Here is a 143,111-nt window from a genome sequence, read left to right on the forward strand (position 1 = left end):
GTTGTACAGCGTGAATGCGATGAACTCGCATCAACACCAGTACACGCGGCCAAGGAGGTAATCGGCATCATGGCTGTTGGTGAGGTGCACCAGTAGAGCGGTTTTGACGCCGTGCTCGCGGAGCCTCTCCAGGCGGTACATTGGAGGGTCACCGGCCTCCAGGTGACTAAAGTCGGTGTTGAGGAAGTTCCTGGCCAGCGCCATCGAGCTCCGGGTGCGCAACATCGCCCACACCTGTGAGCGTCCGCTCCACACGCATGCCAGGTGGGAACAACGCCTCGTCAGTGAGGGGTGGCGGGTTGAAGGTGAGGCCTTCGAACGCCATTGCTTGTCGTCAGTGGCGGCGTTGGGTGGCGGGTTGAAGAAGTGGCGTGGAGAGCTGTGTAGAAGAAGGAGAAGAATGGAGAGCTGTGTAGAAGAAGCAGAGCCATGGGGCCGGGTTAAATAGCAATGGTGACAGGGGAAGGGGAGAGGTTTTCCGGCGATCGGTGGGCTTTGAATGCGGTCGCCGGCGCAGTTTGAAATGCATGGGAAACTGGCGTACGTGGGAAGTTGGAGGGAATTGGCGTCAATAGCAGGCGTGCGCGGCGGCGCGGCCCAGTGAGAGCGATCCCAGCACATTTCCCACTCACTCTCAATAACTGTGAGATCATCTCGTCGGTTTCCTCTCCCCACTAGTCTCTCGGTCCCGTCGACTTCCTCTCCCCACTACTACTTATGTGCGTGCCCAGTAAACCAATTCTCTCGTCTCCTTTGATCTCATCTACATTCTTCCTCTCGCTCTCTCTCGAGCTCTACCGCTTCTCTCCACCCTGGGCAAGGACAAGGAGCTAGTAGACAGTACCGAGAGCTCGGCCGGCAGCGGCCATGGACGTGACATGGCTGGGCCACCACTCCGCCGTCTGCCACCTGCTGACGTGCGCCGGCGGCATTGTCCCACGCATTTAGCATGGACGCTGTCGGAGCACGGAACTCCGGCACCGGGGATGCAGGGCACCCCCTTTTTGGTTCGGTGGAGGGCGAGGCGATTGCTCCGGCGATCGCCGACGTGACAAAAGACACAAAGTGTCGACGCATGAGTTTACCTAGGTTCGGGCCACACGAAGGTGTAACACCCTACGTCTTGCTTGGAGTTGTATTCATGAGAATGTGTTTGTTCTTACAGATTGCCCCGGGGAGTTCTCGGGGGAGTTACTTGTTCTCCTAAGAGATTTTGCTATGAACAGGAGCAATGCTCCCTGCTACTACTAACTGGGGTCGAAACCGAGCTGGAGCCCTTTGACCGGTGGCATTGGTCCTCTTTTTATAAACAAGGGGATACCACAGGTGCCGATGCATGCAGTGCGACACGTTTCCTATACGCGTGTCATCGTCACAGGAATTACTCTACTGTTGGTCCACGCGGGGCGCCATGCAGCGCCCAGGCCACTATACATGGTAGATAAAAATAGATTGTAGGGTAGACGCTCTAGTCTTGCTGAGCAAGGCTAGCCCTGCCGATGTGACTCCTGTCGGTGCATTAAATGCACTGCGTCCGCTGTTTCGTCCCGTCTTCACTGTTCTGCGGGCCCCACATGAAGGGGCGCGTAGAGATAAACAAAAAACTTTTCCTACGCGAACTCCCAAGATCTAGCCGAGGTAGAAGGCCACGAGGATTACCACTAGACGCGCAGTTGCGGATTATTGATGCGGCGCATTGATGCAGTGCAGTCCCTCGATCCGATCCAGCCGATCCAATCCCGCGATCGTCGAAGTGCTGAACGTACAGCACCTCTGCCGGTATCCACACGTGCGAGGAGGAGCTCCGGCGGCGGACTGCCAGATCCGGTGCGACGGTTGAACTGAATCGGGCTAGGGTTCTCAACGCATGAGAGTGGAAAAAACCGTGCCCTTTAGGCATCCCACGCCCCTGCTTATATATCGAGTGGAAGTGGGCTCCAAGCCTTGTGGCCCATCCACCCTGCGAGTCCAACTCGCATTGTCAGCCCAATTCCAGTTCGGGTCCAACCCGACCAAATACTTGCTCCCGCTCTTAAGTGTGTGACCCCACAGGCTCATGGCGACTTGGACACGATTGGAGTCCGACTCACAATCGATCAATCGGTAGCGGCTCCTAGCAGAACGTGCCGACTCCCAAGTACCATCGAGTCATGACGACGTACCTTCCAATGTGACATACGTCTTAGTCCCTTTTTGCCTCACGATATACCTTGTCGAACTATAGGCGATTAATCGTCATCCCTTTAATAGTTCAACTCTCTTATCGATCTGTGATATACGATTCATCCGACTAACTCTTAGTCGATCAACCCGGTTAACAATTAACCAAGTCGCGCATGGCCATGCTTCCCGAATCATATCACTCGAGAGGGCCCAGAGAATATCTCTCCAGTCGGAGGGGCAAAATCCCATCTTGGTTATCCACATCACACAGCTTGATTCTCAGTCAACCCGAACTCTGCCTTTATAACTGCCCTGTTACGGAACAACGTTTGACAGAACCTAAGTTGGTGATCCACAACTCGGATTGTGCGATAACCTCAGGTCTAAGGATTACATTGATTGAGACATGCAAATGACGACCTACTCGTTGCATCTCAATATGGGTCAGTCCGACTCGCTAAACTCTTTAGCCGAGTCCGTGTAAGCTGGAATGACATCACCATGCCCATGACAAGTGGAACCGAGTCATCAGCCAACTTTCACATTAGTCTAGGTTATGTGTCCAGCACAACCTCAATGACTAAGGACAATTTAGTATGAACAACATGAATACATAGTTCCACAATCAAATCACATATTCAATGATACATATCAGATGTTCAAACAAGGACAACTCAATAATATTTATGAATACATTGGGAATTACATCATACATGATTGCCTCTAGGGCATATTCCCAACACCACATGCATGCCCGAGCGCTAGGAGCCTCTTCCTGGCTAGTGCACCCGGCCAGTTGCCGGGGTAGAGTTCCTTCCACTTCCCGGGACCAGAGTTCCTGGGTACCCACCGAAGCGGGTGCTTCTCATGTTCCGGCCCTTGGCTTTGCCTTTGCCAATGACCGTCTCTTCAGGGCGGGCTTCCCGGGTCTACCCTTCCTGGGAGGCCAACCTGGCGGGGCTTCGTTACTTGCGACCCACACGTCCCGTGCCAGTGGGACCCCATGGGCCACTGGTACGACAGGAGCCCCCGGGCGTGGGATGGCAGCCTTGAGGCCCCGGTTAGTGCTATCCTTGGTTGGTTGCCGGGCTACGGCCTATTCGACGCGTGGGTCCCGGGGGAGTATCTCGGTACCTGGCCTCGTGGGCCGCATTTATAGTTCCCCTCTCCCGAGCGAAATGGTCGGGCGCACGATCTCTTACCTTATCCCCCATAATCACCAGAGAGTTAAGGCCACGTAGCGCACCCCCATCTTAATTCTCAATTCTTTAGGGCACTTTATTGCTGATCGTGGGGGTGTCCGTTGCAGCCCGCCAGCCCCGATAAATACCCGAGGCTGGCAACGGGCACCCCCCACTGTTTCCTGCTTCCGCCATTGCCTCCCAAGCTCTCCGCGCCCCAACTCCAGCCAAAGTCACTCCCCTACTCCCGCCGATGTCTTCAAAGGGCTAGAACCGACCCAAGGGGAGCACCAGCAAGGGAGAAAAACGCGAGAAGGCCAGCAAGAAGGAGCTGTCGGAGCGAGCATGGAAGTATGAAGAGATGCGGGCCAAGTTCGCCTTCTTCTCCCCCGGGTACAATGGCGAGGGGGTGGAGAAGCTGGTCTTGGCGCTCGCCACCAAGCACAATGAGCATGGGCCAACGCGAGTTCTCCCCGTCGGCGCAGAGCGCGACCTGCAGTACTTCCGGATTTTCGGGAGGTTCATCCTAGCCGGGTTCGTGCCGCCGCATTCTTTCTTCCTTTCTGCCATCATGGAGACCTACGGGCTCATCATGGCTCAAACTCACCCCACGTCATTCTTCACATTGGCTGTCTTCCAACACCTCTGTGAAGCATTTGTGGGGGCGATGTCGTCGGTGGCTCTGTTTCGCCAGTACTACTACCCGAGGGTGGAGGCGAAGGCTCCCTTGTCCTCGGGAGTAGTGTTCCGGTTCCGCGACAAGCTCAAGTCGGAGTTCATCCAGCTGCGGAACAGGAAGATTGAGAGCGAGTGGTGCCGCAACTGGTGCTGGGTGCGCACCGTCGAGCTCCAAGATTTCCACGAGGGGCCCCTTGGACCCCCAAAGGGCTCTGATGACTGGACACTCCGTGACCAGAAAGACGAGGAGCTGGCCCCGATCTGCGCCAAGATATAGGCACTCCGCGAGGCTTGGCTCACAGACATGGACGTGGCGCGCCACTTCATCGAGAGGCGCGTGGTTCCCCTGCAGCGCCGCTCACATCCGGCTGCAGCGCACAGAACTCTTGCCGGACGAGGTACAGTTCTGGGTGAAGGGCATCACCGACGAGGACGAAGCCTTCCGGCTGCCGCAGCTTGGAGCGCACCCGCTCCACACCGGGATCCCGAACCCGGGAGCCCGGGATCTCCAACTCTACGATGAGTGGGGGATCGTGGAAGACCCTCGTCGCAGCCCTCCCCCCCCCCCCTAACCCCGGCCCCGCAAATGCAAGGAGCCGGCTGCCGAGTCCGGGAAGGGTGGCCAGGACCGGGGATCCGCCAGGCCGGAGGACTTGGACTCCGACGATTCTTCGCTGGGCGTCGGAGGAGACTCCGACGACGACGACGACGATGGCGACGCTCCCCTAGAAGCTGGCGACGTCAACCCACCGGGGTAAGTTTGACGTTGCTCTAAACATTTTTCTTTTCATGGATTTTTCATATCTTGCTAGCTTACTTCTGCACTTCCCAGGTCTTTGAGGAAGAGGGGGCAGGCCAGTACTTCGCCGGCGGCCCCGACAAAGAAACCCCGCCCTGTGTCGGGCGACGGTGACAAGGACGCCGCTGATGCAGCTGTTACCGCGGCGGCAGCTGCCGCTGGGGACACAAGGGTCCCCAATCCGAGCTTGCAGGGCACCGGCCCGGCAGCGGGTACGTACGAGCTTAAGCACTCCTTTCACTCATCTACGCCATCTTCTAGACTAACGCAGGTGTTCTTCGTGCAGTAGCCGGGGATGTCCTAGTTGCGCTCGCGCCCACTGAGGTGTGGGTAATCGACCTCACCGGCGAGGCTGACGATGATGCTCCGGAGGAGGTTGCCTCCACCGGAGCCCTTCAACAACCTGCCCCGGAGCTTGTCGGGGACGCGACTGCTGCCACAAGGGACGCCACGCAGATGGCGCTGCTTGCGATGGGTGACATGGGGCAGCCTTTGCCAGCCGGGGCAAGCAACGGCGCCCTGGCAAAGCCCCCGAGCCCCCAGCCCGCCCCTTTGGACGGGCAAGGAGCGGTGGGACTCGGCCAAGCCGGAGGCGCGTCACCAAACCCTGACGCGGCCTCAGGGTCACAGACGGTTGCGGTGGGGTCCTCCTCCTCCGTCGGAGCCGCCTTCAGCCTGGGAGCAGGGGAGCTCGTCAGGCGGTCATGGGGTCGGATCACTTTCGACCCTAGCGTGTTCCAACAGGGACACCAGGTAATCGACAACATCCAACAGCAACAGCGGATGTTCATTGATTTCTTCAATGATGCGTAGCAGCACCATGCTCGCGTGGTGGCGGAACTGGGCGCCACGCGACGGGAGGCAGAGGAGTAGCGCACTGAGCTGCAGCGGCTTTGAAGGGAGCTCCAGCAGGCGCAGTAAACTAGGGCGGCGCCCGCCGTGCAAGGGGTGCCAGAAGTCGAAGTCCTCCGGCAACTGTGGGACCTGCAGCAGTTGCACCAGCGGGAGCTCGAGCCGGTGAAGGCCGCGCACACCAAGAATACACCAGGCGGCCCTGAACTCGTTCCAAGGGCGTCTCCGGGAGAAGACGGACTTGCTGTCCAACTACTCCCTGTAGATCCAGCGCCTCCGTCGCGAGGTCGGAGAGCTGGAGACCGCGGCGGCGACGGCAACCGAAGCCTCAGCGCGCCGAGAGAAGGAGCTGCAAGACCAGGCTCGATCCTGGGAGTGCGAGCTGGCGGGGCAGCTCAAGGCCGCTCAGGATGCCGGCTCGTCCTTTCAGGGCGAGCGTGACATGGCGCGGCAGGAGCTCCGGCTCGTCGACAAGGACAACACCAAGAAGGTGTCCGAGATCGGCAAGCTGAAGTCCGAATGCCGCGAGCACAAGCTGTAGGCCCAGAAAGCTCGTGGTGCATGCACGGAGCTGCAGGCCCGCAGGACGGGGGAGGTAGCCAGGCTGAAGAAGCTGGCAGACTCGGCGGTGGAGGCGCTGCAGGGGTTCGACATCCTAGTGACCTCCTTCAACGGGGCGAACATGGGCAGCTTCACCTCCTTTTTTGCAGATTTCGTTGGCCGGCTGCATGGCCTGCAGAACTGTGTCACGGCTTTCAGGGACCGGCAGGTCGGCCTTGCGGCCGAGCAAGTCATCAGGCAAATTCTTACCCGGGTCCACTCCGCCCACCCCGACTTCCCGTTCGAGTCGGTCTTCGATGCCTGGTCAGACGAGGAAGAGGCCAAGACCCACCGGGAAGCGGTGCAAGGCGTGGTGGACGAGATGGTGGTGTGAATGCAGAGCAAGGCTGATGAAGCTGAAGCTACCGACGAGGAAGCCGCCGAAGAAGCCCCCGGCATCGAGGAGGCACCTGACGCCGACGGAGCTGCCCTGGGAGCACCTCCTGCATAGTTATCTGCTCGTGCTTCTTTTGTATTTACTTTCCTCCAAGTGGCGCAAGGCGTCTTAGAACTTACTTTGTGTTAGCCTTTTTTGTCATTCTGAATGGTATCCGTGAACTCGTTCGTTCAAGTTTTATTTTATCCAATGCCATTTTACTTGATTTTCCGCTTATGACCAGCTTGCTGGGGAGAGGCTATGTTTCTCCTGTGCTTTAACCTTGTGTATCCGGGGGCTCACCAACTACGTGCTTAGCCAGATTAGGGACCCGAGACGGACCCGCGGTGCCAACCTAAGGCCAAATAGTAGCGGCTAGCCACTCCGCCTGCGGGCTAACTACCCCAGCGCGCACGCCTCCGGGACGGACCTGCGAGCCACGTGTGGGGGGCATCCTCCCCCCGCAAGCGTCGTTCCTACACTCCGGCTACACGGGGACTGAGCTTACCTCGGCAAAGCAGTGTCACTAAAGGAAGAACCAAGGACTCAAAACAAAGTACTTAGCTTTCCATTCTCTTTGCTCTTGGAGCACCTCGTGGAGAGTCGTGGCAAGGACGCGGTGGCACACGCGCACGGAGGCATGCACCCCCACCGCGTCTTCGCGACGCCTCTCACATTGCCATTTCTGGTGTCCTTCCATAAGAGATGTGGCAGGGCCGCGATGGAGGAAAAACCCTCAGCGACAAGCGCAGAGGGATGCACCACCATCGCCTCTCTACGACATCTCTTGCCTTCTTGCCCGTTGCTGGTGTTGCGCTTGCTCCGGTCTTTAAATAGACAGAGCGTTGCCCTTGCCGCCACACGCACGGGACCGCCGGTTGACGCTTGGAGGCACTGGCCCTGTCTCAGAGTCCTTCATCAAGCCTCGAAGTAATTGCCATATACGTACACCTTACCCGCAAGACGACGACACCCGTGATTGCTCCACGAGCGTCACAGTGCGCCACCATCCCCGCTTTTATTCTGCACATTAGATCATTGCAGTACCCAGAATTTTTTTCGAAATGCACGAAAAAGACAACACTGATTGGATAACCTCCTACCTCCCAGCCCTCGGGCACAGAAGAGTCGACCTCAGCCTTGGGTGTGAGCATCTTTTCTATTCCATGGTGCCATGCTGGCACGCAGAATGTTGTGAACGGGTTCACCAGCTGCTGGACCTCATTCCGGGGCGGCCTGGGAACGAGCTTGCTTTTTGGGGTTCCGGCTGCCCCCTATTCACAGGCAAGGATGAGGAGGCAATTCTGTGCACCTAGAGCAGGAGACAGAAGCACACATTAATAGTAAAGCACAATACTTACTGAAGCAAGACTTATCTTTATTCAACACTGTGCTAGTGGATTACAATCGGGCCTTGCCCGGCTACACTAGTTTAAAGAGGCACGCCGCAGCAGCGTCACCCATGGGTAAGGCACCATCGTTTCACGGGTAGAACTTGCACAAGTGTGCAATGTTCCAACTATTGGGCACCGGCAAGCCTTCTTCGGTTTCTAGCCGGATAGTCCCCGGTCTGGTTACCTGCACTACCCAAAAAGGGCCTTCCCAGATTGGAGTCAACTTGTTCCCGGCCTTCGTTCCTTGTATCCGGCGCAGGACGAGATCTCCAACCTCAAGCCCACGGGGACGGACTCTCTTGTCATGATAACGACGGAGCCCCTGCTGGTAGCCTGCAGCTCGCACCGCAGCCCCGCATCGGATCTCCTCGATGAAGGTAAGGTCATCAATCCTCTATGCGTGTTGGCTCTTGTCGCCATAAGCGCGTACCCGAGGTGACCCATGCTTGAGCTCGAGGAGCAGCATAGCTTTTGCCCCGTAGATGAGGGCAAACGGAGTTTGACCCATCGCCTGACTAGGTGTGGTCCGTATTGACCACAGCATGGGCTGGAGTTCCTCAACCCAGTGTTTCCCGTGGCCCTTGAGCTTGTCAAAGGTTCTCGTTTTGAGCGCCAGCAGCACTACTGCGTTGGCTCGCTCCACTTGCCCGTTGCTCCTCGGACGAGCGACGGAGACAAAGTGAATCTTAGTGCCCATGTCCTCGCAGTAAGCTTGGAACACCGCACTAGTGAATTGTGTGCCATTATCAGTGATGATGCCGTTAGGCACACCAAACCGGCACACAATGCCCTTGAAAAACTTGATGGTCGCCTGTGCCGTGACAGCTCGGACAGGCTCCACCTCGATCCACATCGAGAACTTGTCGATGGCCACGAGTAAGTACTCGTAGCCGCCAACTGCTCTCGGCAATTTCCCAACGATATCCAGCCCACGAACGGCCACGAGGACGGGATGATTTGCAGGGCTTGTGATGGCTGGTTTCTCTTCTTGGCGTGAAACTGGCACGTTTCACAGGTCTTGACTAGTTGCTCGGCATCGGCTAATGTTGTTGGCCAGTAGAAGCCGTGCCAGAATTCTTTCCCAGCTAGCGCCCTGGAGGCCACATGGTGTGAGCATGTGCCTCGATGGATATCCTCCAGCAGCGTGCGCCCTTCTTCCTGGGGCACGCAGAGGAGCATAACTCCGTTAGGACGCCTCTGGTAGAGTTCCCCGTCCACCAGAGCGTACATTTTTGCCTTCTAGGCCACTCGCTCCGCGGCAACGTCTTTCTCCGGGAGAGTCCCGTCCCTGAGGTAGCGAATAATATCCGCCCCCCATGGTGGCGGTTCCCGACTCGTGCATGCCACAAGCTTGGTGGCACGGTGCCCCGCAGCTGCGGGGTTTCCTTGGGTTGCCGGAGGGGCTTCCTCGGCAACCGTCTTGGGATCGACAGAGGGCTTTAACTGCGTCTGTACGAACACCCCAGGAGGTACCTTACTGCATTCCGTTGCCCACTTGGACAGTTCATCCGCAACAAAGTTGTCCTTGCGCTTCACGTGCTCAAACCGAAGTCCCTTGAACTTGGACTCCCGTTTTCGCACTTCTTCCACGTACGCTGCCATTTGGGGGCAGTCGTAGTCCTTGTTCACCTGGTTTATCACGAGTTGTGAGTCCTCGCGAACAACCAGGCACCTGATGTTGAGGGCGATTGCCGCGTGTAGCCCGGCCACCAGCCCCTCGTACTCTGTTGTGTTGCTGGTGGAGTTGGCGAAGTCGAGTTTTATCACGAATTTGACTTGATCTCCAGTGGGCGACTCGATCACCACTCTTGCCCCGGTGCCCTGCAGGCAGAAGGCGCCGTCGAAGTACATGATCCAGTACCCTTCGTCCAACTTGCCGGGAAAGCTTGCTTCCGGCTCGTCTTCCTCTATGCCCGTTGACGTCCACTCCGTGACAAAGTCGGCGAGAGTGACGCTCTTGATGCTTTTGGTATTCGCGAAACGCAGCCCGAACTCCGCTAGCTCCATTCTCCAGTCGGCCACCCTTCCGGTGGCTTCACGGTTGACGAGGGCTCGCTCCAGGCAGAACCCCGACACCACCGTGATGTTGTGCGCCTGAAAATAATCGCGCGGCTTCCGTGAAGCGAGCAGGATCCCAAGCAGAAGCTTCTGGACCTACGGGTACCGTACCCGGGCATCGCGCAACACCGTGCTGACGAAGTACACGGGATGTTGCACTACCGCTTGCGGGGGGCGGCCTGCGTGGGCAGCCCCTCGGCTCCCGGGGCAGAGGTGGTAGCCGAGGGTTCCTCCGGCTCACCGGAAGCCCCAGCCCCCCTGTCTCAGCCCCCGGGACACCAAGAAGCCCAGCAAGTGCCTCGAGTCCACGCCGAACGTGCACTTCTCGGGGTTAAACTTGAGCTTGATCCTGCGGAGATTGTCGAATGTTCCTGCAGGTCGCCGACGAGCGAGTCCCTGCGCCGCGACTTGACGACGATATCGTCCATGTAGGCCTCGATATTTCGGCCTAGTTGGGGTCCCAGACACTCGCGCAAAGCACGCTGAAATATCGAGCCCGCGTTCTTCAGCCCGAAAGGCATGCATGTATAGCAGTAGCAGCCAACCGGGATGGTAAACGTTGTTTGCTCCTCATCTTCGACCGCCATCTTAATCTGATGGTAGCCAGAGAAGGCATCCAGAAAGCATAAAGACACACAACCTGCCGTGGAATCTACTATTTGATCGATCCGGGGTACAGGGAAGGGGTCCTTAGGACATGCACGATTGAGATCAGTGAAATCTACACACATGCGCAATTTATTTCCAGCCTTAGGGACTACAATAGGATTTGCTAACCAAGTAGGGTACAACACTTCCATGATTGCCCCAGCGCTCTTGAGCTTCTCCACTTCTTGCTGGATGAAGTACTTGCGTTCCTATGCTTGCCGGTGGATCTTCTGCTTGACAGGCCGCGTGTTTGGCCGCTCTGCCAGCCGATGCACGATCACCTCCCTAGGGACTCCAAGAAGATCTCACGGCTCCCAAGCGAACACATCAGAATTCTACCGGAGGAAGGCAACGAGGGCGCTTTCCTATTTGTCGCCGAGGCTCGCACTGATGGAGACAGTATGTGCCTCGCTGCCGGCATGCAGGGGCACCTTCTTGACCTTGGTGCCCTCCTCCTTCAGCTTCATGCCCTTGCCAACGCGCAGGCTGGAGCTGGAGCTGCCCCCGGAGTCCTGTCCGGGAGCGGCTCGCGCCTTCTTCTGTGCGGGCTGCTCACCCGCAAGTGGATCCTCATTCCCGGCAATGTCATAGTCACCGAGATCCGCCACTGCGAAGGCCTTTACGACCTCACCCATGCACCAAGCGGCGTCCTTCAGGTCGCACTTCATGGAGGGTACACCGTACGTTGACTGCATCTTCATCATGCCGTAGGCGCCATGGGTTGCCGCCATGAACTTGATCAGCGCAGGCCGACCAATAATCCCGTTATACGGTAACGGGGTGTGAGCTACGTCGAAAACGACGTGCTCAGTCCGAAACGCCTCCCGAGACCCGAAGGTCACCAGGAGCGTGATTCGCCCCATGGGCCGCACCACTTCGTGGTTGATCCCCCGGAACGGGTCGGTGGGTTTCATCTGCTCCAAAGGCAGCGGAAGCTTCTCCACCAACTTGGCGGACAGGAGGTTAAGGCTCGCCCCGTTGTCCACCAGGACCTTGGTCACTGTCACATTGTTTATGATCGGTGACACCACGAGGGGCAGTACCCCTGATCCCAAGGGACGAATCGGGTGATCATCCGTGTTGAAGGTGATCGGCACATGCGACCACCTCAATGGCTGCTGTGTCTCCACGCTGGGGAGGAGGCGCAAACCTCACGCGTAAGCCGCTTCACGGCGGCGTGAGACGTGTGAGCGTATGCTCCCCCGTGGATGCAGACGACGTCGCGGGGCTCCTGGAAGCCGGGCTCATCGGCGTCGTCGCTGCAGTCATCCTCGCGCTGTTCGGCGCGAAGCTTGTCGCGTCCCCGGGGAGGCCGGTCTTTGCCACCGCGGGCTTGACCGCGACCTCCCGTGGGTTCTTCTTTGTCGCCACTGGCTCTGCCCCGGCCCGCTCCGTTGCAGGGGTTGTTCGGGCAATCTCGGGAGAGGTCCCGATATCCCCGCAGTTCAAGCAAGCCCCGGCAGCACAGCGCTCCTTGTGGCGCTGCTCGCGCTTCTCCCTGATGGTCTGGAGAGTGCGGCAGTCCTGCGCGTCGTGGGGGCGTTGGTGTGGATGGGGCAGCGCGCGGCCGCTGCCGGCTTGCTACCCAATGCTCCCGCCGACGCCGCCTTCTTGGTGGGCCTCTGGGGAGCCCCTGGTTTCGCGGCAAGCACTTGCTTCCCGCCGCGCTTCCGAGAGCCCTTCTTCCCGAAGCCCTCGGGTAGGTTTGTCGCCGCCTTGGTGGCACGCTAAGGCGCCAAGCGTGCTTCCTTAGCCATTGCGCACTTGTGCGCGAGAGCGTAAAGATCCCTTGTGGTCCGGATCCGGTGCGTGTTCAACTTCTCATGCATCTTCGGGTCACGGACGTTGATGGCGTAAGTGTTGATGTGGAAGCCACTTCCGCCTCTGGGATGGAGTAGGACAGGTTAGAGAACCTGTTGGTGAAGTCCCGCAACGTCTCCCCCGGATTCTGCATCACCGTGTGCAGCTCCGTCATGGTTCCTGGGCACTTGTAGCCACCCTGGAACGCGTTCACAAACTGCTCGCGCAGGTCAGCCCAGGTGGCGATGGACCCGACGGGCAGGTTGACCAACCAGGTTCTCGCTGATCCTTTTAGGACCATCGAGAACCAGTTGGCCCTGACCTTGTCGTCGGCACCGATAGCGTGCATGCCCAACGTGTTGGTCAGGAGGAAGTCCTTGGGATTCACGGTCCCGTCGTATGTCCCGAGCGCTGGCGCTCGGAACTTGCGGGGCCCTGACACCCAGCGCAGCTCGCGAGAGAACGCGGCGTAGCCGTCATCGGTGCCCATGGGAGCGTCTTCCTGCTCCCCTCGGCACTGGCGCTCCACCACGCGCCGGCGCCGACACTGCAAGCGCTGGCGGACATCCTCTTGCTGGCGAGCGTTCAGGACGCCCCGCGCGTCACCCGGCCTGACGGTTGGCGACGAGTCCGAGTAGCCCTCAGGATCCTCGTCACGTTGTCCTCCCGATGGCGGGGCGCATCTCCGCGTCTCGGGTTCTGTCCCCGGTGTTGGCTGGAGTTTTCATCCGGACGGGAAGTTTCCTTGTCACTGGAGAGCGTGTGGTCTCCGGTCTGGTCCAGAGATTCGGCTCTCTGGGCTTCATCGACAACAACGCGGGCTGCTTCAACGACGTGCCGCTACCCTGCGCCGGCCGCTTCATCAACTTCGGCATGCATGAGGTTTATGTCGCCACTGACAATCCTTGCAGGTACCCCGAGCAGGTGGTGGTGGCCGAAGATCCCATCGCCGTCTGCACGGTTTGCGGCCGGCATGTCGACTGCCCCGCTGACCGTGTGGAGGTCATGGTGACGGCTCACGGCGGTGATGCTGGCAAGGGCGTTGCAGAGAGGTGCGCTCCCAAGTAAATCCGGCAGAACGGCGAAATTCCCCATGGAGAAGCCGGAGAACATCGCTGCTCAAGCCGGCACGTCCGTTGTGCCGGCCAAACCGACTCAGCTCCAGGCCGCCATCGAACAGCTGACCGCGCCAGAGGCGTCAAACACTAACCCGGCTTAGCTGCAGGCTGAGTTGGAGTTGGAGCGCCAGAAATTGCTGCAAGAAGCTGTCGACATGGGTCGTGCTCGGCAAGAGCTTGATATTTCGCTCCGTGAGTATAACAAAGCTCATGGTCTCAATTCTACAGCATTGACTAACCCTAGCCGAGTTGGGAAGTGCGTAATCGTGGCAGGAACTTGAACGCTGAGATAGCAAGAGATGGCAGGGCGATACCCACAGTGTCGGCAAGTTTTGCCTCGGCACTAAAGCCTAAATACAACACCCCTGTTAAGAACCTCAGGGCCACCGAGGCTGCAGCAGAAGAGTTGTTGAATCTCACGGGAGAGGCGCTCTGACTGCAGCAATTGCGCGTGAAAGAGTTGCTCCGCATAGCTAACGAGCAGAATGAGGCATACATGAGGTTGCACGGCAAGCCCGGTGCATCTCAAGTCATTCATTCGGCCGCGGGCGTTGATGGCCGGGTTGACAAGCAAGCCTCTTCGCCTGGTGGCAAACGAGACAAGAGTGTCAACTCAGGCCGAGATAAGCGGCTAGAGCGTTATGATCCGGCCCTAGCCGAGAAGCAAATGGTCAGGAGGGTTGATGACAGCAAAAGTGGTCTGCGTCACGGCAACAATTGCCAAGACCAGCAAGAGCGTCACTCGGCTGGTCACGAACACCAACCTCGGGGTCCGGCACCAATTACTGCTACAGGCCAGCAGGGTGTCGGGCGCAACCCCCTGTATCGAGGTGAAGATCGCCAGCAAGACCGTTACGATGACGGATACTCGGCCATGGGTGATGAAGGCTATCTCAGGCGAGAACGTGATAATCATGGCCCGCTCGGAGCCTGAGTAGGGAATAGGCAAGTGTCGCCGCTGGATGCCTGACATCGGCTCGACAGAATCTATCTATCGGAGCTTTTGGAAGAACAAGGCCCTCCGGGACCGCACTGTTTCAAGCACCGGATCATGAGGGAGACACAGCCCAGGGTTTCTAGCTGCCCAGGGGTACGAGAACATATGACGGCAGCACTAAGCCGGAAGATTTGCTGGAAGACTATGTCACTGCAGTGCATGTGGCGGGTGGCAATTGCAGATAGGCTATACGTTATGTACCCCAAATGCTGGTAGGACCAGCCAGGAGCTGGCTAAACAACCTGTCGGAAGGTAGCATCAATTGCTGGATACACTTTGAAGAAGCTTTTGTCAACAATTTCACCAGCACCTACAAGAGGCCTAATCGCCCTCAGTAGCTATCCATGTGCAAGCAAAGGAACAACGAGACTGACCGGGATTACCTGACAAGATGGAACGACCTCCACAATTCCTGTGAAGGGATAGTGGAGTCGCAGGCCATAGCGTGGTTTGCCCAACGATGCCGGCATGGCAGCATGTTGTGGCAAAAGCTGCAAAGACAAATACCGGCCATTCTGTCCGATATGATCAAGATCGCCGACATGTATTGTTATCGCACGATGCCGTTTGGTTTGAGAAATGCAGGAGCTACTTATCAAAGATGCATGCAGAAATGCTTGCATGACCAACTCGGTAAGAATATGCAGGTCTATGTCGATGATGTCGTCATAAAAAACAGAGAAAGCGCCACGCTGCTGGATGATATCCGGGAAACATTTGCAAATCTGAGGTGATTCCGAATGAAGTTAAACCCGGCCAAATGCACATTCGGTGTGCCGGCAGGGAAGCTACTCGGGTTACTGGTATCGAGCCGAGGTATAGAAACGAACCATGTGAAAATCGCCGCCATAGAGAGAATGAAACTGCCGAAATGTCTTAAAGATGTGCAGAAATTCATCGGATGCTTAGCATCACTAAGTCGTTTCGTTAGTCAGCGGGGGGAAAAGGGAATGCCCTTATACCAGCTGCTGAAGAAAACCGACAAGTTTGTGTGGACACAACAGGCAGAAGTGGCCTTCCAAGAGCTGAAGAAGATGATTGCTACGGCGCCGATATTAGCCTCGCCAATGGCGCAAGAGCCGATGTTGTTATATATAGCGACAACAAACCGAGTCGTCGGCGCTGTCATAGTGGTGGAAAGAGATGAGGACGACAAGTCGGTGCAGATGGCATACGGCGTGTATATGGCGGCAAAGAAGCTGAAGCATTATTTTGACGCACATCAGATCCCAGTTATTTGTGAAGCGCCCATCTCAGAAATCATGAGCAATAAAGATGCAAGCGGCCAGATAGCAAAATGGGCTATTGAGTTAGCACCCTACACGCTGTAGTACGACAGACAGGATGCCATAAAGTCTCAGGCTCTGGCGGATTTCCTGGTGGATTGGGCCGAGATGGAATATGAACCACCGCCACCTGAAACTAGCTACTGGAAGATGCATTTTGACGGCTCCAAAATGAAAAGTGGGTTTGGTGCCAACATATTTCTAACTTCGCCTAAGCGCGACCAACTTAAATATGTGTTGCAAATTGATTTTGCAGCGTCCAACAATTTCGCCGAGTATGAGGCACTTTTTCACGGACTGAAGATGGCAAAAGAGATTGGAGTTCGTCGGATTCAATGCTTTGGCGATTCTGACTTAGTAGTCCATCAAGCCTCTGGCAATTGGGATGCATTGGATGCCAATATGAAGCTATACCGCTTTCATGTTCAGAAGATTAGTGGTCACTTCGAAGGATGCGAGTTTCATCGTATACCGCGGGCGGAGAACGAGGCAGCCGACACTCTGTCGAAGCTCGGATCAACGCGACAGGCCATCCCGGCTGGTGTGGCATTGGAACATTTACGCAAGCCATCCATCAAGCCGTCACCAGAATCGGAGTCGATCTTTATCCCGGCAAGCTCAGAAGCTGACGTCACTCCAATGGACATTGACAGCGGTAGTGGTTCTGGTAACCCAGGGACTGAGCGCCCTAACTCGGCTGAAGCAATGGCGCATGAGCCAATGGAGATAGACGAACCAGTTTTTGTCACTCGTCCCGTGCTGGCTTGGGCACAACCGATAATGTCCTACCTCAAGGATGGGAGTCTCCCGGAGGAGGAAGTATCGGCAAGGCAAATTTAGAGAAGGGCAAAGGCATACACTATTATCAATGGCGAGTTATATAAGAGAAGTGTCACTAACGTCTTGCAACGCTGCGTTGACCCGAAGAAGGACAGGAAATACTCCAGGACATTCACCAGGGAGAGTGTGGTCACCATGCATCTTCAAGAACATTGGTAGGCAAGGCATTCCGGCACGGTTTCTATTGGCCGAGTGCGCTACAGGAAGCAGAAGACATGGTCAGGAAATGCAACGGTTGCCAGAGATATGCCAACAAGATTCATATGCCGGCATCTGAGCTCAAGACTATCACAATTACTTGGCCGTTCGCTATTTGGTGTTTGGATATGGTGGGACCTTTCAAGCGAGCGCGAGGAGGCATGACACATATCTTGGTCATGGTAGACAAGTTCACCAAATGGATCAAAGTGCTATGGAGTCTCAGAACGACTCCAAATCGCTCCAAAGGCTATACGCCATTTTTCCTCGTATACGGGGCGGAAGCTGTCTTACCAGCCGACATTGAACATGACTCTCCGCGAGTGACCATGTATACAGAAGCCGAGGCAAAAGAGGCCCGAGAAAATGATGTCGACCTGCTCGAAGAAGCACGGGAATTGGCTTTATCTCGGTCGGCCATCTATCAACATAACCTAAGGCATTATCACAGCCGGAATGTAAACCCGCGGGTATTCCGGGAAGGAGATCTCGTGCTCCGACTTGTGCAGCGCACAGCCGGCATGCACAAACTGTCGCCCCCATGGGAAGGACTCTTCATTGTGAGCAAAGCGCTACACAATGATTCCTACTATCTTATAGATGCGCAGGATCCCAACGCGAACAGGATGGACCGGTCGGGCAAGGAAACCAAAAGGCCATGGAATGTAGCTTTGCTTCGTCCATTCTATACTTAAGAGATGAGTATTTGTATCGTTTTTTCCTTATGTTAAATGTTTTGAGACAATGAAATTATCCGCCGGGTTCTCAAAAGGAACTTGGGGACTTATGTGCTATTTAAGTGTTGTATTATATTTATCTATTTGTATGTCGGTGTGGCTTGATTGTGTAATTTTATGTCGGTTTAGTAGTGTGTCGGTACTGAAAACTCCCTCTGCGACTTAGCTGTTGTCTGCAACCCAGCTTCATGGCAAGCGAGAGTATGGGTACAAAATTACTAAACACATGAAAAACGATTGCAGAGACAAGCAAATGAGCGAGCCGAGATGCGCACTATTTTACCTAACCCGGCATTTCCTACCTGTCTCGGGCATTTCCAAGCGAGTTTTTTGAGTTTAAGCTGTTTTGAAAAATAAACTCGAGGACTTGGTTGGGACCTCGATAATTAAAAAGGCTCAAGCAAATTAAAAGTACTGTGCCTCACAACCAAAAGTATTTCGAACCGGTTACATCTGCACCCGGCATCCCGGGGATCTGATAACTTTATATGTTTGTTCTGACATAGTTAAGCTGACGCAGAAGGGTTGTTGGTGCCGGCACTCGGAGCATCCGTCGCGGTGGAAGTCGACTCGACCACGATCTCTTCGTCGACTTCCTATTCGTCTTCCTGGGCCGCCTCCTCGGCCGCGTCTGATGTCGGAGCCTCCACGAATTTATGCACGTCGGCATATTGAATGAAGGAGTAGGCCCGCTTTTGACGCTTCGCGATCAGCTCCGGGTCCGAGAGGAAGGGGGAGCCAACGCGCATGGACTGCAGCACGTCGAGGTTAATGCCGTCGTACCAGGAAAGTACGAACGACAGAGCCTCGTCAGTGCCGACACGAGCGGCCGACTCCCACCACTCGTTTAGCCGGTCCTCCACCCCCAGGAGACGATTCGCTAGTTCCGGGATGCCAGTTGGGGCTTCCTCTCCCGGCCACAGAGCTCGGAAGGCACGAATGCCGGCATTGAGCATATTGACCTCGAAATACTTTAGAGGCTTGACGAGGTAGTCCTCCAGATCATATTCTGAGGGTAATGCCCTGGCTGGATCACTTCTTCCACGAGCTCTAATCACGGCGACCTGAGCAGTCTCGGTAGAATGTGGAAAAAATTCTGGCAGAGACAAAAAGGAAGTAATGAATCTCGGCACCCTATTGTTGCTTTCGGCCAAATGATCAAAGGAAAAGATTTGGACAAGGGCAACTTACTGGTTAGCATCCCGTCTATCTTGACGAGATCCCGCTTGCACACGCTGAGCAGGCGGGCGCTCTCGGCCTTCTCCTCCTCGGCAGAAGTGGCGCGGGTCTCGGCCTTGGTGACAAGATCTTTGCATTTCTGCACTTCGCCTTCCAGGTGGACCTTCTTGTTGGCTTGGGTGGAGAGAGCCGAGGTAAGTTGAACTACCTTGGCCTTGTGCGCCTCCGCCCGCGCTTCGAGCTGCGCCTTTAGCCAGGCCACCTCATCCCAGTGATGTTCCTCTAGCCGAGTTTTCTCATCTGTTTGGAATACGTGAATTACAAGAGCTCAAGTCTAAAATGGATGAAACCCGAGATAAGGGTAAGATTATACCCTGCACTTCCGCGACGCGCTTCAAGAGCTCTAATAGCCTCGAGGGTGTCCCGATCTTTCGATGAGATACCTAATTATCGATTTGGTAGGAGGTGACATTGACGATCCGACTACAACCTAGGAGGCAGCGCCTTAGCGATCGATACACCAACTCCAGAAGGTTATTGATCCCGGCGGGGCACGATCAACCTGACCACGAAGGTCGATGTTCCTGCAAACAATCGAAGAACAAGCAAGAACAAGATGAAAAGCAATCTGAAATTGCGAATAGGAGATATGAAGGTTCACGAATCTGAATACTCAATATAGTTGGAGTCTTGATGATGGTAAAACAGGTGGTCTAACCGACACACGCGATTACACGAAAGTAGCAAAGGCTAAACTTTATCTAATCAAAACCCAAGGCTCCATGGGGGGGCTCATGGGGTATAAATAGGAGGCGAACTAGGTGGTTTTCGGACAGGCCCTTGAGGGACTCCGAAACGGCCTAAGAATCCTCCTAAAACACAACGAAAACATCTAAAAATTGGCTGGACCCTATTACATGGCCTTAGGCCCAATAAAGCAAGGTTATAACCCTCATCTTTGGCCCATAGATACCCATTGGAGGGGGAATCCTCTACTTGGCCAAAATCCCATTGATGAAGAGGATGCGGCCTTCTTCTCATCTCTCGTTATGGCGGTTTCAATGTTCTGAAATCATCACTTGAGCTAGCTCCCGCCACCTTGCGGCTACCTCCATGGTTTGCTGTCCAACGCTGATCCTTGAGGTGCAAGCTAGGTCCTTCATTCCTAAAACACATAAAAGAACCCATCTTAGGCAGCAGCATATTCTCATTAATATTAAATGAAGTACCGAGGAACGAAAGTACCTGATAATTTAGTTGTCGTGCACGAGCTCTAGTAATTGGTCCATGTATCTCCGGTACTTGAGGTGTAGGTGCTATAGGGCCTGTGGTTGTATCATTAGTTGGCATGTCCTTATCATCCTCCCCTTCTTGAATCGAAGTCGTCCTCGACGGTAGTTCATCTTCTTCTCCCAAATAAGGCTTCAAATCTGCAATATTAAACGTGAGACTAACCCCAAAATCTGCAGGTAGCTCAAGTTTATATGCATTATCATTAATTTTTGCTAACACCTTAAAGGGACCATCAGCTCGTGGCATTAACTTAGACTTGCGCAAATCAGGGAAACGATCTTTGCGCAAATGCAACCAAACAAGATGGTGGGCAGCGGGGTCTTCTTGCTCTTCCTCGGCAATGAGAGCATAGGTAGCTTCGTCAAAATCACTGGCTGAATCATATACTCCATCTTCACGTATGATCATAACGCGTTTGGTTGGACAGTCCTGCTGAAAATGCCCGTATCCTTTGCACCTACGACATTTGCCCCGGTGCCGAAAAAACGGGTGCAGAAACTTCGGAGCACGAAAAGTCCACCTTAGAGGCCGAATTTGAGGGTCAAGGAGCCGTTATATTTAGAGGATGCGCCTCGTCGAGAGCTTTCCGAAAAGTCCTGGAACGTCCAAATCTGACTTCGTATGCAAAAGATACGGCTGTTTTAGTGAACACGGGTCAAACCCACCTGAAACTCTAATTCTACTTGGACTCGTGTAACATCCCAATTTTCAAAACCCTTCATATGCATTGCATATCATAAGCATCATGTCACCCTTGCATTTGAACACCTTGAAAACCCAAGATTTTGCCCAGAAAACCCTTCTGCAGAAACGCCTTTATTTGATTTTGGTCATTGATGTTGCTTTTGAGTATTTGCATTTTAACCCATGAGGGTATTGTGATAAAAAGGGATTTAATGCAAATATAAAGCTATCCCATAATTGGCTTTTGAAAGTATTTTGAAAAATAATTTGATTCGATAGCCTAAGGGCCCTAAAAGCCATTTTATAGGCAAATGTATTTTTAAATATTTTATTTTGAGGAAATTCTTGTTCCAAAAGTTAGATCATATGAAAATATGATTTTACAAATTTTGTTGTATTTTATTTCGAGTGATTTGGAGCTTCGAATCAATTTTGAGGTTCAAAAAAAGAAAATAGTTAAAAGAAAAGGAAAAACCGGAGGAAACCGGTCAAACCGGACCGGCCCAGCCCGAACCGGCCAGCCCGCTCTCACTGACCGGTGGGACCCGCGCTCATCTTCTTCTCCAACCGTCTACCCGAGAAGCCCGCCCGAGAACTGCCCACGATTCCGTTCCGATTTCTTCGCGCACGAACCACCAAATCTGAAACCCCGCACGTCATATCGAAGTCCCCGAACTCTTCTACCAATTCCCCCAAACCGCTCGCCTAATTTCGCTTCGGTTTGAGATTAATTTCTCGCCGGAGTTACTCTCTGCCGTCGCCGTTCTTCGCGTTTTGCCGTCGTTCCGGTGAGCTTCCGCCCGCGCCGGCCATCTTCCTCAGCGCCGGCCGCCGCCCGCTCGTCGCGCCGCCTCCGGTCGCCGCCCGCGCGCTGCTCTGCGCCCCGTGCTCGCGCCGCCGCCCCGCGCTCCGCCCCGCGCTGCTCATGGAGTAGATTATGTACGAGAAGGATCTCCTGCAACTTCAGTATGATCAGCTCCAAGCCCAGGTCAACAACGCCAACCCTGCACCTGCACCAGCACAAGCTCCACCACCCCCTCAGGACGAGGAGATGGAGCCACTGGAGGAGGAACCTCAGGAGGCGCAGGAGATGGACACACCTGCCACCCGCACCCGTTCTAGGGCGAAGAACTCCGGGAACACCAACTTCCTCTCACTTCCTTAGTTTCAGCTTAGAGCCGCCGGACTATTTATTATACTATATTCGTTATCGTGTTAGTCATTGACCATGCCGTCGTTGTGGTATGGCAATGTAGATTCGTGTGCTTATTTGCAACTCTATACTTGTGTTTAGGCTGGTACGCCTGGTGAACTATTCGTTTTGGATGTTAAAATCCTAGTAAATGATTTTGCTTGTTTTATAGGTGACTTGTTTCATGATTGAATTGTCATGCTTGTGTTATGCTTGTTGTTTGAACTGTTGTATTGCCTGTGTTGTGGGGCTTAGTTTCCTCTTAGATCCTGTCTATCTATTTTTCTCATCTATGCTGTCCCAAAACTGATGCCACCGAGACGCCATACTCGCCGCCCTGCTGACAACAACAATGAGGAGGGTCAGGACAACAACAATGCCACCATGCAACAACTGCTGGCTGCACAGACTCAGATTTTGCAAGCTTTGACCCAGCAGATGAACAACAACAACAACAACCACAACAACCACAACAACCAGAACCCCAACCCACCACCTCAAGTGGACATGTTAACTAGGTTTCTGAGGCTGCGTCCACCAACATTCACCAGCTCCCCAGAACCGATTGTAGCTGATGATTGGCTCCGTTCTGTGAGCAAATGACTAGTGACAGTTGGCTGCACTGAAGCTGACAAGGTGAGGTTTGCCGCTCACCTGCTTGAAGGACCTGCCGCAGCTTGGTGGGAGACTTATCAGATTACCACACCCATGGAGGAGGTAACCTGGGAAATGTTCCAAGATGCCTTCCGCACCGCCCATCTCTGCGGGCGTGCTGAGCTTGAAGAAGAGGGAATTCCACAAACTGAGGCAAGGGAACAGGACTGTGTCAAAATATATCGAGACCTTCAACAAGTTGTCTCATTATGCCCCGGACGACGTCAACACTGATGCAAAACGCCGGGAAAGATTTTTGGATGGCTTGAACGACGAACTCGCCATTCAACTGGCAGTTATTTACATCCCTACATATCAGTCCCTCATGGACAAAGCCATCATTCTGGAGAACAAGCAGAATCAGATGGAGAATAGAAGGAAGAGGCCTCACCATGGCAACAACCACGCTGGTTCACACCAGAAGCCGCGCACCTCGTACGAGGGTAGTGGCAGCTCCTTGATGGTTAAGCATGGTGGAAATCATCAAAATCACCATGGAGGGAGTGGACATCATCACCGCCATGGAAATCAAGGACACCACCACCACCAGGGAGGAAATGGCAGCTGGAACCACCAGCACCAGCACCCAAGGATCAACAGCAACAAAGGCAGTGGCCATAACAATGGAGGAAACCCAGGACAGAACCGCACCACTGGCAGGGATATGAGCCAAGTGCAATGCTTTAAGTGTCACAAGATGGGGCACTACTCCAATGATTGTCCGCAGAAGTTTAATGAGGCTGGAGCAAAGCCTAACCCATTTCAGAAGGGCAATGTGAACCACGTCAACGTGGAAGAAATCACGGAGGAGCAAGGTATCATAATCGGCACCTTCTGTCTAAATTCTTTTGAAACACTCGTACTGTTTGATACCGGTGCATCGCATTCTTTTATCTCAAGGAGTTTTGTTCATGAGAATGGATTAAACACTAGTACCTTAGTGAACCCTATGAAGGTGAAGTCACCTGGGGGAGAGATGATAACGGCTTGTGAATGCCGAATGCTAACACTAGTAATTGGAAAACACAATTTCCCCAGAGACCTGATAGTGTTAGGATCAAAAGGCTTGGATATGATCCTAGGAATGGATTGGTTAGCCAAGTATGAAGGACTTATAGATTGTGTCAAGAGGACAATTACACTCACAACTCCAGAGAAGAAGCGAATCCGCTTCAAGTCAACCTATGAGCTTAAATTACCCAAGGTAAATTCTCTTAAGGGGGTTAGCCTAGAGGATGTACCGATAGTGAAAGAATATCCGGATGTATTTCCAGGAGAATTACCAGGCATGCCACCAGACCGAGATGTGGAATTTCTTATTGAATTATTGCTAGGAAGTGGACCTATAGCCAAGAGACCGTATAAGATGGCTGTAGATGAATTTAAGGAACTGAAGAAGCAACCTGCAGAACAGTTGGCCAAAGGATTTATTCGCCCTAGCTCATCACCATGGGGAGCACCTGTTCTATTTGTGGAAAAGAAAGACAAGAGCCAAAGGATGTGCATAGACTATCGCTCACTAAATGAGGTAACGATAAAAAAACAAGTACCCACTACCCATAATCAATGATCTATTCGATCAATTGAAAGGAGCCTGTGTTTTCTCAAAGATCGATCTTCGATCAGGTTATTTTCAGTTAAAGATCCGAGAAGCGGATATACCCAAGACAACGTTTACCACTAGGTATGGCCTGTATGAGTACACAGTGATGCCTTTTGGATTAACCAATGCCCCGGCATACTTCATGAATATGATGAACAAGGTATTCATGGAATATTTGGATAAGTTTGTCGTAGTATTCATCGACGACATTTTGATCTACTCGAAGAGCAAACAAGAACATGAAGAACATTTGCGTCTGATCATGGAAAAGCTTAGAGAGCACAAGCTTTATGCAAAATTCAGCAAGTGTGAATTTTGGTTGTCTGAAGTTGGTTTCTTGGGACACATTGTGTCAGGAAAGGGAATTGCCATTGACCCCGTTAAAGTAGCAGCGGTCACTGAATGGGAAGTCCCTAAGAATGTCGGAGATGTTCGCAGCTTTTTAGGACTTGCTGGATATTACAGGAGATTCATAGAGAATTTCTCCAAGATTGCCAAGCCTATGACTGAACTTTTGAAGAAAGAGAAGAAGTTTGAATGGACTAAAAGGTGTGAAGAAAGTTTTCAGGTTTTGAAGAAGAGGCTAGTATCAGCACCCATCCTTGTTTTACCCGACTTACTAGAAGATTTTCAAGTGTACTGTGATGCTTCGCGTCTAGGATTGGGATGTGTTTTGATGCAAAGAGGAAGAGTCATAGCATATGCCTCAAGACAACTTAAGAATCATGAAAGAAATTACCCCACTCATGATTTGGAACTAGCATCGGTAGTGCACGCACCCAAGACTTGGAGACACTATCTCATGGGAAAGCAATGTGAGTTATTCACCGATCACAAGAGCTTGAAGTATATATTCACGCAGAAAGAATTGAACTTGAGACAAAGAAGATGGTTAGAGTTAATCAAGGATTATAATCTGAATTTTCAATACCATCCAGGCAAGGCTAACGTAGTAGCTGACGCTTGGAGCCGCAAGGGCTATGTTAATGGACTTACCGCTGAAGAGTTACCTGCTGAATTGTGTGAACAATTCAAGGATCTCAGATTGGAGTTAGTTCCGGAAGGTTACTTAGCCAACATGGAGGTGCAACCTACTCTACTGGACAGAATTAGAGAAGCCCAGAAAGAAGACTCAGAAATAATAACGATAAAAGATAATATGGCTATTGAGAAGGCAAAAGGATTCGTTGAGGACGATCAAGGTACCGTATGGTTTGAGAAGCGTATTTGTGTACCACAAGACCCCGAGATCAGAAGGCTAATACTACAAGAAGCTCATGATTCACCGTACTCAATCCACCCTGGTAATACAAAGATGTACATGGACTTGAAAGAAAAAAAATTGGTGGACAGGATTGAAGCGAGACATCGCTGAGTATATCGCTCTGTGTGATGTTTGTAGCAGAGTCAAGGCTGAACATCAGAAACCAGTTGGATTACTACGACCATTGCCAGTGCCAGACTGGAAATGGGATAAGGTAGGCATGGACTTCATCACTGGTTTGCCAAGGACGAGATCTGGTTATGATTCAATATGGGTAGTAGTTGACCGTTTGACCAAAGTTGCCCATTTCATACCAGTGAACACCACCTATACAAGTGCACAGTTGGCCAAACGATACATGTCTAGGATTGTATGCCTACATGGAGTTCCTAAAGAGATCGTTTCAGACAGAGGTACCCAATTTACCTCAAGATTTTGGGGACAATTGCACGAGTCTCTAGGCACGAGACTAGAGTTTAGCACAGCGTTTCACCCTCAGACAGATGGACAAACAGAAAGAGTGAACCAAATTCTTGAAGATATGTTAAGAGCTTGCGCTCTGGACTATGGATCTAGCTGGGATGAGAATCTACCATATGCAGAGTTCTCATACAACAACAGTTTTCAAGCGAGTATTGGAATGGCACCGTTCGAAGCTTTGTATGGCAAGAAGTGTAGGACACCATTGCTGTGGGATGGTGTAGGAGACCGCAGTTTATTCGGACCCGACATGATAAAGGATGCTGAAGAGAAGGTCAGACTGATTCGAGACAGACTCAAGATAGCTCAATCCAGACAAAAGAGTTATGCAGATTCCAAACGAAGGGAGGTCACCAACGAGATCACTGACAGAGCGTATCTCAGAGTTTCTCTGATACGCGGAGTTAAGAGATTTGGGATTAAAGGAAAATTAGCGCCACGCTATATTGGACCCTACAAGGTTCTAGCACGCCAAGGAGAGGTTGCTTACAAGTTGGAGTTACCCGAAAAGTTGACAAGTGTCCACGACGTTTTCCACGTGTCACAGTTAAAGAAGTGTCACCCGGAAATGGCCGATACGCCACTAAGGGATACGGTTTCACTTGACGAAGTGGAGATTCAAAGCGATCTCACGTACGAAGAGAAACCAACCAGGATCTTGGAAACAGCGGAAAAACATACCCGTTCCAAGACAATCAGGTTCTGCAAAGTTCAATGGAATCACCACACCGAAGAAGAAGCTACGTGGGAACGTGAGGATGATCTTCGAGAAGACCACCCGTACCTTTTTGCTAACCAACAGGAATCTCGAGGACGAGATTCATCTTAAGGGGGTTAGTTCTGTAACATCCCAATTTTCAAAACCCTTCATATGCATTGCATATCATAAGCATCATGTCACCCTTGCATTTGAACACCTTGAAAACCCAAGATTTTGCCCAGAAAACCCTTCTGCAGAAACGCCTTTATTTGATTTTGGTCGTTGATCTTGCTTTTGAGTATTTGCATTTTAACCCATGAGGGTATTGTGATAAAAAGGGATTTAATGCCAATATAAATCTATCCCATAATTGGCTTTTGAAAATATTTTGAAAAATAATTTGATTCGATAGCCTAAGGGCACTAAAAGCCATTTTATAGGCAAGTGTATTTTTAAATATTTTATTTTGAGCAAATTCTTGTTCCAAAAGTTAGATCATATGAAAATATGATTTTACAAATTTTGTTGTATTTTATTTCGAGTGATTTGGAGCTTCGAATCAATTTTGAGGTTCAAAAAAAGAAAATAGTTAAAAGAAAAGGAAAAACCGGAGGAAACCGGTCAAACCGGACCGGCCCAGCCCGAACCGGCCGGCCCGCTCTCACTGACCGGTGGGACCCGCGCTCATCTTCTTCTCCAACCGTCTGGCCGAGAAGCCCGCTCGCGAACTGCCCACGATTCCGTTCCGATTTCTTCGCGCACGAACCACCAAATCTGAAACCCCGCGCGTCATATCGAAGCCCCCGAACTCCTCTACCAATTCCCCCAAACCGCTCGCCCAATTTCGCTTCGGTTTGAGATTAATTTCTCGCCGGAGTTACTCTCTGTCGTCGCCGTTCTTCGCGTTTTGCCGTCGTTCCGGTGAGCTTCCGCCAGCGCCGGCCATCTTCCTCAGCGTCGGCCGCCGCCCGCTCGTCGCGCCGCCTCCGGTCGCCTCCCGCGCCCGCGCCCTGCTCCGCACCCCGCGCTCTGCCCCGCGCTGCTCCCGCGCCGCCCCGTGCCGTCCGCGCGCCCCCGCGCCCCGCGCCGCCCGCGCGCTCCCGCGCCTCGCGCCGCCCGCGTACCCGCCGCCCCTGCTGCTCGCCCGCGGCGCCTGCCCGCGGCGCCGCCGGCGAGCTCGTCCGCCGGCCGGCACCCTAGAACCGGGCCAGTCAGGTTTCTCCACGTGGCAGGTTTTTTTTTTTTTTATTTTATTTTTAATTCGGCCGATTTGGATAAGGCACTTTTGCAGAAAAGTCCTTGTAACTTCAAAGCATCATATCTTTCAAACCGTCTGTCCAAAAATTGTGTTCCGCACCTTTCTGGAATCGTCACAACGTGTAGAATATTTTGGCACTGTTTACTTTCAGTTTTGAACAACTTAGACAGTAGCTATTTTCAGAATGGTGGAATATGGTTTAAATTTCAAATGAATTGTTTCAAAATAGTTTTGAGCATGTTAGCTTGCTATAAAATTATTTAAACTTGTTCTCTGTCCATTAGGACCAGAGAAGGAATTATTTTGTGTATAATCATGGCATACAAGTTAAATATTGCTCTATGTTACAAAAGCCGCACAATCTTTTGTTTTAAAACCTATCCATGTTTCTTGCATATTAATTACCACTTTGATGTTGTATAATCTGTCCAAACCATTTGAAAAACTTTTCAAAACAGAAACGAAGCTTCTTACCTTAGAAGTAACCTTTGTGTGCATCAGCATAGCATATGCATCATGGCATGGTTTTTGTATTGAATGTTGTGTTTATTGTGTGTGTACCTTTTATTTTAGATTGTGTGGAGTGTAATCATTGTTGTTGCAAAGAGTGCGAGAACTACCACAACCTTGGACAAGGCAAGTTCACTTTGATCATTTTCCTAAATATTTTTCCTATGCACTAGATGTTTTATTAGATGCATCAGGAATATTACTCGTACTTCTATGCTAGCTATAAATCACAGGCAGTATAGTTTACCCTCGCCATTACCTTGCTACCAGAATTGCCATCGATTGTAGTTGAATGCTAGGCTATGGTAGTATCGTGGGGAAAATAACTACATTATGATATTGTTATGCCTCTGGCGATATGAAATGTTTTGTTAGATGTAAGGCAAAACAATTAATTAAATGAACCGTCCTGGGTGGGCAGCTTTAAAGATTTTGAGGATTAGCGGCGTCAGGTCCATTTCTATGGGTCCCTCTGAGTCGAGTTCCTGTGGATTCAGGAATGGATCGTCCATGAACGTCTCTTCCGTGGATTCGGGGAGCGCCTACGTTGCAAATGTGGAATGCCACCTGGGGTAACCGAGACTGGACTAGTTTCCTATTTAGAAGCTTCTAGTACAACTACAATGCTATATGGGCTCTGGCGAGACAAGAGTAAGTTGTATGAACCTAGACCCGAGGAATTGTACTGAGGTAGCCGTGTAGGGGGAGCGTGATTCTCTCGTGGTTTAGGGAATTACCTCTGAAAATCTCGTAATCGATGCCGTTGCTACTCTACCATGAGGACAGCAAGGGATTAACACATTGGTTTCTTGTGGGGAATGTGTACAAACTCTCGAGAGCGTCAAAACTAAGTACTTAGCCGTGGCCCCGGCAACGGACAATTTGAGCAACTAGATGTGGAGCTGTAAGAAAAGTCTCACTCATTCTAACTTCTTAAATAAAATGGATGGTTGAACAGGGTAGGGCACTTGATGAATCCACATCAATGTGCTCTAGGATAATAGGAGCATGGGTGTGTCTACCCCCTGTCCAATAGTGATAAAATTCTATTTGATTAAAAGATAGGATTCAATAACTAAGCTTTTATGCAAATACCTTGAACCCCACTTTGCCACATTATGCATATATTTGGTAGGCTCTCGTATAACTCCTAGTGAATCTTGCCAATACATTCAATGTATTGACCCTAGTGGCTGCATCGTTTAATGATGCAGGAAGCTCCGACGACGAGTAAGATGTATGTTCTACATGTTTGGGTTACGGGCTTACATTCCAACACGCTCTCACCGTGGTGTTGATGTGCCCTTGTATCTTCCGTTTTCCGCTGCTAAACAGTTGTTTTATTTCCAGCTAACCCGTGAGGTTATGCGAGTTGTAAGTACCCTTTTATATTCTGGATGATACGTTGTAATATTGAGACCTTTGTTCTATGATATTACATCTTGAAATTGTGTGTGCTAGTGAGTCGATCCAGGGACTAGCACTAAAGCACAGAGATCAAACCCGTATACGGGGGCGGTCGCTTCAACTCGGGTCCGAAACTGACTCGAACTCTTCCTCTCTTTTTTCGTTTTTTTTTTCTTTCTTTCCTTTTTTTTTCTTTCCTTTCTTTTTTTTCACAACTTTCCGAACAACTTGATCTCTAAACAAAATTCGATCTATTATGAAACACTTTCCAAAAGAACTCTTGATTGGACTCGGACTCGAATTCGCGGCTGAAAACTATAACTTGCCGACTCGATGTAGGACTCGACGAGGGACTCGGTGTAGGACTCGAAGAGGCACTCGGTGTAGGACTCGAAGAAGGACTCGGTGTAGGACTCGAAGAGGGACTCGGTGGAAGATATGGTGGCGGCGGAAGATTATGGCGGTGGTGTAGCAGGAAGTTTGGCGGCGGAAGTTTGATGGAAAGCCTACGTCACACGAAATCAAAAGACAAAAACAAGTTCGATCTAGTAGAAAAAATCTGAAAAACGATCCAATCTAATCCAGCAACTCGACACGATTAATGCAGCAAAGATTCAACAATGCAAATACTAATGTGAAAATTGCAAGGCTCAGATTGGTTCTAGGACAAGGTAACTAATTCTAATTTTTGTTTGGCTTTTTTCTGGACGATAGGTAAAAACAGATCTAAACTACGGATAAACTGGAAAAATCTCACCGAGCAACCTTAATCTCTGATACCACGTGATAGCCTCGAGGGTGTCCCGATCTTTCGATGAGATACCTAATTATCGATTTGGTAGGAGGTGACGTTGACGATCCGACTACAACCTAGGAGGCAGCGCCTTAGCGATCGATACACCAACTCCAGAAGGTTATTGATCCCGGCGGGGCACGATCAACCTGACCACGAAGGTCGATGTTCCTGCAAGCAATGGAAGAACAAGCAAGAACAAGATGAAAAGCAATCTGAAATTGCGAATAGGAGATATGAAGGTTCACGAATCTGAATACTCAATATAGTTGGAGTCTTGATGACGGTAAAACAGGTGGTCTAACCGACACACGCGATTACACGAAAGTAGCAAAGGCTAAAATTTATCTAATCAAAACCCAAGGCTCCATGGGGGGGCTCATGGGGTATAAATAGGAGGCGAACTAGGTGGTTTTCGGACAGGCCCTTGAGGGACTCCGAAACGGCCTAGGAATCCTCCTAAAACACAACGAAAACATCTAAAAATTGGCTGGACCCTATTACATGGCCTTAGGCCCAATAAAGCAAGGTTATAACCCTCATCTTTGGCCCATAGATACCCATTGGAGGGGGAATCCTCCACTTGGCCAAAATCCCATTGATGAAGAGGATGCGGCCTTCTTCTCATCTCTCGTTATGGCGGTTTCAATGTTCTGAAATCATCACTTGAGCTAGCTCCCGCCACCTTGCTGCTACCTCCATGGTTTGCTGTCCAACGCTGATCCTTGAGGTGCAAGCTAGGTCCTTCATTCCTAAAACACATAAAAGAACCCATCTTAGGCAGCAGCATATTCTCATTAATATTAAATGAAGTACCGAGGAACGAAAGTACCTGATAATTTAGTTGTCGTGCACGAGCTCTAGTAATTGGTCCATGTATCTCCGGTCCTTGAGGTGTACGTGCTGTACGGCCTGTGGTTGTATCATTAGTTGGGATGTCCTCATCAAGCTCCGACACTTGGGCGTCGTCCCTGGCTGTGAACGAGAGCACATATCAGCTTTCACAGTACATAAATAGTTGGGCATAGCTGCTATGTCGGTGGGAAATGTACTTACTCTTGTTCTGCTGTTCGGCAACCAACGCTTTGTGTTGCGCCGCCAATTTCTTGTGCGCTGCAAGTAGGACCTTGAAGGTGGAGGTGCGCTTATTCATGCAGCTCTGCAAGATGGTGACATACAGTTAATTCTATTGCAGTGCAGAGTCAACAGCTATCAGCTTCGGGCCGACTAGTATAGACCCGGCCTGAATCTCGGGGAATAGTGTTTGAAGTTCTTAAGCTTCAGGCCGAAATTCTAAACCCAGCCTGAATCTCGAGGAATAGTGTTTGAAGTTCTTAAGCTTCAGGCCGACTATTCCAAACCCGGCCCGAGTCTCGGGGAATAGTGTTTGAAGTTCTTAAGCTTCAGGCCGACTATTCCAAACCCGGCCTAACTCTCGGGGAATAGTGTTTGAAGTTTTAAGTGTTGCAGAGTGTTGGAAGTTTTCTAAGATGAGCTTCAGGCCGACTAATTCTTACTCACCCTAAACCTCGGAGACCAAGAGTATGGATACTAGAGATAGAGTAAAAAACTTCAAAGGAATTTTTCGTACCTCGCCAGCTCGGCTGAACTCAAACAGGGCGACCCTTGCCTGGAACATCCGGGCCGACACAGACTCTGAAATCGCTGCCACAGGTGCTGGCCCCACCAGAGTGCTCTGCCGCGCCGTCTAGATGGTGCCAGAGTGCTGTCGGTGCAGTTCCAGTCCATTACGTACTGGCCAAGCGACCCCCAGCTATGCCCGCTTGCCATCCTAAGGGGAACTCCCTAAGCACCGCGGACAGATGGTGAGCTGGAAGAACTCGGAGGCTCTTCTCCCGCCGGGATAGCGGAGCTCCTAGTCTTTTTCGCTCGTGTAGCCGCTAATTCGGTAGCTTGCGGCTGCGGTGGCGGCGATGGTGGCGTTACTGTCGTTTGCGGTCCTTGGGTCCTTTGGGGCTGTGTGGCCGGCTGTTGAGGGCATCCGTGGCCGGCAGCTATGTTTGCGTCTCACGCGTTGTCGATGAAGGAGCAGCCCCGCCGCCGAAGTCCCGGCTGCAGATGTCCCGGCTTGTGCAACACTTGAAGTGTCGATTCCAGGGCCGACATCCTGGACGGGAGATGTCGGATCTACGGCGGTCTCGGTCTCTCCCGTGGCCTGAGTTGAAGGCTCGGCACGCAGAGATGAGGCTGCCGGTATCTCGGACGTGATGCACGTCTGAGATTGAGTAGCCGTCAGAGCCTCCCTGCAGGAATGAAAGTTTGTTACCTTCATGACGGTTAAGAAGAATACCGACATCAGGGATCGAAATGCTGTAAATCTTACCCAACGACCATGGGCTTCGGCTTTAGTTGCCGTCCAGCGGTTTTCTTTCGCTTCATGGTCCTCGGAAGATCGCTCTCAGCGATGCGCTTCTCGCAGGCCGGCACCGCAGCGGCAACCGGACCCGACGCCACAGCAGCTACGGGATCATCCGAGTCAGTTGTTCCCGGTTTAATGCAGGCATGAGCATTTTAATGATAAGTGTTCCAGTATCCATGAGAAGATGTCTCGAGTCATTACCTTCGGCACGACGGGGGCCGGCATGAGCGCTTGGCATATGATCCTCCGAGTCCAGATCTTCCTCGTCGATTATCAAGCGCTCGCTCCCGAAGCGCTTATCCGGTGAATTCTCGTCCTCATTGTGCTGAAGAGTAAATCTCTGCACAAAGGAATAAAGTTGCGCCGAGATAAGTCATTGTCAGATGGAAGCCGGCATAACCATCATGTCGGATGAAAACAGAAGACATAAACAAATGAAGACTTACCGGGGGCGGACGGTGCTTCCGGCTGAACGCGATCATACCCCAGACCCAGTGCTCAGACAAGTTCGTCTTGGCGATTGCCTTGACTCGGCGCCGGACTTCAAGCTTGTCTAACCGGACGGTTGAAACCTGGTTCGGGTCGAACTGGCCACTATAAAAACACATCTTGTGTGTCCGGCGTTGGAGCGGGCATAACCGCCGGTACACAAATGTCGCCAGCAAGTCGTCGGCCGTCATCCCGTTTTCCTTAAGGTCGATGATGCCGGCATGAACCTCGTTGATCTCGGGAAGAGAATATTTGGGGTCGTTCTTCCAGTTCTTCTTCTCCTCCGAAGGGCCGACTACGAATCCCGGCAGATTGATCTTGTCGGAGTCGGAGGAGTTCTTGACATAGAAGAAGGTCTTGAGCCATTTCTTGCAGGACTCAAGACCTTGGATCCGAGGGAAGGCTGAACCTCGGCGGGGTATGACGGTGGCGGCGCCGCACTGAGTCGTGGGATTAGCGGCGCCGGGATTGTCCTTATCGGGAAGGACCTGGGGACGGAACATGAAATACTTGGCCCACAAGTCAATAGAAGGCCAGAGGCCGAGATAAGTCTCGCAGCAAGTGACAAACATCGAAAGAGTAAGAATGGCGTTAGCCGGATGGTGCGGCTGGAGGCCAAAGAAATCTAGAAATTGCCTAGTGAAGTCGCTAGCCGGGAGAGCGAATCCGCGTTCGAAATGACTGAGGAAGATGACACACTCACCAGGTTCAGGTGTCGGCACAACCTCGTCACTGGGGATATACCACTCCACCTCCTCCGGGATCCGCCGGGAGAGGCGGAGCCAATCAATATTAGTCAGTGATACATCGGAGCCTTCCCAGCCGGCTCGCTCCGAGCCCGTCTCCTCCTCGACGTGCTGAGCAGCGGGGTCGACGGCGGCGACATCACGGGACGAAGAAGCCATTGCTCGAAAACAGATCTATATTTAGGGGTCCGGCAAGGAGATGGTGGCGCAAGGTGCAAGCAGGCAAGAAAGCGGTGGCGGAGAACAAAGCAAGTGCGTGCGAGGGTCCGACAGCGAGCTTGGCAACTGGGAGCTAGGAGGCGTGGTAGCTGAAAAACTTGGAGCTCACAGCAATGGCGGGGAGCGCGTGAGCAGAGAAGAGCAAGGGTTTCGGGGGAGGTGAAGGGGTTTCACTCCGCCCCCTCCCCTTATTTATACCATCGGCGCACTAATGGGGCGCGGATCTTCCGCGCCCACGATCTCCGTGGCCAACGGTAAGGCCACGCACGATCATGGGGGCAATCAACCCCATTAACAGCGCACACGCGCGGTTACTGCACGGCGTGGCGCAGTGAATCCCGCCGAATCCGGGGAGATAAGGATCCGCGTGGGATCCGATTTTCCTCTCTTAATGACCTGCCGGTTTTCCTGTCCGATGGGACGACACGCTCGCCTCGAAAGGTGCACCGGCAGTACTTCGGTCTTATCTTCCCGTTATTTAAGCAGAGCGCAGATTGTAAGCAACAGGTGGCACTAATGTCAGCGGAAACGAGTTTTCTACTACCGGCCACGAGGAAGAAAGGAGTCTCGGCTCAGGGCTAAATAAGCACGCCGACTAGATATGTCGGAGTGGCCTGATCTCGGCTAAGAAAACTCAGGATTGTCTCGGCATCTTCCTTGGCTCAGCCCTACTAGGCTTTGGTGGCTTGAGTTGTGGGAAACTGTGATGGCCCGGCATCTTTTCCTGCCGGACCGCAACAGCTTCGGAGACTAGTGTCAGGGGGATGACCCTGCGAAGGGTCAAGATGACACACATTAGCCGAGATGACGAGGGCAAACCTGGCACAGGCATGTACGCCGGCATCTTTAAGCCGAACTAATACCAGGCCGACATACTAAGGATATGTCGGCATGTCTATCTTGTCTTATGCGATTGCAGGATAGGCACGAGCAATCTGATCCCGGCCAGCGCCGAGACACGTCGACGGTCTTATCCTTGTCACATGGTGCAAAGTAAAGCAACGTCATCTTTATCACGGCAGAGCAGTCGTTGCTTACATCGCGGTGCCAAGCGACTGCGCAAAGAAGCACCGAAAGAGAACCGATGACGGAAGCCGGCACGTGGCTACAATACGTGTTGCCAGATGCCAAGAAAAGTAAAGCTGTCTTGTCCCTTGCCATGCCACCCGGAGGGAACCGAGGAGCGTGCCCAGCGGGACCCATAGAAGATAAGGTTAGCCTTTGGTCCGCATGTCAGTGTGACATTGGTGGCCCATAAATAGGAGCACTACCCCTCCCAGGAGAAGGGTCCTTCACTTAGTCATCTAGGGTTTCCCCTTCTTCTTCTTCTTCTTCTTCTTCTTCTTCCTCAAGAAACAACTCAAGGAGCTTCGTTGTAATCGCTGGTATCTCGGGAAATACCACAAAGCAGGAGTAGGAGTTTTACCTCAACAAGAGGGCTCCGAACCTGGGTAAATCTGTGTGTTCTTGTGTTTGCGCGTGGTTCTCATCACGTCCTCCCTCCTCCGGTTCCTCCTTCGTCCATCGGCCCCAACATAAGCCATTCTATGGCATCTGCCGTGACACCACCACGACAAAGACGGTGGCGAAGCCGAGGGTGAAGACGATGGCGAAGCCGATCACCAAAGTTCTCTGCACGCCCCCCCTACTTGGCGCGCCAGATGTCGGAGCACGGAACTCCGGCACCGGGGATGCAGGGAACCCCCTTTTTGGTTCGGTGGAGGGCGAGGCGATTGCTCCGGTGATCACCGACGTGACGAAAGACACGAAGTGTCGAGGCGTGAGTTTACCCAGGTTCGGGCCACACGAAGGTGTAACACCCTACGTCCTGCTTGGAGTCATATTCACGAGAATGTGTGTGTTCTTACAGATTGTCCCGGGGAGTTCCCGAGGGAGCTACTTGTTCTCCTAAGAGATTTTGCTATGACCAGGAGCAATGCTCCTTGCTACTACTTACTGGGGTCGAACCTGAACTGGAGCCCTTTGACCGGTGGCATTGGTCCTCCTTTTATAAACAAGGGGATACCACAGGTGCCGATGCATGCAGCGCGACACGTTTCCTATACGCGTGTCATCACCACAAGAATTACTCTACTGCTGATCCATGTGGGGCACCATCCAGCGCCCAGGCCACTATACATGGTAGACAAAAATAGATTATAGGGTAGACGCTCTAGCCTTGCTGAGCAAAGCTAGCCTTGACGATGTGACTCCTGTCACTGTTCTGGGGGCAACCTGCATGCCCGAGCGCGGGTTGCTGGGAGCCCCTTCCCGGCAAGTGCACCTGGCCAGTTGCTGGGGCAACGTTCCTTCCACTTCCCGGGACCAGAGTTCCCGGGTACCCACCGAAGCGGGTGCTTCTCATGTTGCGGCCCTTGGCTTTGCCTTTGCAAATGACCGTCTCTTAAGGGCGGACTTCGTTACTTGCGACCCACGCGTCCCGTGCCCGTGGGACCCCGTGGGCCACCGGTATGACTGACACCACCGCTCGTCGCTGCCGCTCGCCGCCGCCAAGCGGGTCCGCATCGATGTGGATGTCCCGTGCTCGTCCTGCGGCCGACTCCCCCTCAACGACGATGACGACAATGATGATGATGACGAGGAGGAGGCCGAGTGCGAGATCAATCGGCACAACGCCGAGCTTCTGCACACGAACCAGCAGTGTGTGCAGGAAGCCGACCGGCGGCACACGGCTGCCGCAAAGGTAGCTTGCGTGGCGGAAGATTTCGCCAACGAGTGCGGCCGGGAGGCGGCGGAGGCAAGGGAGCGGTACGAGTTTGAGCTCGCGACGCTAAACTCGGAGAGCAGCAACCTTCTCGAGGAGCGGGGGAGGAAGAACGTCCGGGAAATCCGGGCGGAGCGCGATGCCATCTTCGGCTTGCGTGAGGAGCGCGGCCTCAACGACGGTGACGGCGACGACACTGCATACTGTTATCCGTTATTTATCTCTAGCTACATATGTATATGTTGCTACGTATCTCTATTTTTATTCCTATTTTGTAATCGATCTTGCGTACCCATCGATCTATATATATATGGAATGTTATCCATTTTTCTCTTATATATATGGGTATGGTAACGGCATAAGGTTGTAGTATTTTGAATGAAACAACGTTGGTTGACCTCCCCGGGTAAAGTAAGGGCGGTCACAAATTGATTTTGGTCTGAATTTTTTTTCCAATTGGCAGAATAGGAAAAAACAGTAGTTTAGGTGCAAAAAGAATTCAAATGTGTTTGGACCCGGTGCATTCCAAGTTTTTTGGAATGCCATAGCAAAACCATGACTTTGTTATATTGGTTCCACATCGATTTGTGCGAAGTTTCATTGAATTTTCAATTATGAGCCGAAAAGGCTGGAAGTTCAAAGAATGCACAAAATATCGTTCTAAACTCCAAAATCTGAAATTTGGAGAGAACATCAAGGATGAACACTAAACGCTATGAAAATCTTCTTGGACGAAAATTGTGAATCTAAGGGGTGATTGAGGTAACGGTTCCCCAGATTTGTTTGATTGAAATTCAAAAAATAGGTAAACAATTCAGATTTGAACAAGCTTTGAGATAATGACATTAATAGGCATATGTGACTAGTGTGCAAAGTTTGAGTTCATTTGGAGAAAGTGTTGCGATTCAATTCTAAAATTTACATCAAACTTCCAACATCTCCTTTAGAGATTCTAAAACATCCTAGAGAGATGTGCTATTTTGAACATGATGCATGTGATCACAATTGATTTTGCTCTGAATTTTTTTTTGTCACAGGTATTGACAAATAAAGATCCCATGCAGGTTTTCAGATTTTTTTTCCGGATAAATTTTTTTATTATTTTTTTTTCCCATTGGCAGAATGGGCAAAAACAGTAGTTTAGGTGCAAAAAGGATCCAAATGCGTTAGGACCCGGTGCATTCCAAGTTTTTTGGAATGCCATGGCACAACCATGACCTTGTTATATTGGTTACACATCGATTTGTGCGAAGTTTCATTGAATTATGAGCCGAAAAGGCTGGAAATTCAAAGAATGCACGAAATATCATTCCTGAACTCCAGAAAATCAGAAATTTGGAGAGAACATTAAGGATGAACACTAAACGCTATGAAAATCTTCTAGGACGAAACTTGTGAATCTAAGCGGTGATTGAGGAAACAGTTCCCCAGATTTGTTTGAATTTGAAATTCAAAAATTAGGTAACCAATTCAGATTTGAACAAGCTTTGAGATAATGACATTAATAAGCATATGTGACTAGTGTGCAAAGTTTGAGTTTATTTGGAGAAAGTGTTGTGATTCAATTCCAAAATTTACATTAAACTGGCCAATAGTGGCTCTGGTCAACAAAAGTCAACTTTCTCAAAACAATTTGAAATTTTGTCATCTTGCATAACTTTCCATTCGGATTGCATCTATGCTATCAGAGATCAATTTGGAGGAAGTTCAATTTTCAAGCTTTCTACAAAATTGTCCGTTCCAGTGGGCTCAAAGGGCAAAAAGTGGCTCTTTCTTCCCTCCGGTGAACAAAAGCAGCTCATCTTCCCGGCCACTCTTTGCGCCGTCATGGCCAGCGTCCTCCACGAGCCTCGCCACCTTGCCCAAGAGACCCACATCGGCTCGAGAATCCTTCCTGCAGAAGTAATCGACCCAAGGTGCCTCCAATCGCTGCATCACCATCTTCTTCCTCAGCTCCTACCGGTTGCGAACGCCGAGCAGATCTCCTTCTCTGACGACCTCACAACTCGACCGCCGCCTCCCTCAGCTCCACCTGATCACTCTGAACCTTCCGGTGATTCTCATCGAGCCTCGCGTGGTCCAAGTCATCCCCGCATCGCTGCTCCTCTCTGCCTGCCACATGCCAGCGTCGAGGTTCTCGCGCGGTGCTCCTCCACCCCTTCCAATGCCTCCATCAGATTCGTGATGACCTACTCATTCTTTTGACCCTCTATCCTGCCTCTCTCGTGCTCTGTATCGCTCCGCCTCCTAGCGAATCCCTCCGCCACTGCAGACCACACGAGCCCGCGACCAGCAAGATTTCAGCAATGAGGATGCTCCAACGCCACCTCAGGGTGAAGCGGCCTTCCGCCTGCTAGACACCCCACTCCCTTCCTGGCCTGTGTCGCGCAGGAGAGCAACTCCGGCGACACCAAAGCTCGGCGAGGCAGTGGCCAGAAGCCACCAGATTTTTCCTTCCGACGGTGGACCCACTTGCAAATTAATCATTTTTTCTACAGTCAAAGGGATCATTTTCTTGTTGCTTCAGCCCCACATGTCAGTAGCTAGGTTGGCCCCACTCGGTAGGATTTAACCTGGCCCCACCTGTCAGGAGGTAACGGTCAAAGGCCTTGACCGTTAACAGGTCCGCCGTGAGGACATTTGCGAGCATTTGCCAAAGAACGAAGTGTAGAAGCGAGCAACGTTTTAAGCCTTGAGCAAAACTGAGTACAACTAAGGAACCGAGGGCACGGAAATAAATAAAAAACCTAGTTTTTAAGCCAAATGACCAAAGGTTTGTCCATTTTCATGCCATAGTTGATGATACTATCCATTGTTTGCACAAGTGTGCATCTTGTAATGAAAAACTATATTTCCAAAGAGGTTTACAAAGTTTTGGTTATGAAAAATGATTTTCCATTTTGTTATAACCAAACTTCACCCACTCTTCAGAAAAGTCAACAAATATGAAGCAAATGTAAAAAAAAGGGCAATTCTTTGGCATGGAAGCCTCTTATGTGTACTAGTTGCCAGGAAAATTGATAAACTCGAATGTTTATCATTGTTCAAAAAATTCTTCACAAAATGGACTATCAGGTATGAATGTTTATGTATTTAAAGCCAAATGTCCAAAGTCATGCCCATTTATATGTCATGGTTCAAGATAATGTAACTATATTTTGCACATAGATGCATCTTGCGATGACAAACAACATTGCCAATGAGATTTACAAATGTTTGGTTATGTCAAATGATTTACCATTTTCCAAATGCAAATAATGGGTTATTTTGTGAAACAAGTATAATTAATAAGGTTCGAATTAAAATGAAACCTATCAATTTTTCAGAGAATGTAGACCATATTGATAATTTATTGACCATTTAGTTATGGAAAAATACTTTGTATTATACGGAATAAAAAATAAAATAAAAATCATGTCTGGCCTCATCAATGACGAGTTTAACATTTAAGCCTGCCACTGATGTTGTTTCTAGGCCTGGCCAACCCGATTGAGGCCCAACCACTACTACAGAATCACTTATTTCTGACGTTTCGGAAAACCCCTATGCTGACGCAAAACGGACGCATCAGTAATCAAGTGTCAGTAATGCCTCAGAAACTTCTGACGTGTACAGACACGTCAGACATAGGAAATACTTCCTGACGCATCTTCCACCGGCACTTGTCAGGAGTGGTCTTCTTCGAGCCTCAGAAATTGTTATCTTTGACACTTCCCTAAGGAAGAACTCGTCAATGATGTTTCTTATGTGAGTTAAAAAAAAGTTAGAGCTAACGTCTTTTTTCTGTCAACGTTAGATTGAACCATTAAATTTTTAGTTTAAATCGTAGGGAAACATTGAGCCAATCATGCAAGATCTTCTACATTTTAAACAAGATCCACCACATTACACTGCAGACAAGATCTGCTACCTTTCACATAAGATCGACCACATTACATTGCATTTGCATACAAGATCTGTTGCATTTCAAATGAGGTCGACCACATTACATTGCAGTTGCATACAAGATCTGCCACATTTCATACAAGGTACACACATCAGAGCATTGTCGACATGATCAAACATCACCCTGATATGTCGGCAACATCATCCATTAGCTGCGCAGCGCCACGCCCAAGAAGGCGAGGTGCGCGGCCCGGGAGAACAAGAGGAGCCAGTGTTTTAGGTCGGAGGAAAGAGGAAGGTGCTTATGGGGGAGGAGGTAGTTCAGGCAATGAAGAAGAACACGGAGGGGATTTAAGGAACGTAATCACGATCACCAGGGTACCTCGTGGACATCTCTCGACGCCGTTTCACCGCCGGGGCCTCGCCGACGGTGAACGGTGGATTCCTCGGCTGAGGAAGCTAAGGTTCAGGCTGAGGTAGCTGAGGCGGAGGGAAACTAAGGAGGTTGAGGCTGAGACTGAGGCGGAGGCGGAGAGCCTGCATGAAGACCCCTCGGAGGCGCCGGCTCAGCCAATGTCGGCGGAGTGGACGAACGTGGTCGCTCCTAGATCTCCCACCCGTTGATACGGCAGTACGTAGCTATTATCTTGCGAACCATGGTGGAGTTATTCTTGGTCGACTTGCACTGCATCCGGCCGCTTTTATAGCCGAGGCGAGGCAGTCCATGGACCGAAAGGGGAGGCGACGGACCGGATAAAGAGGAGCACCAGCGTCTTCCCGATGCATCGCCATGGTTGTGCATGCACCTATACTGAGCTCTCTCTGAAGTCTGAACACGCTACCTTTTTGACCTGCGCCCATGACTTATATAGATTTCATACATATCTCTGACGCATCCTATGTAGGATGTGTTACAAATATCCTGTGACCATATATAGTTATGACCCGTTTCTACTGCAAGTGTCAGAAGGTTATTGAGCTTCAAAAGCTTGCACCGCTGACTCTTGTCGGATGAAAATGCGTCAGCTGTCTAGCAACCTATATATATCCCCGGTCCCTAGTGCCTACTTAAAAAGAAAAAGAAAAAGAAAAACTCTCTCGCGAAATCTCTTCTTTGAATCCTTCCTTCATGGGTCGTAGTGGATACACCAACAATGGCGTTGAATCAAAGATGTCGTGGCTTAGGGACTCCGTTCCTGCACCTCCTCCGTCAAGCACATAGGTCATCTTCATGAAGATGATCCTGAGTATGATCCTGAGTACCTCCTGTCCATTGAGGAAGGAAGGATGGTGGAGGTAAATCAAGTGTCGAAGCTGCAAGCCATGCTAGAGGAAGAAAAGAAGTTAAATGAAAGATTGTCCGCTGATATGCTCAAACTAGAGTTCGAACTTGCTGCCCAGGACGGGGTGATAGAAGATATCGAAACGAAGATACAAGAAGAGAAGAAACTGATTGAAAACCTCAAAGTTCAGCTAGAAGAGCAGACCAGCTTCTGGGTGGCATGTGTTAGCATTGCAGCGATATTAACTGTTGTTTTTTGTGTGTTTTATTAGTTGTAGCGTTGCTTTTATTTGAATTAAGTAGCAACTACGTGTTGTGCATGTAAAAAAAAATTAGTTCCAACAATTCTCTAGCGTGCTCTAGAATAAGAAGTCAGTGAGCATCAAAAAGTATACTGACGTCTCGGCACAACAACGTGTCAGAGAGTTCCTCGTAAACAAAGTTGACGCTTCCAAGAAGCAAAGTGTCACAAAAGCTAGATCTTCCTCTGACATGTAAGCGTCAGTAGAAACTACGTGTCAGAAGTGTGGACGTTAGAGAACGCTTCTTGCTGGTAAGTGTCAGAAATATCTTCCTACCGCGGCCTATGGATGCTACCAGTGACAGTCCTTATAAGACGCATCAGATGTAAGTGTTCGCGCTGACGCATTTTAGTTTTGCGTCGGTGGGGAGCTTGCAAGAGTAACGGATTCTGTAGTAGTCAACCTAATTTTTGGCTTATAAAAACTCTCCCTAACCCTAATCCCCACCACACCTCCTCTCTCTCTCTCTACCCCTGCTGCCGCCTCCTCCCCATCTCTCTCCCTCCCTCCCCGATTCTCTCTCCCGTCCCTCCCGTGCTCACCCTCCGTCGCCCCGCGGCCTCCCTCGACCCCGCCGACGCCGCCATGGAAGCCCGCCCCGGCTGCGCCTCCTCCGGATCCGGCCGCCCCGGACCCCGCCGCCTCCAGATCCGGCCGCCCCGGCCCCCTCCGCCCTCAGATCCGGCCTCCCGCGCCGGACAGCAGTACTCCGCCGCCGAGGTATATAACCGTCTCTCTCTCCATCTCCATCTCTCGTTCTCTCTCTCACCCTCTCTCTCTCTCACAGCCTCTTTCCCTCACAGACGGACTTCGCCGCCGCCGGATCCGGTGGACCCGGGCTCCCTCCCTCTTCCTGATGCCTTCGCGGGAGCCAGCCCCTGCAGCCCCGGCGTGATTTTTTTTGTGATTTGTTGTATGCGACGTGGATTAATTCATCAATTGGTTTGATTAAATTGTGAATTTGTGATTTGTTGATTCATCGCGTGCTGGTTGTGGCCCCATTTTGTTTTCAAATGTCAAAAATTATATCAATGTCGGGTCCTACAGTATCCGCCACTGATGTGCATATCATCACGAACGGGCCAACCGCCCGCCACTGATGTACCCCACATCACTAGCAAGAAGTTAGTGGCGGGCGGTATGCCCGTTACTGATAGACACTTTTGACCGTTACTGATAAACGTTTTTGTAGAAGTGACATTGTATGTGATTTTATTCCGTACACATCTCCTATCCGCAATATTCAGATTTTTTTGTCTTGCATGGGAATAGACAGTTTACTTTGTACTATTATCGTGCCTGCTTGTTTGGTTGGTAAAAAAAGACCTTTGTGGACAATCAGGGTTGTCGTGCTTAGCCAGATTATCACAGTTGTGCCTGCACTAATAAATCGAGAGTAATCATTCTTGTTGATAGATTGGTAAACTCATTAAACATCATGAAGCGTATGTGAAAACCTTTCTCTAATTTCATAACGGCGTGAATTATGTGAGCGTCCAACGTACGTCATGATGTGAAAATGGAACTTTCACCGGCAAAAAAAAGAAGAGGAGAAAATGGAACTTTTCCCGGCAGTTAATTCATGTCTAAATCTAGTCTATAAAGATAATTGAGCGCGCGTAGCAATTTTTGTACGGACACCTCGTGGACAATAATGTCCGTCAATAGTATTTCACTCTATTTCTTTAGTATATCTCGGTTCATGCATTCTAGTGTGCATGTCAGGGAATGACATGCGGCAGACACATATAAAAAGTATGCAAAACATATTATTTCTTCTCAATTTGATAACCGTGAATGATTGATTCGATCAACGGACTCCATCTGTCCAGCTTCAACCAGGAAAAAAAAGGGGTTGCACAGCAACCACACACACTATAATAGAGATTTTTAAAAGAAACATACACTGCAGAATACGTACAAGAATCGGCCGGAGAAGTGGAGATCATATAGTCTTGACTCCCGTCGGCCGGAGTCTCCCCGGCGGCGCTAGCTTGTTCATGCGGACCGGCGCACATACGTACGGAGTACTCCTTCCGTTTCATAAATCTTGTCGAAATGTTGCATGATATGTATCTAGACAGTTTTTAAAAATAGATACCTTCATATTTGATCAAATTTGAGACAAGAATTATGGAACAGAGGGATCGAATACCATACAAAATATAAGCACACCAGCTTAATTTGAATTCACACACATACAATACCTACATACGGTTGGCCCGTACGACGATATATCTTGGCATATTGCCATCGTCCCGTCGATCTGGGCACATATAGAAAGGCGCAGGCAGTCCATGTCTAGGCGTCGCGGACCTGGAAGATGTTGCGGGTCTTGACGACGATGTCGTACATATGGACGAGCTTGATGCGGGCGAAGTCGCGGGGCACGGAGATGAGGTGCACCGTGGAGCGCTGGTGGAACTGCAGAAGGCAAGGGTCGTTGAGGTAGCGCTCCCACCCGAGCTCCCCGAGACGCCGCTCCAGGACGTCGTACGAGGTCACAACCTCGCTGCTCGGCACATGCACCAGCACCTTCCCCGGCCGTGCTGCCCGGCTGCTCCCAGGAGCCTCGCTCTCCGCCCGCCTCAGGATGCCGTCCTCAAACACCCACACCCCAGTCATCCTTCCTACCGCTAGCTATATATGTTTTCAGTTCACTTGTTGCAGGTTCTTGCTACAAGCTGCTAGTTAAGCTATGTCGATTTCGGGCGATTAATGGTGCTGTGAGCAAATGGGAGGGAAGAAGGGGCACGGTTTATATAGAGGGGCCGGGAGGCTAGGCGATGACGACATGACGTAGGCGTCTATAGACAATGCTCCGCTCCCAGCATCGGCTAAGGTGGGTCCCGGCGGCTCGGCGGTGTTGTCCTCCTCGGAATGAGGTGGTGTGGGCCCCCGGGAATCACGGCGCCTCTCCAAACATAGAAGCAGAACCTTGTTGGAACTTTCCAATCGAAGGACTACCGTCGGCCGTTAGAATGGCTGGTTGGACGGCTAGATCATCGTTTGAGGTCATGTGGGCCTCGGAAAGAAGAGATGATGATGATCGATGAATATTGTAATACATAAAGAAAAAGTAGGTTACGTGTATATATACTTGACTCAAGCAAATTGAATTCTTTAATCAAATTTGTCCAAATATGGATGTATCTATTTTTAAAAACGTCTAGATATATGCATATAATATTTCGACAACAATTTAGGATCGGAGAAAGTACATTAAGAAAGTACACCAAATCAAACACACTTCAAATTTTAAAAATTAGTGTATATACTGGCCAAGTTATTAAAGTACGTACAAGACCGTGTATATATATAATTAGATTTAGATTAGCATAAATGTAATCACTTATTAGTTATTCTTAAAAAGAAAAGAAAAAAGATAATGGAAACCTTGAGAGAAAATTGCTCTGCTTTTTTGACAGCTTATACTCGTAGTATTAGGAAGAGAAACAGTGAAGATTGCTCTGCTTATACTCGTATTAAGAAGAGAAACAGTGAAAACAAAGTTTTGCCGCACGCTTACCTAGAGAGCCCATTCCACAAAATAGCATGTCCTGACAGATGTGTTTTGAGGGGATGTCCTGACACATCTAGCTTAGCGTGTTCCATGTTCTAGGGAAAAAATATGCATGCTTGATATTTTTGATTCCCTGATTTTTGTTCCTTTCAGTCGGTTTATCGTAGACTTACGCCAGCATGCAGCCTGGCAGGCCGAGTCCGGCCCCTCCATGTTGTTGTCATTATTTTCTCAGTTATCCGCTTTTCTTTTACTCATCTGTTTTTCAGTTTTTTTAGGGGAAACAGTAGGAAAAATGCCTACTACAAACACATTAAAATGAAAATATGTACAGAAATATTACAGATGGGAAATGAAAAGGAACTGCAAAAAGCAACTATCTAAACGCCTCTATCCATTATTGCTTGAAGTTGCCATATGACTTTCTCTTTGCTCTGTGGAAGATAAGATTGAGTTCTTCTTTAAAATATTTTTCTGCATCCATAGAGGTCTGGCTGAGTGCCCTGAAAAATCAATTCATCTCAGATCTTCCAGATGTTCCATAGGACCAGCGAGGTAATTTCCATGTGGAAAGGAGCCTTGATAAGCTGCTTGATGTTTCTGATGAACAGCGTTGCAGGCTGTGTATCCAGCACACATGTACTTCCAGCGTGTCACTGCAAATGGACATTCAAAAAAGAGGTATTCCCTGGATTCTGAGCTGTGGTCACCACACACGACGCAATCATATGATGGAAGAGGTGGAAGGTTCTTTGCTGGAGCATGTCCCTGGTGTTCAATCTATTAATCAATAAGAGCCATATGAAGAATTTGTGTTTCAACTGGCAACAAGATTTCCAGCTCCAATTGAATGTGTCCTGAATATCAATGTGTTGTTTTTCAGTTTTCTGATCCATATTGATTTCTTTTTTGCGAAGAATTCTCATCAGTTTGGACATTTTTAAGGTGATGATGATGTTTTCTATATATTCATGAGTTAGTGATATTGTGTCCTTGAACATCTCATCACTACATGTATCAACAAATACATGATTTGGTTGTGAGACTCGTATTCCAAGATGTTCTAACGGTCCCTAGTTATTGAATTTATGTGGACACATGACCTAGACGAATATAGTACTATTCGGGGTGATGACTATGTTTCACAAGTCATGGGCAAGTATGGACTCGGGGATGGAGATCACAGAGTTGGACAAACCCGCACTAAGCCACAAAGAGATGATTGTCATTTGTTAGTTGCAAGTACATTTTTTGTGTTTACTTGTTGGTCGTTGTTTGCTTAGCTTTGTTTCCATCAAGTAGATCATTTTTGTTTTCGTGGAGTTCTTGGTCTAGTTGGAATCGTCAATTTTTGGTTCAGATCTGAGACCCACCCTAGGTCGGCGAGATCGGTTCATCTTGTCCTAGTCAGAGTCGTCAAGTTTCTACGGATCCGAGTTTCCCTGCACTCAGTCGGTGAGATTTGTTTCCAATCCGAGTCAGGTTTGAGGTCCGTTTGTTTTGCCCAATCCGGGCATGTTCACATCTCCGTTTTTTATAGCCTATTCGATCTTTGCGTGAACTTACCTATTTCCGCCCCATAAGCACTAGATTAATAAGTTATTGTATCATTTAATCCTATATTTCAACTTGTTGCACTGAACTTCTCGCGCGTTACAACTTCTTGTATGACCATCGTTATTACCTCTTTTGAAGAGGTCTGAGGAGGGTAGCCGTTTTATAGTAAAAAAAAAGAAAAGAAAGAAGAGGGTAGCCTCGGATTATTTTCTTTTGAAGAGGTTTGAAGAGGGTAGCCGTTTTACAAAAACTGAAAAGAAAAAAGGGTGTAACCTCGGATCATTTTGAGTTGTCGCAGAAATCTTGAGGACACAATCGACGTCACAGACGGTATGATGAGCGAACCGTCCGGACAAAACGGTAACCCTTTGGCCGAGGCCTTTTCGAATTTATGGCTCTCGGCGCGTACATGAACAGAGCCTGCAGCCGTCAGAGGAGCATTTGGATTGATATCTCTTCTCCGGCAGACCAGCGCGCACCCCGTCCACCTCCAGTTAATTTTTTTCGTCCGGTCGACGGACGTCCCTCTCGCCGCCGTCTGTGCGTTGTGCCTTGCCCCTCTGCTGCAGGAGGCAATGGCACGGCCACGTGAGGAGCCATGCACGCACCCCCGCCCACGTGCAGGCGCACGCGCCCCGTCGGCATCCGCGGCCCACCTCATCCTCATCGGTGGTTTCCGAATTCCGACGAGAATGACGGTGTACGTTTACAAAGGTCGCTTGCTTGTGGTCGCTGTACAGTTGTAACTGCCCGGGCTGCCACCGCACGGTCCACCAGACCACCAACGTGCACGGGACCGGATCCACGAGGAAGGATGATGTGAGGAGATTTACTCCTTTTTAAATACAAAAGATGTTCGAACTTGTTCTAGGCTGAATTTTTAAAACGTTTGACCAGTTTATTAACAAATCTATAACATCTACAACCATTTAATAAGTTTTATTAAATATGTCAGGATATATTAATTCATAGTATATTTATCCCATATTGTAGATGTTGATATTGTAAATGTCAGTATACTTTTCTATAAATTTAGTCAAACCTTAGTAAATTTGATTTAGGAACAAGCTCCATAACATCACATCTTATATGTAGGAACAGAGATTGTAGACAAGACTGTTTTTCTCTTATAAGTTTCAGGTTATTTATAGAAGACAGTAAAACATGCTATAAAATATGCTACTCCGTCTCTTCTACTGTCCTTGTGGTGGCGGCTTCAACGACGAGTACATGCACTCTAGTGAAAACATCCCTATTCATGTAATGGCGACGTGCGCCCGCGTTGTACCTTTGTTGAAAGTGGTGGCTCGAATCTCTACTTTGGGGATGAATATATATCCCACGTTCGACTTTCGGTTGACTTGTCATCATCGACGCATGTGCAATGATTCCTTTTTAAAAGCTTTGCATAGGAGTTGTGTTCTTTCGTTTGTTTTGGTCTTTTACCATAGGGTTAGTGGTAGTATGATGAAGTTATTGTCGCGAGACATTCGACCTCATGTGTTTATTTTTCTTTTTTGTGATCGATTTTGTTCGGTTTTGATGCCTTGCTTTGCCTGGTTTTTTAATAATATTTGGTTGTGTGCATCAACCGATGCAGAGGCCGGGGGTTATGCTTCTTTTCGATAGAAACATATTCTAGTGTCCTATCTTGCTCTTAGTGTAAGTAAATAATATTAATCAAATACATATGAAAAAATGTGAATTTTAGTTTGACGATAAAAAAAACCAATTTCCTTGTAAAGAGACCAACTATTAGTCAAGAAAGGTTGACATCACACCATTATACATACACATCATTTTCTTTCTTGTAACCGGATCCACCAGAATCAAATGACGTTACATGTTATTCTTTCTCTCGTGACCGGATCCACGAGCATCGGATGACGTTCAATGTGAAAGATGATTCTTACTCTGATTAAACATAAGCATACAAATAATTTGTACTAAAGCAACGACAATAATTATGTAATTGGAGTAGTGAATCCATGGTGCTAACCAACCAAAAAATTCCCTCCTTCCATCACATGCCGTGTAAGTATAAATGGACAACGGTCTGGCCCGGCAAGAAATAAACGGGCCTAGCCCGATCAAGCCCGACAACAAAGGGGCCGTGTCAGGCCCAAAACTCATCCTCTAGGCCCAGGCGCAGCACCGAGCCTGGACGGGCTGGCCCAGGCCTGTTAAGCCCGACAGGGCCAGCAAGGCCAAATGTACAAAAAAATTAAAAAAGAGTTTGGGTTTGGGTCAAAACTGTGAAGTTGATGGGCCAAAACTAGTTGATATGATGGGTCAAATGTAAAAATAAGTTGGATTGTGCCAGATTTTTGAGAGTTGATGGGCCAAATAAGAGATATCTAAAAAAAAAGATAAATGTGCCGACGAGGGTCTGAGGTAGAAGCCCAGGCTCGGCACAGGCTGGTGCTCGGGCCGGCTCGGTCCAATTAATTCTGTGCCGGGGCAGGCCGGGTTTTCGGGCCCGATGGCCACCTGTTATACTGTAAGCTGCTACGAGTAGTACACAGCGTCGTGTTACCCCGTTATCCCGTTATCCCACCCTATTCAATGTTTGTTGTCACCGCTGACACTCCTGGTCCTAGCCACTGCATTTTACCAATCCTTTTTTGCGAGAAATGGGGAATATATTAACGGGTCAAAGAGTTACAATTAGCGGCCAAAAGCTTCACAATACATAAAGAAGCCTCGAGTCACACCATTGCAGACTTTTGTGCTAATTTGCAAGCCCATGTTGCCTATTCAGTTTCTTTACCACAACCAACGACCACGCTACGAGTTTCACGATACAACCAACCTATTGCAAAGAGGCTCTCCTTCTCATCCTCGAGTGCAGCGACCACAGCAGCGGAGTCTGACTCTGAAATTGTCGGCATGTTGATCCATTCCTTCATTGCCCGGGCGCCGGGCGCCCTGAACATGGCCAGACCTTCAGCTTCCTTCGTACTCGCACACATAGGAAATTTCTTCCACATGACAGGAGCATATTTCTTCTCTACAATTTCTGACGAGTAAAATATACCGACAGTCCTAATATTAATGACGAAATGTCAAGTTAGTTCTAAAATTACTAAACTATATATTTAGATCTCAATATTTTGTAAAGTGGGTCACGACAGGTCCTAAGCTCGTACATGAGTGTTTGACCGGCCTACGTGGCGTGTTGACCTAATACACGTAGGCAAAGGGATCCGCTAGACATAACTGGTGCAACTGCTCGCTTCCATCATCACGAGTCGTCTACCGTCCAAGTCGGACGGTGCTACGTGCCGCCGTCTTCGTCGCCAGGAACGTCGTCAAATCAATTCGATCGTCATCACGGGTTCTTCATCTTCATCGAAACAGTACGTAATCCGTGATCCGATCTACTGTTTAGTTATGATTTGCGAGATTATATTATTATTGATTGTGCTGTTGAATACCTCTAGTATATTGAAGATGCATATGCTAGTTGTTGTCATGATCTATATTATGGAATTAATCATTAATTTGTTATTCTCGAAATTGTTTAATTTTCCAACAATAAGTAAATTCATATTTGAACAAATTTAAAATAATTAATATGGATCCGAGTACAAAAGTAGCCGAAGCCTCGAGGGAAGCATTCTATTGCTTCTTTTCCTGACACAACCCCCGCCGTATCGTCCACCAGGGGCCTCCCGAGCTCAACAACGAGTAACCAGCCAAGGAATAATAAGCATGGACGGAGGGATGCACAGCAGCTACGCGCAGTGGCGTGAACCACAGACGGCCCTTCGTCTCCTACTCCGTCAACCGCCTCCCAGTTTTACGGTGATGAGCGAAGCTCTCGCCTGGTTGCCTCGCAGGCCCGCCGATCGGTCGACTCAGAGAAGACCACGGACGGGGATAATAAGGCAACGGAAAACAATTACCCGCCGGTATCCTGATGGTACTGAGCTCGCGTGCACTCCACAGTGCTGTATGGCCGAACACCACGACAGGAGCGTGAAAGAAAGATCAACACTAGAAGTTGCGGCGCACCCCACCACCGCTTTTTTTAAAAGCTCGGCACCCGATTTCCAACGACTCCTTTGGCGAACCAACATTTGACCCGACACTGGCTGGGTCACTGGTGTGGACTGCGTAGCTTAGCTAGCTAGCCGCACTCCAAACAAGCCGAACAAAAATCGAGAGCGCGGCTGACACGAGTCAACGATGCCAGCGGCACCGATGGGGACCGCCTGCCGCGTTTCTTGACCGCTTCCTCCCACCCTTCGCTGTCGCTCCGGTCCCACCATGGACCAAAAGCGTACTACTATGCCCGCTCAACCACTTGGTCCCGCCGCACACTCTTCTAGTCTTCTGTCTCTCCGCCTTCTTAATTTCGGTTTCGTTTAATAATGGGGGGAGAGATTTCCCTCGTGTCCTCGTCAGGTTCGGAGAGAAAATTGTACGAGCATGAATTTAGTCAATACTGTACTAACCTTACGTTTTGATTATGCGGTCAAAACGCCGAGCACGCTTACGCATCTTTATCTCTCTTGCTTACTACTACATTCAACTTTCTTCTCCAAAGCTGAGAGCTCGGTGCTTCCTAATTTGTTCTTTACAAGCTGCTAGTACAGTTACTACTACTACACTGATGCGATTGATTCAACAAGAAGAAGTCTAATGGTAATCAAGCGAACATGAGCAATAATAAGCTAAGTTTAATTAACAGGCCGGTGTACTGATAAGGAAGAAACTTCAAAGCTCGTGGAGTGCGGCGAGCGGCGGCGGCGGCGGCTCCTGGTCGGCGGGCGCGTGGCGGTGGTCGCCTTCGTAGGTGACGATGAGCATGGAGGGCTCGCTGGGGTCGCGCTCCACGTGCTTCCGCGCCGGGCACCCGCGCACCGTGCTGCATTTGTAGTAGCCTCTGCACACATCAATCATGGAGTTAGTTCACGGGAGAAAATTAAAGATTTCGCTTTGCCAATTTTGGTCTCGGTGTGTCTGTCTCACCGCGGATAGGGGGAGCCCTTGATGGGCTTCTGCCCGTACTTGCGCCACGAGAAATCGTCGGCCGGGATCTCGGCCGCCTTGGAACTGATGGCCGGCACGCGGGTCATCCGCCTCACCCGAGACTTCCTGCGGATTCCGATCCATTTCATTCTTCAGCAAAGGAAAAACAGAGGAAAAAACAGAGACAAGAAAATCGATAATTTGCTAGTCCAGCCAACTGACCTGCGCTTGGAGCAGTGGCAGCGGCCACCGGAGGCGCCGGCGACGTTCTCGGAGTGCGCGTGGTCGTGGCACTTGTGCTTCGCAGCCAGCGGCGGCTTCCCGCAGCTGGCCGAAGGCGGCGGCGGGAACACCATGGAAGAGGACACGCCAGCGCGCCCGTTGGACACGCTCCCGTCACCGGTCACCGACGACAGAAACGACGAGCTCGCGGTCGCGGCAGAGACGCTCAGCCCGGCGTCCTTATTCCCGTACCCGGCCTTGGTGAAGTCCAGCGTCACGGAAGAAGACCTTACTACCACCGGCGCCTGCTGCTGGTGCTCGGGGCCCTGGGACTGCGCCACCACGGGGCCGCGCCGGAACCTGGCGTGGCCGGTGCGGTTGAGGATGGAGATCACCTTCTTGAACTTGGACACCGTCATGTCCGTGATCTCCCTGCAGTCCACCTGCTCCTGCTGCTGCTGCTGCTTCCCCTTGGCCTGCTCCGGTGCCGCGACGGCCGGGGAGCTCTCGGCGCCGGTGCCCGTCTGGGAGAGCCGCAGGATGAGGTGCTCCATCCCGCGCAGCCCCGCCGCCGCCGCCTCCTGGATCGCCGCCTGCTCGTCCGCCCGCCCGTATCCTCCCATCAGATCCATGGTCATCATCGCCCCAAAATCGCTGCTCGCTCGCCGGACAATGGTCAATGGATTAATTGGTGGAAGAAGAAGAAGAAGAAGTGGGAGGGATGGGGGGAGGCCGGGTTATAAAACGAGGGGAGAATGTGACTGACCGGCAGCAGCAGGTGGTGGACCAGTTCGAGTCAAAGCGGAGTACCTGTGTTAGTCACTGGTGAGCGATTCGACCGTTGGATGAGACGGACGGATTGGATGGATGGAGAAAGTTGACTACGGTGGGCGACCAGTGGGAAGACGACGCGTGGTGGGGGCACGGGACCAGTTCGTTCCAACCGCAAAGATCAGCGACCGCCTGTGGCTGCTGCTACACGTACCCGTTCTCGTCAGAGAACCTGAGGCTACACCTCACAGACTTCCGGGCCCTCCAAACAAAGCCAGAAGACACTGACCCAGTTGTCAGTGGTAGTACTGTATGTTAACGTGTTGGTGGGACAAAAAATCAATTGCGAGAGGAGACTTTGTGGCCAGCAATTATCTCATGACTCCTTTTGCGCAGAAATGAAAGCGGCAGAACAGTTGTGTGAACGGTACCAATGATGTGAGAAGGCTGTACTAGCCCCGTGACCAAAGCTGTCTGTGACTTTTTTTTGTTTGTTTCTTCACGTTTGATTTGGCATGTCGTGTCGTGTGGGATGGGCAAGGAGAAAAGTCAATGGTGGACTTCAATGACTGATGGCGAATGTCGAGAAATCATGAGCTCGGACTTTTCAATGCGTCCTACGTTCAAAACAATAACCTGTTTTTTCGGGGTTTATTCGGTTCACGAAACTTTGAAAGAAAAATATATGACGCAGTCATGTAGGCTCCAATTCTTTGGCTTCATATTTAGATTCATTAGAAATTAAGCCAATTCTTACGTAAACCTTGGATATCTAGCATCTTTATTCATATGAAACGACTGCTACACATGGTAAAAAATCATGAAGTTGAAAATCCTGTAAAAATCTTTCAAGTATCTTCCACACCAAACGAGCTCTTGAAGGATGCATCTCATTGATTTTCGTAACATGCACGGATTTTAGAACCAAGTATGCATCTACACTCTCCGGTGTATAGAGGCATTTGTTGCTTTTAAGATGGACCCCACCATCATGTGACTAATAATATTTTAAAAGTAATCATCACTTTAGTGTTTTAGAGAGTTACGATAGTTGGGCCTCAAAATTGTTTTAGCGGCTCCACGATAAGAGGTGTCTCTAAGTTTAGAGGCACACACAAAATTGGTGCATTAGCTCAAGATAGCCTCGAAGCTAGCCTTAGAGGCTTCTATAGAGGCAGCATGGTTTTTCATGACCGTGGATGCCCTCAACCCAAAAGCCGCGCGAGTTTTCACCTTCTGAGAGCTCTGCATGTATTTTCCGTTCTACTGTAGCTCTCGAATAGGTGTTGGTTGCGAGTGAGCTTTTTTGGGTCGAGGAATACTTTATGTCTTCTCAATCTCGCTCGCTTGCTTGACCACTGCCAGTCTTTTCTTTTAGCACTCTTTCTTCCCCACTCTTGCGCCCTTCCTTCTCGTACCTCTTGCACCCTCCTTCCCCTTCATCGTCCTCCAGATCGAGCAACGGGCGGGGATGGACAAGGCATCTTCTTCTATCGATCTGTTGTTCCCAGAAATAGGAAAGGGGCGCCACGTCTGCTTCCCCAACAAGCTAGAAGCGTCAATCGCATGCTACTATCGTCGACTCGGAGACTCATCGTCATCCGCCGGTGCCAGGACAAGACCTCTTCTTTCTCTACTCCAGCACTGCCGCGGCTAACGATGAGGATGTCGATGACGAGCGCATGCAGCTGCTGGAGAAAGACCACCGACTTCAGTGACACAAAGGGCGCATGCTCGTGGCCCCCTCCAAGGATTGGTTCTTCGAGGTGGCTTCTGCTTCAACTTCCAGCGACGTAGAGACCAAATGCTCATCTTCCGCATCTCAGGACTGGTTCCTGAAGGCGTGCCTCGCTGTGTCAAGCGAATCCTTAAAATGATCATCAATTGATCAATTAGTTTCTTTAGGCGAGGAGGCAGGGCATGGATGGATCGGTCATTGACGCCATTAGATTCAATTAGTTTCAAAGGGTTTAGTTCAAGTCTATACAAATGTTCCATGCTTTTCGAAGAAAATACAGATGCGAAGAATCTTCGAAGATGAGCTAAACCTTGTGTTTCATAGAGCAAAAAAAAATGAGAATTTTGCAGGTCTGCGTGTTTCCGCCTGGTTTGAATTTAGATATACAGTTGGTGCTCTTTAGGTTATTCACCGTTTTCCTTAAAAATAATTTCTGTAGTATAAAATAAATGAAAAGATGGAGTTCCATTCCTACACATGAATTACATTACGAGATGACCCATGGTAAACTAACCGCACAACCTCAATCACGGTTGATCACAAACAACCCACGTACATCGATCTCATTTCTCCTGGAGCCTGAAGAAGGCCATGAGAGGCGCGTAGACCCTCTCCTTGGCGTTCCCAGCGAAAACGAAATCGGCGTGCGCGTAGTCGGCGAGGTACTGGACGGTGAGCTTGTCTTTGTCGTGCGACTTGAGCGCCTGCAGCTCGAGGCGTTGAACGTCCTGCACGTCAGAGAGGCTGTCCCTGCCGCCGCTGCTGAGGAACAGCGGGAAGCCGTCGGGGATCGCCGAGACGTTGTAGACAGGCGGCGTCGGTTGGCCGTAGTGCTTCGTGTTGTCGTTGGCGTTGCCGTAGTCGTACTTGGCGATCATGCCCCTTCTGATCACTGCTCCATCGGTCAGAGCGTAATTGGTTATTACGAGCAGACTCTTGAGGCAAAGATTTTTACAAGTGTGTGCTGACTGTGGCTTTGTATGTACTCACTTTGGGCCAAATGAACCATGTTCTTGGTTGAAGTTGCTTGTGGCTCGTGCGAAAGGAAGATCTGGACAGAGGAGCTGTCAAGGCAACAATTGTCACCTGTTCGACATTGTGTTTGGATAGGACTGTCAGTGCAGGTAAGCAAAACATCGGCCTTTTAAAAGACAGAAGTAAATCCAACAGACTAGTCCTAGGACAGCGTTGGTAGTCACCCGCCTTTTAAAGACAGGAGTAAATCCTACATAGTATTGCGGATTACCGGATCTTATAATTACTTTTCCTTTTCCATCTTATGCTATCGATTAAAAATTGCGGTTACTCCATATAATACTCCCTCCGTTATTTTTTATAAGGCGTGTATTGTTTTACCTTTTTCCGTAAATGTAAGGCGCACACCGGGGCGCACACCTGCCGGCGCGATCTGGCTAAATGAAAATTAGCCCGGGCCGTTGCATGCATGCACGCAGCTAATTTAGTCACTATAGACCATATTTTCAATTTGGTAAACAAGCAAAATGTTTTAAATCCGGTCATCCTTGGCACTTTGTAACATGAAAAGTGTAATTTACAGAAGAACAAAAATTAACCAAAAGTGGGCAAAAGAACAATGTAAAAAGAGCAGATACATTTATAGAAGTTATATAACCTGTAAATGCTGACATCAGATCGTAGCAATCTACTCCTGGAAGCTTGCATATGTCAGTGACCAGTTTGTGAACAGCATCCCTACACAAGTGATCCCAGCCATCAGTTGAATATCAAAGCCCTCTCTCTCTCCCTCCCCCTCTCTCTCTCTCTAACGCTATTTAGAATAATCAGAACAATTAATGACGATGACAACACAAAGAACAGCACCAGCACGACTTAAAGTGTTTTTTTTTCGAAGGGCGGCTTAAAGTTTTCTTACCCTGTTGGATCGAACTCATCAATCCCCAGCCAGTACAGAGCCTGCCATAAGAAAGACGGAGGACCAGAGAATATTACTTTCGATCCATGGACTTGTCGTATGATCAGACAGATCGAGGCCTCTTATCTTACCTCGGCCAGGAAGACGTCGGCCGCTGCGAGTGCCAATGGCGATGACACCTTGTTGAGGAATGCGATTGGGCTGAGCAAGCCGGCGGACCGCAGCATCCCCACATGTGGCTGCTGGTCGCTCAGGGCAGCCAACGCGATCAAAGTCCCCTGCATCGCCAATTCAACATATTTATACATACATGCTTCTAAGGAAGCAATATCGACTGCAGCTCTATTGGTTTGTTCATCTTTCGGTTCTTAAAGAAGCAACTAATTGTTGTATACTTGTATGCATACATTTCGTACTCCTCCGATTCATAATAAGTGTCGGGAATTTAGTATAGAATTGTAGAAATTTTATACTAAATCGCTGACACTTATTATGAATCGGATGGAGTATAACTTATACATATATGCATCAGAAAACAATCGTTAAGTATCAACTTAATATATTTATGATATCAGAAAATAATTGTTAAGTACGAACTTAATATACTTTTGGTTAAATAAACGTTGTCCATAAGAAGGCAAAATCCCTCCTGCAAATAAAAATAAAAATAAGAAGGCAAAATCCAACATCCTGTTTTGAACTAATGTATAAATTTCATTCAAATTTCACAAGGAACTCAATGAAAATTTATGAGAAACTAGAATCATAAAATCACAGAGTGAAAGCAAGTAAACGAATTTACCTGTTACTAATTAGTTTTTCTTAAAATATTTTGGGAATACAACAGAATTTCCAGTCACACAAGTCTATTTTCTTTGAGGCTTACCAGTGAATGGCCCACGTAGTGCACCTTCTGCTGGCCTGCCTGGTCGTACACGTATTGCAGCATCGCCGAGAGATCGTTGCTAGCCAACTCGTCCCACGACCAGTTCCAGTAGGCCTGCAGAAATCCCAAATGGGCGATGGATCCATCTAACGTAAGTACGACAAAGCGAGTCCCATAAACAAATGTAGTACTCCGTGTACAACAGAGGCTCCATATTTATATCAATCAATGCGCACCGGATCAGCGGAGGAAAGCGTGGTGTGCCCGCTGCTGTAGACAGTGCCGCGGCTGTTTGCAATCCAGACATCGTAGCCGTTGTCTGCCAGGATGAACCCCAGGGACTCGTTGGGCGAGTTCATCAGCCATGACAGCCCATCCTGCGAATTGTTTTTGTCGTGTCATAAGTGGATTGTCTGGTCCTTCTCATAAGATTGGTCTTTTGATTGCGTTGACTAGCGCATGAAGCTCTTCATGGTATCAGAGTCAAAAGACCTCGAGTTCAAGACCCGGTTGCCGCAATTAAATTGCAGCACACTTTCGATCCACGTTTAGGTGGGAGCCACACGTGAGGGGAATGTTGAAGTATAAGTGGATTGACTAACCCCTTCCATAAGATCGGTCTTTTGGTTGCGTTGACTAGCGCATGAAGCTCTTCAGTTATTAGTAACACATGATGTCCTATGACTTTCTTGTCCAAACTACTAAGGCATCCGACAAAAATAATACTGAGTTAACCCAATCTCAGTCTAGTATAAATTTTTTGATAAATTTGAGACAAGAATTTAGAAACTTAATAAATACTTAATAAGAACCGACTGAGTTAACCTAATAAATACTTAATAAGAACCGACTGAGTTAACCCAGTCTCAGTCAGTCTAGTCTAAAAAAATGTTAACACGATCTCAGTCTGACTGACGTATACAGAATTAGTACCATCATGAGGCCGTGCTGCAGCAGGACGGGCACCTTCCTGCTCCTTCCCAACTCCGATTCGCCGGCGCGACCGCTCGGGATTCGCTGCAGGCTCAGGATATATCCGTCCTCCGTCGTAACCTGCACACAACCAAAATCTCCATTAATCTTAATCTAAGCCAGACGAGATTAACCATGATCCATCTGTGACAAGCTCTTGATTAATTACCGTGTGTTCCTCGCATCTGTAGCCGAATGGCTCCACCCGGGATCGGCACGTGCCGTTCGTGGTAGCCGCAAGCGATGCGTTGGGAGCTGGCCGTGTGGCTAGTGCCGCCGCAGCTCCATGGCAGAGGAGAACCAGCAACAGGCTAACGATGCATCTGCTGCTTCTCGTCGACATTGTTAACCTGACCGTTCAGTATGTTTTTGTATCTTCTCTTGATCGGCTGGCTTGCTGGCTGGCTAGGACGTGGAATCCAGATTTCTCTTGGGCTCGTCTCTTATACTAGTTGGAATGGAATGATCAGGTCACTTTCAACGCGGATTAACAAGCGCTCCAGGCGCGTTGCATTTGTTAATTGGAATGTTCGTCAGCGTGGTTTGTAGTTTACGGCATTGTGATGTGCTCAGATGCGTAATAAGATCCTGCATTTGTATTAAAAGATCTTGCCTGCCCCCTGTGTATGCTCCTTCCCAAGGTACGTGGCGTGCCGGATGACCAGATCTTTATTTCCGGTCTCTCTATTTTTTTTAGAAAAACTAATCAAATGATCGGGGTAATAAATATGTGAATGCATAGAGCGCGAACATTCGCTCGGTAACCCTGCTGCGTGAAGGACGGACTTTGTTAGCGCGAGGTATTAGTTATTACAAGTTGTCACTGCTTCGGATTAAAGTTGACACCATCGCAGAGCTAAAGTTGCCAATGTTGCGGAACTAAAGTTGCCGCAGAACATGAAACGCATGGCGCAATCGCAGCCTCGATCTTCCCGATCGGATGAACAACAAAGCGCTTGTTGAAAACGAAAAGACGAATGTTAACTCCTTAAAAATCACTCCCTCCGATCCATATTAGTTGTCAAAATGTTACATGTATAGACGTGTTTTAGTCATAGATACATCCATATTTGGGCAAATTTGAGACAATCAGTATGGATCGAGAGAGTATGAGTTTTGGTTTTCTAAGAACAACGATTTGTCTTTATTTCATAAAAGAAAGTACACTAGATCGAAACCGTTGAGATGAACATAAGTACACTAGATCGGAGGGCTCACTCTCCTCAAGTCTACGTTATGCGCCATGCCGGTTTATGTGATGTTGTCCTTGGACATCCCCATTAGAATTATCAAGGACATCGAGAAGATTTGCCGTGGTTTTCCATGGAAAGTAAGGAAGGAGGTGAATGGGGGCCACTGTTTGGTTGCCTGGGATCGTGTGTGCACGCTGAAGGAGTTGGGCGGCCTTGGTGTTCCGAATCTCCGCGCTCTCAATTCAGCGCTATGTGCACGATGGTGCTGGCACCAGAGGACTGAGCCCTGACCGAGGTGCCGAGGTAGGCCTAGGAGATTTTCGAGGCCGCTACGGTTTCTGTCCTTCGTGATGGTACGGGCACTGATTTTTGTACGGATCCATGGCTTGATGGGCAGAGAGTGAAGGAGATTGCCCTGAGCCTGTTTGAGGCTAGACGTCCACACTGCGGGCCGCTTTCGGTCGCCGAGGGGCTGTAGGGACAGGCGTGGTGCTGACAATTGAGGCCCAACATAGGGTCTCAGGCATTGCAGGAATTCTTCCTGATTTGGGACCAGACTCGACAGACGATCCTAACGCCGGGTCAAGATTCTTTCCGCTGGAGATGGGTGGGGAATGGGGTTTACTCTTCCAACTCGGCTTATAGAGCCTTATTCGTTGGTCGCATCTCTATGCCCGGGGCTGATCTGGTATGGAAATCCAAGGCGCTAGGCCGATACAAGTTCTTCGTGTGGCTGGCTTTGCAAGGTTGTTGTTGGACGGCGGACAAGTTGCAGCGGAGGGGGTTGGATCATCCGGAGCGTTGTCCTTTTTGTGACCAGTGACATGGACATGCTAACCATGGATACGACCATTAGAACCCTAATTGTTGGTGTCTCTAATAATTATAATCAGGTGAATTCAATCACAAAATGTTTTCAATATGTTACTTGCAAAGAGGCGGAGCTACTATTCTGTGTAATCTTATTATGTAGGCATCTTATTGAACTTTACAAGTCCAAAGTGAAGATGAAGTGTTATAGCCTGCAAAGGGAGATTCAAAATGAAGCCTATCAAGTGTACTTTCCAACAAATCAAACGGCACATGATTCGGAGCTTGCTAGAGAAAGATATCACGAATTAAAGTTGAATCCGATTCGGGTCCGAGCTGTCAGGAGACTCGAATTTGTTTTAATCACCCAGGCCGCATCCGGAGTCCAAATCAAGCAAACAAGTACTTGTTGGAAAGGTAATTACAAGACCTTTCCAACGGATCTGGCCCCATCAAGAGATTCGACTCGTGCTGACCGTGGCGGACAAAACAAGCTGACGGATCTGTTTTTCTGTTTCCTAAAGAGTTGTAGTTTGTTAGGAAAGTTAGAGATAGAGTTGGATTTCGGACTCCTTATTCAAGGTGGACGAAAATATCTCTCTCTCCTCCTTTATATACCCTTGAGCCCCCCTAAGGAGCCTTGGGTTTTGTTTAGGTGTATCGATTGCTAAGGCGCTGCCCCGTAGGCCGTAGTCGGATCGTCAACGTCACCTCCTACCCAAATCGAGAGTTACCAATCTCATCGAAAGATCGGGCCACCCGCACCCGTATCAACCAGGAGCCGGAGACGATTGATCACATCCTGCTTGGCTGCGTTGTAGCTAGAGAGGCTTGGGCTCGTATCGTTCAAGGCTGGGATAGAGGGGACTGGTTTCCTTCCGTGGTTTCTAGCTTGCTAGGTTGGTGGACGACGATTGATGTCCAAGGTAAACGACGTCGAAATGTAGCCACTGCTACGATCCTCGTCTGGTGGTCAATCTGGAAACACCATAACAACGTGGTCTTCAATGGAGTTTTGCCTAGGAGTAGATCAATTCTGTTGGAGATTAGGAGAGAGGGAGAGTGCTGGACCCGGGCAGGTCTTCTGAAGAATTCAATGGAGGGGTCGTTAGGGGGGATTGAGTGGATAGATCCGGGTTAAGTTGTAATTAACTCGTTGTACTACCGCATCGTGGTCTTTCTCTTTAAACGATGATACACCATCCTTGGTGTATTCCTGGAAAAAAAAACCATAAATAACGAAGATCCTAGATAAAACTAAAGCTCCATTATGGCTCTTCGAAATCGACTACACTATACATTTTTCGTATGTTGACATTCCTTCAAGCATTCGGCAACGAAATTGCAGGACATCATCTTTGTACAAGCTGCAGTAGTCTCATAATTTTGGAGTCATCCACTGTGGCCGGGAGAACAAATGAAGACTGCGAAACCGCTGACTCGCACTGGGCCTGATAAATTCTGTTTGGTTTCCTGGGCCTATTGCAGCCCGCGTGCAAAAATAGGCCTCCGCCAGGATCGTCGTTGGCTGCAGACGCGTCTCCTCGTTGGTTCCTTCTTCGTCGGCCACCTCCCTCTTCCTCTGTTCCTCAATCGCCGCCTCCTACCCTCATTCCTCTCGACCCCGGGTTTTCCACGCCCGTAGTCGCCGTCGACTGGCGGCGCCGCTCGTCCGGGGGCATCGCTCTTCCGAGGGAGCTGCTGCCCGGGTTCTTCCTCGTCTGGTCCTTCTCCTCCGCCGCTGTCCGTTCCTCCGGCGCCGGCCGCCGGCCGCTTCTTCCCCTCCCCTTCCGGCTGCAGCTTCGGTATCCCCAGACACTGGGCTCGAAGCATGGTTTGCATCGTGGATGCCTGCACGGCTGCTGCTGTATCTCCCGTGCGGTGTTGGCTGTAGACATCAGTGAAACCAAACACCCTAGCATTGCACGGAGGGCGGCCTGCCAGTGCCGGGCAAAGATGACCTCCTATTCTGTAGAATCGATTTTATAATAAAAAATTGCCGTTCCGAGCGCCATCCCTCTTGGCTGGCACCCAGATGACCTCCCCTGTCGATCCCACGGCGGCGGCGCCGCAGTCGCCGTCCATCATCACGAACGGCGCCGTCAACGGCTTACTCCCTGGTGCCGAGGCCTTCGCCGTGCACTACCCGGGTTACCCCTCCAGTCCCGCTCGCGCCGCCCATACCCTTGGCGGCCTCCCCACCATCGCCAAGGTACTGCCCTTCAACCCTGATGACTCTCGCTTCAATTAGGCAGCGAGAGCAGACTGACATACGACTTCCGTTTGTCCTCGTTTCTACCGTAGGTCCGGAGTTCCAAGTCCCGTCTCGAGCTCCGCTTCCGTCCAGAGGACCCCTATTGCCACCCGGCCTTCGGTGAGCCCCGGGCCTCCACTGGCCTACTCCTTCGCCTCTCCAGACCCAAAGGTGATGACGCGCCGCCGCGTGCTGAGGTGGTGGCACGGGTCCGAAACGCCTACTATTTTGAAGGTGAACGCTTAAGGGCAACCTGTTCGATGAAATGCCTTGTCCTTTTGTTACACTTGTAGAATAGCTGCCATGTCCATATACTCGGTTTTTTGGACCAGTTAGAAGTTGTGGTATGGATTTAGTTCATGGAAGAGACAAACAGACCTGTTCACATTTTTCGTCATTTGTTTTGTACCCAGCTGATTTTTCACCATTATTGAAGTACCATAATCTGCAATGAGATAAAATTAAATCGAAATAGGCTTTATAAAGTTATGTTCTTTTTGAATGATTGGAGACAGGTTCTGATATGCCTTGCTCAAATTAAGGTATTAGATCTAGTTGATAACCTTTGGGCTCTAAAATGCATGACGTCCAGTTATTGAGAAGCACAACTGAGTTAAACGAGTGTAAATTCAAGGAAATACTTGCACGGAGGCATGTATCGTTGAGCTGGTACACTTGTCATCATTCTCGTTTTGCTCATGTACAAGTTATGCAGGTATGGCAGATTTTCAACATGTTGTTCCAGTGCAAGCTGCTAACGTGAGAAAAAGAAACCGGCCAGATTGTCCGAGTAGTAAAGATGATTTAGGCAGGGGTATATTACTTTCAGACTTTCTGTACTTCAATGATGAAATGGATTCTAGTAATGTTACTATTTCTGATCACTCCTTTCCTCTTCTGCGTGGCAGATAAGGTAGGAGATCTAGAAACTGATGATGAAGATGCCATGATGTTAATACCACCACTCTTCTCAATAAAGGATAGTCCGACAAAGATAGCGTAAGTGATGATTGTTTCACAGTTGGCAATGACATTGAATACTAGTTTTATTCAACTTTTCTGAAATACTATATCCATGAAAAGGTAGTTGTCATTAAAGTACTATACTTGACGGTATTTTTTTTTAGGCTTCTAGCATCGTCCAATGCACTATCGAAGAGCATGCAAAGGGGAGTTGTACGTCATCGGTGGGAGGTATATCCTGCTTGTATGTACTTCTTCTATATTTTTTTTATCTGGAACAGTGACTTTAGGTTCTCCTGATTCATGAATGTCTACCGAAATATTATTGTGATATCATTTTACTTCTTTTGGGGAAATTATAATCTGTTCTCTCTTTCTTACCAATGCTCTAATTGGCAGTAAGAGGTTAGCGACAGGCTTCCCAATCTGAAAGCCCTTGAAAGCAGTATTTATATACATCACTATTTTCTTCACGTAAAAGATGGAGTTGGTGAGTACCTTCCCTAAAAATAGGATTTCTAATAGAGTTAGAACTGGCCAACTGGGGAGTGTGATTTTTCTTTTTCAGTAGCAACATCTGGAAATTCAGCTAGTTATAGAGAACACACAACTAAACAATGTGTTTTGAATTTATGCTGTTTCATGTGAGGATATTGCTAAGGGTTTAGTCACTGCTAGCTCAAACTTTCAGACGAGGGAAAAACAATACAACCACAACAGTAAAAGAGAACCTGTGAACATAAACCTACAGGTGAACCACCCAAGGAACAATGGTATGGTCGACGAAATGTAGAGTATGTACTTACTGTATCCAATCCCATTTTCATGTAGTATAACATAAGTTTCGTATACATCCTAGACAGGCACTGTAGTTTGTTACAAACTTCTGAGCTTTTCTAGCTTCTTGCCTTCTACTTATCTGCCTTATGCCCGTCCCTCTGTCCTCATTTACATTTGAAGTCAATACTCTTATCATCCGTGTTCTGTGGTGCTGGCAAACCTGCCTTCTTGATAGCTTATTGTGGAAGCCAATATGTATCTTGTTGTGAAAGCCAGATGTAAGAGCAAACAATTTTTCTGATTGCTGTATCTTGTGAAGATAGACCTACCAATAACTTGATAGTGGCTATCAATGTCACAAAGGTTGGTAACTAGAACAGCGTTTCCTGTTTTGATTTCTCTTATCTTTCATTTTTATTTTCACCACATTAAACTTCGCCATAACTTTGACTACTCCATTTGGTGATCTACCGTTTATCATTTTGAAAGCATAGCATTTAGTAATAGGTGATATACCACCTGTAACTGCTCACACTTACCTCTATACCATATCCCTGCTATTTACTGTTGAAAGTTTTGTGGAGTTATGATCAATTTTTGTGAGAAAGATTGCCTCTGTCCCATTAAATTTCAGGGGAATTTTGTCTTCATAGCACTCTTTAAATTACCAGGCATACTTCTATAGCATTTTGGACATTCTTGCCACCACTTCCTCTCATCCCTCTCCTCTCCTCTATTGCCTTGTTCATGGGAGATGCCTCCATTGTATTTGGTGTGAAACAGCTTATTGACTGGATTAATTATGGCTGATTTTTCTTTGGTTGCAGATGGATATTGAACCAACCCTTGCTCTTTCTTTCGACATTCAAGATATCCTTTTTTTTAGATCGTACTATCAAATTTTTCAATGTTGTTTCGTACAACAAATAAGAAAAGAAAATCTTACATGTTACTCTGGGTTTATGAAATGTTGGATCTGCCACCTGAGTTTGCGTGTATTTGCGATCAGATGCATGCCACTAGTGTTCATTGCTACTTTCAGTGGTCGAGGGTAGAAAAGGACTAAAATAAAGATTACAAGAACATCCTCTTATATTTGAGAATCTCAGATATTCTTCTCAGCAAAAAATCTTATATTCTTCTTCACTTCCTCGAGCTATATTTTGTTTTTTTACCCCTCTCGAACCCTGGCCATCATGTAATTTAAAATATTGTCCTTGCTTTCTTTGTTTCCTTGAGTGGCATTTACCTGTTCCTAAGAAGATTAATTGGGAAGACCACATACCAAAGAAGTCACCAGAGTGGGGTTGGCAGATGGCTATGTGCAAATTGTTTGAGGAGCGTCCTGTGTGGCCAAGACAGTCACTTTATGAACGTTTGCTTGATGAGGGTGTGCAGGTGTCACAAGGCCAGTTTAAAAGGTTTCATTGTTTCTTTCACTCTTGTGGATTTGACTTGTATTTTGATGTGTCTTAGTCTCTTTCAACCATTGAATGCTTCATCTCATTTTGTTTCTTTTCTTATGCTTGCTCAGCCTTCTGTTTAAAGCTGGATACTACTTCTCTACTGGTCCCTTTGGTAAATTCTGGATCAGAAAAGAATACGATCCTCGTAAAGATCCCGAGTCACGAATGTAAGCACCAGCTTCTTGTAACATATTTGTTTTCTTAGTAGTTAGTTTCCTTGAAACTACCCCCTCTTCTCAATAAATGGTGTGTTCGGTTTCTTTAGATAAGACTTTGACCAAGAATTACTTCATTAACATGTGGTTTTCTTGATGTGAAATTTATTCACCAGATTCTTCTTCAAAAGTACTTGGTGATAATTGTGGTCTCGTATCATATAAATCACATATTAATGAAGTAATTCTTGGTCAAAACCATGTCTTAACAAAACCTAATACGCCATGTATTGAGGAAAGTATGGAGTATGAAGTAGCAATTGCCTGCTCTGTGCAGAACCTATGAAGTATGAACAACCCCCAAAGCATAATTTGAAATGGGAACTCTTGCTGAACTATACTAGACAAATAGATTTTGCTCAACACATTGTTTGACTACCGCTATCATGTTTTTAAAGAGGAGAAATCTACAGTGCAACTATTGCTATATTTCCAACCTGTTTCCTTATGTAAATGCTTTCAAAGAGCCTAGGTGATTGTACCCTGTCAACTTATTGGGGTATGGATGGTCATTTCTAACTTTTATTGTTAAATTTTGTGGTTTCTTAGACTGCTTATGGTGGGCTGAGGACAATTATAGTGAAAAGGATAGTGACATCTCAACATTCCATCTGTTTTGTCACGGCAACAGAAAGACTTGATTGATCATTGAGTGCAAATGATAGTGGGTATCGTAGCTTTAGTTCTTTCTCTGGGGTTTTAATCGTACATTTACAATTTTCCCAAATAGGAAAAATGGAAAGATTGGAAATAACTTTGCTATGTAGTTTCTCTTGTTTGTTTCATCCATCACCATGGTCATTATTACCTCTCGATAGAAAAACATAAACAGAAATTGAAACAGACATACTGCGACTTCTGTACCACTAAAAGGCCATTTCATTGCCAATTTGGCATTACTAGTTGTAAACTTGCACATGTCAGAGATAATTATCATACCATCTTATTGTAGTGGGACTAGAACGCAGTTGGCAATAGGAGTGTAATGCATAAGTCGGGAAAGTAGCATTTGATTCCCCTTTTCATGTTTACTTTTTCGGAACAAAGTAGCACTTAGTAGTATTGCTGTCCTCCATTTTTTGTTAGGTCTATGCTTCCGTCTTTCAATTCGAGTGAAGTACCTGCTAAATCTGAACATTTGAGACTCTCATTATGAACTTAGCCCAAGGATCAAGGACTAGTTGTTATTTCTAATTTACATTTTGTTTTTGTCTTGTAACTACATTTCTAGCCATTTAAATTGAAAAAATGCTGTTCGTTTGCTAGATATCAGATGATTGATTTTCGCCTGCCTCCTCAGCTAAGGAATCTTCAAACAAAAGAGCATTGTGGGTGAGTCGTATATCTTTCTTTTAGCTTGCATTTTTTAGACAATATCATATCACTGCATCATTCATTTTAAAGATCTGCTCACATCTGCCCCATTTTTTTCCTGCATTGGTGCCCTTTTTTTCAAAATACTTCATAATTCTCATCTTCTACATTCTTTCCTGTCTTAGTGCCTTTTTGTCAAAATATTTCATACAACTATATTCTTAGCCTTTTACTGGTGAAAGAACTTAGTGAAAAAAATCTGCGTGCCCTACTCTGTGCCCATGTTCTAAACGACATACACCTTGTAAAGGGCATGTCCTTTTAAACCTCATCCCGATATTCATGCCATACCTCCTATGTCCACCTGAATCCAACAAATGCAAGTTCATTTTAGTCAATTACAAGATTACAAGATAATATATATTTTTGCAATTCAATTTAAATGTCTGTCCAAATTTCAAGAGTACCCCAAACAGTGAATAACTATACCAATTCCTAACAGTAGGTTTCTAAGATGTGAGGAATAATAACATGTTTCTACAACACAGAATTTTCAAGAGAAATACACAGAATTTTCATCATTTGAATAAACGAAGTTAACCGATTGTTGTAGTAAATGTTAACATGGAAAATTGTGAGGAGCTGTGTTTGAAGGCGAGTTAGGTACTTTATTTATATTGTGTTGCATCAGACTGTATTGTATGAAGTTTTCGGGCATACTGATAATGAGCATAGTTGCTGCCAATTCTAATTGTAATTTGGGTGGTACTTAGTAGTATAAGTGATTTTAAATAGTAGAAATTCCTTAATGGGTATGTAGACCAAACAAATATAGAGGATACATGTGTTAATCTCAAACATCACGTGCATGGGAGGTGTTGAATTCTTTTGGCACGTGCCAGTTCTAATCTCAAACATTTTTCTTTTCTTTTGGCACTTAAGATCTGAAAAGTGGTCAGAGATGTGCAAGCTTGAAAGGATGCCATCCAAGAGTTTCATCTTCCTGCAATTATTTGAACTGAAGGACGACTTCATTCAAGCAGAAATTAGAAAGCCTTCTCATCAACCAACTTGCTCAGTGAGTAACTAAGATATCTTCTGTGAGGCTTTTTATTACCGGCGACGTATCCAGTGAAAACTCTCAATGGGTGCAAACTTGCAAACTTCGTCCGTCCACCGTTAGATCTCGAAGATGTGGTCCAGATCAGAGGTGGGAGTCTTCCCATCACTTAAACGTATTTTGCAGAAATCCCCTCCCACGCACTGCTTTTTTCTCCTCGTGGTCGCCCTTTGTGTTGGAAAACGATTCGACGACCTTTCCTTTCTGCCGCTGCTATGGATCCTCGACCTGCTCTTCCTCCGTCCGGTGCAGCGCCACACCGTGCTCCCCAGTCCGGTCCTTAGTGGCTCCGCGCTCCCCCACTGCTTGGTGCTCCGCGGCCCCGAGCTCCGCCGCCGCTCGGTACTCCGCCGGCGCGTGATGCCCTGTTCGATGCTGCGCCGCCCCACGCTGCCCTGTTTCGAGGTCCCTCGGCCGTGATTCCCCACGCTCCAACGCCGACCGTGATACCCAGGCTGCCACATGCCGTGATGCACAGGTCGCCCGTACTTGATGACTGGAGCTGTGCGTCCGCCGCGGGCCGTGATGCCCAAAGCTCTGCCTCCGCCTCCCAAGACTGCAATGAGGCTGCAAGCCATGATACAGAAATTCATCCTCTGATCAGTTTGGATGGCTTCAGCACACCAAAAAAGAGAACTTCGAGGGCCCCAATTTGTGTAAGTATCATTCAAGAAACCACAGGAGAACACAAAAGTAATTTCTGCATTTCTGTACACTCACATCCATTCAAGAAATTTCTGCACATTTACATTGATTCAGGTACCGAAAAACATCAAGCATTTATACATCCATGATGGTGAAGTTACAGCCACTGCTCGTCTTCATTCAGCCCAAACATCACAGAGTTTCAGTGCAGCTCGTTCAGTACACTTCAACACCAAAATTCAGTTAAGAAGAACACCAATATTCAGTCCAACTACCCAAGTAGCCGTCGTCTGGGGCAACACCACGCGGCATGGTGACCGTAGCCGTACGGTCTCCCTTGCTGGGGGCAGCTCTCCACGACTCCACCGCTGCCGCCAGGTTGCTGTCTTTTTTATTTTTGCGCAAACGCCAGGTTGCTGTCGCGCCGTGCCGTTGGGTGGTGGGCAGCGCAGTGGTCGCCGGCGCACTAGGCCGTAGGGTGGACGGAGCAGGGGGACAGTGCCGCCTCTGGCACCGCGTGGTGCAGCGCCGTGGACGTCAGGCCGAGATGCCGCCCCGTTCGCCGGATCGTGGGGCCGGCGCCATCGTCGTCGTCTCTGACTTCCGTCGATAGGAAAGGAGTGGGGCGGCCGAGGAGAGATGTAGAGCTCCGGCCGGGTAGCGAGGAGAGGGCTGGTCGCCGGTCGCCGGCTGCCGGCGCGGGGACAAGGGTGGGTTGCCGGCGGCCAGAATCGTCGCTGGATCGGGTGGGGAATGGGAAGACTCGCACGACCAGGAGGAGAAAAAAGCAGGGCGTGTGAGGGGGTTTCTGCAAAATAGCGTTTAAGTGATGGGTAGACTCCCACCTCAGATCTGGACCACATCTTCGAGATCGAACGGTGGACGGACGAAGTTTGCAATTTTGCACCCATTGAGGGTTTTCACTGGATACGTCGCCTTTATTACCTCTGTCCTACATAGAAATTCTGCCTATCTGTGTAGAACATAAAAAATTGTTTGGCATGACATCCTTACTGTTACTTACCTTCTAGTGTCTGAATGAATCATGAGGTGTTATTTGGGTGAAACATAATGCTCTCCATGTCAGTTTTCTTATGAGCTCCTTGTACAATCATTAGAAATATCTTGTTCAAGAAAAATAGTACAGACCGGCTAGTTTGTACTGCAGCTGGCTCCCGTACTTTCATTGATTACTTTTAATTTATACCAATCTTACTCAACTATACTATTGCTAGAGTTGTATATTCTTTCCATGTGTTTGTTGTGTAGTGTTTTCCTCACTGTATAAGGGATTTCCTGCATATTTAGCACACCTGTATTTGTATATATATACTGGACCTTGTTCTCCAGGAAATACAAGTTGCATATTTGCTCACATGGTATCAGTATCCAAGGTTTTTTTTTCTGGCACATACAACTCATGCTCTATTCCGTAATAGTTTGATTTTCCAGTCTCCTGATCCAGAACGGTAACCGCAATCGATCTCTCGAAGTCTTGATAAATCGATCTTCCCGATCTATTTCTCCATCCCACCCCGCTCAATTTCTCCAATCATCTGCCTGCTTGATTTCCCCACAGATCAAGATCAATCTGCTCCAATCACTGGCATCAGAGGTTAGGAAAAAGGCCCTTCTCCAACATCTCTTTGTCGGAGGACCACCGCCACTGCCTGCTGCCGGATCCGCCTGAGTGACTATGTGATACAAATCATAACTATAAACAAGTACTTGTGAATACGAACACAATGATATCAATTTTATTACACAAAAATTATATATTAATAGACTAATTCTTGGTCAAAGGCTCGGTCAAAGCAAACAATATAGGCCTTAATTTATGGAACAGAGGGAGTAAGACACAAGAAAAAGTAAAGAAAAAAAAACAGGTATAATGTCGTCATCATCGAGCAATACTATCCTGCCTTGGTGATTTTTGATGGTGTTAACTACAACGACTTCGTCTTGCACATGCGCCTCCACATTCGCAGACTTCGACACTGGAGTGTCGTCTCTAGCAAGGTCTCTTGTCCACCTTCCCCTGTTCTTCTGGTGGAGCCTCTGCTGCCATCAGCTACATTTTTGCTGATAAAGCTACTAGTTATGCTTCTTATGATCAGGTTATCATGGTCTACCAGGAGGCTCTAGGCTCATGTCAGGAACTGCAGTCCATCCACACTCAGTTTTACTCTGAGATTTTGGCCTTCAGTGTAATCGTCTTCCTCACCTCCATGAGCTCTCTGGCGATGTTCTATACCTGTCTGTGGTTGGCCAGGAGCACTCTTGTTAGCTGGCTGATACCACCGCTTATGAGTTCTTCGCTCAGAGTTCGACTGTCTGGCATCAGCTGGATGTTTTTCGCACTGCTTGCTGTCGCTCCTGTCCGTGTTGTCTGGCTATTGATGCTGATCTAGAGTTCCAGTGTGTGTATGAGTGTTTGACGCGGCTCCATTCTGAGTTTGAGCCTCGACGTGCCCAGTTCTTTGCCAGCTACCCTCGTGTTTCGTTTGGAGGCAATTACAGAGACACACACTGAGAGACTTGTCTGCATGGCGCTGGTGTACTAGCACTTTCCTCTGTACTCGCTGCTCAACCGCCTGCTACATTGACTGTTGCACCGCCTGTTCCTCGTGTGAGTGCCTTGTTTTCTCCAGTGGCTTACACTGGCGGTGATGGCCACCTTTCTCCTGGTGGTTATCCTCATCCACCCGTCCCACTGAGTCTGCACATGTTCCTGTTGCGGGCTCTCCGCCAGCGTCTCCAGGTGCTTCAGTCCTGAGGCTCCTCCTGATATGTTATCTTCTCCTCTCCCATGTGTTGTCTTCTCCTGATGCGCCATCTTTTTCTGATGTGTCGCTTTCTCCTGTCGCAGACGTGTCTTCTGCCATGCCAGCCTCTCCTAGTGAGCCATCTTCCTCTTCTGATGTGCCACCTTCTCCTACATATGGCCTACATGGTTCTGAGTTCGCCAATTGACTGGTATGGTTTTGCTGGGGCAGCTCTTTATAAGCCGACCTCCTACCTTGATGATGTTGTTCATGAGGAATGACAACATGCGATAGCAGAGGATCTTGCTGCCCTTGAGCGCACGGGCATGTGGGATCTTGTTTCTCTTCCTCCACATGTATGTTCCATCACTTGCAAGTGGTGAAGTGGGTCTATACAGTTAGGACCTGCTCTGATGGTTCTCTTGAGCACTACAAGGTTTGTCTTGTGGCTCATGGCTTTCAGCAAAAGCATGGTTGTGACCGTGATGAAACGTTTGCTCCTATGGCTCACATGACAACTGTTTGTACTCTTTTACGATGGCTTCTGTTCATCACTGGTTCGTCTCAGCTTGATGCCAATAATGCCTTCCTTAACTCTGAATTGCGTGAGGAGGTTAACGTGCATCCATCATCTGTGTATTCTGCTCCTGATGGCATGGTGTGTTGTCTTCATCGCTCTCTTCATGGTCTTAAGCAGGCCCCTCGTGCTTGCTTCACTTTTGTGGTCACAGCTGCTGGCTTTTCAATGAGTGATCATGACCCCCTTGCCTTTTGTTCCCATTTCGTCCTGTGGTTGGACTCTTCTTCTGCATGTCGATCACATGATTATCTGCGGAGGTGACTCTTGAGTACATTGCCTTTGTGAAGGCTCGTCTTAGTGTTCTTATGTCCGATTTTAGTCATCTTTGCTACTTCCTTGCGCTGAGGTTTGCTCCACCTCAGATGTCTTTATCTCCAAGACAAGTACATCCAGGATCTTCTTGTTCATGCTGCTCTTACTGTTGAGCGTACTGTTGAGACTACGATGGAGCTTAATGTCCACCCATGAGCTTCTGATGGTGAGTCTCTTCCTGATCAGACTCGTCATGGTCATCTTGTTTGGAGTCTTGTCTATCTAGTTGTCACTTGTCCAGATATCTTCTATCCAGTTCACATCTTGACTCAGTTGTCTCTTCTCCCACTCAGGTTCACCATGGTCCCCTCCTTCGGGTTGTACGATATGTTCTTGGGACTATCTCTCATCGTCTTCTCTTCCCATGCTCCAGTTTGTTACAGCTCCTCGCATATTTGGATGCTACTCGGGCTAGTGATCCTTCGGACCGTCGGTCGCTCTCTGCTTACTTTGTTTTTGTTGATGATTCTCTCATTGCTTACTTTGTTTTCTTTGGTGATTCTCTCATTGCCTGGAAGATACAGTCTGCATTTTCCAGTTTGAGTGCAGAGGCTTAGTTGCCGAGCTATGGCTCTTTTGACCGCAGAGGTGACTTGGTTACGATGGTTGCTTGCAGATTTTGGTGTTTGGTCTGTACTTTCCCCGTTGTATAAGGAGTTGACTGCATATTTATCACACCTATTCGTGTACTCCCTCCGTCCCATATTAGTTGTCTCAAATTTGTCAAAATATGGATGTATCTATGCCTAAAAAATGTCTAGATAATGTTTCGACAAGTAATATTGAATGGAGGGAGTATATATATACTGGCTCTTGGCCTCCAGCAAATACAAGTTGCATCTTTTCTTGCAACTGTGATCAAATACGAATAATTATCATTATCTGCGTAATAATCTTGATCCGTAGCTTGTACCAACAGTCCTTTGTGTGTCTAAATTTACAAACTCCTGTGTAGCATTCGACAGGTTGGTTTTCGAAGCCAATGATTAAAATCTTGAGATCACAACTCAGCATAAGGTTCCTTTCATTATGTCCTATTGAAGATGCTAAAATCTTTTTGAGGGATGCCCGTGAAGCTATTGAAAGGTCCAAGAAGCAGGAAGACCTTTGCAGATCTAAGCAACTGAAGGAAAGGCAGGAATTCGATGAAGGTTTATTCAGTTTCATCTTACTTAATACTATCCAAATGCATATTGTTCAATACGTATGGGCGCTAGGCGACGGGCATTGTGCAGACATAATGTATATTTCTGCATAGCAGTAAGAATATATGGCTGCCAGGCTTAAAAAATTCTTGTTAAGCTAATTTTATGCGGGCATAGATTTTATGAACCTAGATTCATACACAGCCATGCACCTATTGCAGGTTTGAGTACATATGAGCATGCAAATTACTCCCCTAAAGTTCACAGTACTAGAGCATGTTAGAAAATTTCATGTCCAAGTAGAATCTTGTCTTATTGTCACATTTATTCATGTACACATTCTATCTTGTTCTTGTACTGTGAATTCTTTTAGGGAACTTTTAGAATGCAGAGTGCACAACCTAAGTGAGACATGCATAGAAACATAGGTTCAATTTTCATTTTCCTATTTCATGCATGCTAGTTTTTTTTACTTTTCTTTGTATGGGCATGACATAAGTTCAGATCAGTTGGCAGCCCGTGTGTCTGATTTGTATATGTTTCTTCATAAAGAGATACTTAAGCATATATCCATACTGGTTGTTATAACCCTTTTTTTTCCAGAAGCACCTGAAAAACATGCTGGATCTGAGGGTCAAGTGGACAACTTTGATTGTGAAGATATTGATGATGAGGAAGAGGAGGATAAGGAGGAATCAGATGGTTATGATTCTCCACCTATGGTATGTCCTACTTTCACCAATATCCCATGTGTGCTGCAGAAACTAATCCTTTACTATATCTATGTAGGCAGAGGATGTTCGTGATTTCTCTTTACATGATTCATGTATCCTTTTTGGTACAGTCCATTGATCAATTTTGATTTCTCATAGAAAAGAAGTCATACTTTGTTCATGTTTTATGTTCATTTCTCCTGGCATGGGTGATGCTGATTGACGTTCCTTTTTTGTCTCTCCTGGGATACTATGGAGGGATGACAGTAAAAAATATTATGTTGGTTAACAAAGAAAACAATACAACCCCACTGTCCTACCGTTTCACTCGCATTCTGCAGTAATTAATTCATATACACAGGAAATGTTGGATGTCAATAATTGATTAATGTGCATTGACAGGCTCATGGCACAACTAGGTAACTTGTATAGTTGTATGTGACTAATCCGTGATACAATATAGTGCCCTGATTTTGGTATGTTATTAAATCTTTATTTTTCCCAGATTGAATGTTGGATGTCATTACATCTTTGCGTTGTCCAGATTGAATGTCAGTTTTGTTATGTTTCAAAGGCAACACAATTTCACCAAGAGTTTTCAGTTTTCTGTTGGGGGAGCAAAGAATAGACAAACCAAACTAGTTCTGGTTGCTTAGAGCGCACTGGTTGGTTTTCTTTCTTTTGAATTTCAAAATTTCAAGTTATTGAATTATAGATTTGTGGTTGTAGTATAAACAGAAGCAGTACTAGAGTTGCAGTATCTCGGCCAGTAACTGACTTTTTTTTCTCAACCCTTGATTCAGCTTTTACATCGTTAATGTATGAATGTTCGAAGTTGAATTATGTGTATTGAGTACTGACAACATAATATGTTATGTCTCAATCCACTATTTCATGGACGAGGTCCCAAATTGTTTTCCTATCAAATGTATCAGACACAATTGGAGAAGGCTTTCCCACTGGATACCTTGATGGGGTGTTGCGCAGCTTTCCAGTGAATGAAGACGGACAGATCAAGTTAGGTGATGCCCTTAATAATACAGAAGGAAGTGATGGGGAATTTGAAATTTTTGAACAGCCCAGTGACGATGAAGAGTATTCTGATGGTTAATAGAGCTTTTGGGGGGAGTAGCAAGCTATGCTCAAGTTGGATCAACGATGGTTTAAAAAAAAAAAGAAGTTGGATCGACGAGCTATCAAGTTAGGTGATGCCCTTGATATACTGAAGGAAGTGATGGGGAATTTGAAACTTTTGAACAGCCCAGTGACGATGAACGGTATTTTCTGATGGTTAGTAGTAGGGCTTTTTGGGGGAGTAGCAAGCTATGCTCAAGTTGGATCTACGATGCATTATTTTATTTGGTATCAATGTACTATTGGAGTATTCCGTTCCATAATTTTTATCGAAAAATACCATTTTTTAGATTTTTTTTAGAAATAGATATATCCATATTTGAAAAAAAATTGAGGCAAGAATTATGAGAAGGAGGGAGTACATCGACTCTCTCCTGAATTTAGGATCCATTGTCTAAAAGCTTGTTTAGCAGGTTGTTTATATATCTATGCACTTCGATGAAGCTATGTATTGTAGCCTTGTTCTTATGAGATACGGAGTATATGATACTGGATGGCATGGAGACAAGGAAGTTAACTGCTTCCTCGTGAATGTGTATAAAAATCTATATATACAATAGAACCGGCAGCTGTTTCTTTATCGATTTCTCTTTAAGTTGATGTGACTTGTTTGAGGAATCGATATTAGTATTATGATTTGTTATTTTCTATCGCATTTTTGTTGAGGAATGCTGTTGCCATTGTTTTTCGGCAAACAAGGAGCTGCATTGCTTTTCTCGGATGCAGTAGGGAGCCACCACGTTCATAGAGGCCCAGCAAAGTTGCACGCGTTAAGTATTTCCTCCGTTGCACTCCCTCCGTCTCATAAGTGATTTTCTATCGCGTATCTAGACGTTTTTTAAGTATAGATATATTCATATTTGGAAAAATTTGAATCACTTACTATGCGACGGAGGGAGTACAACACAACTCATATTTCCTCCGTCTTGTATTAAGTGACTCAAATTTATCTAAATATGAATGTATCTAAAAAGTGTATGTCATTTAATATGGGACGGAGAGAGTATACTTTTATTTTCATTTGTTTCACAATACATCTTATTTTTCTCTTAACACCCGCATGCGGCTAATAACTAATCACATCTATTTACTTTTGGTGCAATATGAGTAGTTAGGCATTTGAAACGAGAGCTATTTTGATCGAAGTGACAAATCTATGTGAGTTGTTTTTTGAAACGAAGATGTTCGGGGGCGCTTGAGCTGCATGTGTGCGTGAGCGAGACGAATGACGGCTGACCGGAAGGGTGAAACGAAGGAAAGGCAGCGCCTGATGAAGCCGATCCAGGATTGAGCTCCAAGCTCAGGGATAGCAGGAGGGCAAGCTGCGATTGAGCGCGAGACAAGAGCACACAGGTATTGAGCTCTGCCAAACTACCGCTTGGTGTCGTGGAGATGTTCGGGGGCGCTTCTTCTTGGTGGTGTGGTGGCCGGAGGAAGCTCGGCACGCCGGGAATACGAAGTGACGGCGGCGGCGTTCAGGCTGCGGCGGCGTGCATCAGGATAGATTGAGAGACGTAACATGAAGATAAAGTAACCCGAGGGGTTATCCGTAAATTTCTGATTAAGTGACTCAGCTTACCATCCCATCTTCCATCCACATCGTTCATTCTCCATCCGACGTTCCAAAATTAAAGTTTGCGCGTTTTCACTCAATACCATTTTCCACTGGATATTTCTCCTGGAAGTAGTGAGATGTATAAAGCCTGACTAAATCTTCGCTCGCTGATACTCTCTCAGGCGGAGCCTAGGCACAGTTCAAAGTTATTTTTAAGAGTCAACTGTATGAGTTTTGTCCCTCAACTTTTATACTCGTTCCGTCCCAAAATAAGTGATGTTGATTTATATAAGAATATATAAAAATTCAAGTCACTTATTTGATACGGAAGGAGTATTTAACTTCACTCTGAACTGAAAAGTTGTTAGCAGGTCTTTTAAGTTGCCATATCATAATAGGTTCGGCCAAGGCTGGGCGCCATCGTTAAGGATGAGATTTACACCAAAAGAATAGAGAGTTAAAACCTCTGCTTTTGCAATAGTTGAAGCACAAAAATATGCTTTTCTTTTCTAATAGCACTTCCTTGCCCACCTCAAAGATCATGTCACACAAGTCAAATTGACTCCCTCATGGTCATTCCAAGAAAGGTGCCGGTTAGCAAAGTATATTTCTCTCAAAATTATTGAATCAATAACTTATTGCTACCTCCATTCTTGAATATGAGTGTTCTCTCCATTCTTTGGAGGAGGGTGTTTTTTTTTTAGCACTTGAAGGATGGTATTTTTCCCCCCTCTACTTTGGTTTAGGTAGTGCTGAGACTTTTTTTGGCCCAAGTGTGACTAAAGTGCTCATGCTTCGGTTTAGGAAGTACTATCTATTAAATTGGAGTTGGTGGTGATGGTTGGACTCGGTAAGTCAGCTTCGTTAAAATTATAACCAATATGTCATTGTCCGTTATTTTCTCTCTCTCCCGTCTTATTCACTATTCCTTCGTCAAGCAAGCAAACCCAAGCCCCCCAAGCCCGATGTGTGGGGCGTGCCCGCCTCCGAGCAAAGCCCCCAGGCCGCTGCCCGCTTCCCCTGCTCTCCCACCACCACCGCCGCCGCGAGTCGTCTGACCCCTTCCCGGCTCCGCCAACCACCTGCGCGGCCTCCTTCGTCTGGCCGCCACCAGTCGCCCTTCTCATAAAATATGACATAATACTTGTATCCCTAGATTCGTTATCAAAAGTACTTCATAATGCTCGTGGTTTCATGTCATACAAATCACACCTTAACATAGTAATTTGTGATCAAAGCCTTGTCTTAACGAAAGCTTTTGTTTTTTGAGGAAAGGCCATCATGGCTAGCTTTATTACGGCTTAAATCAAAGTTACATCGTCAATAAGAAGAGGTAACAGAAAACTAGGAGGATTGTCCAACCACAAACTCGGTGGATCAATTCTCGCCGGCTCATGAGCAACCTGATTTGCCTCTCTAGGACAATGCTCTATGATAACATTTTCGAACTCCTTTAGAGCCTCTAGGCAGTCAATATAAACTGCAGGCAGCAGATGAAGAAGGCAGTTGATCGCTTGTCATTTCTTTTACCACGTCAATGCAATCCGATTGTATGACCAACCTCGAGCATCCGACACTGCTTGCCAGATGAATACCTCTTTGGAGCGCCATAGCCTCCGCCATTGTTGCATCATAGACAACCGAAATCACATTGTTTGCGGCTGCTACAGAATTGCCACTAGCATCATGTATGACTGCACCAGTCGGCCGTTGCATTCCACTAGATTTTGAGAAAGCCTGACGTCAAGGCTTGGATTGCCAAAGCTGAACGTGTTGCAGGTTGAATCAATTCTCCTTTCATCTTTTGTCTTCTCTCCCACCATATGTACCAGCTTGCCACCGCTACAAGCTCAGAATTAAGCACTGGAGTCATGTAAGCTTTCCGTGCATAGCTACCACCCAGGAGATCTTCAAGAACCGAGGATCTAGCTCGGTCTGTAGTCAGGCTTCTGGCAATTAGATCATTAAGACCAAGGGCTGTCTACACTTCCTTTGCCCGCGTACAGGTAAACAGAACATGCCGAAGATCCTCAGCCTCCATAACGCAGGTAGGGAATTGGGAACTAACCGGAATATGCCTGTTAGCCTTAGCCAAAACCGCGAGACACGGGACTGTATTGTACAATCCTTTCCAAGCAAATATTTTTACTTTTGCTGGTACTTTCAAACGCCATAGCTTCTTCCAGGTGGGGTGCACCAGCCCCATGAGTACGCCAGAGCTTCTTGCCATGTTGGTGTTCCCATTCGACATGGTATGCTGAACGAACAGAAAAAATCCCCGATTTATTATGGTGCCAGGCAACAAAATCTTCAATATTTGATCGAGCAATGGGGACTTGCAAAATTCGCTGAGCATCAATGGGCCAAAAAATGTCGTTGATAAGATCTACATCCCATGATCCCGAGACTGGATCAATCAGCTCACTGACCTTTGAGAGAACTGTATTCCCTCTTCTTATCACTCCCGTTATGACTCCTTTGAGTATCCTTAATGTCTATAAAGTTCATCCTCGCTTAGTGTAATTAATGTTTGCAAGCTCAAAGCACAGCTCTGCACGTCACCAGAAATGTTCAGTCGATTGGATGAAGTTTATATGGTTCAGATTCACTCTCTAGGCGTCCTCAGTTTTTTTTGTTTCCTGCTTGATCCAGCCCTGTTAGTGGTGTATCCCGAGAAGGCCCAGCCCATGTCAAGGATGCAGGAGTCTACACTGGGCTCTGGGCCGATGTTCCATTTGCACCCAAAAAACGTCCAGTTGCACAAAAAAAAAGAATTGTTGTGACTGTTGGTTGTATGCACGGGAAAGGGAGGAAGAGGAATTCTTAATCTCTATAAAGTTCATCCCCACTTAGTGTAGTTAATGTTTGCAAGCTGAAAGCATAGTTCTCCACGTCACCATAAATGTTCAGTCCATTGGATGAAGTTTATACGGTTCAGATTCACTCTCTAGACGTCCTCATTTTTCTTTCTTTCTGCTTGATCCAGCCCTGTTAGTGGCGTATCCAGAGAAGGCCCAGCCCATGTCAAGGATGCAAGAGTCTGCACTGGACTCTGGGCCGATGTTCCACTTGCACCCAAAAAACGTCCAATTGCACAAAAAAAAAGAATCACTGTGACTGTTGGTTGTACGCACGGGGAAGGGAGGAAGAGGAAGAGGGGATCATGGTGCCCGCTGTGACGACCAGCCGCAGATCCGTCCTCTCGGCTGCTCCTTTTCAGATAACCTCTCATCTCCCGTGTAGCCGCTAACTTTATTTCTCCCTCAAACTCCAATCAATTCCACCATTACTTGCGGCAACTCCAATCAATTCCGCCATTAGTTGCGGCTGCGAAGAGGCACTCCGTCGATTTAATGGCTTTTAGGGATTCCATTGGCTATCTGTTGTGCTACAAACCGTATATGAGACCCCTCCATGTCCACTTCTCATTCGACAATTGTTGCCATTGCTCCTGATGTTTGCCGGGTGTGACAAAATTCCCCGAGCTTCTTCCGAGAATTTCACAGGTTTTTGGCTCATCTATGCTGACCCTTATCTCTTTCAATTCATTTGGAGGTGTTTTATTTGTATTTCCTCACTGCAGCCATTTTTTGGGTGGAGAAAATTTCCGCATCACGTAGTTGATTCCATCCAGCAAGGCTGCTTCTCAGGTGTGTATTCAGTATGCCCCGTTTTTCAGTCATTCTTCATGTTTAGTGGGCTGCAGAGAAGAAAAATTCAGTAGCAAATTATTTGGGTGAAGAAGATTTCGATTTGTAGTGTTTAATGTGCCTCTCCTCCTTGCAGCCATTTGTTGGGAGAAGAAGATTTCTACATCCCATAATAGATTTCATCGGCGAGGCTACTCCTGAGTACTGACGGTATTTCTTCGGCATGCCTCCTTTTTCAGTCGTTCTACATGTTGCCTTGCCCATTGTTGTGTTTTACATTTGTTTGCCAGCATTAGGCAGCTATCGTGCCCACACAGATTTATGATTCCCTCTGTAGCCTAGACCTCCCAATAGTGCCTTTTGTTTTATTTACAAGTTCCTCGGCATGGATAGTGGAGAAAGTCTTCACATTATACACCTCATCGTGGGGTTCCACGTGGACGAAGTGGCCGTCGGCGGTGCCAGACGTCACCCGTTGCAGTTCCTCAACCCGGTCAATCTGCTGCAGCAGGGTCTCGCCGTAGGCGTAGGCTTGCGATTACAGGTGGAGGTTAGTTCTCCATACATGAGTGCTCAGGCAAATGTTGCTCCATACTTCCTACACTCTATCCGGCCCATTCTTCTCTTCTCCTTGATGTAGATCAAGTGCAATCTAACACCCAACAGCCTCCGGCACGAACACGCTCCACTTCAGGCCCATCCATCGCACAAAATACATTCCTCTTTATGTACATCAAGTCAGTAATCAGAGGTGACACCTTGGCATGACCTCAATACATTCTTAACACTCCTTACAGGAACAATTTTTACGCCCTTATATCTTGGAGGCCCCAACATAATTGTACACATTGTGGTTCTTTCTTTTGGTATAACGAGCTTGTTCGTAGAGAGAGGCATACCTCGAATCCGACATACAATTTGTGCTGCAAAGGAGGCAGCATCATCCTTCCACATTACGACCCACCTACACAGCCCCTCATGGATCTATTAACTTCACGGGATAGTGCGATTTCAAATCACTTCTTTCAACATATTCGCCAGTACATTGCCATGTTCACTATGACTTCAATGGGGGCTAAGGTTATTGAATCTGTAAACGATGGTCATGGGCCATATGTTTTGAAGGTTAGTGGACAGGTTTGCCACTGGGTTGGTTCTTTGATTCCATCGCAAGGTCATCGTCCAGAATATGCTCAGCTCTACATCTTTGATACAAACAATGAGGTTGCACACAGGATAAATGTTGTTTCTTCTCCTCGAGGCTCTTTTAATGCTAATGAAGACATTGTTAAATCTCTAATACAAATGCTTGACACACATAAATGGAGATACATCTGATCACTACTGTATTAGGCTATCTCTGCTCAATTGCCAGATCCAACAACTGATCCAGTAGGATATGAGGCAGTTTCTTCTTTATGATTCATGGTCCCTGTGGTGCTCTAAACCCGAACTCACCATGTATGTCTGACAACAAATGTTCCAAATTCAATCCTAAGGAATTTTGTGAAAAAACCCCCACTATAACAGAAAAAGGTTTTGCTCAATATGCTCGACCCAACAATGGGATAGTCGTAAACTGGAATGGAATTAACATTGACAACAGATTTGTTGTTCCTCACAATGTTGACTTAGTGGTAAAATATCATGCTCACATAAATGTGGAGAGGGTTAATCATGATGGTATGCACAAATATCTATTTAAATATGTCACAAAAGGCTTTTGACTGTTCAAGAGTTGGATTTTATAGAAGTTCCTCATGCTCGGGATCATCCAATGAAATAGACAATTATCTTGAATGCCGTTATGTCACCCCCCATGATGCAGCTTGGCGCACCTACTATGCTTCATGCACATCCCCCATATCAATATCATGATAATTACTTAGTTGTGTTTGCAAAGTTTTCAATGATTTGTGGTGACTTCAGATGTATTTTACCACAACGATTATACCTGCAGCGTATTACGTCAAATAACTTCTTACACTATAAAAATATGTATGTTTTCTCTTCAATCCTTGCGATAATTTTACATAATGTTTCTTGAGAAATTTTGTTTTACCACATTCTATTTTCCCCTGCACGACCCGCAGCAACGCGTGGGGAATCCACTAGTATCCATAACGTATATGACATATTTCAAGGAACGGAGGGAGTATATTCATAACCTAGACATGAATAATGGGACGACCCATTGGGTATATCCATAAATATAAACGTTGACACATAACTTAACTATCCAGGTCGGGTATCCATGAGCAGGCTTACTAAAAAAACATAACTTGTGATTTTGTTGACCCGTAGCAATGTACAGGTTCCGTAGCCACGCACGGGCACACGTGCTGACGTGCTGGTTCTTTGGTACGTACCGGTTCGATCGCTTAAAATAAAATTACGTACCAGTTCGGTTCATCTTCCTCCTTCCATCGTCTTCCTCTTGTCCTCCTCCCTTCATATTCCTCCTGTACGGTGACTCTAGGGCAGTGGCTGAGGAGAAGGTGGTGAGATTTCTCCTTGAGTCGAGGCCATGGCTGACGAATACGACGACGCTGTCGAGCACGCGTATTCCACCGCCATCCTACCTTGGTCATCATCCTGTTCAAGGTTCAAACACGTAATTGTAATTGAGGCTCGCCCCAAATCATCTATTTTGAGCCAAATCGAAGAGCCCCAAAGGCCGCCTTCCGAACCCTAGAACTGTCGCCGGCACCGCACAAGGAGATGGGTCAGCACTCCAAAAGAGAACACTTGTGCCGGCGCCTCAGCCCGTCCCTCCGCCAGTGCCGCAGTCTGTCCCTCCGTCGGCGCCTCAGCCCGTCCAACCGCGGCCGCCTCATCTTGTCCAGGTGCCGCCTCATCCTTTATTTCCGTCGGACTTCACGCACTGACCAGGTAGTTGGATCCCTCCACGACCACCGCAGTCCTTGGTACCCTCCTCTACATCAAGCTAGCTCCCCGGGCTGCAGCAACTGAGTGTAGCAGGAGATTCTGCTCAAGGCCCTTGCTGGGCACCGCCCGCCGACATTGGTGGCTCTGCATCTCCTTGGTACATGACTGGAAATACTGACGACTCCGATCCTCAAGCATGGTATGCTTTCTGAATAGCCTGAGCATTTACTGTTAGGATTGGTAATCTTCTTTTATACACAAATGAAAGTTTGCTATAGTTGCTACACTTGTTTCCCTGCTTGTCTCAATTTTGAAGAATCCGATCGATAACCCTTCGTGGTGTCAATTTTGAACAATTTGATAGCCGTTCGTGTTGTCATTTCGGATATGGAGATGTTGTGATTTCCATGGTTTAGATAATAGTTAGAACCCATGGTGTCAGTGACAAATAGTTGTCGTAATGGACTGGAAGGATTTTTGTGTCCATATAGTTTCCTGGCTGGATGATTCAGAGATGTGCACTGGAACTGAAATAGTATGGTTCACCTAAACTAGTTTCATATATGGTTAACGGACATTGTGTTTCTGCTGCTGATTTCTTTTATTGTTCTCTACAGATATTTTGGCTGTTAAGATACAAACAAATTACTCCCTCCGATCCATATTAATTGTCTCAAATTTTCCCAAATATGGATGTATCTGTGACTACAAGCGTCTAGATACATGTAATATTTTAACAATTAATATGGATCGGAGGGAGTAACACACTTTGCATCATAATTGGTCCTTACTCATGTCTAAAGCTGGAGTAATATAATTATTAGAATAAAGCATATATTTGATAAGTAAATGACAAAATGCCATCATTTTCAGATATGTTCAGGGGACCATCAATTTTTTTAAATACTACATACCAACCTGTGTATTTTTTGGTAAAGCTGGAGCAATCCAATATTATTCCAGCAACCCGTGTACCAACTTTTTAAATTCTACATGCCACTTACCTGTGTATCTTTTGGTAAAACTGGACTAAGCTAATTCCAGCAACTTGTTTATCAACTTTTTAAATGGTACATACCAACATGTGTACTAGTCTTACAAATTACCTGCAGTAGCGAGTAAAAGAAATGATATGGAGTTAATTGTTTGATCATCTATTGCTTGAGCAGGGGATTGGATTCTCATCTGCCAGGTGGTTTCCTCAGTTTCTTTAAGAACTCATCAAGCCAAGAACAAGCCGTGAGCAATGGCACTCCACCGCAGCCAATCAATGTTGACGATGACAACAATGGTGGCAATTGTGCAAGGACTGAGAAACTCTTGCTATGGACAAAAGAGGAGGATTGTAGATTGGTAAGTTTGTTTGTTTGCTTGCTGGCTCCATGTGTTACATTAATAGCACAACAATAATTTGCTTATAATATTATAGGTGAGTGCTTGGTTGAATAATTCAAACGACCCCATCCAACCAAATTACAAGAACGACCAGTATGGAAAGATGTTGATGCTGTCTACAATGGTACCACCCCCAAAAACAGGGCAAGGCTAGTCAAGCAAGTGAAAGATCACTTTGGGAGAATAAAGAAACGTGTTGCATGGTTTTGTGCGAGCTGGAAGGAGGCTAATGCTTTGTATGCTAGTGGCAAATCTGATGTGGATTTAAGGAGAGGGCAATGAGAACTTATGAGGCAGATCACAAAGAAGATAGTCCACTTATGTTCGAGCATTGTTGGGAGCTTCTCAAAATGGGACGCCTATTTGGAATGCCTAGAAGATCTGGAGCTCGACAAGAGTACGTTTAGTGTTGATGATGAAGTGGGGCAACATTTCTCTCTAGATGATGCTTGACATGAACTGCCACCAAGCGGTAAGCAAGCTAAGGAGCAGCGAAAACGAAAAATAAAGGAACATGATTGTATTGTAGATCTTGAAGGTGAGCTTCCCAAGTTTGTAGATGCTCAGAATGCAGCAAATGAAGGCCGAAAAGAGATGTTAGAAACACAAAGGCCTGTGTCCAGTGAGAATCTTGAAGCTCGGAAACTTGCATGCCTTGCAGCAATCAGTCATGCTAGAAACGTACTGATCGTTGATGATGCAAGACACAACTGGGATACCTGAAGATGTGAGATCTGAGCACATGTTGGCACTGAAGTATTTCAGGGAGAGGTTATTTGTCAAAACAGATTGAGCTATCTCCTACTGTTCATTATCTTAGTTCAAATCGGTTTTATTTTCACACTATCACTGCTAAAATTATTTTGTCCTGAAATATAAGATTGTTCTATGCTAAAATTGTTGAGACTATACTTTGTAATCAACAGTCCTGACTTAATTGCAGTCCAGATAACCATGCAGGAAGTGAAAAAAAAATCATCTAGTCAATAGTCCAACTACACTTAATTACAATGCACTTCAGATAACCATGCATATAAATATACACCCAAGAAAACAAGACACGTCTATATAATGCTCTATCTTCCTTCCTCTACCTCTTATCTTCCTCACCCACCATGTCGGATTCATCTGATGAGCTAGCCCCATATCCAAAATCATGGAAGTCTGTGGTACTCAACATAATGCACTAGACTCCTTTGCTTAGAGGCTCATGATGAAAATCAAGGCTAGACTCGGGCCTAAATCATCTCAACGACGAAGTGGTCCAAGGAAAACTATCCGGAGGGATCATGCAGGTTCGCATCAGCGCCTGGTGGAGGACTACTTTGTTGCACAACCATTCTACCCTGCAAGTATGTTTTGTACAAGATTCTGTATGAATAGAGACATCTTCCTATGCATCATGAATGCCCTTGGTCAATGGTCTCCCTATTTCACTTGTAGGGCAATTGTTCTAATCGAACAGGGCTCTCACCGTTGCAAGTACGGCAGCCATGCACATGCTAACATATCACCCTTGCAGATGCTCTCGATGAGTACATGAAGATTGGTAAGAGAACTAAATTAGAGCGTTTGGACAAGTTGCACATGGGGTGATTCAAGTGTTCGGTGCGGAGTACGCACAACATAGGAGGAGGTCGAGAGTGTACATCATGTTAACGAGTCTCATGGGTTCCCTTGAATGATAGGAAGTACCGATTGCATGCATTGGCGATGGGAGAAGTGTTCTTTAGCATGGAGGGAGCAATTCACTAGCGGTGATTATGGAGTACGAACGATGGTCCTAGAAGCCGTTGCTTCCCAGGACCTTCATATTTGACAGGGTCCAAAAATGACCTTAATGTGCTCAACCAGTCCCCTATGTTTTTTATGCATTGAAAAGAGAAGCGTGGCAAGTTCAGTTTTTAGTCATTTGAAATGAGTATACCACAGGTTAGTGCCTTCTTGATGGTATATACCCAGAGTGGGCTGCCTTCATGAAGACCATACCACTTCTCCAAACCGAGATGCACAAGTAGTTTGCAAGCACGAAGGGGCAAGGAAAGATGTTGAGCGTGCTCTTGGGGTATATTGCAATCCCATTTTACCATCATTAACCGGCTTGCATGTCTTTGAAAGAGAAAGAGTGTTGAAAGGATCATTCTAGTTTGTGTGATTCTCCACAATATGATTGTCGAAGATGCGAGAGAGAAGGTTAAAATTCATATTGACTTGACTGAAAATTCACGGGCTTCATTTGCTCTACCTCCTGAAATTGATTTTGGAGGCAATCTGTGTTTCGCTGATGTGCTGCATAGAAAAGCTACTATTTGTGCTCATCCATAGCATACCCAACTTAAAAATGATTTGATCGAGCATATTTTTAGCATAGGTTTAAAAATAACCATCACAATTAGTCATGGTTGGATACTGATATCTACATGTTTCTTTTCCTTTTTAAGCTGGGTAAGTTGTGGACGATCACGAATAGTAGCTTTTTTACACAACACGTCAGCGAAACACACATTGCCGCCAACATTAACTTCAGGAGGTAGAGCAAATGAAGCCCTTGGATTTTCACTCAGGTCAATATGAATCTTAACCTGCTCTCTCTCATCTTCGACAATCATATTGTGGAGAATCAAACAAGCTAGCATGATCCTTTCAACACTCTTTCTCGGCTGACAATGGAAAACGGGACTGCAATACCCCGTTCTTGGTGCTTGGCAAACAACTTGTGTTTTTCTGTTTGGGGAAGTGCTATGGTCTTCATGAAGGCAGCCCAGCCTGGGTATATACCATCAGCAAGGTAGTAACCCGTGGTATAATCATTTCCATTCACAGAAAATGGAACTTGAGGGGCTTCTCCGTTTTGAACTAGTTGAGCACATTAAGGTCATTGTTCGACCCAACAATTCCAAAAAAAGTGCCAAATATGAAGGTCTTGGAAAGCAACGGCTTCTAGGACCACTCATGAGATGAATCCGATATGGTGGGTGAGGAAGATGGATTGGTAATCCGAATAGGAAGATAGAGCATTATATAGATGTGTCATGTTTTCTTGGGTGTATAATTATGTTGCATGGTTATATGGACTGCACTGTAATTAAGAGTAGTTGGGCTATTGACTACTCCCTCCATTCCATGTTAAAAGGCATATAAGTTACCTTCTTTTCGGTTTCTAAGATGGGCTTCTCCGAGAAGCTGCTCACACCCAGCTTTCTGGAGAAGCCGCATGTGAAATTTTGTTAGGCTTCCAAATTAGGTTAGCCTAACCTAATCTGGAAACCTAGCAAAAAATTTAGGACGGCTTTTCCCGAAAGTTGGGGGAGAGCAGCTTCTCCGAGAAGCCCGTCCTGGAAGCCGAAAAGAAGAGGGCCATAAGGTCTCATTTAGGAACGGAGGGACTATTTTCCAAGGTCAACCGTACTAATCTCAATTAACAGGATAAGACAGGCTGTTAACAAAATTAGTTAATTATTTAAGTTGAAATTTAAGCGGGCGTGCTGCAACCAGTTAGTACATCCGTACATATAGGCCGGTTTTCAAATAGTGATGGGTAGGGGTATTGTTGAAGTATTTTAATCACTTATCCTGGTTAGTACATCCATTCAATATGATATCAGAGAAAAAGGGTCTGAAGTTCAAACCTCGGCCAACATAATATTAATCTAAAATAGTTCATTGATCCCACGTCTAAGGCCTAAAGTAGCCTACACGTGAGAGAGCTTGTTGAAATATGTTAATCGTCATTCCCTGACAGTTCGAACTTTTGGGTAAACTGGTTAGATGCATCAATGGGCATGTATAAGTGTACATTGCTATTCCTATCTACATGTCTCATCCGAGAAACAATGCTCCACGAGATCCACACACTTTGCATTTGTCCTAGGATTCGAGGATAGCGGTGAGAGGGTTACCGCTGAGTAATTTTACTGACATGTGCATCTTTAACCTTGTTCTCAAACGTGAGCCCCTTGAGGACCCCCGTCAAATTGGCCCAACCGTTAAACTGCTACTGCTCCGTACTTAAATTTCATTTCAACGCGCTAAGTTTGACGCCCACCTTCCCTTTGCACAGCATGCCCCAACTTAGCATCCATGCAAATTTGCCATCACCCTTATTAGCCATGTCTCTCCGTCCACCCGTATCCACTGGACGCCCTTGTCCCGAAAAAAAGTCTCAGCTAGCAGACCCTCAACAACAACAACAGCCATGGCATCTCCCTGGGTAACCACGACGACAGCACTCCTCCTCCTTCTAACGCTCGCCTCGTTCAGTAACAGCGCGAAGTTCAACATCACGGAGATCATCAGCGAGTCCCCGGAGTTCAAGACCTTCAACTCCCTCCTCTCCAAGACGAAAGTCGCGGAGGAGATCAACGCGCGGCAAGACGCCATCACGGTGCTTGTGGTCGACGACAAAGCCGCAGGCGCCATCACGGCGCTCCCCGCCGACACGCAGAAGAAGGTGCTGGCCGTGCATGTCATCCTCGACTACTACGACCCCATGAAGCTCGACAGCGTCCATGGCAAGACGGCGATGCTCACCACGCTGTTCCAGACCACGGGCGCCGCCGCCGACTCCATGGGACTCATCAAGTACACCCAGGGAGCCGACGAGCAGATGTCGTTCGCGTCGGCCGAGCCCGGCTCGTCGGCCAGCTCCCAGCTGGTGAAGGTCGTCGCGTGCCGGCCGTATAACCTCTCCGTGATGCAGGTCAGTGCCGCCATTATACCGCCGGGCATTGGCAAAGGCTTGTCCGGGTCAGGCAACGGGAGCAGCTCCCCAACAATCTCCGGTCCGGAAACGCCGCCGCTTGGCACTGAGGCGATCGATGCTGACGCGCCCGATCAGATGCCTGATTATGCCAGCGATCAAGACGTAGACGGGCCTTCTTCGCCGGCAGAACCATCGCCAACGGCGAAGAGCGATAAAGGGACCACGGATTCGCTCGCATCGGCAGGAAACAAGCTTCGTCAGGATATAATGGGGACAAGTAGTGTTGTTGGCATCATGGGCGCCCTTGTGATGTTCGTGATCTGGTAATTCGGTGTTAGCTAGATGCTAATGGGATAGAATGCGATTAATGGCAGTGTATCTATGGTTACTTGTGCACCTAGGCGTTTGGTCATGCACCTTACTAGCAGGCTCCGCGCCCGTGTGAAACGCATGTCATTTTTGCTTTTCTCTTAATAGTTTTAATGTTTTAATTTGTTGATGACACTAGCTTCTCGTTACGAATTAGCACTGAATCGATCAGCACCTACAGGATGAATAAGTTGGCAACATTCCAGAGTAAATATATAATCATATGAGAAAGTGCACTACATAACAACATAACACTGACACGTCTTGAACCCTCATCTCTGACGGGTGAAGGACCCATCAGCAGTAACCTAGTATCAGTGGTGACATTTTCATCAATGATGGGTTAGGGTGACATTTTCATCACCCGTTCGTAATCTAGGATGCAATATTAATCCTCCTTGTTTCGTATCCTACAACAATGTTATAACATGTCCTGTAAGATGCAAAAAGTGATTCGAGCGAGTCCGGATAGAAAAGCAAGAATTGGACATTTCCTTATGCAGGCCCAAATCTAGCATCATTTTCCCCGCACCTTTCTCTATTCTCCATTTCCCCGCTAGTTTCTGAATCCTTTCTCGTTGAGGATGTTGAAGGCAGACCGTGAGGGCCAGCGCCACCTCCCACGTCGACATCCTGAGCCTGCCGCTGATGCTTCGGACCTCATTCTCGTCGCCGTTGGTGTCCATGATTTAGCTTTCTTCGTGATTTTTCTGGGAATTTCAAATCTAAAAAGATTGGAATGTGATTTTGATTCGGATTGTTTGTGTTTGTTCCCGGAATTCAAGTTTTAGTTTGGATTTCTGGTTACGAAAGATTGAAGTTTTTCCTCTTATTTATGAAATGTGTTAGATCAGATTGCGAATACGTGAAACCACAGGTTTCAAACGCCTAAATTATATAACCTAATCATCATATATATATATATCACAAAAATAATACAAAGTCCTTAATTACAAACAAATATTTCGAAAATTACAAAAAGGTCCTTATAGTTTTACAACCTAGCCCTTAGAGAGACTTTCAGCATCTAAGAAACCCCTAGGTGGGCCCAGCTGCATGATTGCCAATTGTCATTTGATGTGTGTCATTTGTCACCATGAAGCTAAACGTGGAGGACATACAACATCAGCACACACCACCTATCACCACACTACACAGTACACTTAACACTATAAATAGCAAATTTCTCCTTTTATTGCTGCTTTTTTCACCGACCCACCACTTTTCACCCACAATCATTTTCCTCCACGAGCTTTTCTTTGCTGCAAAAGGGGTGGACAGGTACTAAAATTAGATGTAATCATTGTAGAGGTCTTGCTAATCTATTTGCTTTGCATGATTGTTTTGCTTGTATGATTATTGAAGTCTCGGAGTAAGTTGGTGGCGTTTTGTAGAAATTAGTTTGGAAATCTAGAAGAGGAGGGAGAGAGGAATTTGGGGCTGGCCTTAGCTTGGCCAGGCATGGCCGGATCAGGGAGATCAAGGCGGTTGCGCGGTGCTGTGCTTGCTCGAGAGAGAGAAAGGAGGAAAGGAGAGGCCGAGGGAGAGAGAAAGAATAGAGGGGAAAGGGGTGGAGCGTTCGCGTGAGAAAGGAATGGGCAGGGGTTGTTCTGCTGGGCTGGCCTTACCTCATGCGTTTAGTCACCTTTTGATTTTTATTTTCTTTTACTTTCTCCAATCCTAAATTGTTTTCGAAATATTACATGTATCTCGATGTTTTTTAAGAATAGATATATCCATATTTGAATAAATTTGAATCAAGAATTTAAAATCAGAGAGAGTATTTGACAGCTCGTTGGATGGGATCCAGAGGAGTACTACGCTACTACTTGCAATGGGCATTAATTTTCTTTTACTTGGGAGCTAGCAGTAGCAGTAGAGCACACAGAGACGCACTCGCACACATCGACACACACACTTGCATCTTTTATTTCATCTGTACACCAGAGACTAGGTGTGATTAGCTTAGAAAATTTTGTTAACAATGCATGTTTGTCTTGCTTGCTTTATTTTATTTATTGCAATTCTGTTTAGGGTATTTTTAAGTATGTTTATGAATTAAATATTAGGAGTTGACTCCGGACAAGTAGGACACCCGGACAGTGTTTCCGAGTTGACCGGGGCGCTACCAGGCAAGTCGCAGCTTTTGAACATGTCTTTGAAAATGTTTTTATGAAATTTGTCGAATTTCAAAATTCTTGCATGTCACTCAAAAATAATTTTTATAAATATTAAGAATATTTATGTGAATCAGGAAGATCCATTAGTTTGGTCAGTACTAGATTTGCCGGCCCGGACAGGGTTACGGCTAGAGTATATTCGGCGGGTAGGGAGCTTAGGTAGTAGAGCAACCCGGATAGGGTTGATGGAAAGTTAGGGCTCTCCTACATAGTAATATCATATAAGGACAAACCAACTGGCGCTTACTTCAAAAGCGGCGCAGACCGTACTGACCATAGACCTGGAATGGGACAGGCTGATTCGAACCACGCCAAGTAGCTGCCTTTGCCTGGGTGAGAAGGTGACTGTATCCGGGTAGGTGCAGACACCCTAGGGCGGGACCTACCGGTCAGGGGTCTCGACCCGTGGGCCTACGTAAGGCAAGGCGGCAAAGCAGAGGTAGTGTACGGGCTGGTTTTGGTTCTAGTTCCTTGGTCTAATCGTGTGCAGATGATTAGTGCACCGACGAGGATTGACCAAGTGATGCTATGGGCAAAGCATACACCTCTGATCAGAGTCAAATGTGATATCACTCCTAACTTCCGAGTTTGGAACTGCGTCGTGTGGGATTTCCTCTAACACGAGATGTAAGATCCCACGTCGATCTGCCGCCAGTAGATTTTTCAAATAAAATATGGTTATCAACAAAATACTAAAAAAATAACGTATTTTCGGATATAATTATTTTGGTCCGACGGCTTGATGGTCGTCAAGGTTAACTCATGCATGATGCTTTCCGTCGACTTGCGGAGTACGTATTTCAGCCTTGCTTATGTTGTTTTCAGAACCAATTGATCTTGGTGAGCCCCGAAGAGGTAGAAGCCGGTACTTGTGATGGGTCTGGTCCTTACTATGAAACGGAATATGCTGAAGTGGAGTATGAGTATGAGTATGAGGATGCCACTGACGAAAATGATGTTGCGTAGACCACCAGGAGGATAGTTCAAGATGACCTAATAATGTCTAGATTAGAGGTATCTCTTACAGTAGTAAGAATTGGAGACACTTTGAGTGTCCTTGAAATAAGACACCGTCTGCAAACGGTGAAGATTCCTAATGTACATGCTACTGTTTTCCTCAAGTTGATCTTGGCGCAACTCTATATGTGGCGATTCTTCCGTTACGCTGACTTTGTCAGAGGTAACAGGGCGTCACAATATCATGCATACCGGATTATTTGAATCGCGCGTCACAATATCATGCATACCATACCGGATTATTTGAATTGCGAGATAACAAGTTATTTTTTGGTGTTTTGAGTTCGAGCATTGTGTTTAGTTGGTTCATGTCATGAGTCAAACACTCATCTTTGCTTTTTTTTCAACCAACTAAGCCTAGCTGGATGAACATGTACCCGGCACCTGCATAACAAGTGCGTAAAACCCTATTAGAATAAGGGTTTGGTCCATACATACCCATGGGTTTTAAATGGAAAAAATTCTATACTCATCGGGTAGAGCGGGTATTGGAATGGTACAACTCATACTGTACATGTGTAACCATATATAGGAGCTGACAGGTGGGGCCATATAACTATGGAACTACTCTCAATTCTTATGACTTCTGAATTGGTCCCTTGCCTAGTGCCCCTTCCTCTAAACCCTGAATACCTAATTTCTCCCAACTTCCCAAGTCTCCCACCAACGTGTTCCTGTCTCCTGATCCAGTGGTAACGCACACGACTCCGTCCCGATCCGAGTCATGATTCTCCACCATATGTCCCGGCCATCACCGACAAATCCTGTCGCCAGCAATCTCCAAGCGATGCCGTCACCTCCTCCGGCTTCCGGCCCTCAACCCCGCATGCCATGGATGACGGCCCTTCATGTCACCATGAACTATCTGTTTGTCAAGTTGACGTGCTGATGTTTAAAGTCTTACTGTTGCAAGCATGAGTGTTTTACTCGCGGTGATGATAGTTCATAGGGGACAAACTCTCCAATGCATTGTATCTCTAAAAAAGTTTGCATTCATTAATTCAGGTGGTATACTTGCATGTGATTTGGGAAATTAATGTTTTTGTCTATATCTACTACCTCTGTCCAACAATAGAGGACGCACTAGCTTTCCTTTAACCAATGCTTTGATCACAAATTAATATATTATTATATGACATAGATTTATATCCATTATATTCCTATTCAAGGATATTTTCTTATGGTTATGATTTTGATCACATTAGTCACATATTCATAAAGTAATTTGTGGTCAAAAACTTGGTCAACTGAATCATAATATGCCCCCTATTGTTGGACGGAGGGAGTACGTGCAAGAGTTGTATCTTCAGCAAGAGACCACAAACCTCTCTTTATTCTTTATTAGCATGCCATATCCGCAAAATGCCTAAAATTACGTGCTAAAAGGCATACATTGGGAGAGGTCTAAGTGACGGATAGACCCTACCCAAATCTGGTGTGCGCTATTTTGAGGCTAAGGTCACCGAACCAAACACTTCGCGTAAAAACTAGGCCTATAATTTTTCACCTGGCTAAGACCAAGGTGGAGTACGCATGCAAACCTCCTAGTTTGATCTGCTCACTTAAGACCAAGGTGGAGTGCGCATGCAAACCTCCTAGTTTGATCTGCTCGTTGCATGCATCGCAAATTTTTTAGAGCTTCGTTTGGATGTAGATATTGGAATTCTTTGAACTGAATTGGACTCGATATCAAATCAACCTAGTATTGAATTAGGCTCCACAGCCAATTTTGTTGTTTGGTTGTAGATAAAACGGAAGTTCACTTGTGTATCGATGGAAATTCAGAACGTTCATGCCCGTTGACCTCCTTGTTCTCTAACGCGGGCAAAAATTACAGTCGGCGGAGTTTCAGAAACTGTCAAGAAGTTCACTATTTATAAAACGGAAGTTCACTCGTGTGGTCGATGGAAGTTCAAAACGTTCACGCCTGTAGACCACAGTTAGAGGCGTGGTATGCTGGGAAATTCACATGTGCTTTTAGGGAAGTTCAGGTATGCAGATTGAGAAGTTCACTAGCTAATTTTCATGAGAGTTTACTTGTATAGAAGTTCAGATGCCCTGTCATGGGAATTCGCTTGTACAGACTAAGAAGTTCACTAGCTAGTTTTCATGTGAGTTCACTTTTATAGACTGAGAAGTTCAGATGCCCTTTCATGGAAGTTTTGTTTGTTTAGACTGAAAAGCTCACTAGTTAGTTTCATGGGAGTTCGCAAGTTTTATTTGGGAAGTTCACTAGCTGTCACGCTACAAGATCAGGGGTGTAGTAGCCTTGTTAATCTGGATTTGCAAAACTTTCTCGCCAAAATTCTTGTACCAGGGAAGTTCACGTTCTATAAAATAAGAAGTTCACTCTTGTATATAGGAAAGTTCAGTACATTCACGCCCAGACACCTCCTTCTTTTCCGGCGCAGGCAAAATATTACAGCCGACGGAGGTTCAGAGACCGTCATGAAGTTCACAGTTTATAAAACGGAAGTTCACTCGTGTATCGATGGAAGTTCAGAATATTCATGCCGTGTTGACGCGTAGGATGTACTGATTCCGCAGCGAGGAAAGTTTAGTCATGCAGGCGAAGAAGTTTAGATCGTTCCCTGCATACATACATATACATACATACATATATATATCTATTACAATATATTAAATTGGAATCGGTGGTGATGGTTGGGCGCCGTTGGTCGGTCAACTTCGTTAAAATTACAATCAATATGCCACTAACCCTTATTTTTTTTCCCTCCCGCCTTATTCACGATTTCAGTAGCAGAAATTCTACGGTTTAGACTTACCGAAAGTTATCGTACGGACCAAATTTGTCATAACATAATACGAACAGTTATAAAATAAATCAATCTCCTTAACATGAAATCCAAAATTCTTCGTATCCATCTCAGTATGGAAATCAATCCGAACACAAACAAAAAATCTCGGTATCAATCTCAGCATGAAGATCAATCAAATCAAAAAATCAATGTCCAGACTTCGTCTCCACCGACTCGTGCTTGATACACTTTCCGTTGTTCCGTAGCATCGCACGGATTTTTTTTCATATATATATATACACACACACACATACATACATACATATATATATATATATATCAAGCTAGTACGTCGACGTGGAGCCTCCCGCCCAACTCTTCTGCCGCTCATCGATGCATCGTGATTCGGACGGGCTCTACCTCTGAATTTCCATCAGATTTTCTCACCCATTTAATCCTTCGAGAAAGCTGACCCCCTGCCGCATGCGCCGCTGCGCGTCTTCTCCGTTCAGAGTATCTCACCCATTTAATCCTTCGAGAAAGCTGACCCCCTGCCGCATGCGCCGCTGCGCGTCTTCTCCGTTCAGAGTACGCAGTCCTACGAGCCTAGGCTATAGACAGGGGGTGGCGTTGCCGCCGGTCCGCTCATCCGCGGCCGCGCCAGACGTCGCAAGCCGCTGCAGGTCTGCCCATCCACGCGCCTGGGGAGATTTCTCGTGGATCCGTGGCTGCTGAGGCGGGGGACGGCGGGCAGGTGGAGGTGCCACCGCTTGAACCGCTAGACAAGGCCGTGGACGAAGCGCAGGTCGCGCCACTGGAGCTGCAGGGTAAAGTGCCACTTCTTGCCAGTTCTTGTGCACACCGATGTTTGTATAAATGTTTGTGAGGGGAGTTGCTAACTTGCTATACCAACGATTTGGTTTTGTTAATCAGGTTGCTGCTGCACTGAGATGTGCTTGCGTGCGTGCTTAATTTCTAGTCCAAACTCCTCTTGTCTTCCTCCTTTTCTCCTCTCTACTCCCTTTTGCCCCGGCCAGGAACTAGCAGACTGATAATTTGTTCACAAGATTCTGTTATTCAGTACCAACAAATGCTCAGACTGATAAATTGATAATTGTTGTCGAGAGTTCGGGCTTTTTTGGTCTTAGAATTTCATTCGGCTCTGAAGATAGTGCTTGTTTGAAGGGGAAATAAAAATCCATCAGGATGATACCTGTGCTTAGTCTGCTACTTGCTCTACTTCATTCTTCTGGACTTCTGTTAGCTGCTTCCAAGAGTTTGTTTGATTATACTCAGGAATCTGGTGTTTCAGACAATCAAGTTATGACGCTATTTGCAGACATCCATAGTTTGGTGCTCAATTTGTAAATTCCAGGACAATGTTTCAGCTTATGAAAAATCGCACTGTATGGTTGCATCATGTCCTTTGAATCGTTGTCCTCATATTAAGCTCACAGGTTCAGCAACAAATCGAGCACCAACTCTAGCAAACTTCAGATTCAAGGCTTACCACATTCCCAAACCTTTTTGCCTTTTCCGTGCTCAGATCTGATTAGTACTTTAGTATGATGAAGTCATTAGTAGCGCAGTGTTAAGTAAGGTGCTTGATCTGTACTTGTTCTGAAATATGGAACTCTGAAATCTATTCTCTCTTGCTACAAGTTCAAGAGTGAAGTGTTAAGTAATTTTGTGATCGTGTTTGAGTCAAAGATCATGCATTTTGTGATTGTTCCATGCTGAAACTATGCATTTGAGCGGCTCCTCTTATTCTTAATGAGGTACCGAATAATTTAACACTCGGTACCAAAAATTGGAAGATTTTTCTTATCCTCTCAAAGTTCTGTTAATGAGGTACTGAACAATTTAACACTTGTACCGATAGAATATTTATCAAGGTACATTGTCTTTTCAACCAGAGTACTGAAATGTCTAGAGAGTCGCAGGTGTCGTGTTCTTCCTTCTATTGTTTTTGCCAACAGCCTGTGCTCGATTCTTGGCTGGGAAGAAGGATCTAGTCTCTTGTTTTGCTGAAGATGTTGTCCTGCTATCGGAAATCTCACGAAAGTGTTCCTTCTTCTCCTCGCTTGTACAGAGAGTTTTTTTTCAGTAGTACTGATTTCATGTTTAATAATCAGAGTTTTGAGTAAGGCGTTATTAATCAACTTAGTTTTCGTCTGGGATTTAATCTATCTGTGCTTGTGCTTGATGGTACTATGCCCATTTTAATAAAGAGTATCCTCGTAAAGATGCTGATGGTACTATGCCCCTTGTATGAAGTTCCTAGGTCATTCGACTGTACAAACTGGAAAAAAAGAGAGACTAATGATGTGTTCATCCTATAAAAAAATAAGTTACGCAAATATAAACGGATATCATAGGTGACCATGGTAATGCTATGTACCATAGACATGCTAGGTATGTATGACTCTATTTACACGAAAGAATTAAATTTGCTGGGTACCGAATATTTTAAGCGTGGCACCGGATGCATCCTCGTTAAGGTACCGAATCGTTCGGCCCTGGGTACCGAAGACTTTTACTTGGTGAACGTAAAATTAAAAATAATTTACTGCGTACGGGATAGAAGGACGTGCAAATATCTACTAGGGATAATAGGGATGGATCGCTGAAATGTCCATTGGCTAATAAACACAGGAAGATACATCTTCTATCCTGCGTGCAAAAGCATGTAGCAGTGTATTGTCCGCTGGGTAACAGAGAGAGACGTGAGATTTGAGACTTCGTGGGATGGCTCACAGCTAGCTCGGTGCTTGAGAAAAAAAACCAAAAGTACTACTGGAGTGGGCTGTTTGTGGTGGAGACTCACTATTACCCAGACCAGACCAGAAAGTTGTCGCTGAGGCGTGCATGTGCTGTGGGCCTGTCCTGCAGCTCTTCTGGGTGGACTGAGCTGGCCCAGATCAGAAAGGTGCCGGGCCTGGCTGCTCCATTGGGAGTGGTCAGAGCATAGGCTGGCCCAAATAAAAGAGGAATGCGTTTTCAATTTTTCGGGGTGAGCCAGAACAGTAGACTACCTCGAATTTGCAAAGGGTTCAAACAAAAGTATCACACTCCAGCTTTTGTCATAACCATGAGAGAGAAAGGCAGCCACCAAAGCATTTCGGAAAGAACTATATGGAGAAGATATACACACACACACACGATTTTTCTTGCTGCTGTGCTCCCATGCAGTTATTTTTGCATCTGACGTAAGAAAATTATGTTGCAGCTTTCTGCAATATATTTTCATATTTTGCAATGAGCATTTGTGCCGCACAGATATTTTGCATGCATCGTAAGAAGATTATGTTGACATCCGTCTTGCTGTGTCCAGTTATTTTGCATGTGACATAGGAAAATTATGTTGCATGCACTGCCCTTTCTACGGTAGCTAGCCTCATACTAGGCAGTTGTACTTCCTTTAGAAAGTATTAAACTGCTTCCTGTTCCTAAGTTAATCCGTAAGGAGACCAGAGGCTGGGCGTGCGCAGGAACTTGTTTGATTAACAAAATAGAGTGGCAAACGAAAATTTTCAAGCATCATTACAGAGGTCAAATTAAGCAATCCTTTTGTCACAACAACGACGAGTACAAAAAACACATGCCTCACTTAACTGCTCAAGCACTACAACAGCAGAAGAAGAAAGGTATAGACATGATTGTAACTATATATGCAAGCCCTTTCAGACTCATCATTCCTCCCTCAGGCCAGTAACACTTCTCTCCATCTGACACAATGACTGCCTGCAAAATTGCCCAACATCCTGCAAATAATACCATAACACAATGTTACTAAACTCTGTGTTTGCAAGATATATTTTTTAAATCATATCAATATAATTGAAAAATGCACCTGTAAGTTAGTATTTGCACATTCTTGCTTGAGTATTTGTCATGAGACATGACGAAACAACAAGATATTAGGTTTCAGATTAAATCATCATCATTATCGGCAATCATATTCATATCTTAGACTCTAAGCATGTCCGTTTCATCAAACAAAGAGGCGAAAGAAGAAATATTTAGTCAAACTCACATCTGATAATCCAGTGTGCTTTGATTCTTAAACCATACATAAATGCTTTTCACCTCCTAACCTGCACCGTGTGACATGAAGAAAAGAGTAAATAAAGGTGGGATACAAGTAAACAGGTACTCACCAGAACAAAAGTTCAAGTTTTATTATCCTTAGAATTTTGTCAACCTTAAACAAGAGTTTACATAGCATACCTTACAACATGCTCACAAGTAAAATTAGAGGAAGTTTAGCTCTCTGAATGTGGTAACAGCTTTTCCACCTCAATCCTAGAGCTAAAATAGCCCATGTCTCTCTTCCTCTGGTGGACAATCTCAACCTCTGCCATAAAAATACTGTATACTGGTGTATGGTCAGAGAAGCTGAGACTCTCCACGAACGTAAAATAGCTGATGAGACCATTACCGTACCAAAGAATGCAATCACACCTTTCAATCCATAAGCCGAACATGAAAGGGTTTGAGATCCACATGAAGCAGTAATGTACTGTAAAACAAAGCAGCTCTATCTGTATGTTATAGAAACTAAAGAAACTTACCATGCAGGTGTTCTCCTGTGAATTTCGATGCATAAGAGTTCTTAAACCTGGTATGAAGGAAAAACTCCAAGAATTCCATTTAATAATGAATTATTATATAAACCGGGTACCACCAGTATGCTCGTATTATAATCAAGAAAAGCCAACGTTACAAGCTCTCTTAATTTCATGAACATAGTATCAGCAGTCAACTGTCAGTTTTGATACACATCCACAGGGAAAGAGGTTAAAGTCTGATTTTTTCAAACAGATTAGTACAGATTGTAATTTTGGAACACAAAATAAATCATTGTTGTAAGCTTGCAAGCACCTTATTTAAGCTAAACCTGGTTATGTCCAACCATATGAAAACAATCATTCCATTAGCAATAAATCAAATCCGAAATTATATATGTACGCGATCAAAGACTTACGGTGCACAAAATGAAATCTCTTAGAGGACAACATAGGGAGGAACTCACAAGAAAACTAACGAATCACATGCTAACAATCGAGAAAAAGGGCAAGATGACACAGATAAATTAGTTGTAGCGGGCATTAGATAGGATAACATGATCTGAAAAGCACAATAGAGCCTGGAAGAAGGAAAACTTGGATTATCCTACAACACACATTAAAGAAGCATCAAGAATACCTTCTGCAAACAGCTTAGAGCACACTAAAGGAAGCCAAGTGCACCTTTTTACTGTAACCTCCTCCCCTAGCCTTCTTTCTCTGCACAAATACTTGACGTGCTAAACCACCTGTAGCAAATCTTTGTAGTTCCTGGAATAGACAGGGTTTAGAGTCTGGTAGTTTGCATTGAGACGAAATTGCAAATTCTAATTACCCAGCAAAGTCTGCTAGTTTCTACAACGAGTCACCCTACCCTTCATCAGGTTGAAACTAGAGACCTCAAACTTCATATAGTAATAAAATAATGGAAGAGATAAGACCTTGTTGCTTATATTTGTGCTGAGACAAATATTTGAATCTTCATATATGTCCCCCTTTGCCAGTCCCAAATTATCAAACTTTTGTTTCAGTTGAGCAAGCAAACTAATATCTATTGGGCAAGCCAACTAACAGGAACACCTGATGAACTCACATCAGTTCAGCTTTTGACCTAATTAACTCACATCATTTGAGCTTTACTGGTTTGTGTCTAAATAATAGAGGAATACTTTGATCTTTAGGTGAAAAGCTACCATAAGATTTAAGGAAAAATCTGAGAGGAAAGCGGGAGTATTAGAACATTAGGACATGACCACAAAGATGCTTACTTTCAGCCTCAGCTAAAGAAAAGCAGGACAAATACAAATAAGAAAAGAGGATGTGCATGATTTCCTCTCCCTGTTTATTTTCTGTTCCAGAGGATGTACAATCCTGAAAGTACTTAAAAAGGATATGATCACGCCAACTCTACTTTGTAATTTTTCATAAGCTCAAACAGTGGCATCAAATTAAATACTTCTGCAGACCAGACAATAAAATCTTAGTATTATTGGTCAGTGTTTCAATCTTGCAGAGAAGGAAGTAAAGAACAAACCTGCATTATGCTAAAAAAAACACTCTCACGAGCATTCCGTCGAACAGGTGCAAGTCAACTCCATCGAACATAATATTTCTCATGGCTGCTGTAATTAACTACTCAAGATGTGATGGCAGCAACAAATTTCTCAATGCTCCATTGCGTTGGAATTAATCAGAGGAATTTTGCCTCAAAAAACTCAGATAGATTCTTGCCTAAAAGAAAAAAATACAGAGGAAGAGGAATTGGTTTGATTGGTTACCTTTTTGTCAGGGCTGAATCCGAGCGGCTGCTGCTGCTCCCGAGGAGCCAAGCGGCGGCAGCAGCACGAGCAGCATCTCCGTCTCCAGTTCACGCACGCGCCGGAGAGGGAGAGAGAGAAGGAGGAGGAGGAGGAAGAAGCAGGAGGAGGAGGCTAGCGAGGGGCCTGTTTGACGCTGGGAATCACGGCTCCGTGGTAGCGCTGAAGCGGACAAGGCTTTGAGCTGCGGAGGAGAAGATGGGGATGGAGGTGGACGTCGCCCCAACGACCGGCACCGGCGCCGGGGCCGCTCAGGCTTGAGCCATCAAGCCGCGTAGCCAGCCGCCGCCACGCCGCGTGCGCCGCTCCTCCTGCTCTCACGCGCCACCGCCGGTTGCTCCTTCCCTAGGCGTCGCCGCCGGCACCACCTATCCTCGCCAATCGCCAGGCCACACCCCGACTCCACCGAACCAAAAATCCGGAACCGCACACACGATTTGAGGAAGGTGGGTTTAGCTCGACCGAGAAATTGTCGCTGTAAAAAAGAAAAAGAAATTACGTCTGAGACGATGGAAAATTAGGTGGGCCACGCGCAAGACGCAACTCGCTCTGGTCCGGCTCGGTTCGACCCCGGATGAAGAATAGTTATATACACAGAATAAGCTATTCTGCACCCGGGTCTGTCCAACGAGCCTCTGTCGGACCGGATTGAGATTCCACCGAACCAGACGTAATTTCTCTCCCGTGAACCTAAAATCCCCACGAACCTTGCCGTAACAAAAGAAAAAAAAAAAAACCACGATCCCTTCAGCTCCCCTCCCCACCGACCACACACCCTCACCAAACCGTGTAGGGCCTCTTCGAGCAGCAGCTTGACAAGATCGACCGGGACGACAAGCCCACGGCGCAACCGTCCAGAGCGAGGAGCTCCGACATTCACCGGCGGCGGCAGTGCCCGCCTCTCTCTCCCTCCGGCAAGAGCTTCCCGGCGGCTCTCTCTCCTCCGGCGAAGCGCGCCCCGGCGACCCAAAGGCGAATCCCGCCTTTCCCTCCACTTTTCCCCGGTCGGTGGTGTCCCTTGACTCCGCACAAGGCGACCCGCCGACCTTCCTTAGCTGCGTGCGGTGCTGCGGATGGCCTCGGTAAGTCAGCCTAGCCAACGGCAGGTGGCCGTGGCTGTAGCACTGCTGGTTTCGCTGCAGCTGGAGTTCGCCGGTGCCAGCCCTGAAGGTCCATCTCTTTACCTTCTTCTCTCCTTTTTTTTAACGACAACTCTTTACCTTCTCCTCTGCTTCTCTGTTGTGTTTCCCGTGTGCTGATCTAGGTCCTTAATCTATTTTAGTTGCCATCTTGTGTTGGTACCGAATCTGGTCAACTGAAATTGCACGGGTGTCCTGCTGCGGCTGCCACAACGCTAGGACATGGCCGCAAAATCTAGCGCCTTGCAATTTTTTTTCTGAGGTTGCAGTTAAGGTACTGGCTAACTGTTAATTTCGCTGGAAAGTTCTTCCATTTCCTGATTCTCGTGAAGATGCCAATATTCAATTCATGCTAAATGTTATTGATATGCTTTGTTCAAATTGAAACACGGCTGATTGTTTAGATCAATTACTGTGTAGATGTATAAGCTTATCAATTCATTTATTCAGGATTAGAAGCCTATCAACAATTAACTGCATTCAGATGTAGATGTCTTCACGTGCATTATTGTAACTGCTTGGGCGATGAAGAACAAAATTATTCTTTAGATTCAGTACAGGTTTTATTGATTCAATTATTTCAAGATTAGAAGTTTCAGGTCTAAATTTGTGTAGTTGAGGAGTAGGTAGCTCATGTGTGTTTAATTTTTTTGGCAATACCAGCCGGATGGTGCTTTTTTGAGGTGCTTCCGTTGAAAATATTTGTCCAAATCTTTGCTTTTTGTAATTGCAATTAGATGTCCCTTTATCTGACTCTCATGATTGCACAAAAATCATGGCTTCTATTGAAGTGCATGAGTGATGTAGATGCTACAAAAATTATGGTCAATATCCAAACAATAGCTCAAGTGTGTCTCTACAATACAAAATAAGTTATGTGATCACAAAAGTTGTGTAATTATTATGTGGCATTATTAAGGGGGTTTGTATATGCTGGTTTTCTCACAATTCGGAAACAGAAAATATCTGTTTCGTTTTATCGACATTCATATTGCTGATAAATGAAATCCTTGTGATGTACTATCGCTCACAATTCATTGTCTCTTTTCAGCCAGAATTAATCACCTTCACCTTCTTGGCTTAGTCAACCAACTGCAGGTAAACGATATTTTTGGTGCTTGCTATGGATAAGTTGCACTCTTTTGTTGCGAATCTCATACAGATTTATTTTTGGAGAAGAATTCCTGTGTGAGGGGGCTTGCAGCGGCAAGGAGACTCGCATCATGCTGCTGCCTAAATTACTGCTGCGTTGCAATTGTACAATTTTTTCTGATCTGTGCAAGGAAGAGTTCTGCAAATCGCCACCTTGTCATGCCCAAAAGGTCTGTCACTCTTCCTCCGGTGATCTGCTGTGTTTCCTGTTGGCACTATAGCTTGTTTTTGTCGGATCAATGTTTGGTTACTACCAATTTCGGTTAGTTTTATTTCAATTGCAATGAGGTGGACACTAACACTCTTCCTGCTGGTGCAATATCTCGTCCTTCTATTCTTGGTAGTTGGCCAAAGCAAATTTTGTTCAGTATATTTACTTCTTTGGTCTGTTATGAATTAAAATTTCTAGGTTGAATCAGGTTTTTTTGCAACAAGAATATTCGATTGCTTCCTATTGTTTAGGGTCTTTGTTTCCGCTAATCAATTCATGTTCACTGCAATGATATTCAATTGCATAGTAGAGTTGGCCTGATCATAGGTTCCAGTTTTCTCTACAGTGACAATGTATAATGATAAGTATAAGCTAGTTATGCTAACCTGAAAACAGAATATACGCTACAGGAACAAGTTAACACTTTAACAAGGAAGCTACAGGCTACAACTATAGACTCTCTGAAATCAAAGTAGTGAGGTTCAGTTTAACTTTTCCTTATTGAGTTTTTGTACATTTCAATCAACCCCAAGCATCCGACAGACACTCAACCACAAAACAACGTGACATCATTTTTGTGCTACCAGGGATAAAGACTGTATTGTAATGTATATTAAGCAATGTCTAAGAGAACTTGCTCCGACAATCTGAATATGCATACTATAGGAGTATACCTTACTCCCTGGGTGTTGATTATTTTTCCTAGACAAAATTTCACGGTACTGTAATACAGTACTTCTCTGGAACAATCATTGCCAGGCCTATTGCTAATCAAAGAAAATAATTGTCATGATTAATTCAATCTGTTTTATTTGCTGGAGCAGAGAAAGGCTTGATCATTTTAAAAATAAGCTATAGCTCAAAGGAGCCTGTCCCTTTAGCTTAATAATCCGATAACATAAAAAGTTACATTTCAGTTTTTCAGAATCATTCTTTTTCGCCAGTGTGCTATGATAGTATCAGTATATGCTTACACACATGAACACTCAAAACAGGTTACACTTTGCTGGTTTGTCGTAACATCAGGGTATTGTGTTCAATTTAAAGTCTGAAATGCAATTCTTCCAGCAAGAGGTATTTACTTGCAAAGCTAGGATGCGGCAACATGCTCTCATGTGACATTATTCATATTCTTTCTCTCTTTCTAGATGTGTTTGTGTTCTTTCTCTTCAACAATTTGTGAGGTTGAAAGTGGTCATTGGTTTCTTTTCATCCTTCATGTATTCATGAGAACCTTTATAGTGACTAAAAGATTCAGTAGACACGTGTAGGAGGAACTAGCTTTGAATCATTCAGGAGTTTCTATTTCCTTAAAAAAAACTACAAATATTCCTTTTGTACACACTAAATATATAGAATGTGTTTGGGTCAATCTTCCAGTGATAGTGTGACTGGACCAGATCTTGACTTGGTGCATGCTATTGTTCAAAGTTCACATTGTATAGCGCAACAGGGAATTGGCAGTGGTTTTGAACTTTTGATGTCAGTGCTGCTGTCTATGTGACTTTTCTCTTTTCCTTCAGAGGACTTGCCATCTGTTTCACCAGCAGCAGTAGCCAAGCTGCAGTAGTGGCAGTTACCTGGAAAGCTTCGATGCATTAGATCGATAACAAATGGTTTTTTTTGTTAAGAAACCATTTTCCTTTGTGGTAGATTCGTGTAGCCGTTGTTCTGCTGACTATGGTACTCACTGTTAGGATAAATTTGCTGATTTAGAATTTGTTTTACGACGACTTGAGAAGCTCGTTTTTGCATCATCTAAATATCGTCTCACAAGTAGAAACAACAAATACTGAAATTTATTGCATAGTTGCATTCTGAATCCTGTTATTGCTGGTCAAACTAATGTTCATACTTGATTCAGTCTACCATCCTTCGGTTAAAACCATATTCGTTTTATGGAGTAGTTACGATAATCATTGTACATGTGATTTTTAGTGCAAATGCAGATAGTTATCTGATTAGACATTGCGCTAATGTATACACCAGCATAGGTATCCTGCAACAACTTTGACATCAGCCCACATAATAGTCTTAAATATCTGGCAGAAACTACAGGAGTTCCAATGTTCAGTTTTATTTTCCTTCAATAATGTTGAACTTAGCTAGGTGTAGTCTTGCTTTAAACGTTTTGATTTAAGTACCTTCTTTGTTATACTTTTTGTGCTTTGCCGATAGTTAAGGATTTGCATTTAACATAGATTGATCATACATTTTACCTAGTTAGTGTAAGTGTATATCAGTATATGAACACAATTTGGATTGTTGTTTTGCATATTGGCTAATGCTTTGTGGAATCTGCTTCTGGATATGGATTTTATGGAGAAGTTATAAGGGAGAGTCAAAACTACTGATGGATGGGCCCTGCACGCTATTATTTTTCTGGAGCAATGGTCTTTCTGAAGCACAGGTGATTGGTAGTGGCCAGGCAGTTATCCACGTAACTTATGTTATCTATCTTTCAGTTTGATCAGAAATTTACAAGTGCTAATCATCTTTTCAGATCTTATGAGGCAAAAGTGGCCTTTTCTTGAGAATATTAGCACTCTCACTTACGGCATTAGCAGAAAATGTTGCAAATGGAGTACAGCCTCTGCAATCTCGTCAAAAAAGACCTCTGAAGATCATCTGCCGAACATATTGTTCTATATGCAAAGAACTTTCAACATCTAAACGAAATTCAGGAGACGGATCCCAGACAGCTCTTGCAATTTGTCAGGGCTCTTTCAGAGTAGTTAGTTAGGATTGCAAAGTGATGACAATACCCATTCCCGAAATTAGTTAACTGTGCTGAGTTACTTCTAAGTTTTCTTTGCAAAGGAAAGAGTATACCTTATGTCCGTTTACTTTCACTTGAGTTGAGCTTAGGCATCACAGAAACAAGAGCGACACAGGAAATATACTTGTTGTATTCTTCATCTGTCTAGTTAGTACACTAAGAAGCAAGAGCGACACAGAAAATATACTTGAAACATTTTTCGTGTTATATTCTTGTTGATATTGTCTCCATCTGACGAATTCGCATACAGAATCTCAATATACGAAGCTGCATGTAACGTCAATTGCAAACGTAAATGCAACATAAAATTAGTTGGTGTATGCAGCTGCATGCAACGCGTGCAAACGTAGATGAACAAAACCCCAACACAACTGTCAGTTTTGCTCCAACGTAAGGTTTTTTTTTACCAGTGCATGTAATGTAAGTATCCAACACATGCAAACTACCAAAAGTTAACGGGTCTAGCACGGCTGGGACAGGCGGGTTAACGGGTCTAGCGCGGCTGGGACAGGCGCCCCCCGCGGGTCTGGCACAGCTGGGTCAGGCAGGGTGCAGAATAATATATGTTCGTTTAACTATGCTTAATTGGTTTTCATGAATTTTAAGATAATTGTATTTTTCAAAAATAATATTCTTATTTAACAGAAATTTTAAAAAATACGAGCGAACACACATTCTTAATTTCGTATTCTTAATTTCGTAGCAGAGCACGGGCATTTAGCTAGTGACAACAATGATGCGGAGGATCAACATAAATTTTGTATAGTTTGGGGCACATAACATGACACACAGTATGGCCGATCAAATTCTGTTCTATAGATTCGCTTAGGGTTGCAATGAATTTTTGTTGAGTTCCGGTAGCAAATAAAGCCTGCAATTCCTCATCTGAAAGAAATAACACTAGATCTGGAAGAAGTAACGCCTGTAGATGTTTGGAAAGCAGTAATACAGAGGTGCAAGATAACGTCTTCCCAGAGCTGATCCAGTAGTGCTAGTCCATTGGTAGGGTACCAAATGGCAGTCATATTTCTCTTCTCAACTGCTGCCTTAGATTCTTTCAGTTATTAGGGCAATTGGCAGCGGAATTTTCCATCACAGACTGCTCACGTTTCCACTGGAGATGATAACTAGACAACCTTTTTGGACTGGCCCCTTTCTGGAATGGCGGCGAGTTCCATGGCTGCGGCATCCCAGTCTGTTGAACAGAGACCAAAAATCCTGGAGGTGCTTCTGCTTTCCGCACTACCTGAAAATAAAGATGTTAATAGCAGAACCTTTGCCCAAATGCTGCAACTTGCATTGGTTAAACTATGTCTGACAGTGCAATTGAGTTCATGTTATCCAAAATTACAATGACTCCTACAGTTTTCTTTCAAAAAGAAAAAAAAAACTATATGCCTCTGTTTCTTCGAGTGCCTAAAGCGACAATATGAAACACCAAATGTTCCAATTTTCATGATAGGATATTTTTTAAAATCAAGATAGGATTTCTTGAAGTACGAAGCAAAACCTTGTAACTGAAGGAACAGTTCTGCAACAGATACAATGAGCTTCATTATGAAATGGGAGTCTTACCGTGAGAACTCTAGAGTAAAATGATGTCCCACTCAAAGATATAGCCCTCCCAATAGATTCTTTGTCAGCAAAAGTAACAAATGCAGCCCTGAGAAATGTCAGCAAGAATTAATAACAGGAGATCTTACAGATGACACACAGGTGAAAGAAAACAAAGTTTAAACTTGATATGAAAGAATACCCTTTTGGGTGGCCAGTATTCGCATCTGTCAACACAATGTTCTTAAGCACTCTCCCGCACTTCATAAAATGTGTTGACAATGCTTCCTTAGTTGCCGCAAAATGCACCTAAAACAATCGTCCAAGAACATGTAAATCACGCAAGTTATCTCTATGATGTAATTACAATTAAGAACAAAAGTTATGGTGACCCGTAGACAGAAGGAAAATAACCCGGTAGGTCCACTTTACATACATTTGTCACGAGAACAGTTCTAGAATCAGCATCGTCCTCTAAATTTGAATTGGGACCTACAAAAAAAATAGAAGACTAATAAATCTGTGGTATCTGAAGAATATTAAAAGTACAAAGGTTGAGCTAATAACAAAATTATGAATTTAATGAGAAAAATAATCCACACTCAGCACATAATGCTTTGTCAATGTTAAATCGTTGCTTCAGAGTACCCAGGCAAATTGTTGTCAATGGCAAACAAATGCTATGGGATTAAGTTTTGTGAAGCTTGGGTACCAGAATTTGCTTTGCATCTGAGAGAATAGGGTACTAGAATTTGGTCTGTATCTGTCGCATATCCATGGTCCAAAGGAGAAGTAGAAAGTGAAATCGCGAGTATCCTTGCGGCCTTTGAAAAACAGAAGAATAAGGCGAATAAAAGGGATATGAATGCGGCCTTTGAAAAACAGAAGAATAAGGCGAATAAAAGGGATATGAATGATAACAACATGCACAGAGGAAAGACGCAGAGCACCTAGTCGCCTAGAAGGTCATCTTTTTATAAAAATGATGATATCCTTCCCCCTACCCCCACCCCTAAACTGGTAAACAGGACCAAACGATGTGCATGAACTTGTCACAGTCATACATCTTGATGATATAGACACAACAGACTTAGTTTTAAGGAAAAATAGACTCAGCATGTGCTCAAACGCGTTGCAAAACAAATGATGGATGAGTTCAAGAAAAAAGTCAATGATGAATAGAAGCTCCAAAATTTTCTGTCATTTGCTGGAGCACACTAGATTGTAACGGCTTCGTTCGTTTACACCCAGTCCGGCGGGGATTTGGGCCCGATCCACGGGGATCACACTGGCCAGGGAATAATCCTGGCCCACGCGAATCTATCCGTTCGGTTAGACCCTAGCGGGCTTAATTCCCGGCCAAAACCTCCCCAAACCCTGTGGATTGACGGGGCTAAAAATAATCGTGATGTGTGGTTTTTTCCCGCTCGAACGAAAGAAAACTCCCATGTCGTTCATTATCCAATCCCTCTGGGGACTAACAGAACAAGATTTGCATCCAATCTCTGGGACTCTGGGTGGATTTAGATAAACCCAATCCCTGTGTAGATTAGTTCCACTAGGGGATTGGTTCCCTGGCAACCGAACGGGGCCTTGAGGGGCAGTCTGCAGTCGCAAAACTGTATTGTGCAATTATTGTAAGCTGTGATGGAAAAGTAGTAGGAAAGAAATTTATTGTTTTGTTTCAGAACCAAAGCCATGGCTTCCTGGCAAACCAAAGTGGTGATGCATGGGTACAGCCCAGTGTCACATGCAAGCTCAAGATGTCACTGTTGACACAACACAGCAGAGCTTGCCAGAGAGGATGAAGAGTTGAAGACAGTGAATGGGATTGGGGAAGAACAATGAGCAGGACCAATCAGCAGGCCGGAAAGAGAATGCAGGAGCTTACAGCCAAATAGGTTCAAATAGAGGTGTCCAGAGGGTACGTCCAATGCTGAAATAAAACTAGCTAATTCTCCGTGCTTTGCTACGAGATAAAGAATCTGGGCTCATGTTTTTTAAAATTTCTGATAAATAAGAATTATCTAAAAATATTATTTTTGAAAAACAATTGTCTTGAAAGTCATCAAAACCAATCAAGAATAGTCAAAAGATCGTGATACGTATAAAATTAATGGCAATTAGATGAGTCCATAGCCATTAAGGGGTAGTCTTGTTGGAGTGAACTCGCCGACCACCAACTCAGATCTTTATAAGTGTAAAGATTTCTGGACTGGGTTCCTGTTGACAGGATCTAGAGGATGGTAGGGAAAGTAGGTGCATGAGGGTTCTGAAAAGCCCGAGCTAAACTGCAGCAAATACATAAATATGAGCCGTTAGTACTTCCTCTGCATTGCCAGCTGCAGTCAGTGGATTTTGTTTTGTTAAATTATCTCGACAAATCCAGTTGTGCGAGAAACTGAGGGGGCTCTCTTTTCATTTATTCTGTCTGCTGACTCATTTGACAGGGCAAGGAAACAGCTCTCTAGGTGGGGTCTCTTAAGCATCGATGGCTTGGACCGACATGTCCCAAATCTGATACAGCAGGATATGGGATATGCCCATCCCTTTTTTTGAAAAATGGAAACCAAATGGGGGATACGGTGGAGGATCAGAAGCCCAATAAGGTCCAATTGGAACCCTAAGATTGCAGCCACACGGGCACCAGACATCACACGGGGATGCACCTGTCCACCCTCCTGGCTCGAGTTACCACGTTGCCGCTGTCTGGACCAGCCGGCCACTGCCGCCGAATCCCCAGGCCCCAGCTATTCTCCCGGTGGCAAGCAAGCTCAAGCAGTAGCTCGCCCTCATCTCTCCCTCCATCCCTACTCCCTCTTGTCTGCTTGCTACTGATTTGCTGTTCCGCTCCATCTCCATGGCTTTGCTGCTGTTCTTGCTGTCATGCTACCGTTGCTGGTTTGCTGCCGACACCCTTGCTGCTTGCTGAATTCTGAGTTGCTGTTGTTGTTCACTTGTTGTTGCTGGCCAGGAAGCATGGCATCTGGGGGCAGTGACACGGCTGACAAATGTGGACAACTTTTATCTCATCTAACATTGATAAAAGTGCCATTTTTGTCTTTATTACATGGCATTTTTTATTATTTATATAGGCTCGATGTATCCTGTATGGCTGTTTCTGGAAAATGCCATATCCCGTGTACCCGTATCGGTGCTTCATAGGGTAGGGTTAACAAACCTGTTTTACAAATTTTGGGGGTACAATATGCAATTTCATAGCTGAGGGGAGCCAAGTAGACACAGTAGCATGTACCAGGGGATAACAAGACTTTCCTATCAATAATGTAACTTTCTAAGAAGACTGATTGATTCATTTCAAATAACACAGATTCTTGCTTTTTATATCTGTTATAAAATTAAAAGATTGATTATCATCCTATTTTTGCAATAACATCCAAGAATCTTTAGCATGCTTTACCACAGATCCACAGTTATGCACCATTGTAGAACGATTCGCCAACAAACTGCCGGACTGCAAGATTTGACAGTCTAGTTTTTCAAATAAGTATTAAGGTCCAGTGGAATAGAGAGAAAGCTCGCCATTTCCCTAGGGGAAAGTCCATTTTACTGACCTCAACTATCACATTTGTTCACTTCACCCCCTAAACTATTTTTTGGTCCATTTAACCCCATACACTATTGATACTTCACCCCCCTTGGGTGGTTTTGAATGTTGAAAGTGGTTTTGCCCACGTGACACCCGCGTAATCCAGGTTCTTTCATCTGTTTTATCCATGTCACCTCTTTCTTTTCCTCCCTTGCTTTTACTCATATTTGATTGGACCTGCTGTGTCCACCCATCTGGACCTTGCTGGCACAGCCTGCTTGGCTCTATCACTATTGCCGCTGGCATTGCCACTTCGCTTAATGCCGCTTGCACGCTGGCCCTAGCCTGTACTTCAGGTTCCTGTCCAGTAGCGCGACCTCATACAGCGTCGGCGCAACCATAACCTTCCCCCCGTCACTACTCACTAGACTAATCATGTGACGACTGTACCTTGCAATGACTGGTGCACTTGTGCCCATACAGGAAAATAGCAATCCGCAAACTCACAGGCATACGTGCCAAAATGCTTAGGGTATCTCTAATGTACTATCCCTCCGTCCCATGTTTAGTGACTTCCTATTGCATGTATCTAGACACTTTTTAGGCATAGATACATCCATATTTGAGCAAATTTGAGTCACTTAATATAGGACGGAGGGAGTATATGGTCATCCTTTTCCATAAGCTGGGACCCACATAGCTTATCTTTGCTACTCCCACCGTCCCATAATATGAGGCACGCACGCATCCCTATATCCACAATTTGATTAATTAAATATGCATGTTTTTTAACAAAAAGTACACCATTAGATTCGTTATCGAAAGAACTTTCTAATGATATAATTATTTAATTATTTAATTTATATTTAGTTAGCTAAATTGACGATCTAGGGATGTGTGCGTGTCTCATATTATGGAACGGAGGGAGTATTTTGTTTCTTGCTCTTGACGTGATGTGTAGCTCTTTTTAGAAACAGTGAACACGCTTACACATTGTTGTAACGCATTGAGGGTGACGTCTCTTTCTACAACTCATGCGTGTACATGTAGATACGATGGTACAGGGGCCGATATATCAGTTTAGCTTTGTACTGGATTTTAAATCTCAGACGATATAATTAGGACCCCCCATATAATCAACGGATGAGATAATTTAGCCCATGTGGATGAATATGGTGGCGTTTTATCCTTCTCTTTTAAAAATATAATAGATGCTTCATGTTTCAACTAGCAAGGAGCTCTTGCTGCCAAGAAAGACAAGAGACCATACTACAAACGTGCAATGTGATGACCCTTTTTTTTCGAACACATTCTCAAAGCATATTGACCTAGGTCACTACTACTGGCATTATCAACAGACAAGTAACAGCAGAGGACTGAAACACAGCAGTCTTGTGTTACACATGACCTAATAGATGTGCAAGGACAACCTGGTAAACCAACTGCGGCGCATCATTAATAATAGTATTCACCTGAGGTTTCTTCAACTGAATTTATTCATATAGATACAGAAACGACCATAAGCAGCAAATAGACAAACCTGATGGTGGAGCTCCTTGCTTCCCGTTGTTTATCTGTGCCTGCTTGGAGCGAAGCTTGAGCATATCCAGTTCCATCTGCTTTAGCTTTAATTTCACATCCAACATCTCCTGCATAATCAGTTATGACAATCACTTCAGGTAACTAGACAATAGCAAATAGTAAACAACTTACTCATCAAACAATGGCTTACATCCTTTACTGGTTTGTTACCACCATCTTCACGCACAGAAGATCCACTCTTGGACTGTGCAGGGCTGCTAATTTGCTGACTTTGCAAAACATCAGTTCCTGAATTTATCCGCATAGTTAACTGAGACAATTTGTTAGATGCTGGTACATGTCCTTTTGATGATTTATTACTCGCATGACATGCTGACTCAGAAACTGCTGCAGGTGAACTCTTCGCATCAGATGTGAATTCATTCAAACTTTTACTCGGAACACTTTTTACTGGCAACGGTGAACTGGACTTCTGGTTTATAACATCTCTAGTTTGATCGTAATTACGCTTCACATTACCAAAATCTAACCGACCAATCAGCCTGCTTCTATTGGATTCCCTGTGCTCATGTGCTTTGTCAAATTCTGCGTTACTGCTTGAAAACATTCTGGAATTTGCTTTGTCAAATAAATCCCCTTCTGTACTTAAGTTAACGCAGCCTTTCTGTTCATGCTCAGCCACAATTAACTTGGGCTTCTTATCTATTCTATTGCCAACAAGCATGGTCTCAGTTTCTCTAGCTAAACCCTGATCCTCTATTGCAGGCTTCCCTAGTCTGTCCCAAACATTGCGGCGTCTTTTCATGGATTCTGTCACTTCACCACCGTCAGTTCCCACAGACACAGGCCATCGTCCTGTGGAAGCACTTCTTCCAAGGTGCTCATTATGGAGTTCCTCTGCATTAGGTTTTTGAACAACAATTAATCAACCGCAAAGAGTATAATGCACGTTTGAGTTTAGCTATTGGCTATATGGTGACAGCCTACCGCAAACTTATAACCAGGCCTACTGTGTATTTTCCAAATAGATTTTTTGAAGAACAAAAGAGGAATGAGGCTCAGCTCAGTGTAACAGAAGTAACTTTAGCATTTTTGTTATAAAAATTGCAGAATAGTTGCCAATTGAACCTAAAATTGATAGTACTCAAGGATAAGGACGTGCATTTTCTTATTGCATGCAATAAGATCAGAGTCCATGCAGATTGCAACACAAAACAGTTACTCAAATGGCATATATTCAGCTAAACAAAATTTAAGGTATACACTACGAAAAAGCAAGTGGTCATTTTGACGAAAGGACAACAGAAAAAAATCGTTATAATGTCCAGATATGGTGTCTCCTTAAGGATTGTGTGTGCAACATACTTTCACAATCCGGCCTTTTTTGGCATTTCTTTGACTCTCTTTTTCCATAGTACAATGTTCTTTGTGCAATTCATTTGTAAGCAAATAGACAGAAACATTTTCCTATAAACATTTTTCATTTGCACCTTCAATCGTGTAGAAACCACAAGGGAGTTGCGATCCAGAACTTCCAAAGCCGTCCAGTGAGTTTTTCCTACAGCAAGTGTTGGTTCGGCAGTTTTGATTGGAGTTGTGTCGGAACCACCGAAGTGCGTCTTCTGCAGGAAAATGTTTTTGTGCGAGTTTGGAACACTTCCGACTGGGTTCAAGTTGGAAGTTCCAAAGTGGAATAGAAGTTGTTTTTGGCTTCGGAACCTCAGACTTGACGCGTATCGGAACCTCCTAAGTCAAACAGAAGTATTTGCTCTGAGTCTTGATTTGGTTGGAACATTCAAGTGACTGCTGCCCGGAACTTCCAAAGTCAAGGTCAGCTCTTTTGTTGTGTTTCGGGATGACCGATGGGTGTATCACCGAAACTTCTGAGTGGCCATGACTGATTGTGGTAGGGAGGTTCTGGACTATTGCTTTTCAAAACTTCTGTAGTGGTCGAAAGTTCCAATCACCAGCACCGAGCAGCCGTTCGAATTTTGAAGTCAGAACTACCGGACATAGTTTTCAGACTGTAACGCCTCGATTTTTGGGGTGCCTATAAAGACCTTTCCCCTTGTGGTTGGGTAATGCTTCCACTGTGTGTGCATCCATATGAGAGCTCTCTTTCATCTATTGTGATCTGTTGAGAAAGACTCCTGCAGTTTAGATTGGAATTTATTGGACATTCAAGCAAGGGAACTTCACCAAGCCAATGACGAATCTTGTTACTCTTGAAAGGTGTGCACCTCTAGCCTGTTAGGGCGCTTGGAAATCTTCAGTGTGTGAAAAATGCCAAGACGTTTGTGAGGGTTTTGAGATTTCCCAAAGATCCACCTCCAGTGATTGGGAATGGGCTTGAATATCTTAGCTCAAGGAGATTAAAGGCGAGGACTTTGTGCCTGTGGGTCTCTGCGACCAAGCCTCTCCAACAGAGACATGCAAGCTATTCGGGAGAGACAAGATGAAACAAGAGCAAACGCATAACATATGTTTTTTTTTTGTTTGGCATCCATTTTTTTCACCATATATTTGTATTCATGCAATTTTAAAATGCAACCAGCCAAGAAAGAAAGCACAATTATCTTCTTTGGGGATAACATCCCATATCATTGAATAGAAGCTGGTCAGCCTTTTTTAGGTGCAACAAAATGCTGCAGGCCATAAAAATATTTGTAGTACAAAGAACAGAAAAGAATTGATTCTGATACAAAAGGTATGTGCAATACTGACATAAAGATGTGGTTTAATCTAGACTAGATATCACAAAAAAATTGATAGTTTTTCTGGGTCAAGTATGAAGTTATTTGAAGTAACAACGTAGCAGCCATACGATAAATGGTTTTAGCAGAACACTGTCCCAGAATTGAGCTAAGATGCTGACACAATTGCATATGAAAAAAAAATGCTTGCCTTGCACCAATGCATGTTCACTCATTGCAGCTAAACCAGATTTTAGCATGGAGAAACTTCTGTCACCTGTTGCACTCCGATCTTTCTGCTCTGACAAACAATCATCAAGTTAGATGCCTCCTTTCCACAATACAAACTACAAAAGGAGGAACTTACTAATAGAGGCAATGGTCTATTGAGTATTTACCTTCTGAAGCTGGCCCTCCCAGTAACTTTTGTCACCAACCAATCTTTTAGGAGAAACAACAACAGTTGAACTAATGCGTCGCTGAGCCACATTTTGTCCGTTAGTTGAATCAAGCTTCTGAAGGCCATTATGCTCTTGTGGTGATGCCGAGACTTCTGATTTTACCTGATCAGCAGTTAATCAGTTTGACTGAGCACTCTCGTGACTCGTGAGTCATAATACTCTACAGAATTTGGGCATTTCAACTTGAAAGATGTAATTGGATGTTCATGCAAGTTCACTTTAGTTAATATATTATGAAGAAAGTCAAAATGATGTATGGCGACTAATGATTGTAATAGGAAGACAGTAACACCAAGAAAGTGAAAATGATGTGTGGCGACAAATGATTGTAAGAAAAAAGACGGTAAGAACCTTACAATATGAGCATCTCCAGGTTGGGTACTTGTAGCCTTAAAATTTTTCTTGTCATTTCGGTTCCAACTCTCATTTGACAACCCATTTTTTGCAATAGAATCATCAGCCAGTGCTACTGCCTTTTTGCTGAGATAACCCCAGAGCCTGCTTAGCCATGCAAGAAGAATCATGAAATCATTAACGTACAGAAATCAAGAACACAGCTAACTGAGTAAAGGATAGCTAGAATACCATGCAACAAATTTTGCACTATCATCACCAAGAAAGGCCTCCAAATCATCGCGTGCTTGATACTGATGTTTCCCATTACAAACTAAAATTACAATGTACTCCTTTAGTCAGGGAGAAAAGCAAAGAAAAATAATCAGTGTTTATGCAATTAAAGGCTAATAAAGCATATGGTTTATATATATTAACATGAAAATTGAACATACCATGGACAACTCAAAAAGCTGAACCTTGTTTATTTTAATCAAAACAATGCAATTAGAACTCAGTTGCCTAGAAACAACACTAAAGAGAATAACCTAGTTTGCAAGCCTGGCATGCAACACAGCAAAAATGAAGAACAGAGACAGCTGTCTGATTGCCACCTATAAACAGCGTCAACATAATGATCGATTGCCATCAGTGTTTTTCCTGCTGGAGATTATCAGTCTTGAGACAGATAAATATTGGTTTGCTAAATACATTTTGCACCAGCTCTCAAGTCCGCTTGAGGCATAGTTATGTAAAACTTTATACTAGGAGTCGGAGACAGCTTTAGTCAAATTATCTGAGCTCGCAAAACACAAGGCACGCCCCCAAATTAATCAAAAGGAAGTCATAGGTCATCACTAGATATGATTGAAACATGCCAATACCCAATCTCCTTTCTCCTTATGTGAATATCCTTTTCAGTTTCCCTAATTAGTCACATCATGCGGATTACAAAAGGTAAATGGCTTGGAATCAAGTCTATGAGAGATGAAAGGAGGTATAAGGAATAGATAAGGACTGTCTGTGAGGATTACGAGACCTCACCTACACACCAGTGCTTATGCAATTACGGCTGAGACTGGCAATAAGCAGACTCCCATTGTGCATATGATGAAATTTAGTCTGTAACTTCTACTCCCTCCGTCCCATAAAGGTTGGCACGGATTTGAATTAGAGCTAGTTCAAAGCCGTGCCAATCTTTATGGAACCGAGGGAGTATTGGACATCCTACGAAAAGTTGAAAACAAGCAGAATGTTCCCTATAACCTAACCCATCCCCTCTCATACGTATATATTTCACTTCGCTTGCAACTCTCGACCCAAACAGAACATTCAGTAAAACTGGACAAACACCCATCATCTATCCAGAACCAAACAAATCCCCCACATAACCGCAGTAGCAAGCTATAGGGCTTAAGCGCGAGAAAAAAGGAGGGAAGATTTGGGGTGCGGTACCGCGAGGGTATCGTCGGAGTAGCTGCCGAGGAAGCGGGGGAGCACGTCGGCAACGGCGGAGCGGAGGGCCGCGGCAGCCGGCGAGAGCCGATCCATGCGGAACGACCGCTCCTCGGCGGCGAACACCCGCCGGAGCCGCCGCCGCAGCTGCTCATCCGCATCCGCCCCCTGCCCCATCTTTGGCCTTTTGGAGGTGCCGTGAGAATCTTCGAGTGCCTACTGGCCCCAGTCTCTGTTATGTGTCAGCCTCAGCCTCCCTGTGTGCAACCGTGCGCTGTTCTTTTTGTTTTAGCGTGGTTTCCAATTCGCACGCTCCCAGCGTTTGTCAGCGAAAGAGTAAATCCATTTTAAAACTTGTTCTCGTTGAGGTGGATCATATCTAGCCTTAATCTTCAAATCCCTGAATTTGGCATCTTCAACTTTTCAATCTCGGTTTGGCAAAACATGATTTCGCAACTAAAGACCGGGATCAGGTAGTTGAGGGTGCCAAGTTCAGGAATTTGAAGGTGATGGTTTGATGTGGTTTAAAATGAACTTTACTCTTGGCAAAACATCCCTACGCAATGAAAACAAATTCAAATGGGTCATCAATTGTACTCTTGCCTCTTTGATTCATATGATTAGAAAAATGAAAGATGTTTGCAAAAGTTTGTTTGATTGGACCAAAATATTTCTTCGAAGAGTAAACTTTTCACTAATTGGATGAAAAAAAATCTATGAAATGTAGAATTTCAAGCCTACAAACTTCCTATTGAAATCCTTTGAATCAAAGGAGCCCTTAGTGTGAAAAGGTTGAAAAATTTAGGGTGAACAACTAAACTTTGGATCGGATCTACCTTATCGTCTTTCTATGTCATTTGATCTCGCTGGTTGGTAGGCTTGTCTTCCACTAGTGTGGTTCTTATGGTATGTTGAGATATGTGTCGAATATGTGTACCACTAGTGCTACAGTTGGACTTGTAATTAGCGCAGGGTCAGGTGTTTGAGACTAATACGTGTAACCCGAACGGCTGGACCTAATATATAAAGGCCCCATAGGGTAGTCCAAAAAGACCATAACAACATAATATCAATAAACTCGCAGGGGGGGAGGGGGGGGCTGGCGGCTTGTTCCGATGCCCAGGGTGGCCGATATTACGATATTATGGGGGAGGATCGCCCGTAGTCATGTCCCGGCGATGTACCCGTTAATAAATATTGTGACTCGGTGTCATCATTGATCGTGCATCCGTCGAATATTGTAACACAGTAGCGTTTGGTTGAGACCATGGAGTAGAATGTAATGAATGATTTTAATAATTGAGATTACGTTTGTGTTTGATTCATAGAACATTTTGGTTCTAAAAGAAAATACTCCCCTAGGGCCCATTTGATTCGTGGGATGGGAAACATATAGGAATAACAAAATCGCAGGATTGCAATTCTTGACATTCGAATCCTACAGGATTTTGGTTAACCAATGTTTGTTTGACAGAACATAGGAAAAACAAAGGAATTTGAAAAGGGATTGGAGTGGATGGAATAATTCCTATGAAATGTAGTGCAATGGAATCCTAAGGAAAAAATCCCATGAGGTTCAATCCTACAAACAAATCAGACAACTCATATAGGAAAAAAAAAACATAAGGATTTGAATCCTCCAAAATTTCTATGAAAATCCCTTGAATCAAAAGGGCCTAAGGACTCATTCGGTTTGTAGGAAGGCAAAACATAGGAATAGGAAAAATCATACGAATATGATAGAAAAGCAAGTGCAAAACAGAGGATTGGAAAATAGAGGATGAGAAAACGAGGTCTAACTGGATGTTAGAATTCCTCTATTGTTATGCTCTATTTCTTTCAACCGAATGCATGAATAGTGTCACCAAAGGAAAAAACTTCTATTCCTAAGCCTTTCGCCTTTCCTCTAGTTCCTCTAGTCCTATGCTCTATTTCCGTTAATCGAATGAATGAATAGTGTCACCAAAGGAAATTTTTTTATTCCTAAGACTTTCCGCTAGTTTCCTGTGAAACGAAGAGGCCCTTATATGTGAAAACTGTCACTTTTGTCACGGTCACACCATCGCCTCCACACCACTTAAGGCCCCGTTTGGTAGCACAATATTTTCTCTGTATTTTAGCAATACTACAGTTTTTATAATTACCAGAGTTTTAATTACTGTGACCTGTTTGGTTACCCCTAAAAACTGCAGTATTAATACCATAGTATTTGCAAAACTGTGGTATTTTCTCTGTATAAAATAAAGAACCCCCGACCTCTTTATATTTTCCGGAGAAACGAGAAAAGCGTCCCCCACCTCGCCTCACCCCCGCCTGGTTCGCAAAGTCGTTCGCTCTTCCCTTGGTCGAGATGGAGAAAGAGTATCCGGCGAAAGGAGATAAAGAGGTTAGCACTGAGTCCCCTTCGTCCTTTCTCTCGATATCTCTCTCCCTCTCCATGCTCAGCATTGTCTATTAAAGAGAAGGTCTCCGGCAAAATTGGGCGGCAGGGCCGTAGCATTGGAGGCCGGTCTCTGGGGTTGGAGGCGGCGCACGGGCTGGGGGCTGTGGGGCCGTAGCATTGGAGGCCGGCCGCTGGGGTTGGAGGCGGAGGGAGGCGAGGCGCGGGCTGGGGGCGGTGGACTGGACTGGGGGCGGCTCGGGGGCCTCACAGGTTCGTCCCCGTTGTCAGCTCAGTTCATCTGTCCATTGCAACTTCTTGAAGAAGGTGCTGTTGTTGCGTATACCATCCAAATGAGATAAAATTAGTGAAAAATTTCTTGCTATTTTCAGCGGATGTGACTCCTCTATGATGTGTTTTATGTTTCCCCTTCATAGATGATTGTTCATTGATGCCATCTTGCAACCTAGGAATTTAAAAGATGCTATGCAAATTTTCTTCATGATGTTCAGATTTGTATCATGTTCATGTTTATGCAAGTTAGGCTTATATTTTTTTTCCCGCGATTGCAGAGAAGAAACCCAGAGCACATTGGACAGACCCTCAAATAGAATTTCTTGTTTATATGATGAAAGAGTATGCAGATACTGCTAAATATTATGGTCAGAATGGATTCACGAAAGAAGCATGGAATCACATGTTAACTCGCTTGAATACACAGTTTTCTAAGGCTGATTTTACCACCGTTCAAATAAAAGATAGGGAGCAACGGTTAAAGAAAGATTACAATATTGTCAAGTCTATTTTGAACAAGAGTGGCTTTGGATGGGATCCTGTGCAAAAAGTGCCAGAATCCATTGATGAAAAATGGGATGAGTTGAGTAAAGAACAAAGGAAGTGGAGGTACAAAGCATTCCCTCACTATGATGATTTGCATGGAATTTATGACGGTACGTTAGTTTCATCAGTAATGAATTTATCTCATGGTCTCCTTGCCTGTGATTTACAATTTATTCCTCTCTACTCAGGTAAAACAGCGGAGGGGAAGCGTTGTAAAAGGACAACTGATATGTTGGAAGAGAAGGACAGCTCGCCTGCTTTTGTACCAGAAGAAACCTACACAGAATCAGTTCTTCGGGCCACTGGACTTAATTCGCTGCCTCCAACAATACCTGCTCCAAGCTTCAATGGTCACCAATATGATTGGGACAGAGGCTTATATGGTGATGATGTGGAGTTTCCTTCTACTTCTCATTCTCAAGGTGTTGTCGTGGTGGTGTCATGGCAGATACCATGTGATGGCTTGAGTTGGGGCCGATGGACAATGGTGGATCCGGAGGAGGGATGGCGTAGAGTAACCACGCACAACTCACTGAGGACACGATGTTTTACCTAGGTTCGGAGTCTTACTTGCTTACTTCAGCCTTGCTCTTGTTTAACCGGCCAATATGTGTCGTCATGACCCTACCCGGGGTCATTCCCCCGACACTACTCCCCAAAGTTGTTGCGGTCCGGCAGGAATTGATGTCGGGCCACGACAATTTCCCAAACACATAGACTACCCAGCGCCAAGGAGGATTCGATTAGGTAGAATGCCAACACGATCTCGAGCCTCCTCAGCCGAGATTCAGCACTACCGACATTCTTAGTCGGCGCAGTACCTTTAGTTTCGAGCCGAGATTATCCCTCTTAATCTCGATTAGCATGAGATAGTTTCACTCCGCTGACATCTTCGCCACATGTCGCACTTATTCTGCGCGCTACTTTAATAATGGGAAGATAAGGCTCAAGACACCGTTGGCATGCCTTTTGAGGCGAATGTGTCGTCCCATCGGATAGGAAAGCCGGCAGGAAATTTAGAGCAGAATTTCGAATTCCGCCCGTTGCCTTATCTCCTCATAACTCGGCTGGATTCACTGCGCCACATCGCGCAGTAACCACGCACGTGCCGTTAATGGGGGAAACCGCCCCCATAATTGTAGCACCACTTATTCGTTGGCCACGGGGATCGTGGGTGCGAAAGATTTGCGCCCCATGATTGCCCTTCGGTTATAAATAGCACGGGTGAGATGCAGGCGCTCTCACTTTCCCCCTGACGCCCTAGCTTCCTCGCGCACTGCCTAGAGCTCTTTGCCGTCAAGCTTCTCGCCATCAAGCCCGCTCGCTGCCTCGTCTTCGCCGCCGCCGCCGCCCAAGCTGACCGCCGCTTCCTCGCGCGCGCTTGCCTGCGGCTCCGTCGCTGCTTCCTTGCTCGCTTGCGCCTCGCGCAGCCGCTTCTCCAAAGTACCTCCAGATCTACTATTCCGCCATGGCTTCCTCCTCCCAAGACATCGCCGCCGTCGACCCTACCGTCCAGCACATCGAGGAAGACGCTGGGTCGGAGCGTGCCGGATGGGAGGGCTCCGACGTCCCTCAGGCTGACATTGACTGGCTCCGCCGCATTCGACGGATCCCGCAGAAGTGGAGTGCCGGATTCCCGGCGACGAGGTGGTGCCGACACCCGGGCTCGGTGAGTACGTAGTCTTTGTATCTCATTTTGAACGCGGCTTCAGGCTCCCGGCCAGCGACTTCGTCCGGCAGTTCTTTGACCACTTCGGACTCCAGCCTCCCCACCTTCCGGCTAATGCCGTTCTTACCTTATCTGCTTTCATCACCTGCTACGAAAACTATCTCGGCCTCTGGCCCTCTATCGACCTGTGGGCCAAAAAATTTATGTTCCGGCCCTAGGTTCTTCCCGACAAAGATAATCCCGGCGCGCCCAAGCCTATGACTCAATGTGGCGCCGCCACCGTCATACCTCGCCGAGGTTCTGCTTTCCCTCAGATCCAGGATCTTGAGTCTTGCAAGAAATAGCTCAAGACCTTTTTCTATGTCAAGAACACTTCCGACATCGACAGGATCAACCTGCCGGAATTTGTAGTCGGCCCGCCGGAAGAGAAGAAGAACTGGAAGTATGACCCGAAGGATTCTCTTTCGGAGATCAATGAAGTTCATGCTGGCATCATCGCGCTCAAGGAGAATGGGATGACTGCTGATGACCTACTGGCGACATTCGTGTTCCGGCGGGTTTGCCCGCTGCAACGTCGGACGCACAAGATGTGCTTCCACAGCGGCCGGCAGGACCCAAACCGAGTCTCGACGGTTAGTCTAGACAAGACTGAGGTTCGGCGCCGAGTTAAGGCGATCGCCAAGACTAACTTGGGGGATAACTGGACTTGGGGCATGGTGCCGTTCTGCCGAAAGAACCGCGCACCCACCGTGAGTTCTTGACAGCTTTCTCTTTCAATTCCTCTCCGGCATAATTTTATGCCGGCCCATAATCGACACTGCTTCATCTTGGCCTAACTTTCGTGCCTTGTGTAGAAATTTACTCTTCAACGCAATGAGGATGGGCATGAGCCAGATAAACGCTTCGGCTTTGACCATATAGATATCGACCGGGAAGATCCGGATTCCGAGAATCATATGCCGATTCCTCATGCCGGCCCCAGACGTGCCATAGGTGAGAACTTCTGTTTCCACTTTGTTGATGTTCCAATCCTTACTCCACGAGTAGATATCTAGTTATGTTTTATCCGCATGTACTTATGCTTATTTTTGTCCGGGAGTAGATGACTTGGACGAGCCGGCTCGGGCCACGGCTCCGGTGTCGGTGGGCGAGAAGCGCACAGCTGACAGAGAGCTTTCGAGAAACATGAAGCGGAAGAAAGCTGCTTGCCGGCTTCCCAAACCGAAACCAATGGTTGTCGGCTAAGTCTTGTACCGCTTCAGATCTTGAATGTTGGTATTTTGGTAGTTCTTCTTAAAAAAATCATGAAGGTGACATAACCCTTTTCCTGTAGGGAGGCTTTGACTGCAACTCAGTCTAAGACATGTATCGCATCCGAGATCCCGGCCACCTCGTCTCCGCTGGCAGAACCTTCGGCTCAAGCCACGGAGGGAGCCGAGACTGCTGCAGACCCGGCGTCCCCTGTTCGAGAGGTCACTCCTGGCATCGACGCTTCGAGCGTCGCCGAAGCCAGGACAACATCTTCGTCGGCAGTGCCGAATGCGTAGTCTCAACCGCAAGTGGTAGAGCCACCTCAACAGCCGGAACCGCAGCCCCAACAACCTTCAGCAATAGCATCACCGCCGCCACCGCAGCCACAACAGACGCAACTGGCGGTCAGCAAGGCGAAGAGAACCAGGAGCTCTATCATTCCGCCAGGACAGCAGCCTCCGAGTTTGGCCGGCTTGCCTAACCTTACGTCGCTGGGGTACTCACGGAGTTCCTTAGATGAGGATGAGCGGGCACAGCTGGGGTTCCCTTGGGCACTATGCCATGGATTGGAATAGTGCCGACAATTACGAAGTTAACTACGGCACTCTCCAAACAGCACAACATGCTGCTCTGGTGGGGCCATCGCCTGTGGCGGCAACTCCTCAGTCGGTGGCGGCCATGATGTTCGATGCAAGATTCGCATTGTTCGAAGCCAGCCGGGCTGCTGAGGTAACGAATCTTCCCTCCAAATTCTTCATTCTTTTTTTAGTATACCTATCCCTAGTCCCCGAGCTTTATGGCGAATAAGAAATAGTCGGCCTGAAGCTTATCTCAGAAACTTCAAACACTATTCCCCGAGATTCAGGCCGAGTTAAGAATAGTCAGCCTGAAGCTTAAAATTGCTTCAAACACTATTCCCCGAGAGTCAGGCGGAGTTAAGAATAGTCGGCCTGAAGCTTAAAAGTGCTTCAAACACTATTCCCCGAGACTCAGGCCGAGTTAAGAATAGTCGGCCTGAAGCTTAAAACTGCTTCAAACACTATTCCCCGAGATTCAGGCCGAGTTAAGAATAGTCGCCCTGAAGCTTAAAACTGCTTCAAACACTATTCCCCGAGATTCAGGCCGAGTTAAGAATAGTCGGCCTGAAGCTTAAAACTGCTGAAGTGCTCCTGCTATAGTAGGCCTTAGCCATTGTCCAAAACTGATTGTGGAGTATTTGTTTGCAGAATTGCATGAATAAACGAACATCCATCTTCAACATTTTGCTCGCGTCGCACCGAAAATTGGTGGACAAGTATAAGGCTTTGTTGGCCGAGCAGAAGAACAAAAGTAAGTTTACTTGTACCGACATATATACTATGCCGAGTTGCGTATTTACTTGAAAACTGATGTTTGTCGGCATGAACAGCTGGGGACGACGCGCAAATGTCTGAGTTGCTCAAACGTGTCTCGGAGGTGAAAGGTATAACTTACTCTGTATTTCTGATTGCACTTGTTCTTGCCTTAGGCATATCTAATCCACTCCTCTAATAGGGGAGAAGACCCAGCTGATGGAGCGCCACCGGGACGAGGTAGCTCGACTGAGAGCACAGGTTGAAGCGCAGAGTGAGGCACACAAAGCCGAGGTGGTTCAACTCACCTCGGCGCTTTCCGCGCAAGCCGACGAGAAGATCCGCCTGGAAGACGAGCTACAGAAATATAAGGATCTTCTCGCCGAAGCCGAGACCCGAGCTTCCTCCGCACAGGAGAAGATGGACGACAGTGCGAATTTACTGTCCGTGTGCCTACAAGATCTCGGCAAAATAGACGGACTGCTAGCCAGTAAGTTGTCTTAACCCGGGGCTTTCTCTTTGACCATTCAGCCGACAATAACTATATGCCGGGGTTTGTCTTGACTTTTCTTTTTCATGCAGAAACCTTCCCTCACTCCACCGAAGGTGCTCAAGCTGCCGTGATCAAAGCTCGCGGGAAGAAGGATTTCTCCTCGACGCAATCGTCGGAATACGATGTCGAGGATTATCTCATCAACATATGGACCCGAGTTAAGCTGCTGAAAATCTTCGGGATCGACGTGCTTAACGCTGGCATCCGCGTCTTCCGCGCCCTTTGGCCAATAGAAGAAGCTCCGAGTGCGATCACCGATTTGGTCAAGCGTCTGCTAGAGGTGGAGGACCAGCTTAGTGACGAAGATGTGACTTCGACAATGTCCATATTGATGGACTTGTATCTAGGAAATATTTTGAGTGTGTGTTGGTGAACTCGCCGGCTAACAAGGACACAGGGGACACGATTTACCTAGATTCAGGGCCTTCGATGAGGTAATACCCCTACGTCCTGCTTGTCGGATCTGTATTGCTGAGTCGATTACAATGGGGTGTTGTAGAGTCTAGATGCACAGAGTCGACGAGTGCATCTAGGCGACTTGTATCTAAGTTGGGGGTGTCCTCTTGGCTCCCCCTCCTGGTCCTTTATATATGCAGGAACCCAGGTCTAAGGTAGAGTCCAAGTCGGTTACAATGAGGAGTTGCACTCTAATTAATCTTCCTAATCTTGAGTCGCAATATTTGGTATGTAAACTCCTGGAGTCATAGTAGGCTTCCTTGTGGGCCCCCAGCTAGGTTGTACCGGGTATGCTCGAGTCGAGTACGTGGTTAGTCATAGCCACATCAGTAGCCCCCAAGTGCCTGGTTGAGTCGAAGACTTGACGAGGGACTTTTCCCGTAAATAATGAAATCATTTTTCTGTTGAGCCAGTTGCATAGTGATGCAGACTTGGAATTTTATCGACTTGTACTTCGAATGAGACGTATTTCGACTCAGAGAATGTCTGAGCTGATGCTTCAGTGTTTGACTGTAAGTAACAGTTTCACAATATGATATTGATAGCGGATCAATGCGATGAGTAGGGGTCATAAAGATATATGCTTAATGTGCCCAAATACTCGAGAAGCCGAGTCCAGTTAATCGCTCTAGAGCGAATACAACACTAGCTTTCATCAGCATTCGAGTCCCCGGGCTTGAACCTGGCGACTACCGAATTTTGACTTAATCTGCTGGGGTCTTATAGAATCGAATGATGAGGTAACTTGAGTCTTTTTTAGGATAAATGATGAAGCAACTTGAGTATTTTTTCGCGCAAAGGGAAAAAGGACAATCAAGTTATTCAGTTCCGGCTGCAAAGGCAGCCTCTCGCAACGATGTTCCAGCTAACCCTAGCGAAAAGGGTCAAGCTGAGACGACCCTGTCCTCAGAGCAGTTGCAAGAAGTTGAGGCTCAGCTCACTAAGCTGAGGCATGACACGCTGGGTGACGCTCAAAGTAGCAAGTCTAGCCTGAAAGCTGCAACCAACCGGGAGGAGTTTGTCTTTGGAGAACTTCGTAACCTGAGCGGTCAAATCCAAGGTAATCTTATCGTCTTCCATGCAGCTGTTCACTTTGACCCTGATGATGAAGAGGTCAGAGTGAATGCTGCAATTCAGGCTCGCCGAGCTCATGACCCATCACCCTCTTGGTTGGATCCGTCGAGGAGCTACGACTTGATGCTGTTGATCGAGCGGATCAAACAGGTCAAGAGGTACTTCACCTCCTGCCGTGATATGCTAGCTTCGACTCATCAGGCCTTATGGCCACGGGAGAAGGTGCCTCCTGAACTAGGCAGCCTGATGGTGAAGTTTCACGGCAAGGAGAAAATGAAGGAATTGGTTCGACTCCAACTGGCGAAGGGTGCCCAGATTGCCCTCGCATTCACTACTAGAATCCACCATTTTCTCTAGTGCCAAATACTCTAGGTGAAAGCAAAAAAACCTTAGGTAAAGGCTTCACCTAGGTACTGCACTAGGGAAAGAACCCTAGGTATAGTATGGTGGGGAAAGAGCTCTTTACCTAGAGGCATTTCAACAACTCTAGGGGAGCATTTTTTTACCTAGGGGCTGGAACTCTAGGGAAAGATATCACATGGGGACTGCATATGCCACATCATCATCTTCCCCTAGAGGACTCTACCAACCAAAATCTAAAATACACTCTAGAAAACCATATTCGAATTTGTATTGACCATATTCAAATTTGTAATGACCATAATTCAGATATATTCAAATGGAGGCAAAATTAATAACCAATAGAAACTACACAAAACATAAATTGTTTCAATCAATCTCGCTCTTCATTCAAATAACACGTTCATGACCAATATCAAGTGTTGTTCATACACCAAAAAACATCATCATTGCAGCTCAAGTATTCGATAAGTAAATGGCTAGAGTTTGCTATGCCCGTGAGCAGCGACGAGAAAGTAAATGCTGTTCCAGACTCATGGAAGAAAAGCTCCGAACAACCCGTCTTGATCCGCAGAAGGCTCATGGGTAGAAACATCTGAGTGACATTGTGTTCCTGAAAATAAGATTGCAAGCATTTTTAGGAGTTTGATGAATACATGTACATAATTTGGACAACATAATGGCTGTAAATATAACAATTTGGCCATCAGAAGATGCAACAGTAAACTCCTAGATTGTTGGATTTACCATTCATACAGATCTAACAATACCAACAAACAGATTTCTTAAGTATTCAAATGGAAAAAAAAGCTTTGATTTCTTAAGTAGTAAGCAATGTCCAGCAATACGGCAACTTGCATAAGTAATAAAACAGATTTCCCCAAAATATATAGCAAGCAAACAGGTGAAACGATTAACTCTTGGGGAAGAGTTTTGTAAGCTCACAAATTTTGCTCTAGTTTAAGGACAGATTGCGGGCCTATGTAGAACTAGAATAGGACACATACATGCTCCACATTTAAAAAGGAATTGAAATGCTGCACTTCTGAAGAATAATATAAACACACACTAATCAACTGAGAAGAAAATGAAGAATAAAATTGAGAAACTAACATGTGTTTTGGAGGACATGACGATGGCAGCCAACACCTATTCATCCTTAGTCTGAACTTGCCGGAAGCAGAACCTGTAGCAGAAAAAACAAGGATTCCATGCCATGAACATCTGAACAATTTGTATATGTAAACTTACAATAGGATTATCGAAAAAAATTAAGCAAACATCAATGGGGCAGTACTTCCCTGCAGATGGAGATCTAACCATCTCATGTTCGCTTCATCTGTCTTGATCTCACGCATTCCATTCCAAAGATGAAAGATTAGGCAGTTGAAGCGCCCTTCACTATTACAAAGTCACAAGAGATGACTCATCTAAGAAGTACAAAAGAAATAAAACTTCATTGTTGCAGCAAACAATTGATTCTTGAGTTCTGAAATAATGATTGTTGTTAACTCAATGAGTTCCATACTACTCCCTCGTTCCCAAATTAGTTGACTTATTAGCAGAATTCCTAATAACAAGAAGCAATCGAGAACACCAACTGCTATTTATTGGGGAAACTGGACTGACTTATAATATGAAACTAGCTAAGTGCCCGTGTGTTACAACGGTATTAAGCCATGTATACAAACAAGTTTCTATGGAACCATTATTTATATGTGGTGCACAAATGTAGGCACATGATTTTTGTGCAACACTCTTTCCTAACAAGTTAGGCTGACGGTTCATTTATTGGACTCAATTGACACCAGGCATGTCTCTGAAATTTTAAGATCTAAGTTAATTAGTACAAAAAGGAATTAGCTGGGGGTATAGTAGCATAATGGCTAATGTTATGATAGCTGATGCCTAACAAGAGGAATATGTGTACAACAGATATAATTTAATTGCAGAGATACATAAGGAGCAATATTTGTTTTTTTGCTTTGTGACTGTAATCGAACCTCTGCTCCTTCCCTTCCAGCCACAATCTACAGGAAATGGATGGTGTTAAAAGATACATAATTTCAGAACATCTATTATCTCCCATTCGTCTAAAGATATGGAAAGATTACAGTGAGCTAGCTATCACCAAAGATAGCTGTTGCTAGAAACCTTGGACATAGGGCCAAATCCTGAGTGAATCAGCCTCTTACCTTGTCTCTACGAAGACCAATGTCGCAGGTTCACAGCTAAAAAAATTAAAGAGTAGTAAAGATTGGAGATACGCAGACCATCTACTTTACATAGCATATTTTACTCAAGATTCATGCATGTCATCTTCTGAAGCTACAACGCTTAAGGGAAACAAACAATTAAGTCATGATGATAAGAACTAATAAGTAATCATCTAAGGGACTGCTCTTGAGCGGTTCAACTCTGTCATATAGCTGAGCCCGGTTTCTCGATCTTTGCCTAACAAAAATAAGACCCAAGCAAAAAGAAAATACCAAAGCCATCATAAGCGACCGAAAACGCTGCTAGTAGATGCATCAATCAAGACGCCGACGACCAGATACTGCCGTTGGTACTGCTCCTGCTCTTGTGGAAGGAGGTGATCTGCCGCCGGCGACCGTCGGAGCAGCGGACCGTGACCACCACCGCATCGGAGCAGGGGAATGGCCAGATCCACCAGCGCCCTGTGGACGGCCTCCTCCAGCAGCAGGGGAAGGCCTGCTCGTTGCCTAGTCTGCCAAATCCGGACCGGGGATGGTCGGATCTGGTGGAGAGGAAGGGGGTCTGATCCCCCCTACCGCTGATCTGGGGAGGAGCGCGGCGCGAGCAGGCCGGAGAGTGGTGGGCGTGGAGGTAGGGAGGAAGAAGGGAGATGGGAGCGGTAGGGAGGAGAAAGGGGATATAAGGGAAAGGGTGGTAGGGAGAAGGGGGAGAGAAGGGAGCGCAGTAGGGTGGCATTCCTCGCAGGAAAGGTGGCGGCGGCGCGGGGCACGGCAGGGGGCACGGCGCAGGTACGACGGTGACGCGCAGTGCGGCATGGAGATGGCGAGAGGGGAAGAGGGACCTAGATTTGGTTTTTTCGAGAGGTTGTTGTCTCGCGGGAGTGCCTCAGGACTTAGCTAAAATATTTCAGCTCCGGATGTGCATCTTTTTTCAGCCAGGTGGCATTCTTTACCTAGGGCCAAAAGTATCTCTAGGTATAGTTTTACTTCACATTTGTTTTTGCATGCAAATTCTCTTTCCCTAGAGTTACATTGTTTCTACCTTTACTTTACCTAGAAAAGAGAAATCAGCTCTAGGTAAAGATTTTTGCCCTAGGGAAAATTGTGATTCTAGTAGTGATTTGTGCGAGTCAACCGCCCAGAGTTGGATTTCTGGCGAGTTGCACCCTGCCAGCTGCTCTCACCCAAAGTATAGGGTCGTTCCTGGAGGCCGGGCAAGCGGCCGCACTACAGATGATCCGACAATGGGAAGCAGCCGAGGAGGAAACCATACCTCATAGTAGATAGTCATGTAGTTCTTCTTTTTTGTAAAGAATATTCTACCTGGTGCGCGGTCAGCGCTCCCGGTGGGAGTAGCCCCCGAGTTCGGTTGCGACTGTGTGTAGTGGCGACTGGACTCAAGGTTGTAGTTTGATATCCTTGTATTTCTTGGCGAAGTTGTTCCTCTTCTTTTTTTTTGGAATGGAACGATATGACTTGCTAATCAGAATCGAGTCGAATTCTGACTTGTGGAAGTCGAATTTAAGTCGGAGTTTGAGTACTCCCGGTGGGAATGCCTCGTAGTTGAATATAAATAACCGAGTGCGGACTCGAGCATACTAACCAGTGCAAGGGATTTGCCCTATTGATTAGCACTTAGGTCTCGTAGGAAGAGATGGACTCCTCTGACGCACTCAATGTTATGCATATGCGTATGGGACATGTTGAATACCAACTTGCGCAAGCACGCGAGGAGATCTCCTTGCTTAAGTCGGAGCATCGGGCTGCGTTGGGCCGAGAAGATTTCCTTCTTGGGGAAATCGTGAAGCTGAGCTCTGATTTGCGAGGTAACGGCCGATTCCTCTGCTTGAAATTGTTGGGTCAACTGAATTTCGACTGATTTGGATGTGCCATCTTATGCAGATATGATGCTAGAACCATATGTCAAAGCTGAACGCGTAAAAAACCGTCTTGATGCTTTAGCATGGTCTAGTTCAAAGACCCCATCCTTCTGGTCGAACCGCGACAAGGGTTGTACCCATGCACTGCTGCAGGATCAAGTTGCAAGAGCTGTGGTCTGTCTGAAGTCCTGCAGCCACTGTTTGACTGAGTTGCGCCATAACTTGTTTCCGGAACTTCCTGTTCCCGTTGATCTGAAGGGACTGATCGAGAGATTTTGCGAAGGAGCAGTGGTGAGGGGGGCTACGCATGAACAATTGGTGGAGGGGGCTGTTCTAGCCCTCTCGTTTGTTCGTCTTCGCTACCCCTCATTAAATCTGGACTCCCTGCATTTGACTCCCTCCTGTGTGCCAGACGATGCTCGGCTTGGACCAATTTATGACATGATGGAGAACACAGCACGTCAGCTGGTGACTCTTATGGCTTTGGAGTAGAGTAGTCTTCGATATCCGTTAAACATGTAGGCGTAGTTGCCTTAGTAGTATTTTTACCGGGTGTGCGACCAGCACTCCCGGTGGGAGTTGACGTGATTATGACTAACCACGTACTCGACTCGAGTATACCCGGTACAACCCAGCTGGGGCCCACAAGGAAGCCTACTACGACTCCAGGAGTCTACATGCCAAATCTGGCGACTCAAGACAAGGAAGGTTAATTAGAGTATATTTTCTCATTTGTAACCGACTTGGATTCTACTCTAGACCTGAGTTCCTGCATATATAAAGGACCAGGAGGGGGAGCCAAGAGGATACCCCCCAACTTAAATAGAAGTCGCCTAGACGCACTCGACGACTCAGTGCATCTAGACCCTGCGGCACCCCATTGTAATCGACTCATCAATACAGATCCGACAAGCAGGACGTAGGGGTATTACCTCATCGAGGGCCCTGAACCTGGGTAAATCGTGTCCCCTGTGTCCTTGTTAGCCGACGAGTTCGCAAACACACAATCGAAATCTTTTCTTGATACAAGTCCATCAATATGGGCATTGTCGAAGTCACATCTTCGTCTGGCGCCGTCTGTGGGAAAGATGTGTGTTGGAAACACGACCTCGGCGGTTTCAGATCCAGCAGAACCATCATCAACTCAGGCGGAGCCGACGATCCTTGAGTCTTCTGCCGCTCGCCTTCAGTCCAACCCCGCAGTCTTGGACAAGCTTGATGCCCGCCTAGATCTCATATTCGGCAAGTTTCACGTTCAATCCGGTATCCTTCGACTACCGTGTCCGACTGCTTCGACTCCGGAAGAATTGCTTCTCCTTTCTCCTTCAGAGAAAGACCCGCCAACAGGCTCGTCGGAGCCACTCAAGGAAGCAGAGCAAGTCTCCTCTTGGACCTGCTCTGATTCTAAAGACGATCCATCCTCACGTCCAGACAGCCCCGTCCCTAGCGACGCTGGCGACCGCTCGGAACAAGGAAGTTGCCATGACAACCTCACCTCGCCGGGTTCACGCGACGAAACAGAACAGGTTTCCCTTGGAACCTACTCCGATTCTGAGAGCAATCCACCCCAGTCTGCAGAAAGCACCGTCCCAGGCAACGCCGACAACTGCTCAGGGCAGGAAGGCTGCCATAGCAGCAGCGATCTTGTGCCCGAGTGCGCCATCGCTCAAGTCTTCATGACAAATCCTGTCGCCCCAAAGCAGACTCCCCGGCTGCGAGTGCATCCGCAAGTCTACCGATTGGATATTCAGCGGTAGAGAAAGCTCGAGTCCAGGCAGCTCTTGAGTCGGGATTCCTCATGAAGGATCCCACCACCGCTGAGTTGCAATTATATGAAAACTCTCTTGCTAGGGCCCAACATGACTTGAACAAAGAAAAGGAGGATTTCGTCAAGAAGCAAAAGCTTGAAGCGGAGAGGCTGAAGAAACTGGATGAAGATATCCAGGCACGCAAAAGAACTCGTCCGGGTTCACTCAGTGACTCTGATGAAGCCACTCCTCCTAGAGATCTCCCCAGACGGAACATCTCGCGTCGTGATCACACGATTCGAAACCTGGCTCCAAGCTTCATGTCAGTTGACGACCACGGCGATATGATACCGGAAACCCCGGAGGCCGTCTTCCTTGCAGCCAATACCTACCTACAAACAATCTAGGCACCCGACAGTGACCCGCGCTTGCGGCTTCACAAACAGATTCTAGAAGGATTGAATAGGGCAGGGGCTTCTTGTATCAGCCAAGATTTCAAAAACCGAAGGCCGCCGTGGGACAGGACTCCATCCCGCCGCGAAGGAGAAATCCAGCACGACCTCGACCCGCCTCCACGAGGCCACAGGGAGCGCGACTCGCACCCCAGGGAAACACTGGGGTCTCCCTGGGTCGCAAACCGCGATCGGCGAGACAGGTATCGCGACCGCTCGCCGGACTCCGATCACGAGGCCGAGACATGCGGAGCGCCATGTGTCAGCCATTGCATCCGCCAAGCTAGGATGCCCAGAAATTTCAAACCGCCGACCGATCTAGCCAAGTATGACAGCACTCAAGAGCCCAAGACTTGGCTAGAAGATTACCTCACCGGGATTCTCTGCCAAGGCGGTTCCCGTACTACCGCCATGCAGTGCCTGTAGCTGCAACTCAAAGGCCCTGCACGCACGTGGCTAACTGGCTTACCACGAGACGACATTGACTCATGGGAGGAGCTCGTCCAAGCTTTCACCCGCAACTTCAGGTCCACGTACCCGTCTCCCTCGAGCAACTCCGAGCTTGCATTCAAAATGAGGGAGAATCTATCCGTTCGAACATCCAGCGGTGGACCAACACCAAACGAGGACTCCGACGAGTCGAACTCAAGGAAGAATTGGGTCGTGTCCAGCCCTCAACCATCAGCTATCTGATGGAAATCACCAATCGATGGGCTAACGGTGAAGATTCAGTTCGCAATGAACGCCACCGATCTCCAGAAGAAGAGGGTGATCGTGGTCACAATCAAAGGAGGAAGCGCAAAAACCGAGCCTTCGAAGAGTCACACCCACCTGAATTCATCGCAGCCGCCTCTCCGTCAGATTTGGGCTCTCGAAAGAACGGAAATCGCGGTGGACGTTTTCGAGGTGGTGACAAGCGCAAGCAACAATGGCAGAAAAAAGGGAACCAACCTACCCTCTCTCAACAGCTAGCTTCCCCTTGCCCATTTCACGTCTACAGGGATAAGCAAGGCAACATCAAGCCAAGTCACCTTCTAGTCGAGTGCTGGCGTTCCAAGGAACTACAGGCTGAGTTTTGCCAGGACACAGCAGTCGGCAACCAGCGCTGGCTTCTCGCAATTACCTGGGATGCTTCCATACCCTAACGAAGGAGTCAATGCGCCCTTGCTGCCTCCCATACCAGGAGCTCTAGCCATCGGTGCTCCTCCACCTCCTCCACGCCCAGCCAGCTTCGCCGGCGCGGTGCACCCAGTTGCACTTGCACCACCATCAGAAGCACCGACAACGGTCGCCAGTCCATAGCTGACTCCGGTCGGTCACATCTGCATGATTCAAAAAGGGAAACCCACAAATCGGGTCCAGAAGTCCATAACTCGGCAGGTCCATATGGCCGTGAGGTCACCCCAATCGCAACAACGGGAGCCCCCTCTAGCAGTTGCACCAAAACAACGAACACACCAAGCCGGCTTCGCAGCCCATGCAGTGTAACTCAGAAGACGCCTGCCGAAGAGTGAGTCAGTTCAAATAGATACCTGCGAGCTCACCCACGCCTCGACATGGCTGTTCAGCCAACTTGACTGCGGGATATGAGAATCAAAAGCCTCCCCTCAGACTCCAATCCAGAGCCGGGGACTCAAGAAGCAAGGCGCGGAACGCCACGCAATTGTGCCGCCAAAGCGTCAGGCTTTTTTGTTTGATTTCTTTTTAGTTTCACATCTATTTGTCCTTTCTTTTTCTGCATTTTTAAGTACCCTTCTGTACCATCGGTAGGTAATAAAAAGTATTTATGTTCCTCTACTCAGAGTCCTTTCCTCTTACCTTGTTGCGATCGCATCACACTCAGAATTGAGAGATCGACCCAAAACTTGTCATTGGATGCACCCGACACTCGGGGGCTGCGTCCAATCGACCCAAAAATTGTCATTGCACGCACCCGACACTCGGGGGCTGCGTCTGATCGACAACAAAACTTTTCATTGGGCCCACCCGACACTCGGGGGCTCGTCCAATCGACTCAAAACTTGTCATTGGACGCACCCGACACTCGGGGGCTGCGTCCAATCGACCACAAAAACTTGTCATTGCACGCACCCGACACTCGGGGGCTGCGTCCAATCGACCACAAAACTTGTCATTGGACGCACCCGACACTCGGGGGCTGCGTCCAATCGACACAAAACTTGTCATTGGGCGCACCCGACACTTGGGGGCTGCGTCCAATCAACAGAAAACTTGTCATTGGACGCACCCGACACTAGGGGGCTGCGTCCAATCGACCACAAAAACTTGTCATTGGATGCACCCTACACTCGGGGGCGGCGTCCAATCGATCCAAAATGAAGCGACCGCCCCCGTACAGGGTTTGATCTCTGTGCTTACCGTGCTAGTCCCTGGATTGACTCATCAGCACACACAGTTTCAAGATGAAATATCGAGATACAAAGGTCAAAGTACTTTATTACATCGCATCATCCAAAATTTAATTGTACTTACAATCTTGCATGACCTCGTGGGTCAGCATAACAAAATAGTGTTTCAGCATATCAAAATAAAGTTTCACAAATCGGCAGCGAAAAGGGTAGAGAAAAAAAAAAGGCCACATTTACTCCCAAGGAGAGAGCATGTTGGAATGTAAGCACATGACCCAAACAAACATCGACGAACATCACTCTTCGTTAGATTCACCCGCAGTATTAATTGCAGCCACTACGTGGTCAATACATTGAATGTATTGGCAAGTTCACCAGAGGTTATAAAAGAACCTACCAAGTACATGCATAATTTGGCTAGGTGGTTTGGCTATTTGCATAAAAGCATCAATGTTTCATCCTATCATTTTTAACCAAATAGTTTTATCTCTATTGGACACGGGGTAGACACACCCATGCTCCTATTAACCTAGAGCACATTGAGTAGACACATCAATGCTCCTACCCGGTTCAAACCATTCATTTTATTAAGAAATTGGAATGAGTGAGACCTTCCTTACAGCTCCCAAATCTAGTCGCTCATAATTGTCCGTAACCGGGGACACGGCTAAGTACTTAGTTTGACACTCTCAAGAGGTTGTACACATTCCCCACAAGAAATCGACGTGTTAATCCCTTGCCGTCCTCAGGGTAGAGTAGCAACGGCATCGATTACAAAAAATTTCAGAACATAATCTTCCAGACCACCTGAGGGACCTGCGCTCCCACCTACACAGCTACCTCATTACAATCCCTCGGATCTGGGTTCATATTTCTTACTCCATCCAGCCAGAGCCCATTTAGCATGTGGTTGTACTGGAAGCTACTAAACAGGAAACTAGTCCAGTCTCTGGTTACCCCGGGTGGCATTCCACATTTGCGACGCAAGCCCTCCCCGAATCCACGGGGAGACGTCCATGGACGATCCCTTCCCGAATCCACGGGGAGTCGACTCAGAGGGACCCATAGAAATAGACCTGACGTCGCATCACATCTCAAAAACTCAAAGCAGCCCACCCAGGACGGTTCATTGAATTACTTGTTTTGCCATACACTAGGAAAATCATAACTTTACTCCATAATGACAATAATATCACATTGTAATAGTACCACCCTCGAATACTAACATAGCATAGCATTGGACTACCTACGATGGCGATTGGTGGTAAGGACATGGCAAGGGTATCCTATACTACCAGGAGAAATCATAGCTAACATAGGTACAATAATAATCCTAACAATGCAACTATTAAAATCTAGTGCATAATAAAATAATAGGACAATGGTCAAAGTGAACTTGCCTTGATAGCAGTTGGTATTCAAGCACTCTTCGCAATCACACAGTTCGCTCTCCGAGTAAACTAAACGAAACAAACAATGCATACATAAACATACAATACAAGCAAAACTTGTCATTGGGCGCACCCGACACTCCAGGGTAGCGTCCAATCGACCACAAAACTTGTCATTGGACGTACCCGACACTCGGGTGCTGCGTCCAATCGACCACAAAAAACTTGTCATTGGATGCACCCGACACTCAAGGGCTGTGTCCAATTAAACCAAAACTTGTCATTGGATGCACTCGACACTCGGGGGCGGCGTCCAATCGACCCAAACTTGTCATTGGACGGACCCGACGCTCGGGGGCTGCATCCAATCGACCCTAAAATCTCGCGTTGTTCGCACCTGACATTCACGGGTTATCGCGTAACAAACATCATCAAAATCATTCAACGGTCGGCAGTTTCCAATTACGCAAAATTGGGATCAGGATGTTTTCTTATACAAAACCAAAGAAGTTACAAAACAAGAAGGTGCGACCTTTTGAAAGATCCTTGCAGCTTTCAGTTACAAAAGATTTCAAAATATTTGGGTCTCCACATGACTGCAAACCAGTCATGCACAGACCCGGGGGCTACTCTCACCGGGAGCGCTGGTCGCGCACCCGGTAAAAATACTACTCAGGCAACTACGCGTACGAATATCAAAGTCTACTCTACTCCAAGGCCATAAGAGTCACCAGCTGACGTGCCGTGTTCTCCCATCATGTCGTAAACCGGTCCAAGCTAAGCATCGTCTGGAACATACGAGGGAGTCAAATGCAGGGATTCCAGATTCAATGAGGGTAGCAAAGACGAACAAACGAGAGGGCCAGAACAGCCCCCTCCACCATTTTTTCATGACTAGCCCCCCTCACCACTGCTCCTTCGCAAAATCTCTCGATCAATCCCTTCAGGTCAATAGGAACAGGAAGCTTTGGAAACAAGTTATGGTGCACCTCAGTCAAACAGTGGCTGCAGGACTTCAGGCAGACCACTGCTCTTGCAACTCGATCTTGCAGCAGTGCAAGGGTATAACCCTTGTCGCGGTTCGACCAGAAGGATGGGGTCTCTGAACGAGATCGTGCTAAAGCATCAAGACGACTTTTTACGCATTCAGCTTCAACATATGGTTCTGGCATCATATCTGCAAAATATGGCGCGTCCAAATCAGTCGAAATTCAGTTGACTCAACAATTTCAAGCAGAGGAATCAGTCGTTACCTCGCAAATCAGAACTCAGCTTCACGATTTCCCCAAGAAGGAAATCTTCTCGGCCCGACGCGGCCCGATTCTCTGACTTAAGCAAGGAGATCTCCTCCCGTGCTTGCGCAAGTTGTTATTCAACTTGTCACAAACGGATATGCATGACCTCGAGTGCGTCAGAGGAATCCATCTCTTACCGCGAGACCTAAGTACTAATCAGCAGGACAAATCCCTTGCGCTGGTTAGTACGCTCGAGTCCGCACTCATTTATTTATATCCGTCTGCGAGGCACTCCCACCAGGAGTACTTGAAATCCAACTTAAATTCGACTTCCACAATTCAGAATTCGACTTGGTGCTGATTGGCAAGTCATAACGTTCCATTTCCAAAAATGAAGGGGAGCAACTCGCCAGGAAATTCAAGGATATTAAATTACAACCTTGAGTCCGGTCGCCACTACACACAGTCGCAACAGAACTCGGGGGCTACTCCCACCGGGAGCGCTGACTACGCACCCGGTAGAATATTCTTTACAAAAAAGTATAAGAAGAACTACATGACTATCTACTATGAGGTATGGTCTCCTCCTCGGCTGCTTCCCATTGTCGGATCATCTGCAACGCTGCCGCCTGCCCAGCCTCCAGGAACTACTTTATACCCTGGGTGAGAGTAGCTGGCAGTGTAGCAACTCACCAGAAATCCAACTCTGGGCAGTTGACTCGCACAAATGCAAGGGCAATCTGGGCTCCCTTCACTAGCTGGAGTCGAACCAATTCCTTCATCTTCTCCTCGCCGTGAAACTTCACCATTAGGCCGCCCAGTTTACGAGGTACCTTCTCCCGTGGCCATAAGGCCCGATGAATCGAAGCTAGCATGTCACGGCAGGAGGTGAAGTACCTTTTGACATGTTTGATCCGCTCGATCAACAGCATCAAGTCATAGCTCCTCGACTGATCTAGCCAAAATGGTAATGGGTCATGCACTCGGGGAGCTTGAATCGCAGCATTCACTCTGGCCTTTTCATCATCAGGGTCAAAGCGAACAACTGCACAGAAGAATGACAAGATTACTTTGCAAACCGACACGAAAGGCAAAGTCTTGCGATCCTATACCTTGGATTTGACCGCTCAGGTTACGAAGCTCTCCAAAGACAAACTCTTCCCAATTGGTCGCAGCTTTCAGGCTAGACTTGCTACTTTGAGCGTCACCCAACGTGTCAGGCTTCAGCTTAGCGAGCCGAGCCTCAACTTCTCGTAACTGCTTTGGGGACAGAGTAGTCCCAGCCTGACCCTTTCCGCTAGGATTGGCTGGAGCATCGTTGCGAGAGAGCTGCCTCTACAGCCGGAACCGAGTGACTTGACTGTCCTTTTTCCCTCTGTGCGAAAAAGACCTAGTTACCTCAGCATTTATCCTAAAG

At 46.6% G+C, this 143,111-nt stretch overlaps 6 protein-coding genes and 3 long non-coding RNA genes across 14 annotated transcripts; 4 read left to right on the forward strand and 5 right to left on the reverse strand.

The window, feature by feature from the left end:
• Positions 1-44,854: 44,854 nt before the first annotated feature.
• LOC100830166 (flowering-promoting factor 1-like protein 4) lies at positions 44,855-45,492 on the reverse strand. The gene has a single exon (XM_003579331.4). It carries the CDS (start codon positions 45,393-45,395, stop codon positions 45,072-45,074), a length of 324 nt encoding a protein of 107 aa, XP_003579379.1. The 5' UTR covers positions 45,396-45,492; the 3' UTR covers positions 44,855-45,071.
• Positions 45,493-52,289: 6,797 nt separating this feature from the next.
• LOC100832602 (WRKY transcription factor WRKY51) lies at positions 52,290-53,832 on the reverse strand. The gene is made up of 3 exons (XM_003579337.4): positions 53,050-53,832; positions 52,828-52,953; positions 52,290-52,741 (listed from the first exon to the last, which is right to left on the reverse strand). The coding sequence occupies exons 1-3, from the start codon at positions 53,688-53,690 to the stop codon at positions 52,573-52,575; spliced, it is 936 nt and encodes a 311-aa protein (XP_003579385.1). The 5' UTR covers positions 53,691-53,832; the 3' UTR covers positions 52,290-52,572.
• Positions 53,833-55,909: 2,077 nt separating this feature from the next.
• LOC100838556 (triacylglycerol lipase 2) lies at positions 55,910-59,742 on the reverse strand. The gene is made up of 9 exons (XM_010241439.3): positions 59,480-59,742; positions 59,272-59,391; positions 58,575-58,715; positions 58,339-58,452; positions 57,584-57,730; positions 57,453-57,493; positions 57,192-57,271; positions 56,549-56,644; positions 55,910-56,450 (listed from the first exon to the last, which is right to left on the reverse strand). The coding sequence occupies exons 1-9, from the start codon at positions 59,651-59,653 to the stop codon at positions 56,122-56,124; spliced, it is 1,242 nt and encodes a 413-aa protein (XP_010239741.1). The 5' UTR covers positions 59,654-59,742; the 3' UTR covers positions 55,910-56,121.
• A 3,117-nt stretch (positions 59,743-62,859) lies between these two features.
• Positions 62,860-77,299, forward strand: LOC100838866 (general transcription factor 3C polypeptide 5). The gene is made up of 14 exons (XM_010241440.3): positions 62,860-63,525; positions 63,618-63,801; positions 64,283-64,381; positions 64,476-64,566; positions 64,695-64,761; positions 66,138-66,180; positions 66,560-66,731; positions 66,845-66,943; positions 68,258-68,323; positions 69,248-69,383; positions 74,683-74,878; positions 75,476-75,594; positions 75,662-75,698; positions 76,521-77,299. Exons 1-14 carry the CDS (start codon positions 63,349-63,351, stop codon positions 76,694-76,696), a joined length of 1,662 nt encoding a protein of 553 aa, XP_010239742.1. The 5' UTR covers positions 62,860-63,348; the 3' UTR covers positions 76,697-77,299.
• Positions 77,300-90,347: 13,048 nt separating this feature from the next.
• Positions 90,348-91,354, forward strand: LOC100839170 (fasciclin-like arabinogalactan protein 14). The gene has a single exon (XM_003581046.3). The coding sequence runs from the start codon at positions 90,404-90,406 to the stop codon at positions 91,235-91,237; it is 834 nt and encodes a 277-aa protein (XP_003581094.1). The 5' UTR covers positions 90,348-90,403; the 3' UTR covers positions 91,238-91,354.
• Positions 91,355-97,700: 6,346 nt separating this feature from the next.
• Positions 97,701-98,944, forward strand: LOC104585294. Its single transcript, XR_732930.3, has 2 exons — positions 97,701-98,062; positions 98,169-98,944. It is a non-coding gene; the product is annotated as an uncharacterized LOC104585294 (long non-coding RNA).
• Positions 98,945-100,719: 1,775 nt separating this feature from the next.
• LOC104585295 lies at positions 100,720-104,198 on the reverse strand. 5 transcript variants are annotated; one of them, XR_732937.3, is made up of 4 exons: positions 102,444-104,196; positions 101,466-101,856; positions 101,272-101,332; positions 100,720-100,999 (listed from the first exon to the last, which is right to left on the reverse strand). It is a non-coding gene; the product is annotated as an uncharacterized LOC104585295 (long non-coding RNA). The 5 variants fall into 5 exon arrangements; XR_732938.3 differs by having other exon boundaries at positions 101,466-102,574; positions 103,582-104,193; XR_732936.3 differs by having other exon boundaries at positions 101,466-102,574; positions 103,338-104,193.
• A 162-nt stretch (positions 104,199-104,360) lies between these two features.
• Positions 104,361-109,118, forward strand: LOC104585296. The gene is made up of 6 exons (XR_001404880.2): positions 104,361-104,790; positions 104,903-105,033; positions 105,811-105,857; positions 105,939-106,081; positions 107,118-108,532; positions 108,626-109,118. It is a non-coding gene; the product is annotated as an uncharacterized LOC104585296 (long non-coding RNA).
• Positions 109,119-109,626: 508 nt separating this feature from the next.
• On the reverse strand, positions 109,627-120,718 carry LOC100842396. 2 transcript variants are annotated; one of them, XM_003579367.4, is made up of 11 exons: positions 120,490-120,718; positions 119,287-119,387; positions 119,058-119,199; positions 118,639-118,803; positions 118,452-118,536; positions 115,738-116,444; positions 115,546-115,654; positions 110,892-110,947; positions 110,658-110,764; positions 110,477-110,564; positions 109,627-110,147 (listed from the first exon to the last, which is right to left on the reverse strand). In XM_003579367.4, exons 1-11 carry the CDS (start codon positions 120,664-120,666, stop codon positions 109,959-109,961), a joined length of 1,926 nt encoding a protein of 641 aa, XP_003579415.1. In that variant the 5' UTR covers positions 120,667-120,718; the 3' UTR covers positions 109,627-109,958. The 2 variants fall into 2 exon arrangements, with proteins under 2 accessions (XP_003579415.1, XP_024311599.1); XM_024455831.1 differs by having other exon boundaries at positions 119,287-119,368; positions 120,490-120,579.
• Positions 120,719-143,111: the final 22,393 nt, after the last annotated feature.

Source organism: Brachypodium distachyon, chromosome 5, assembly GCF_000005505.3.
Source record: "Brachypodium distachyon strain Bd21 chromosome 5, Brachypodium_distachyon_v3.0, whole genome shotgun sequence".
NCBI classification, from domain to species: domain Eukaryota; kingdom Viridiplantae; phylum Streptophyta; class Magnoliopsida; order Poales; family Poaceae; genus Brachypodium; species Brachypodium distachyon.

Coding starts and splice junctions, on each gene's coding strand:
- LOC100830166 (XM_003579331.4), bottom strand. CDS start 45,395: ATGACTGGGGTGTGGGTGTTTGAGGACGGCATCCTGAGGCGGGCGGAG.
- LOC100832602 (XM_003579337.4), bottom strand. CDS start 53,690: ATGATGACCATGGATCTGATGGGAGGATACGGGCGGGCGGACGAGCAG. Junction 52,954..53,049: donor TGCCACTGCTCCAAGCGCAG/GTCAGTTGGCTG, acceptor CGGAATCCGCAG/GAAGTCTCGGGTGAGGCGGA. Junction 52,742..52,827: donor AAGGGCTCCCCCTATCCGCG/GTGAGACAGACA, acceptor TGATGTGTGCAG/AGGCTACTACAAATGCAGCA.
- LOC100838556 (XM_010241439.3), bottom strand. CDS start 59,653: ATGTCGACGAGAAGCAGCAGATGCATCGTTAGCCTGTTGCTGGTTCTC. Junction 57,731..58,338: donor ACTACGTGGGCCATTCACTG/GTAAGCCTCAAA, acceptor TTGGCGATGCAG/GGGACTTTGATCGCGTTGGC. Junction 56,645..57,191: donor TCTGATGTCAGCATTTACAG/GTTATATAACTT, acceptor AATGTCGAACAG/GTGACAATTGTTGCCTTGAC.
- LOC100838866 (XM_010241440.3), top strand. CDS start 63,349: ATGACCTCCCCTGTCGATCCCACGGCGGCGGCGCCGCAGTCGCCGTCC. Junction 63,802..64,282: donor AAACGCCTACTATTTTGAAG/GTGAACGCTTAA, acceptor CAAGTTATGCAG/GTATGGCAGATTTTCAACAT. Junction 74,879..75,475: donor AAGGCAGGAATTCGATGAAG/GTTTATTCAGTT, acceptor TTTTTTTTCCAG/AAGCACCTGAAAAACATGCT.
- LOC100839170 (XM_003581046.3), top strand. CDS start 90,404: ATGGCATCTCCCTGGGTAACCACGACGACAGCACTCCTCCTCCTTCTA.
- LOC100842396 (XM_003579367.4), bottom strand. CDS start 120,666: ATGGGGCAGGGGGCGGATGCGGATGAGCAGCTGCGGCGGCGGCTCCGG. Junction 115,655..115,737: donor GTAACAAACCAGTAAAGGAT/GTAAGCCATTGT, acceptor CTGATTATGCAG/GAGATGTTGGATGTGAAATT. Junction 110,148..110,476: donor TTTACTCTAGAGTTCTCACG/GTAAGACTCCCA, acceptor CTTTATTTTCAG/GTAGTGCGGAAAGCAGAAGC.